Source organism: Somniosus microcephalus, chromosome 5 (genome assembly GCF_052327205.1).
Source record: "Somniosus microcephalus isolate GS21.2 chromosome 5, FLI_Smic_1.0, whole genome shotgun sequence".
NCBI classification, from domain to species: domain Eukaryota; kingdom Metazoa; phylum Chordata; class Chondrichthyes; order Squaliformes; family Somniosidae; genus Somniosus; species Somniosus microcephalus.
Genome location: NC_140991.1, coordinates 248,871,696 through 249,015,874, shown reverse-complemented (window position 1 = coordinate 249,015,874; position 144,179 = coordinate 248,871,696).

Genomic DNA, 144,179 nt, shown 5'->3' with positions numbered 1-144,179 from the left:
CGTATGGCACCGGTCTGGCCTTGAAAAATTTTGGGGTTGCGTTATCCTCAATCTTTATGGTTGCCTTTACTCCTTTTAGAGTCCCAAGTCCTTGTTGGAACACCTCTTCCGCGTCAGATAGAATTTGTGACAAACGTCCTGGTGCGACGTCATCATCCTTTTTGTCAGTCACAGTTATTGCCAGAATGGAATGCCAATCCAATTGTATTTTTCGGATCCATTAACATCCCAATAATGGTGGTCCTCCATCTCGTAGTATATACAGGTATAGTTTCTGTGTTTACTTTCCGTTATATTCAACTGGCACCCTTATTTTTCCTCTGGGGTAGACCTTTTGCCCCGTGTATGTCTTCAATACAATGGACGTGTCCTTTAAGGGTATGTGTGAGAATAGCCACTCATAGTCTCGTCGATTCATGACAGTTAGGGCTGATCCTGTGTCCAATTCCATCTTTACTGCTATCATGAGGGTGACCCAAATGGTTAGGTGATCTTCCTTTGCGATCACGTTGTGTAACTTTAAACAACTTAGTCTCCTGCTCCCGGAGTCCTTATCACTCTCCTGATCTTCTGAACTACTGTCTGTCAGTTTCTTTACTTTCCTGTACTGTTCCTTAGTAGTTCTTCTCGTGTTGGTTTTCTTTCCCGACCTGCAGACTCTTGCTATATGTCCCATTTTTCCGCATTGCCTGCATATTTTGTCTTTAAACCAGCAGTCCTTCTGCTCATGGGTTGTTCTGCCGCAGCGATAGCACTTTTCTGCTCCATACGCCATTTCGTTAGTGCTGTATTCTTGTGGTTTCTGTTGTATTTCCGCAGCTCCCCGTGCTGCTGCTTCGTAGGATACTGCCACGCTGAAAGCCTGTTCTAGCGTCAGGTCCTTTTTTGAAAGTAGTCGTTTCTGGGTTCCTTCACTCTGGAGCCCGCAGACAAACTTCTCCCGCAAGGTGTCTGCCAGTCCTGCTCCGAACTGGCAGTGCTTCGATAACTTGCGTAGTTCCGTAAGGTAGTCAGCATTGCTCTCATCTTTGTGCTGGTTTCTTTTATGGAACTTGAATCTTTCTGCTATCAGCAGTGGTGTAGGGCTTAGGTGTTCCTGTAAGATATGAACAATCTCCTCAAAACTTTTCCCCATTGGTTTAGCTGGGGTAATTAAATTCCGCAATAGGCCGTACGCACTCGCACCCATCAGATTTAATAATACCGGTGCCCTCTTTCCATCGGCCACCTCATTTGCCTCGCAGTACACTTCAATTCTTTCCACATACGTGGTCCAGTCTTCTACCTCGTTGTCGAAAGCAGTGATACTGCCACTTTTTGGCATCTTGGGTGATTTAAAATGGCGCCTCCCGCGCTTTTGCTTCTTCCCCAATGGAATAAAATGGCGCCTCCCGCGCTTTTGCTTCTTCCCCAACGGGATAAAATGGCGCCTCCCGCGCTTTTGCTTCTTCCCCTTGCTGCCACGCTGTTCCTAGCGTTCTACGGGGTAATGGCGGTGACCTGCAGCTTTGGCGCGTCTCGCTCTCCTTCCCCCCCATTTAGTTTCTCTCCACTGCCCTGTTCTTGAGCACCGACCGCGCCCTGTGCGCTCCACCCTCTCTCTCTCTTGTTTTCTTTTCCTGGCGATGCTGCGTGGCCCGTTTTGTAGAGCCGCTCAATCGAGCTTGAGCCCGCCGCAGTCCGGAAGGGTCAGCGCGCTACCTGCTACCAGCACGATTTGCTGGAACACCTTAACTGGGGAGCCAAGCACAGCTCTCCACAGTCTCTCCCGCAATTCTCCGAACTCCGATGAATTCTTTGGGCGGTTGCCCTCGGTCGACGCCCGTTACTCAGACTACGACCTTCCAGAACCCTCCTCTCAGGGCGAGATCCCCGTGAGATGATGCCACACTGCAGGTGAGTTCGAACTTACTCGTCGCCACTGTAAAGTCCGCGCTTCAATAATACACGGACTTCGGGAGAACAGTTTAACAGGTACTTTACTGAACAGGAGGCAACGTCAGACTGAAATACAGAAGCCTGCTAGGGCCTTTTATACAGGGGTGGTCACTGCCGGTACTGCAGTCTAAGACCAGTTATTCCCTTAAAGGTACACACACAACAGGACCCTCAGGATCTGAATCTGGAGTGAAGTGGAGGGATACTCCCTGCAGGCGATAATCTCACACTGTTTGGGTTTGACACCACGTCGAGTATAAATTATTATAGTGTAAACCTGGTCTATAAAGTGCTCAGGGGTACATTGGAACCCCCGGCACTATTTAAATCTATCTAAAAATCAATACAAATGTTTATCAAGCGCAGATTATCCCCTTCCTACTCCTCAAACACTTAGGGGTTGAATTTCCACAGGGGTTTTCCAACTTGTCTACTGTAACTTCAGAGGAAGAGCCACAGAAACCTCAGAAAAAGAGCATAAGGAAGTTTTAGTTTTGGGGGCGAACCCCTGCATAACTTCACCCCCTCAAATTTTAACAGTTGGAAGACAGCTCAGCACATGTTTTTTCTTCCTAAACAGGAGAGTTAAATTTCCAGCCAAGCAGTGTATCCAGGGCACTGCCTGACTGGAACCTGAATAATGACTTCACAACCTCAGGACATTCCAAAGGACTTTACAACCAATTAAATACTTTTTAGAGTGTAGTCACTGTTGTAATGTAGGAAATACGGCAGCCAATTTGCTCACAGCAAGGTCCCACAAACAGCAATGAAATATTAACCAGATAAACTGCTTTTGTGATGTTGATTGAGGGATAAATGTCGACCAGGGCACTGGGGAGTACTCCCCTGTTATTCCTCAAAATAGTGCCATGGAATATTTTACATTCACCTGAGAGGGAAGATAGGACCTTGGTTTAACGTCTCATCTGAAAGCCGGCACCTCCAACAGCGCAGCACTCCCTCAGTACTGCACTGGGTATGTCAGCCTAGATTATGTGCTCAAGTCTCTGGAGTGGGATTATGAACCCACAACTGTCTGACTCAGGGATGAGAGTGCTACCCACTGAGCCACAGCTGACCTTTGAACTGCAGTTTCTCTCATACCACACTCTGTCTGATCGCTGTAGTGTAAATGTAAGCTAAGATGTCCTTCAGCACAGGACCAGCTTCAGACCACCATTGACAAAACATGTCAGTATACAGTGGGCACAGGTGAAGAAAGACCATTTATGGAATAGAACCTACATATGATACGGTTTAGCCTTCGTCATTGGCTTAGTCACTGGTGCCTAGTTATATAAAATTTTCAACATGTTGAGATGATCCTAGATTGTACATGATCTATGGTAATGCCTAGGAAATTAATCAGATTGTTGGTGAGAGGGAAAGTGCAGTCAAAGGTCACTTAGCTAGCCCACAGTCTCTGCCCCGTCTTTCCTTCTTTATCCTATATTTCTTCTCTTTTCCGCTCTTCAGTCAGCTGTACTCCCCCTTGCTTTCCTATCTCTCTAACACTATTTCTCCTTTATTACACTTGTGCTATTTCTTTATAAACTTTGTCCTTCCTGTATTTTGCATTTCATTCCATTGTCTCGTATTACACTCTATGGGCTGAATTTTACTGGCGCGCAGAGGGCGGGTTTGGAGGCGGGGCTTGTAGCGGTGGTGTGTGGTGGTGTTTGGCGTGTACACCCAGTCAGTTATGCCCCTGGCTATTTATGAGCAGTTCCAATCGCTCCCACGCCCCTGGGTTCTAGACACCGGACTTAGGTACAGGCGGCGATACAGAAAAGACTCGAGTAGACAGGTGGTTTGGATGTAAGCAAACTCAAGATTTTATGAAACAGGAAAATTAACACAGTCTTATGAGAAGTTACCAGTGTATTAAATTATAGGCAAATACAAATAACTGTACTTATACAGGGAATGGGGAACACACGGCACATCGAGGGAAAACAACTATCTTAACAATCCCCTTATCCTTATCCCATCCCCTATACCTAACTAGATTAAGCTATGAGGGGCCAGAATTTATGCTCACCAATCAAAAGATCTGCTGAACTCAAGACAGCAGTGGGGTTCGGGGTTCGCTCTTTGTGCTCTCTGGAGTCTGCCGTCATCATGTGGTCTCCGGGTGCTGCAAGGGCGTTGTCCAGGTTTGAGTACCCCAAAGTTAAAGTCTCTGCTTGGGTACTTTACCTTGCAGGGATGATGGTTCCTCTTCCTCGGCCAACAGTTTGAGTTTCTATAAAGATAGTCGCAGGTCAGCTGAGACTGAAGGCCCGATCATTCGAAGCTTGTCTTCAGTTGTCTCCTCAGTTCATCTCCTCAGTTCGTCTCCTCAGTTCGTCTCCGCAGTTTGTCTCCGCAGTTCGACTTGCCTCAGTTCGTCTTGCCTCCTCGCCTCGTCGCGTCCCGCCTCGCCTGGCCTTGATTGTCCGTGTCCGCCCGATGTAGTGCCTGGGCGATTCCAGATGGAGTGGGGAAAGGCACGGGCAGAGGCCAGGGGATAAGCGCAGGACAGGGAAAGAGCAGCGGCCTCGAGGGCGAGGAGCAAGGAGAGGCCAGAGAGAAGAGAGAGATGGCTACCCGGGGCCTTCAATTATACTCCTATGGATGGCCCTTATCTGCGCGCTAAATCAGGTTAGTGCTTTGTCTTAATCTTGGCGGGCTATTTTAAATAATGGTAGCAATCTATACTAACTGTTCTTAGATGGCCGGTAATCGCAGCTACTGGCCCGATAATTGACTTGTTTTGTTATTAATACACCTTGATGGGCCTGTCCAGCCTTGATGGCTTCCTTAATCTGTTCCTGATTATTTATGCAAACTGCTTGATGGCCTTAACTATAGGCCTAACTGGGTTTAGATTTGTCTCCAATTTAATCTAATACATAATTCAAAGTCCTGTCTGGTTTTCAAAATGCAAAGTCTCTCTTCACAGAAAACTGCAGCTTTGGTTTTGATTTCTCCACAAGCTGCCTGCGTCGCAGAGTCCAAGTTTTAAAATATTACAGGCTTTCTGCCACGAGGCACGGACGCCATCTTGGGTGCCCTTTTTGATTTAAAATGTCCACGCAGGGTCCCTTTTATTAATAATAACCTTTGGGGAAATGTAGAAATTTTGCAAATCTTACACTCCCCCCTGTGATACTAAAACTTGCTTGAAGTATCATACTTTGAAAGTGAGCAAAATTTTTCTGACCCTCCATTGTCAACCTTCCCCTGTAATTACCTATCTAATATACCCACGACACATGCACTTCCCATTCCGCAAAAATGTAGTGTACATAAGCATACATAGGGTAAATTACAGACTTTACACACATCCAAGCACGGAGGGGTCCAACACCCCTGCACCACTTGGTACACACACATCTTTATTAAACGCGTCGCAAAAAAGAACAGAAAAACCTTTATTAAAATTAACAAACACAAAAAAACAACAATCTTTTAATCAAAAATACAGGGAAAAAGACTTAAACCGGCGTATCTCCCTCCACCTTTACATAATGTTCCTTCTGGATCCTCTGGTTTCGGAATTCTGACCACTGACCTTTTCCCTTACACCGAATACAAACTAAATACAACACTATCCCTAACTGACAAACCACGAGAATGTGGGAAGCCAGTCTGATCCACGAAGGGACCTCTATGTTATTGAAAATGTCCCACCAGGGTGGAATCACAATATCCAATATCTTAGTCCCTATCTCTACTGTTTTCTGTTCGAGAGTGTAAAAATGTTCCTGCAAAACTATAATGGCTTTGAGTATTTTGGTAAGGTGTTCAGGGAGAGGGGGAATTTCGTAGCCAAAGTGTGCTATGTACTTTTGCAAATTTGTAAAATTCTCCTTCACAGTGAGGTGAACAGTGCAAGGTTCAGGAATGCGGACAATTCGCTCCTGGGCCACTTGAACTTCTGCCTTGGATTTAAAACAGAAACTGCTGTCACTAACCGGACACCAGCTATGCTGTCCATGCTGGTAGTGGGATGCGCCGGTGGTGACACCATATGTCCCATCTCCTATATATACTACCTGTGGGGGAACATGGCTGTAATGTATACAACATTTAAGGGACTACTTTGTTTTGCGGATGTACACCCTTAGTTGCGAGCGTATATAACAGACGTGTATCGATTTGTATAGTCAGTGCTGAAGTTCCAGTTACCCAGTAAAGATCACTTGAAGTTCCTCTCAGTCTCTGCTGCTTTATTATTTTATGTAGTTGTGTATAGTGGTACAAACACAACAAATTGTTGACGAGAATTATGAACCTACGTCTTCCTATTCTGGCATCACATCCAGAGGACACTGAAATTTGGAAGAAAGGAGCGAGAAGGTAGAGAAAACGGAGCACACTTGCTAAGCTAGGCAGGGGATACGTAAGTCAAGTGAAAAGTGCACAGGACTTGCATGACGCTAGCTAACTAGTAAAGAAAGAAAAACGGGTTTGGAAAAAAAAAATGGCGATGATTGGCACGATTGCAGCATTTGATAGCAGCATTGAAGACTGGGCAACTTACATTGAAAGAGTGGAGTTGTACTGTGAGGCTAACGGAGTGGAGGTAGAAAAGAAAGCCACTGTTTTGCTGTGTGTTATGGGCGCAAAGACATATGGGCTGCTACATAGTTTATTAACCCCTGAAAAGCCAGCAAACAAATAGTGGACACACTCCAAGACCATTTAAGAATTCAACAAAAATCCCTGGAATATTCAACTAATAAAATGTCACTGAAACAAGAAAAGAAGTGCTATCGCTGCGGCAAAATGTCACATGACCACAATGACTGTTGGTTTAAAGACAAAGACTGCAGACAATGTGGCAGACGAGGGCACTTTGAAAGAGTCTGCAAAGCAAATAAGAAGCCGAAAACTGATACGATACAGAGTAACAAAAAGGTACATCAAGTGACTGAAAACAAGAAACCTTTCAAAGATAGATACAAGAAGGTACACCACGTGACTGGAGACAGTTCAGATAAAGAAAAAAGTGACACAGACTCAGAGGAAGAGGATTTGGCTTGTCTAAAACTACACAGTGTGAAAGAGACAGGGGATCACAGAATAATATGGGTTACTCCAGAAGTGGCAGGAGTTAGGCTGAAAATGGAGTTGGACACAGGCTCAGCTTTAACAGTAATAACAACAGACCTGAAACGTTAACTCTGTTTCTCTCTCCACGGATGCTGCCTGGCCTGCTGAGTATTTCCAGCATTTTCTGTTGTTATTTCAGCTTTAACAGTGATCTCTGTACATGACTACAAACGACTGTTTTCACACATACCGCTAAGGCCAACTAAAATACTGTTAAAGACATACACAGGACAAAGAGTGTGCCCCAAAGGTAAAATAAAAGTGACAGTGACATACAAAGAAAAGAAATACTGCAATTGAACCTCTATGTAGTGGAAAATGGAGGACCACCATTGCTGGGACGCGAATGGCTCAGGAAAATACAGTTCGATTGGCACACCATCCAAGCACTGTTTGTGTCAGCAAAGGAGGACAGCAACGCCACTCCTGTGAGACTGTCACAAATACTCTCTGACTCTCAGGAAGTGTTCAAGAAGGGAATAGGAACACTTAAGGGCATGAAAGCAAAAATTAAAATTGAGGAGAACGCAAATCCAAAGTTCCACAAGGCCAGACCAGTGCCTTATGCAATTCGCCCTTCAGTAGAAGCAGAGCTGGAGAACTTGGCGCAATTGGGGGTCCTGTCCAAGGTGGATTGGAGTGGATGGGCCACACCTATAGTTCCAGTGATGAAGAAAGCCTCCAGCACAAAACCAGGAAAGCCAAGAAAAGTGTGCATCTGTGGAGACTTTAAAGTGACTGTTAACCCAGTCCTCCACACAGTACAGTACCCATTGCCTCGCATTGAGGACATCTTTGCTTCCCTATCAAGAGGGGAACACTTCACAAAGATTGACTTGGCCCAGGCCTATCTCCAAATGGAAATTGATGATGCATCAAAGAAGTACCTGAGAATAAATACGCACAAAGGCCTTTACCAGTACAATCGGCTGGTATTCGGAATAGCATCAGCTCCTGCAATCTGGCAAAGGGCAATGGACCAAATCCTGCAGGGAATCCCAGGTACACAGTGTTATCTTGATGACATCATCATTACTGGCAAGAATGACAACGACCACCTTTCCAACCTTGAACAGGTGCTCATCAGGTTACGGGAGTATGGGCTCCGAGCGAACCGAGACAAGTGTGAGTTTTTCAAAAAGGAAATCTCACACTGTGGACATGTGATTGACAAGGACGGTTTACACAAGTCTCCAGACAAGATTGAAGCTGTGATTAATGCACCAACACCTGAAAATGTGTCTCAGTTGAGATCATATCTTGGACTAGTGAACTACTATCACAAGTTCTTGCCCAACCTATCCACAGTGTTACATCCACTAAATGCACTGCCACAGACAGGGTCACAATGGAAGTGGAGTGACAGCTGTGAACAAGCTTTTCAAGAGAGTAAAAGACTCATTATTTCAGAAGAGGTGCTAGCTCACTTTGACCCATCCTTACCTATTCAACTGGCATGTGATGCCTCACCCCATGGCATTGGTGCCGTGTTGTCACATAAGTTCCCAGAAGGCTCAGAAAGGCCAATAGCCTTTGCCTCAAGATCATTGACTACAGCTGAACGCAATTATGCACAGATTGACCGAGAGGCCCTCAGCCTTGTGTGGGGAGTCAAGAAATTCAACCACTACTTGTATGCTCAACAGTTTACACTGTTAACTGACCACCAGCCTCTCATTTCAATCTTCAACCCAAGGAAGGGCGTTCCAGTGATGACGGCACAACGGCTACAGCGATGGTCACTCTTCCTAGGGGCTCACCTGTATGACATTGAATACAAGGGGACCAAGCAACATGGCAACGCCGATGGTTTGTCACGTTTACCACTGCCGACCTCAGATAGAACTACAACAGTTGACTCAGCAGAGGTATTTCACACAACAATAGTTGAGCAGCTACCAGTGACAAACTCCTTTATTGAAAGAGAAACACGCAATGACCATACATTGTCAAAAGTTTATGACATCACTGTGAAGGGATGGCCAGCGCATGGTGACTCATTGTTTCCAGCATTCTCAGCTAGGAGGGAGCAGTTATCAGTGTGTCGGGGAACACTGATGTGCGGCTCACGAGTTGTAATTCCTCCCAAGCTTCGTAACCGAGTGCTAGATGAACTGCATGAAGGCCACTTAGGTACGGTAAAGATGAAAAGCCTTGCCCGTGGTTATGTGTGGTGGCCGGGAATTGACAAACAGATCGAGGACCTGACAAAGAGCTGCTCAGGATGTCAAAAGGTCCAGAACGCACCACCACAAGCCCCTCTCCATCTATGGGAATGGCCCTCATCACCATGGCAACATGTGCACATCGACTTTGCTGGACCGTTCATGGACTCCATGTTCTTGATTGCAGTCGATGCACATTCCAAATGGCCCGAGGTCATTGAAATGAAATTAACCACATCTGAAAAGACCATTTCAGTTCTGAGGACCATGTTCACTAGAAATGGCCTACCAGAACAAATCTGCACAGACAATGGATGACAATTTGTCTCTGACGAATTCCAAGGTTTCATGATGTAGGGGGTTTTTTCCTGCTCTCTTGCCCGTTCTGGCCTCCTGCCAGGCTTCGTGCAAGAATTACCCTTGAGTGGTTCGACCCACTCCCCCTACGGTTCTAGACCTTGGACTTAGATGCAGAGAACAGTAGTGCAGAGAAAAGGACTCAATAGACCAGGCTGAATAGCACGAAATGGATGCTTTTATTTTTAAACAGTTTGAAGCATTACAAAATACATGTCATAGGCACAGATTAAAGTAACTACAATCATGCACAAATTTATGAACTTGACTCTATGGAAATGGGGAACACACGGCACATCGTAAAAGGGGAAACACATTACGATTTTCCTTAACTCCCTCCCCTATACCTAAACTAAGTTTCGACCTGGGGAACCTGGGATCATGCTCACCACTCTCGAAATCGCGAGAAAGGGGGGTTCGCAGCCTTTTTGGCACTGCTTTCCGTCGTCACGTGGATTTGGAAACTTCTGGCGCAGTTGATATTCTCTCTCTCTCTCTCTCTCTCTCTCGAGGCGATGGGGTAGACACAGCCTCGATGAGCGCTCGTCAAGGTTGAGATCCACTAAGCCTGTCGTGGATTTTTGTTCATGGAGTAGAACAACAACCCAATGGGATGTTGAGACACGGAAGTGTCAGGCCCGGACTGTCTTTTTGTCTCCGGCCTGGTCGGTTCTCCAGAGGGTTTCTCCTCCGTCGGCCTGGGCCGTCGATGATCTCCCGACCCCAGTACCCGGGCTACCCTCGTCGTCTTCTCGTCGTGGCCGAGCCTTGTTTGGCTGAACACCGACCACGTTGTCTTTTTACCGAAACCGTCCGTCTTTAAAAAGACGAAAACGTTTTCATCGATTCTGCATCTGCCGAAGTGGAAGAGGCGCCGATCCTGGCCCCGTCCGAAGAAGTTGAAGTAACGTATATGGACTTCCAATCCATAGTTATACTCTTTTGGAACAGTCTTATCTCCCGCCAAATCATAGTCCTGTCTTTGTATTAATTTTGGCGGGCAGAAATCTCTGCAGGGGCGCTTTGTCTTGTAACGGAGCCGGTGATAACTTCAACTGGCCTTCCTGGCCGATAATGTCTTTTAATGTCTTTTGCATTGTCACCGCGGCTCGGTTCGCATATTGATCGGTCCGGAGATTTTCCTTGATGGCTGCTAAACGGTTTTTCCTTTGTACAATAAATGGGTATGAGTGATTTTGCATTGTCTGCCCATATCTTGATGGGCCCCATCCTGTACTTGTAATCCATTGAATATGTATGCTGTTCCTCTGAGTTTCGGTTCCCAGATACTGGCTTTCGCGGGCTCACTGTCTTCAATCCACAAGCCTGTCTGGCTTGCAGTAACAGAAATAAAATGGTTCAGAAACTGATCACGGGGCCTGGCGGCCATTTTGTATGCCCTTTTATCAAAGGTTTTTCTGTGCAAGCTTACTTTGGTCAATAAACAGTCTTATTTTATCCAGTTTTCTTGCGTGATTTTTGCTGAAAATTGCGAATCTTACAGGCCCCCCTGTGATACTGATAGCTTGCTTAAAGTATCAATAATCCTTGATGAGCAAATTTTCCCTGATTCCCCACATCCAAACATTCCTGGCACTTAGCTATCTATGACCCTCACGACACATGCAGTTCCCATTTCCGCAGAAAACGAAAATTACCTTTTGTACATTTGGACAATCATAGACAGCGTATTTTAAACTATAACACATTCACTTGTCATGTGTGCGGGGGTTGATACCCCCTGGCACCATCTGCATGCATCTTTTATTAATCCAAAAAAACTTAAGAACGACTAATAACATAACAATACTTATTTCCTTATAACCCAAAACAATCACAAAAAAATTTAAAATGGAGGGACGCTTAATCTTATACTAGCAGCTTAGAGTGGGGTATCTGCTTCCCCCATTCGCACATAGCGTTCTCTCCATTCTCCTGTGTTCTCGTGCCTCTGGAGGCGTTTGCCTCTTTTGAAATGCACGAAGAGCAAAAATATCACAATCAAAACCTGACATACTACTAGGATATGGGATGCTATTCTAATCCAGGCGGGGACCTCTATGTTGGTGAACAAGTCCCACCATGGTGGGATGGTTATGTCCAATATGTCTTTTCCTATCTCTAAAGTCTTCTGCTCCAGTGTGTAGAAATGTTTCTGTGAAATTATAACGGTTTTTAAAATCTTGGTGAGGTGTTCGGGAAGAGGGGGAATGACATAACCAAAATGCACGACAAATCGTTGTAAGTCTGTGAAATTCTCTTTGATAGTGATGTGAACGGTGGAGGGCGCAGGAATGGGGACAATTCGTTGTTGTGCCACTTGAACCTCGGCCCTGGGTTTGAAACAGAAACTGCTATCACCGACCGAACACCACTCGTGTTGTCCATATCGGTACTGAGGCGCTGCAGTGGTGACGCAGTATGTCCCACCCCCGATATATGCTACCTGTGGGGGCACATGGTCCTCTGCCATTGCCTCCATGGTGCAATTCACCGGCTTTGCGCTAGCAGTCCTGAACCCGCACTGCGGTTTCAGAAAGGCGTTCAAGTGCTGGGGACACAGGATGATGTGTGCTCCCCGGCTCCGACATCCCGAGAGGTCGGTGCCTGTCATCGTACGCTCCCATCTGATGACGTAAGGCGGGACCGCTGCGTAACGAATGTGTGCGCCCCCCCGAATGACTCCAATGTTCTCTACTCTGTACACCGGGGCGGGCTTTGCTGCAGGACCCAACACCGGCATTCTTACTACTATTCCCATAATAGTGTGATTTGAATGTCCGCAGTCCACTGGGACTGGGTATGCTTCTGCGGCTAGTCTGAGCTGGCACGGGCTTAATGCATTCTCAAAAGGGTGGAGCGCTTGCAAGTGCTTGTTGCTGATCCAGGACGGGACCAAACCCTGTTTGAAATCCTCAAGATTACTGCGGCCCTCGCCCAGTAACCACGCCCCGTACAGCACACAGGCCTCGTTTTGCGCAGCTTGATCGGACGCATTCCGATCCTCCTTAATGAGTGCATTTACCATTCTCGCGTGTTTCTCCAGCTCAGCAATTATGTCCTTAAAGTGTAGTGTCATGGCCTGGTCCTCATGCAACTCAGAACCCACTACCTTGTTTTCGTCTGTCAATATGTTCCTTAACTGGGCTTTTAAACCGTTGATCTGTGTCTGCAGCTCCACGTTATCTAGAGCGTTGACAACAGATGTCCCAGTATTAAAAGCAGTGAATATGTCATTTACAGTACCCCTTCTTTGCCTCCCGACTCGATCCAAAACTTCTGGCGGTGTGGTGTATAATTTGTCTCTGTCGATGTCGGCAAAGTCAAATTCGTAAAATTGTCTAAACATACGGGTTAACAGGACCTGGTATAATTGTTCCGTTTCTTTGGGACACCACTCCGGCAATCTTACCTCAGTGAGATTTAAAATCACTGAGGCCACCGCGTAGTGTACCCCTTGGTACAGCACCTGACCGGTGGGTACCAATACTAAACCGTTCCCGGGTCCCTTGGTGGTGGTTGGGCACCCTCCTTTCTGGGCTAGTGCTACCGGAAGCGTGAGCAGGGGCTTGCGTGGGCGGGTGATGAGTTCAGTGGCGTTCACCGGAATAGGGGAGTATGGGGCTCCGCACGCTCGAGTGCTAACATCCCATCTCATCCCCTTCCCTTCATCCTGCCACTGCCTCTGGAAGAAGATGGACACGCCCTTGGGGCAGACGTGTCTCGAACCCCACATACAGACATATATTCCCTCATCTGGTTCCCACCATTTGTCCCAACACACACGTAATTGTCCGTGAGTTCCCATAATAGTCCGATGGGTATTATTACCCAGTCGCTCCCACTCGACCGTAGAGTTTCTCATGTCCTTTCCCAGCTTTCGTAGCCACCACCATCGCCTTAGTGGTACGTTCCCATTGCACACCAGACAAATCCTCTTTCCCACGGTGACGCTGACTCTGGGTGCAAGGATCCTCACTCGAGGGCACGTTAACGAAGTCTCTTGGTAGGCAAAACCGAAGTTGCTGGAATATTCCGTGGAATTTGTTCCCAACCAACCTGGCCATCTCCCTTGGTGGAAGTAGGTGGCGGTTTCCTCAACCTCTCGCTTCCCCGTCCCATCCGTTGCAATGGGGGCCGTGTCCCCGGAGCATCCGAAAATGATGACATCCTTGGTGCGGCCTCGGCAGGCCCACCCGCACCCGATCGCCATGAACGCGATGAAAATCCTTTCCATCATATCCCAGGTTTCTGTAACCAACAAAATGATGTAGCCGGGCTCCCGATAGGTGCTGGCCTAAATTAATTGGACGCGCGGGTTCCTGGACCCCGCTCCCTAACAAACACACATGCCGGGCAGACCTCAAAATTGTACTCTTAACACCATATACTTTACATTCCTTAAAACTATGACCATAATTACCTAACTTAACTTATGTACAGCGCCGCCCTCCGTGGGGCGGCTTTCCGAATCCCTGTGAGGCCTGTCGTGTGCCACACCCTGCGGTGGGGCTGCATTGATCTTTGGCTTTGATCCCCCGCAGCCTGTCGCTGCTGAACGGGGATCATGCCTTCCTGGGGCTGCTCTAAACCGTGGTTGGGAAGGATGGGGAGAATCTGGCCAAAATTTTCTGGGCTGTGGCGCTCGAGCCGACCTACGAGGGGCTGCTTTGGGTCGGGCTCCCGGGGCCGATGGACCGGGGGTTGGGACTGTTACCGTCACAGCCTGTGGTTCCTCCACAGCCACCGGCTCCAGCTCCCCTTCCTCAGGCTCCACCCCCCCGGGGTCAGGATCTGTGGCTTCTGACTCCACCTCACCTGTCCCTACAGGTAGTGGGTCTCCGCCCCCATTCCCTACCTCCCCCAAGCTTGAGTCGAGGGCGGGATCGTCGCCCTCTGACTCTTCCTCCTCCATGACTGGGTCTAAGGCGGGGTCGAGCTGTTCATGCTCTCTCCTGCCTAAATCCCATTCAAAAGATGAGACCTCCCACTCCAATGGGATGGCCTCTCCCTTTACGCAGGCTACGGTACCAGCCTGTGTGGTCTGTGACTCTGTTACAGGCTGAGGATCTTTGTTCTCCGACCTGGTCCCCTTTGATGGCCCTTGTGCACCCGATTTAAATAGTTTACACTGGTTGATGTGAAACCATTTGGTACGTCGGGGCGTTTTCACTGCATAAACCATGGGGCTGGCCTTGTCCACAATGCTGTAGGGCCCCATGTACAGTGGTTCAAAACTCCCTACCCTGGCGTAGTTTCGGACCATGACCTGGTCTCCGACTACCCACTCTTGTTGTTTCCGAGGTTCCAACAACAGTTTATTTCCCTGGTGCTGTCTTCCCATGTTCCCAGCCGCCTGCCCATAAATCTGTCTCAGGCGCTCCAAAAGGGTTTGGGCGAATTTGTCCCGTTTCACCTCTCGGAGCTGGCCCTCAGTGAGCACCGGGGCTAGCACATGGGTGGGTGTTCGCATGATCCTTCCAGTCATTAACTCGTGCGGGGAATACCCCGTGCTTTTGGACTGGCTGGCTCGGATCCCCATGAGGACTAAAGGCAGGGCCTCCGCCCATTTCTGGGGCGAGCCCATTGTCTCTTTCCTCAGCTTTTCCTTGAGGGTCCGATTCATACGCTCAACAATCCCGGATGACTGGGGATTGTATGCTACGTGCCACTTTCCCTCAATGCCCAAGAGCATGAGGGCGTTCTGCATTACTTGACCAGTGAACTGACTCCCCTGGTCGGACTCTACAAAACGGGGGAGTCCCCACCATGAGAACACTTCCCGAATCAAGATCTTAGCAGTACCCAGTACCGTAGCTGTTCTGCACGGGAAGGCTTCTACCCATTTGGTGAACACATCTACCAGGACAAGGCAGTACTTATAGCCTCCCTGGGCGGCGGGCAGGGGCCCTATGTAGTCGACCTGAATCGACTGCCATGGTCCCTCTACCCTCCTGATGTGCCCCATGGGCACCTTCCTTTTGTGGGGGTCTGGATTGTTAGCAGCACACACAAGACAGCTTGCGCAGAACTCGCGGACATCGTCCCGAAGTCCCGGCCACCATCCCGCCTGCTCCACCCGTTGCCAGGTGGCCTCAGGTCCGGGGTGTCCTGCTCCTGGTCCCTCGTGGGCCAATTGCAGGAATTCCCTCCGGTGCTGCTGCGGCACAACCCACTGCTCCTCTCGGAACAGCATACCTTCTTTGACTGTGAGGGCTGCCGCACTGTACGGACCTTCTACCTGTTTGCCCTCTGTGATGGCTTTTAGGACTGCTTTTAGGGCGGGATCCAGGGTTTGGACGGTCTTTAGGTCTGGGGGCGGTGTCACCCCTGTGTTCCCGGGAATTCCCTCCCTGCCTTGGATCGCCGCCACGGGTCCGGGTTCGTATGGGTCCCAGAGAATGCCGTTGCGGGCACCCTCCCTGGCTAGCGCATCCGCCTGCTGGTTGCCCTGACTGCGGGGTTCTGTGGTGGAGTGAGCCTTCACCTTATGGATGAACACCTCTCCTTTCTCCCCCACAGCTGCTAGGATCTTCTCCTGCAAGGGCTTAACTGTTAAAGGCCGCCCGTCCGCGGAGGTGTACCCGCGTCGGGACCAGATGGCGAGGTACTCTGTACACGAATTGCACGTGAACATGCTGTCTGAGCAAATCGTGTATGGGGTTGGGAAAATCTCGGGGTGGGTAACCACGTACGCCACCGCGGACAGTTCAGCCTGCTGCGCGCTCATAGTGCTGGGGAGCTTAATTGCCAGGGCAATGTTTGCCGCAGGGTCATAAACTCCACACCCTGTGAGTCGCTTGCCGTTAGCTACAGTGCTAGAACCGTCTACGTAGATCTCGCGGCCTGTGGGATGTATCCCGGCCCGTAAACCTATGTTAACTTCCCATACCCCTTCTATGGAACATTGATGGGCTGTCCCGGGATATGCCATATTGGCTGCGAGCCTTGGCGCGCAGAGGCCTTTAACTTTGAGATCCATCTGGGAAAGGAGGAGGGTCCAGCGCGCAATCCGAGCGCTGCTTACGGTCCCATCCTTAATCCTCCCATCCAGAAGCATCTTCGTGGGGGTGTGATGGGTGAGGAGCGTAATGGGAGAGGTCCCTGTGAAGATCACTGATCTGTTCACAGCCCAATGCGTGGCCAGGAGATGCCGTTCGCAATTGGAGAAACTCCTCTCCACACCCGTGAGCACCCTGGAGGAATAAACTACTGGTCTTAGCTTGCCATGCCGCTCTTGGAGCAGCACTGCGCTCAGGCTGTCCCCACTAGCGGCTACCTCCAGAAAGAACTCCTCTCCCCCATCTATGGCCCCTAGGGCTGGCGCGGTCTGCAGATCTCTTTTCAACTTCTCGAACGCTGCCTGGCACCCCTTGTCCCAAGACCACTCGACTCCCTTGTGTAAGAGTCGAAGTAGCGGGGCCGCTGTGGCAGCATAGTCCTCGATGAAATCTCTGCAGTACCCGGTCAATCCCAAAAAGGACCTTACACCCGTTACTGTGTTGGGAATCGGCAGATCTTGTATAGATTCCCGCCTGGCCTTATCTATGGCTCTTTCTCCCTCGCGGATGGCCAGACCCAGGAATTTGACTTCCTGCTGGCCGATCTGGGCTTTCTTTGGGTTTACTTTGAAACCCTTCCTTTCTAACAGTTCCAACAATTCGGCTAACAGTGGGCCGTGCTGCTCCCTTGTATCTGTGAACAGGAGTAAGTCATCCACATACTGCACTATCTGGTTGGGCTGGCTGAACTCTTTCAAACTCCCCGCCATGCACTGATGGAAAATGCTGGGGCTGTTGTGAAAACCCTGTGGTAAGCAGTTCCAAGTGTACTGTTGCCCTTTGAATGTAAAGGCAAACTTGTACTGGTCCTCCCGCCGCAGCGGAATGGACCAAAAACCGTTCGAGATGTCCAGCACCGTGAATGTGGTCGCCGATGCTGGAATACTCCCTATTAAGTCTGCAACTGCTGCTACCGTGGGCGCGCAGGCCGGGATATTACTATTGGGGACTCTGTAGTGCACCGTGGCTCTCCACGAATTGTCCGGTTTCTTTACCGGCCATAATGGGGAGTTTACGTGGGTGGCTATCGTCCTCAACATGCCCTGCTGCACCAATGAAGATATTGCTGTCTCCATGTCGGGTTCTGCCTCCTTGGGGAAATTATACAGCTTTTGGGGTCGGATCATGGGGTCCCCGTCTACGCTGACTTCGAACCCAGTGACTCTCCCGCGGTCGTGCTTGTGGGTGGCGAACGCGGTCAGATTTTCTGACACACACGCCTGCAAGTCCGTTGGGATGTTTGTTATCATGAGTTCGAGATCGTAACCTCCTGACGGCTTCATAGTGCACAGGGTCCCCTTTTCTTCCTTCCCCGGGATTACGACTACCTTACCTAAACCGCCCTCGGCTCCCCAGAGACAGTGATTTCTCAGGTCCACGAGGATCCCGTGTTCCACCAAGAAATCAGCCCCGAGGATGCCTTTCCCCCCCCCCTCATTCCACTTCAATAGGATGCACGTCCATGTGGTGTGGAGTGCTCCCAACTGAATGGAGAGCGGGAGGGAGTACGCGCCAGCCTGTTCTCTACCTGTGAAACCCGCTACTAAATATGGAGCCTGGGCGGACAGAGGTGAGGCAAAAGGTTTGTCCATGTGGATCACGGTACACGAAGCTCCCGTATCCAACAGGTAACTACCCCTTTGTTTCTCCACCTCCATCTCCACCACAGGTCTTCTCCAAGCGTCATAGCGGAGTGGACACAAGTAGACGGGCTGCGCGGGCGTCAGTCATTTAGGTGCTTCGGCTGGGGTCTCGGGGGCGATAGGGCTGTTAGCAACCACTACCTTCCCCTGCCGGGTCATCAGAGACCGCATAGTCTCCAAGACTGACTCGATCGCAGCGGGGTCCACAACCGCACCACCCCCTTTAGTCGGGGCAGAGGCTACGGTTGGGTTCTGGACTGGTGTTGGGGCAGCGGCCTGCACTTGTGGTTGTGCTGGTGTTGGGTAAACTCTCGGACCGTTGGCGACTCGGGCTTGGGCTTGATCTTGGGCTGCGGCGAACGCTCTCTCCCTCTTATCCTTCCAAGGATTCCTACAGTCCTTGCGCCAATGACCCTCCTTCCCACACCCGTAACAACTGCTATTGGCTTGAGGAGGGCGATTTCCCTCCTGACGCCATTCCTTTTTAGCAGAGGCTGCGGGCCTCACTTCATGCACCTTTCCTTTTACAACAGGCGTTTTCTTGCCCTTGTTATTCCTATAACTGATCGTGAGCTGATCTAGCACTAGATCCTCCGTGGAGCGGGCGTTGGTGGGGTCAAACCATGCTTTGGCCTGTTCCTTCACTACTGGCAGGCAACCTGCTACCAGGCACCGAAGCCAGTGAGCCCTTTGTTCGCCATCCAGCCCGGCCCGCGCCGGCCCGCCCGGGCAGCTGCGCCGATACACTGGCCACAACCTGTCGGCAAAAACCCGTGGGGGTTCTCCCTCTAGCTGCACTGTCTTTTCTAAACGGAGGAACGGAGTTCCGTCCCCCTCTCCCATGATCTCCAGAATCTCATCCCGTAGCAACTCATAGTCCCTGTGCCCTCTCTTGCTCTCGTCAGGGAGACACTGGAGGAGCGAACTGTCCAGGGAGAACAGCAGCATTTTAGACTGTTCAACCCCGCCGCAGTCATTGACTGCTGCGGTCTGCTCCACGTCCCTGAAATGCACGGAGGGATCTCCTGACTCGGAGAGTTTTGGGATGTGACTTATCATCTCTCTTTGCTGTCGTGCGCTATGAGGCATTATGATCTGACTCTCAAGGGGTCCGTCATCGCCATTTTCTTCATTTGGACCGAGGTTCCGGTGCATCGTTGGACACAACGGCGCTGGCCCCGACTCTACTGTCTGGGCTTGCTCTACCTCAGGGCTCTCTTCCTCTACCGCCTCCGTCTCCTGTCCCGGAGTCCAAGACTCCTCATAGGCAGGAGGCGCAGAGGGTTCGGGGGTTGGTACCCCAACTGCCTCTTGTGGAATCGGTCTTTTGGATTCCTTGGCTAGCAACAGCTGACTCGCTGGTGGATTTATGAGACACACCAACCCGTTTGCCTTCGCTAGGGCCTTTCTCAGGTCCTCTAGCTCCCGGCGGCAAGCGCTGTGGTCGGTGTTCTCAGATCTATCCTCCATGGCCATCTTATATGCTGCCCTGGCTCCCAGGAGCTTTTCCTCTTGGGCATCTACTTGTTTGGCTAGACGGAAACACCTCTCTCTCATTCTACCTTCACTGGCCTTGGCCTCAACGACCTGACATTTTAAATATTCTACCCGGGTTTCATGGCAGCGAATTACAGAGCGGCGTTCCTGATTCAGCGCGTCAAGCGATTCAATCAGTTTTTGACCTCCCGCAACCTTTTCCTCTACGTCTTTAAGCAAGCCGTTGATCTGGACTGTCTGTGCTGCAACTACCTGGTCCAAAAGCTGGACTTGCTTCTTGTAGCACATCAGCCAGACCGCCTTTTCTACAGATTTCTTATGCTCTCTACCCGCTGTCCACTTGATGGCTGCGTCTAGCGGGCGCCTATCCCTTAATAGATCAGATATCCATTGTTTTGTGAGGTTGACTTTTCCGAAAACATAATCTGCTATTCTTTCATCCATCACATTTCGTTTATTCAGATCTTGATCTAACACACTACTTTCCTGCTGCCAAGGTCCTGCCGCGGTCGCCATTTCTGTAGGGGTTTTTTCCTGCTCTCTTGCCCGTTCTGGCCTCCTGCCAGGCTTTGTGCAAGAATTACCCTTGAGTGGTTCGACCCACTCCCCCTACGGTTCTAGACCTTGGACTTAGATGCAGAGAACAGTAGTGCAGAGAAAAGGACTCAATAGACCAGGCTGAATAGCACGAAATGGATGCTTTTATTTTTAAACAGTTTGAAGCATTACAAAATACATGTCATAGGCACAGATTAAAGTAACTACAATCATGCACAAATTTATGAACTTGACTCTATGGAAATGGGGAACACACGGCACATCGTAAAAGGGGAAACACATTATGATTTCCCTTAACTCCCTCCCCTATACCTAAACTAAGTTTCGACCTGGGGAACCTGGGATCATGCTCACCACTCTCGAAATCACGAGAAAGGGGGGTTCGCAGCCTTTTTGGCACCGCTTTCCGTCGTCACGTGGATTTGGAAACTTCTGGCGCAGTCGACATTCTCTCTCTCTCTCTCTCTCTCTCTCTCTCTCGAGGCGATGGGGTAGACACAGCCTCGATGAGCGCTTGTCAAGGTTGAGATCCACTAAGCCTGTCGTGGATTTTTGTTCATGGAGTAGAACAACAACCCAATGGGATGTTGAGACACGGAAGTGTCAGGCCCGGACTGTCTTTTTGTCTCCGGCCTGGTCGGTTCTCCAGAGGGTTTCTTCTCTGTCGGCCTGGGTCGTCGATGATCTCCCGACCCCAGTACCCGGGCCACCCTCGTCGTCTTCTCGTCGTGGCCGAGCCTTGTTTGGCTGAACACCGACCACGTTGTCTTTTTACCGAAACCGTCCGTCTTTAAAAAGACGAAAACGTTTTCATCGATTCTGCATCTGCCGAAGTGGAAGAGGCGCCGATCCTGGCCCCGTCCGAAGAAATTGAAGTAACGTATATGGACTTCCAATCCATAGTTATACTCTTTTGGAACAGCCTTATCTCCCGCCAAATCATAGTCCTGTCTTTGTATTAATTTTGGCGGGCAGAAATCTCTGCAGGGGCGCTTTGTCTTGTAACGGAGCCGGTGATAACTTAAACTGGCCTTCCTGGCCGATAATGTCTTTTAATGTCTTTTGCATTGTCACCGCGGCTCGGTTCGCATATTGATCGGTCCGGAGATTTTCCTTGATGGCTGCTAAACGGTTTTTCCTTTGTACAATAAATGGGTATGAGTGATTTTGCATTGTCCGCCCATATCTTGATGGGCCCCATCCTGTACTTGTAATCCATTGAATATGTATGCTGTTCCTCTGAGTTTCGGTTCCCAGATATTGGCTTTCGCGGGCTCACTGTCTTCAATCCACAAGCCTGTCTGGCTTGCAGTAACAGAAATAAAATGGTTCAGAAACTGATCACGGGGTCTGGCATTTTGTATGCCCTTTTATCAAAGGTTTTTCTGTGCAAGCTTACTTTGGTCAATAAACAGTCTTATTTTATCCAGTTTTCTTGCGTGATTTTTGCTGAAAATTGCGAATCTTACAATGAGGAAAAATGGAATCAAGCACCACACATCTGCCCCATACCATCCAGCTACAAATGGCTTGGCAGAAAGATTCGTACAGACTTTCAAGAAGGCCATCAAAGCAATGTACAGCGAGAATCTACCACTGCAACACAAGATAGACAATTTCCTCTTTGCTTATCGGAACGCTGTACACGCAGCCACTAATCAGACTCCAGTGATGATGTTTCTGAATAGGAACCTGAGATCTCACATGGACCTTCTTAAACCGAATGTACGTCGTGATGTAGAGAACAAACAGTTCAAACATTTGAATGCTAAGCCAACAAGAAGCTTCAGTGTGGGACAGTCAGTTCTTGCTCGTGATTTCCGGACGGAAAAGTGGCAACCAGGTACAATATCCACAAGAGAGGGATCACTGATGTACACTGTGGATGTGGGAGAGAACGTTTTGAGACGTCATGTGGACCAAATTCTGGATGTTCAAGTGAAAAACACCCCTATACCTCGCCCAGACTCACCTGGCATGGAAACAGACACTCCTGATTCATCAGCATCAGCACCAGCCTCATCCACAGCTGAGAGCTCTACCTGTGCTGATAGCTCACCTAATGCACCTGTACCTGTACGGTCTCACTCCCCAAAGCAAAAGAGTCTGGAGAGACGTTACCCAGAGAGGCAGAGGAGGCCTCCCCATAGACTTGACTTGTAAAAGGGCTGTTGACAAAATAAAATGTTACGTTGGAATTTGAATTTTGTTACTGTAAAGACAGGCTCTGTATGTTAATTATAGAAATTTTGTGTTAATATACTATTAAACTAAAGGGGGAGGAAGTGTAATGTATACAACATTTAAGGGACTACTTTGTTTTGCGGATGTACATCCTTAGTTGCGAGCGTATATAACAGACGTGTATCGATTTGTATAGTCAGTGCTGAAGTTCCAGTTACCCAGTAAAGATCACTTGAAGTTACTCTCAGTCTCTGCTGCTTTATTATTTTATGTAGTTGTGCATAGCAGTACAAACACAACAATGGCCTTGTGCCATTACCTCCATGGTACAATTTATAGGTTTCGTGCCAGAAGTTCTGATCCCACACTACGGTTTCGAATAGGCATTCAAGTGCTGGTGACACAGGATTATGTGTGCTCCCCAGCTCCGGCACCCTGAGAGGTCAATACCTGTCATAGTGTGCTCCCACTTAATGACATAAGGCGGGACCGCTGTGAAACAAATGTGTGCACCCCCTTGAATTACTCCAATGTTCTCCACCCTGTATACCGGCACGGGTCGGGCTGTCCAACCCATGACCGGCATCCTAACTACTACTCCCATGATTGTGTGGTTGGACTGCCCACAATCCACGGGGACTGAATAGGCTTCGGAGGCTAGCCGGAGTTGGCCCGGGCTCAATGCATTCTCCAAAGGGTGGAGGGCTGCGAGGTGCTTGTTGCTAATCCAGGAGGGGACTAAACCCTGTTTTAAATCCTCCAGATTACTGCGGCCCTTGCCCAGTAACCATGCCCCGTATAACACGCACACCTCATCCTGCGCAGCCTGGTCAGAAGCATTTCTGTCCTCCCTTATGAGAGCATTTAGCATCTTTGCATGCTTTTCCAACTCGGCTATGATCTCCATTAAATGGACCATCATGGCCTGGTCCTCATGCAACTCCGAGCCCACTACCTTGTTCTCATCCAGTAATATTTTCTTTAACTGTGTTTTTAAACCGTTTATCTGGGTCTGCAGCTCTATGTCATCCAAGCTGTTGATGACAGAGGACCCAGCATTAAACGCAGTAAAAACATCATTCCATACCCCCCTTCTTTGCCTCCCTGCATTACCCAAAAATTCTCGGTGTGTGGTGTACAGTTCGGTCTTGTCCACATGGGCAAAATCGAACTCGTAAAACTTCTTGAACATGTCCTTTAATAGGGCCTGGTATAGCTGCTCTGTTTCTTTGGGGCACCACTCCGGTAAATGTACCTCGGTGAGATTTAAAATCACGGAGGCTACCGCTTAGTGTACCCCCTGGTACAGCATCTGATCGGTGGGGACTAGTACCAACCCATTCCCTGATCCCTTGGTGGCGGTGGGGCAACCTTCCCTGGATAACCTCGCCGCCTGTGCCATGGGCAGGGGCTTACGGGGGCGGGTTACCAGCTCAGTGGCATTGACTGGGATTGGGGAGAATGGGACTGCGCACACCTTCCGGCTGGCATCCCACCTCATCCCCTTCCCGGTGTCGTGCCACTGCCGGTGGAAAACGATGGATATGCCTGTGGGGCAGACCTTCTCTGACCCCCACATACAGATATAAATCCCTTGGTCCGGTTCCCACCACTTGTCCCAACACACGCTTAATCCTGCATGAGTCCCTGTAATCGTCCGATGGGTGTTGTTCCCCAACCGTTCCCACTCGACTTCGGGGTTCCTCATGTCCTTGCTCAACTTCCTGAGCCACCACCACCTATTCAGTGGAATGTGTCCTTTACACGTCAAACATATTCGCTTTCCAACGGTGACGCTGACCCTCGTGGTAACGACTCGTACCCTGGGGCACAGCAGGGAAGCTTCCCCGTACGTGAATCCGGTTTGGCTGGAGTACTGGGACGAATTGGACCCCAGCCATCCTGGCCACCTTCCCTCGTGGACGTAGACGGCGGTCTCCTCCGCATCCCGTTCACCGCTCCCTTAGATCGCTATGGACGCTCTGCCTCCTGAACACCCGTAGATGTGGGAGTCCTGGACGTCGCCCCGTCTTTCGGCGCTCATCCCAATCAGGGCAAATAGGATCACGATCCCCTCCATCCTGAAAGTCTTTCTGCAAAAAGATGTAAAAACATGCAGCCAGGTCCCCAAGAGATTCTCTGGCTTGGTGAGGCATGGTCGGGTCCCGCGACCTCGACCCCAAATACACACTCTCAACAGATTAGTTAACTTAAAACTACCCATCACCTTATTTAACTTACTTAAAACACCCAAACTTAAGCTAAATAATTAAACTTACTTAAACTAAAACTATATACATTCGCCGGCCATCTCCGGGCGGCTAGGCTAATCCCTGGTCGGACTGCGGCTCGCCGGTACCCCTGGCATGACCACACCGTCCTTCACTGTTGGTCCCTCGCAGCCCGTGGCTGCTGGCTGAGGACCTGTGTCCTTAGACCTCTCCCTGACTCGAGGGGCGGCCCTTGGTAACTGGAGGACTGGTGACCATGGCTTTCTCGACTGGGGCGTACATGGGGACCTTCTGGGGACCTTGACGGGTGGGGCTTTCTTGGCCGATGGGCCTTTGACCCGAACCGCTGCTCCCTCAGGCTTGACCTCTCCCGAACCCGGGCTGGGGCAGGTAACTTTTTGCAGCCTGCTGCTGCGAGCTGAGAGTCTCTGCCCCCAGGTCCCATGGCTGGGTCCGGGGCGGGGATTTTGACCTCAGGTCCCTCCCTCTCTACACCTGGGTTAGGGGCGGGGTATTCACCCTCAGGTCCCTCCCCCTCATCTGGATCCCAGAAGAGTGGGGGAGTGTCCCAATCATTGGGCGGGGTGGCCCCTCCCTTCAAGCAAGCCACAGTGCCTGCCTGTGCAGTCTGTGAACTCGCTCCTGCTGCAGGCTGAGGATCTTTATCCTCAGACCTTACCCCAACTGGCTGCTTTCCCCTTTCAGGCGTAAACAGCATATACTGGTTCATATGGAACCATTTTGTACACCGGGGCATCTTCACGGCGTATACCATGGGGCTGGCTTTATCAACAATACTGCAGGGCCCCATGTACAATGGTTCCAAGCTACCTACTTGGGCATAATTCCTTACCATAACCTGATCTCCTGTCTCCCACTCGTGGTGCTTTCTCGGTTCGATCAGCAATTGGTTACTCCGATGCTGCCTTCCAATGTTCCCAGCCACCTGCTCATGGACCTGCTTCAGGTGCTCAAAGAGGTTTCGGGCAAACCTGTCCCGGTTTACCTCCCTGAGCTGACCCTCCGTGAGCACCGGGGCTGGTACATGGGTGGGGGTCCGCATAACCCTGCCAGTCATTAGCTCGTACGGGGAATACCCCATGCTTTTAAACTGGCTGGCCCGGATCCCCATCAAAACCAACGGTAGGACCTCGGCGCATTTACGGGGCGAGTCCACCGTTTCCTTTCTTAAACTTTCTTTGAGCCTTTCTTTGAGGGTCCCTGAACCGACCAGGGGGCAAGCAACCTTAGATCTGGTCCTGTGTAACGAGACAGGATTAATTAAAAATGTCCTTGTAATGGATCCCCTTGGAATGATGACCATAACATGGCTGAATTCCATGTTCAATTAGAGGGTGAGAAGGTTGGATCTCAAACAAGCGTGCTAAGCTTGAATAAAGGAGACTATGAAGGTATGAGAGCAGAATTGAGTAGAGTGGATTGGGAAAATAGATTAAAGGGTAAGACGATACATGATCAGTGGTGTACATTTAAGGAGTTATTTTAAAACTTCCCAAAAAAATATATTCCACTGAGAAGAAAAGGGTGTAAAAGAAAAGACAGCCATCCGTGGCTAAGTAAAGAAATTAAGGATAGTATTCAACTAAAAACAAGGGCATATAAGGTAGCCAAATCTAGTGGGAGGATAGAGGATTGGGAAAACTTTAAAAGACAGCAAAAAATAACAAAAAGATTGATTAAGAAAGGGGATAGATTATGAAAGTAAATTAGCAAAAAATATAAAAACAGATAGTAAGAGTTTTTATAGTTATATAAAAAAAAAAAGGGTGGCTAAAGGAAATGTTGGTCCCTTAGAGGATGAGACCGGGAAATTAATGGTGGGAAATATGGAGATGGCAAGAACACTGAATGAATATTTTGTATCAGTCTTTACAGTAGAAGACACTAAGATTATCCCAGCACGGGACAAACAGGGGGCTATAGGGGGGGAGGAGCTAAACACGATCAAAGTCACTAAGGAAGTGGTACTCGGTAAAATAATGGGACTCAAGGCAGATAAATCACCTGGACCTGATGGCTTACATCCTAGGGTCTTGAGGGAAGTGGCGGTAGGGATTGTGGATGCATTGGTAATAATTTTCCAAAACTCCCTGGACTCAGCAAAGGTCCCGGCAGACTGGAAAACTGCTAATGTAACACCCTTATTTAAAAAGGGCAGTAGACAGAAGGCTGGAAACTATAGATCGGTTAGCCTAACATCTGTGGTAGGTAAAATTTTGGAGTCCATTATTAAGGAGACAGTAACAGGTCATTTGGATAATCATAATTTAATAGGACAAAGTCAGCATGGTTTTATGAAGGGGAAGTCATGTTTGACAAATTTGCTGGAGTTCTTTGAGGAAGTAACATATAGGGTGGATAAAGGGGAACCAGTGGACGTAGTGTATTTAGACTTCCAAAAGGCATTTGACAAGGTGCCACACAAAAGATTATTGCTTAAGATAAAAAATCACGGGGTTGGGGGTAATATTCTGGCAGGGATAGAGGATTGGCTATCTAACAGAAGGCAGAGAGTTGGGATAAATGGTTCTTTCTCAGACTGGCAATCAGTAACTAGTGGTGTTCCGCAGGGGTCAGTGCTGGGTCCCCAACTCTTTACAATCTATATTAACTATTTGGAGGAGGGGACCAAGTGTAACATATCAGAGTTTGCAAATGATACTAAGATGGGAGGGAAAGTAGTGAGTGAGGAGGACATAAAAAACCTGCAAGGGGACATAGACAGGCTAAGTAAGTGGGCAGAGATTTGGCAGATGGAATACAATACTGGAAAGTGTGAGGTTATGCACTTTGGCAGGAAAAATCGTAGAGCAAGTTATTATCTTAATGGCAAGAAACTGGAAAGTACTGAAGTACAAAGGGATCTGGGGGTCCTGGTGCACGAAACTCAAAAGGTTAGTATGCAGGTGCAGCAAGTGATTAAGAAGGCCAATGGAATGTTGGCTTTCATTGTTAGGGGGATAGAATATAAAAATAGGGAGGTATTGCTTCAGTTGTACAAGGTATTGGTGAGACCGCACCTGGAATACTGCATACAGTTTTGGTGTCCATACTTAAGAAGAGACATACTTGCTCTCGAGTCAGTACAAAGAAGGTTCACTCGGTTAATCCCGGGGATGAGGGGGTGGACATATGAGGAGAGGTTGAGTAGATTGGGACTCTACTCATTGGAGTTCAGAAGAATGAGAGGCGATCTTATTGAAACATATAAGATTGTGAAGGGGTTGGATCGGGTGGATGCGGGGAGGATGTTCCCGATGATGGGTGAAACTAGAACTAGGGGGCATAGTCTTAGAATAAGGGGCTGCTCTTTCAAAACTGAGATGAGGAGGAACTACTCCACTCAGAGGGTGGTAGGTCCATGGAATATGCTGCCCCAAAAAGCTGTAGAAGCTACATCATTACATAAATTTAAAACAGAAATAGACAGTTTCCTAGAAGTGAAGGGAATTAAGGGTTACGGGGAGCGGGCAGGAATTTGGACATGAGTCTAGGTTCGGATCGGACATGGCCCTGTGGGTAGCGGAGCGGGCCCAGGGGCCGTGTAGCCTGATCCTGCTCCTATATCGTGTGTCTAATTCTGTTAGATTCAGGAGATGGTTCTGTGATAGTAGATTGGCGGTTAGGATCAGATCAGCCATGATCTTATTGAATGACGGAGCAGGCTCGAGGGGCTGATTGGCCTACTCCTGCTCCTATTTCTTATGTTCTTATTTTCTTATGGTCCGATTCATTCGTTCTACAATCCTCGATGACTGGGGGTTGTGGGCCACGTGCCACTTCCCTTCAATGCCTAGCAGCATCAGGGTGTTCTGCATCACCTGTCCGGTGAAGTGACTCCCTTGGTCGGACTCCACATACTGTGGTAGTCCCCACCTCGAGAACACTTCCCGGACCAGGATCCTGGCAGTACCCAGAGCTGTGGCAGTTCTGCAAGGAAAGGCCTCTACCCACTTGGTAAACACGTCCACCAGGACTAGGCAGTACCTATAGCCTCCCTGGGCGGTGGGCAGGGGCCCGATGTAGTCGACTTGTATCGACTGCCATGGTCCCTCTACCCTCCTGATGTGTCCCATAGGGATCTTCCTTTTGTGGGGGTCAGGGTTGTTCACAGCGCACACAAGACAGCCTGCACAGAACTCGTAGACATCGTCCCTGAGTCCCGGCCACCATCCCGCCTGTTCCACCCGTTGCCAGGTGGTCTCAGGCCCGGGGTGTCCCGCTCCTGGAGCCTCATGGGCCAGTTGAAGGAATTCCCTCCGGTGCTGCTGTGGCACAACCCACTGTTCCCCCCGGAACAGCATGCCCTCTTTAATGGAGAGGGTCGCTTTTCCGCACGGACCTTCTGCTCCCTTTCCCTCAGCTACAGTGCTGAGGACTGCTTTGAGGACGGGATCTTGGGCTTGGACCATCTTAAGGTCCAGGGCTAACGCTACCCCTACACTCCCTTGGGTCCCGTCCCTGCATCTGACCGCCGCCATGGGTCTGGACCCAAATGGGTCCCAGAAAGTGCCTGTGCGGGCACCCTCCTTGGCGAGCAAGTCAGCCTGCTGGTTGCCTTGGCCGCGGGGTTCTGTGGAGGAATGGGCCTTCACCTTATGGATGAAAACCTCCCCTTCCACCCCCACTGCTGCCAGGATCTTTTCCAGCAGGGGCTTTACTGTGAGGGGTCTCTCGTCAGCGGAGGTATATCCGCAGCGGGACCAGATGGCTAGGTACTCCGTACACGAATTGCACGTGAACATGCTGTCCGAGCAAATCGTGTAGGGGGTGGGGAAGATTTCGGGGTGTGTAACAACGTACACCACCGCGGACAGTTCAGCCTGCTGGGTGCTCATGGTGCTGGGGAGCTTAATCGCCAGGGCAATGTTTGCCGCTGGGTCGTAAACTCCACACCCCATGAGACGCTCGCCAGCAGATACCGTGCTGGAACCATCTACATAGATTTCGTGGCCTGTGGGATGTATCCCAGCCCGTAAACCTATGTTTAATTCCCAAACCCCTTCAATGAATCACCGGTGGGCTGTTCCAGGATATACCATGTTGGCTGCGAGCTTTGGCTCACAGACACCCTTCATCTTCAGATCCATCTGTGAGAGGAGCAAGGTCCAGTGGGCAATGCAGGCACTGCTCACTGTCCCATCCTTGATTCTCCCATCCAGAAGCATCTGGGTGGGTGTGTGATGGGTGAGGAGGGTGATGGGAGAGGTGCCTGTGAAGATCAATGATCTTTTCACAGCCCAATGTGTGGCCAAAAGATGCCGCTCACAGTTGGAATAGCTCCTTTCCACATCTGTGAGTATCCTGGAGGAGTAGACCACCGGCTGCAGCCAGCCGTGCCGCTATTGGAGCAGCACAGCACTCAGGCTGTCCCCGCTGGCTGCTACCTCCAGGAAAAACTCTTTCCCCCCATCTATGGCCCCTAAAGCTGGCGCGGTCTGCAAGTCTTTCTTGAGCCTGACAAATGCTGCCTGGCAACCCTCATCCCGAAGCCACTCCACTCCCTTGTGTAGGAGTTGGAGCAGAGGGGCTGCGGTGGCTGCATATCACAGAAATCACAGAAACCCCACAGTGCAGATAGAGGCCATTTCGGCCCATCGAGCCTGCACTGACACATATCCCACCCGATCCCTGTAACCCGTACACCAACACATATCCCACCCTATCCCCGTAACCCCACGTATTTAATCCCCCTAACACTAAGGGTCAATTTATCAAAGCCAATCAACCTAACCCGCACATCTTTGGACTGTGGGAGGAAACCGGAGCACCCGGAGGAAACCCACGCAAACACGGGGAGAATGTGCAAACTCCACACAGACGGTCACCCGAGGCCGGATTCGAACCCGGGTCCCTGGTGCTGTGAGGCAACAGTGCTAACCACTATGCCACCGTGCTCAACAAAGTCTCTACAGTACCCAGTTAGCCCGAGAAACGACCTCACGCCCGTTACTGTGTTAGGGACCGGTAGTTCTTGTACCGCCTGCCTCCTAGCCTTATCTATGGCCCTTTCTCCAGCGCGCACGGTCAGACCAAGGAATTTCTTCTCCTGCTGGCCGATCTGCGCTTTCCTGGGATTTACCTTGAAACCCTTCTGCTCTAACAGCTCCAGCAGTTCGGCCAATAGCGGGCCATGCTCCTCTTTCGAATCAGTGAACAGGAGCAAGTCATCCACATATTGAACCAACTGTCTGGGCTGGCTAAAATCCTTCAAACTGTTGGCCATGCACTGATGGAAAATGCTGTGGAAGCCCTGCGGCAAACAGTTCAACGTGTACTGTTGCCCTTTAAACGTAAAGGCAAACTTGTACTGATCCTCCCTCCTTACAGGGATGGACCAAAACCCATTGGAAATATCCAGCACCGTGAAAGTGGTCGCGGATGCTGGAATACTCCCGATGAGGTCGGCAACTGCTGCTACTGTGGATGCGCAGGCTGGGATGTTACTATTGAGCACCCGATAGTCCACCGTGGCCCTCCAGGAATTGTCCGGCTTCCTGACCGGCCATAACGGAGAATTCACGTGGGTAGCTATCGGTCTCAGAACTCCCTGCTGCACTAACGAGGACATGGCTGCTTCCATGTCCGGCCCTGCTTCCCTGGGGAAGTTATACTGTTTCTGTGGTCAGGCCATTGGGTCCCCATCTACGCTGACCTCAAACCCTGTGACCCTCCCTCAGTCGTGTTTGTGAGTGGCAAATGTGACCAGGTGGGCCTGCACAAATGCCTGGAACTCCGGTGGGGTGTTGCTGACCATGTGCCCGAGGTTATAATCCTCTTTGGGCTTCATGGTGCAGAGGATCCCCTTCCCTTCCTTTCCCGGGATTACTACGACTTCTCCGTTCTTTACTCTACCTGCCCCCCAAAGGCAGTGATTTCTCAAGTCCACTAGGATCCCGTGACCCACGATAAAGTTGGCCCCCAGGACCCCTCTTCCACCCTCCACATCCCATCTCATCAAGACACACATCCACTTGGAGCGGAGCGGTCCTATCTGAATGGCGAGTGGGATGGAAAACGAGCCGGCTTGTTCCCTACCCGTGAACCCTGATAGACTGTGTGGGACCCCGCTGGAGAGAGGTGAGCTGATGGGGTTAGCTGAATAGACCATGGTGCATGATGCCCCCATGTCTAACAGATAGGTTCTCGTCCACCTCCATCTCCAAAAGGGGTCTTTTCCACTTATCATACCGGCGCGAACACAGATAAACAGGCTGCGCTGGCTCTAGTCATGGCTGTGGGTTGGATGGGGCTGATGGGGTGAGCGCACCGGTGGTGGCTGCTACTCTCCCCTGGCCAGTCAGTAAGGACCTCATGGCATCCAAAAGTGACTCGACCTCTGCGGAAGGGGGTCCCTGCCCCCGCCTTTTGGGCTGGTGCTGTGGGATGCTTTCCCTTGTTATCCTTCCAAGGGTTTTTGCACTCCTTCCGCCAGTGACCATCCTTCCCACACCCGTAACAATTCGTCTTTGTGTTGGGGGGGTTACTCCCTTCCTGGTGTCACTCTTTCCTACCCGGTCCGGGTTTTACCTCATGCACCTTTCCCTTGGGTGGGTGTGCATCGGCTCCCCTGCCGTTTTTGTAAGCCAGAGTGAGCTGCCAATTACCGTGAGTTCTGTGGTCTGGGGACCTTTGGGTCAAACCAGGCTTCTGCCTTGGCCTGGACCTGTGGCAAGCTGTTCGCCACCAGGCAACGGAGCCAATGGGCCAGGGAATCCCTGTTCAGGAACGCTCGGTCCGGCGTCCCCGGGCAAGCCTTCCGGTACACCGGCCACAGCAGGTCCGCAAAAGCCTGCGGGGTTTCCCCTGGGAGCTGGATCGTCTTCTCCACGCGGGAGAAAGGACTTCCCTCATCCATCCCCATGGTCTCCAAAACCGCAACTCTAAGCTCCTCGTACCCGCTCTGCCCCCTTTTACACTCTTCAGAGAGGGATTGGAGGAGTCTACTCTCCAGGGAGAATAGCAACATCTTGGCCTTCTCAGCGTCATCGCAGTCGTTGACGCTGGCAGTCTGCTCTATTTCCCTGAAGTGGATCGAGGTGTCTCCCTTTTCGGAGTGCTTCGGGATATGGTTGACCATAACCCTAAGCTGTTGGGTGTTAAAGGGTAATACGAACTGGTTTTGGAGGGGTCCCTCATTGTCGCCATTGGCGGGTGGGCCGAACCTCCGATGCCGTGCTGGGCAAATCGGTCCCGGCTTCGACCTCTCGGGCAGGGTTTGCTCTACCTCCGCCTCCAACTCTGGCTCCACTCTGGATTCCAATCCCGGTTCCACCCCTCCTTGCTGCCAAACCTCACTGAAACTTGGCGCTACAGGTGGTGGCTGTGAGGTCTCCTCTGTAAGGGGGGCATCTTTTAACTGGTTTATGGTAATTTACCTGGCCAGCAGCCTTTGCCTCTGAGCTCTGACCAATTCCAACCTTTTACCTGGTTTACGGTAATTCACCTGGTCAGCAGCCTTTTGCTGCTGCACTCTAAACCAATTTATAAACAGCGGTTTTGAATCGCTACCCCTCCTTCAGTTCTGAGTGGAGGAACTTATAATTAATGATATTAAAACGGACAAGTGGTTTGGATGAGAGAAAAATCAAGTTTTATTACCTAAATAAACTACAATCAAAAGAATAAACTATACCACATGAACACAGTAATTACAGTAAAACTATATAACAGGGGGTTGCAGATGGCAAAAACGAGGGATAAAATGACTACAATGTTATTTAAACAATCTTAGCAATTCCCTTAAATCACCACCCCAAACTCCTGCTAGGTTGCCTTGTTGAGGAGTCAGAACACCCTGCTCACCTGTGGTCCAGCAAAGTAAAAAGAGAGAGATAGCTTCTCAGCAGCTATCTTATATACCTGGTGAGGTCCTGCCGTTCTGCCCTGCAAGGGCTGTGTGCAAAATTCCCACCGAAAGGGTCCAATACACAAGAGAAAGCTGTGATTGGCTAACTCAGAGTGGTTGGACTGGGTTAATGTGTCTCCCGGAGCTCCCTGGGCTGAAACAAAAGGGAAATACAACTGCTCTATTGTCCAGAATGCTAGGTGATTTAAGCCCATTCAGTTCTTAAACAGTTCCCATTCAAGATACAAAAGTCTCTTCTGCAGTTTAGATGTATCCACTCGATATACAAACAAATGCTAATAGCATTCAATTGCTTTGTAAACAAAGCATTGTCCTGTGGTAATGTTTTGTCTCCATTGAACCTTACTTCCAGACACAGAAAGTTGCTTTCCAAGCCCCTTTGTCTTCGGCCATGTGGTATTACAGCCATTTTTATCCCTGGAAATTTAAAAGCACAATGCCCAGGGATTCTTTAATCAAAAAAATAATTAATCTTCAGAACTGTAAATTATTGCGAATTCTTACAGTCCGCCCTTGGATACTTCCAGCTTGCTTGTAGTATCCTCTTGAAGAAATGAGCAATAATTTCTGACCCCTCACAAACAACCATCCCCTGTATTTACCTAATAGCTATCTGCCACTGATCCCTGTCCCGTCTATTCCCCTTAAATTCAAGAAAAAAAAACCATGGTACGGTAGGCATCTTACAGATACTTCAGTTTTCAATAAGGGGTCTCATACCCCTACACACTTGTAAAATTATACAATGTAAACCAAATTTACAAACACCTTTTACATTATAACTTATTACAAAATGTAATCAAAATGATCCCAAGCACGGAGAGGGTCCTACGCCTCTGCTCAACTTGGAGTTGTCACAAAATGATCCCAAGCATGGAGAGGATCCTACGCCTCTGCTCAACTTGGGGCTGTAACACAAGATACAAAAAAAAATTAAACATTTGAAACAACATGCTTAAATAAAACCCTGACCATCACATGCCGATGATGGGTCGCGAATTTCGAGGGGGTATTGCTCCTCCCACCCGGGCAGTGAAAGTGCCTTCCACCCCCCTGTTGATTGTCTTAAACTTTAAAACAGGCAGAATGGATTTACAGACCAGCCTGCTCCACCAGCCCCGAGCCGTTTCCTTGTCCTTTTGTGGAGGCGGGGTACCCCTCCTGTTTAAAATATACCTTAGCACAGACCGAGACCGGGGAGCATGGGATCACAACTCCCAGTCCCTCCCCCTCCCATCTTCCCTCGACTGGCTGCAGAAAATGCTGGCTGCCTGTGTGGCAGCACTCCCTGGCCCCACACAAACTTGGATCCCAGATCCGGCCACCCACTCATCCTTCCCAGCCACACTTACCCTCTTTGCCCGTGGGCCCCTGGGTGAGTTCCTCCCGTCCCCGAACGCACCCACGTGACTCTTGGGTCTCCCCCTCCCCTATACAATCTATCCCGGGCCATCACCACCCACGCCCGGGGAACGCGTCCCTATGACCAGGCGCACGCGCTTCCCCATCATGACTCCTCAACAGCGAGGTCTCCCGCAAGTGAACTTCGGTCAGAATGGTGCTGGGTTGGGGGCCGTGCCCCACCCAGCTGGGGCCCATCTCCTCCCCGTAGGAGGAGTAGGCAAGTTCCTCTGGACCCTGTCCGGTTTTTCCCGAAGATCGCTGCAGGGCCTCCTGGATTCATCCAGTGGCGAGGTGATCCCCAATATTCCGTATCCGTATATTCATTCGATGCCCAGCTCGGGCTGGGCAAACATGGCTGCTTCATTTTCCAATCTCCTGCAAAAACTTAAAAGGGCATGCAGCCAGGTCTCACTGACCTGCTGCCTTAGGTGGAGACATGGTCGCGTCCCTTGACCTCAGACCAAAATACAAACATTTGGCACACATGTAAACTTAAACTCTTTAAACTTAAACTTAAGACTGGTTATGTCAACAAACTTAAAATACACCTTAAAAGCACGCTATATTCACACCAAAGCTATAATACAAATGCCGCCCGTCTCCGGACAGCCAGGCTAATCTCTGGCATTGTCGCAGATTGCTGCTGGCTGCAGCGAAGCTGGACTGCCTCCTGTCTCTGGTCCCCCGCAGCTTATGGCTGTTGAGTGGGGACCCCTGTTCTTTGGTTTCTCCCTGGTTCGGGAGACCGCCCTACTCCACTGTAAAGTGGGTGACCATGCTTTCTTAGGCTGGGGCACCCGCTGAGACCTTCTGAGGGGTGTCTCTATGGGGAAAACGTTGGCTGGCGGACCCTGAGCTTGGGTCACAGCCCCAGCTGGCTGGGAACCTTCTCCCCCATGTCCAAATAGCCCACACTGTATAATGTACCTGGCAGCCTGCCAGTGCAAATCTCTCTCTGGGTTTGTCTGCTCTTCCCTGCCCACTCCTGTGCTGGGGGCAGGTATACTCTCACCACCCACTGCTGGTGGCTGGAAATTTTCCTCCCCATGTTTAAAACCTGGTGTCAGCTCCCTCCCTATGTCTCCTGCAAGAGGGATTGCTATCCCTGCCCCCCCACGGCCCCACATCATGGGGGGGACCACTCTAGAAGCTGGCTGGGAAGCTGGTCCCTTTAAACAGGCCACTGCACCTGCGTGAATCTGCTGTTTGGAAGACTGGGGGATTCCTGTCTCCAGACCAGTGACTGCGCAAGCGCAGGCAGTTTCAGTGAATGAATGGGCAGCAGCCTGCTGATTTCTAATCCCAGGCTGCTGCTTCTTTGTTTCTGAGCCACCTAACTTGCTCAAATTTAAACTTTGGTTCGAATTTAAGCTTTTGCCAAAATTTAGGTCCCACTGGGGTGGGGAAGTGTCCCAATTTGTGGGCTGGCCAACCTGTCCCTGGAAGCAAGCCACATTGCCTGTCTTTGTAGGCTGTGAACTTGAACTTGCATGGACAGCAAACTCATGTTCCCTCACCGAGGTGGCTTTAAATGGGGAATTTTGGACCTGCCTTTCATCTGGGGCCAAAACTATCCCCTGTGTGCCTCCCTTGTCCCGGACTTCTGCTACTGGACCTGCTTTACAGAGGTCCCAAAACTCTCCTTCCCTGTTCCCTGGCTTAAACAGCTTACTCTGAACATGAATGGCTCCTCCCCCCACACAAGCCACAGTGCTTACCTGTGAACTCGAACTTGCTGTGGGCTGAGGATTCCTATTCTCAGGCTCACTCCTCGTGGGTGGACCATACCGCCATTGTTGGAGGGGGTACACTGGTCCTGGTCCCCGCCTGCCTAGCGGGACCTGCTGGTGTTCTCCTACCACCCCATTGTCCACCCCTCCTCGCTGCCAGAGCTCCTCAAGACTCGGAGCTGTGGGCTGTGGTCTTGGGGTCTCTAATTCCCAATCCAGCACCGTTCTGGGTGCTGCCTGTGGGATGGTTCTACTTGGGCTGCCAGTAAAGTCCAGCTAACCTGCCTTCGGGCTGATCAGACAAATCATCCCCTTTGATGCATTTAAAGCCATGTTAAGGCTTTCTATCTCTGCCCTACAGGGGCCATGATCTGCTTCCTCAAACCTTAGGGTGCAGGCCAGCTTATAAGCTGCCTTTACCTCCCTAACCTTCTCCTCCTGCTCTGTTACTTCTGAGGTAAGGCGGGCATTCTCTTCCCGCAGTCTCATCTCGCTCCTCTTTACTTCTATAATTTGGTACTTTAGGAATTCTATCTCGTTCCTTGCATGGCTGTTTCCCTCGCTAGCTTCTTGGGTGAGGTGTGCGATTTCCTCCTGTAGCCTCATCTCCCAGTCCCTCGCCTCTGTGACTTCCTGCACAAGGCGCTCTATAAATGCCTGTCATTTCGTGACCTCTAGTGTGAGGCGTGCATTCTCTTCCCGCACCCTCATTTCATTAGCTCTGGCCTCATACACCTCTCTGAGGCGTTCTACCTCCGCCTGGCATTTTTCAAGATGGGACTCCCGATTCTTGGCATCTTTAACCTCCACCTGCACCCTCTTCTCACCCTCCTTAACCCAGCCACCTATACCATGATAGGTCAGCCTACACGCTGCTGCTAACATCCGCAGGGCTACCCACATACTGAAAACGAGAGAAACTATAGCTGATGCTTTCTCCAGATCCAGACCACTTATTAAATCAAAAACTGCCTCAACTCCTACCTGGCTTGCCATTTGTAAGGGGGGCATCTTTTAACTGGTTTATGGTAATTTACCTGGCCAGCAGCCTTTGCCTCTGAGCTCTGACCAATTCCAACCTTTTACCTGGTTTACGGTAATTCACCTGGTCAGCAGCCTTTTGCTGCTGCACTCTAAACCAATTTACAAACAGCGGTTTCGAATCGCTACCCCTCCTTCAGTTCTGAGTGGAGGAACTTATAATTAATGATATTAAAATGGACAAGTGGTTTGGATGAGAGAAAAATCAAGTTTTATTACCTAACTAAACTACAATCAAAAGAATAAACTATACCACACGAACACAGTAATTACAGTAAAACTATATAACAGGGGGTTGCAGATGGCGAAAATGAGGGATAAAATGACTACAATGTTATTTAAACAATCTTAGCAATTCCCTTAAATCACCACCCCAAACTCCTGCTAGGTTGCCTTGTTGAGGAGTCAGAACACCCTGCTCACCTGTGGTCCAGCAAAGTAAAAAGAGAGAGATAGCTTCTCAGCAGCTATCTTTATACCTGGTGAGGTCCTGCCATTCTGCCCTGCAAGGGCTGTGTGCAAAATTCCCGCCCAAAGTGTCCAATACACAAGAGAAAGCTGTGATTGGCTAACTCAGAGTGGTTGGACTGGGTTAATGTGTCTTCCGGAGCTCCCTGGGCTGAAACAAAAGGGAAATACAACTGCTCTATTGTCCAGAATGCTAGGTGATTTAAGCCCATTCAGTTCTTAAACGGTTCCCATTCAAGATGCAAAAGCCTCTTCTGCAGTTTAGATGTATCCACTCGATATACAAACAAATGCTAATAGCATTTAATTGCTTTGTAAACAAAGCATTGTCCTGTGGTAACGTTTTGTCTCCATTGAACCTTACTTCCAGACACAGAAAGCTGCTTTCCAAGCCCCTTTGTCTTCGGCCATGTGGTATGACAGCCTTTTTTATCCCTGGGAATTTAAAAGCACAACGCCCAGGGATTCTTTAATCAAAAAAAAATTAATCTTCAGAACTGTAAATTATTGCGAATTCTCACACCTCTCTCTCACGGTGGCATAGTGGTTAGCACTGTTGCCTCACAGCGCCAGGGACCCGGGTTCAAATCTGGCCTCGGGCGACTGTCTGTGTGGAGTTTGCACATTCTCCCTGTGTCTGCGTGGGTTTCCTCCGGGTGCTCCGGTTTCCTCCCACAGTCCAAAGATGTGCAGGTTAGGTTGATTTGGCTATGATAAATTGACCCTTAGTGTTAGGGGATTAAATACGTGGGGTTACGGGGATAGGGTGGGATATGTGTCGGTGCAGGCTCGATGGGCCGAAATGGCCTCTATCTGCACTGTAGATTCTGTGATTCTGTGATTCTGTGATTCAACCAGGTCATCCCTAAGCACTACCGGTGACGTTGGAACTGTCCTCCCCTCATTCCCCATAAAATCTGCCTGGCCTGCCTTTGGGCTTATGAGGCATACCATGCCTTTTACCTTCCGGAGGGCCCGGCTCAGATTTTCTATCCTCTCTCTACAGGGGCAGTGGTCTGCCTCCTCAAACCCCTGTTCACTCGCTAGCTTGTAAGCGGCTTTTACCTCCTGCACTTTCTCTTCCTGTTCCCTAATCTGCCTTGCCAAGCGGGCGTTTTTCTCCCGCAACCTTAACTCATTTCCCTTGGCCTCGGTGACTTGGCACCATAGGTATTCCAACTGGGCCTTGTGTTCTCCCACTAAATGCACTCTTTCCTGGTTCAAAGCCTGCAAAGCTACTAATAACTTCTCCCCTGCGAAAGCCTTATCCTGGATCTCCAGGGCTGACTCCCTTAACTCGACTGCCTGTGCTGCAACGAGCCTGTCCAAAAGCTGGACCTGCTTTTTAAAGCGCATCAGCCAAACTGCCTTCTCTAAGGACTTCTTGTGTTCCTTTCCCTCTGTCCACTTAACTGCTGCATCTACCGGACACCCAGCCAGAGTGGTGATCCACTTCTTAGTGATATTCACCTTGCTAAACACATAATCAGAAATCCTTTCCTCCATCATGGTTTGCTCATCCGAACCATTGTCTACTGTATCGCAACCCTGTTGCCGGTTTCCTGCCGCGGTCACCATTTCTGTAGGGGGTGGTGTGTGGTGGTGTTTGGCGCGTACGCCCAGTCAGTTATGCCCCTGACTGTTTATGAGCAGCTCGAATCACTCCCACGCCCCTGGGTTCTAGACACCGGACTTAGGTACAGGCGGCGATACAGAAAAGACTCGAGTAGACAGGTGGTTTGGATGTAAGCAAACTCAAGATTTTATTAAACAGGAAAATTAACACAGTCTTATGAGAAGTTACCAGTGTATCAAATTACAGGCAAATACAAATAACTATACTTATACAGGGAATGGGGAACACACGGCACATCGAGGGAAAACAACTATCTTAACAATCTCCTTATCCTTATCCCACCCCCTATACCTAACTAGATTAAGCTATGAGGGGCCAGAATTTATGCTCACCAATCAAAAGATCTGCTGAACTCAAGACAGCGGTGGGGTTCGGGGTTCGCTATTTGTGCTCTCTGGAGTCTGCCGTCATCACGTGGTCTCTGGGTGCTGCAAGAGCATTGTCCAGGTTTGAGTACCCCAAAGTTAAAGTCTCTGCTTGGGTACTTTACCTTGCAGGGATGATGGTTCCTCTTCCTCGGCCGACAGTTTGAGTTTATATAAAGATAGTCGCAGGTCAGCTGAGACTGAAGGCCCAATCATTCGAAGCTTGTCTTCAGTCGTCTCCTCAGTTTGTCTCCTCAGTTCATCTCCTCAGTTCGTCTCCTCAGTTCATCTTGCCTCAGTTCATCTCGCCTCCTCGCCTCATCACGTCCCGCCTCGCCTGGCCTGGATTGTCCATGTCCGCCCGATGTAGTGCCTGGGCGATTCCAGATGGATTGGGGAAAGGCATGGGCAGAGGCCAGGGGGTAAGCGCGGGACGGGGAAAGAGCAGCGGCCACGAGGGCGAGGAGCAAGGAGAGCCCAGAGAGAAGAGAGAGATGGCTACCCGGGGCCTTCAATTATACTCCTATGGATGGCCCTTATCTGCGTGCTAAATCAGGTTAGTTCTTTGTCTTAATCTTGGCGGGCTATTTTAAATAATGGTAGCAATCTATACTAACTGTTCTTAGATGGCCGGTAATCGCATCTACTGGCCCGATAATTGACTTGTTTTGTTATTAATACACCTTGATGGGCCTGTCCAGCCTCGATGGCTTTCTTAATCTGTTCCCGATTATTTATGCAAACTGCTTGATGGTCTTAGCTATAGGCCTAACTGGGTTAGGTTTGTCTCCAATTTGATCTAATACATAATTCAAAGTCCTGTCTGGTTTTCAAAATGCAAAGTCTCTCTTCACAGAAAACTGCAGCTTTGGTTTCGACTTCTCCACAAGCTGCCTGCGTCGCAGAGTCCAAGTTTTAAAATATCACAGGCTTTCTACCACGAGGCGCGGATGCCATCTTGGGAACCCTTTTTGGTTTAAAATGTCCACGCAGGGTCCCTTTTATTAATAATAACCTTTGGGGAAATGTAGAAATTTTGCAAATCTTACAATCTGCTGTCAAAATCAAAAAGATTGACAGCGGGCTGGTATCCCACTTTGAACCTGCCTCCATGTCAGTTTCCGAAGTGTCGGTTCTGCCTGTGCTTTGCAGACACGGCACTAAGCGGTGGGTCATTTAATTATGCTTGTTAGGAGGGTGTTTAAAGTAATTAAATCCCCATTTTCCCAGTTCCAAAGCATTTTGCCAAGTTTTCCATGAGGTTCCCATCGCTCAGGGATCACGCCAGATTAGTATGTCGGGTTCTGAACTGTTATCTATTGTGTGTTCTATTCTGTGTTCTCCTCCCACCTGTGGTGGTGCTGTCACAGGAGATAAATGGTTGGGTGTTCTCGGTTAAGTTTAGCTCTCTTTGTTTGGAACTTTCCAGAACTTCCTTTCCTTCCAATAAAGCACTTCACGTTTGAATCTCTGAGTTCTGAGTCCTAAATTGTGACTAGGTAGAAAGGTACCGACACAACAAGTGGCAACGAGGAGCGGATGAATCTGTGTACGTTACGGGTGCAGTGAGTAAACAGAAATTTTAATTTGAAACGTGAGATGGCTACTATATTAGGAAACATCGGTGATTTCGATGAAAATGTGGAGCAATGGAGCGCTTATACAGAACGTTTTGACTATTTTGTATTGGCGAATGCGGTGGCAAATGAAAAGGTCGTGCCTACCTTTTTGAGTGTAATCGGGCTGAAGACATTCAATTTACTTCACAGCCTCGTGCAGCCAGATAAGCCAGGAACTAAAACATATAAGCAACTAGTGGAAATTCTTGGAGCACATTTTTCTCCAAAACCTCTGGTTATTGCTGAGAGATTTCGATTTCACAAACGGAATCAAGAGGAGGGGGAATCAGTGACGATGTTTATTGCTGCTTTTAAAAGGTTATCAGAACACTGCGAGTTCAAGGAGGTGCTGAAGGACACCATTAGAGACAGACTCGTGTGTGGTCTGCAAAATCCAGCCACACAGAAGCGCCTTCTTACTGAGGACAACCTTACTCTTGAAAAGGCCATTGAAGTTAGTGTCTCCATGGAGATGGCAGAAAAGGAGGCTCACCAGTTGGGTTCAACAGGGAGAGTTCACAAGGTGTCGTCTGAGCCTAAAGGTGCGCGGAATGGCACATGTTACCGTTGTGGGAAAACGGGCCATCACGCTAATGACTGCTGGTGTACGGAGCTGGAATGCCGAAATTGTGGCAAAAAGGGTCACATTGAACATGCCTGTAGAGGTAAAAAAAGAACAGACAGAGCTGGGAAGCATGGAAGCAAAATGTCTGTATTTGGACAAGAGAGGAAAAAGAGTGTTCATTCAGTGCAGTATGATGGAACAAGCAAAACAGAGGGGAGCGACACCTCTGAGGAGGAAGAGGTGCACATACTGACGGTTGCAGGTGATTCAAATGGCTACTGGGTGTCACCACTGGTGGAGGGACAATCAGTGCGGATGGGGGTGGACACAGGCGCGGCTGTGTCCCTTGTTTCAGACACTGTCTACAACAAAATGCTAAAGCATCTTACCCTTCAGCCAACAAACATTGTGCTAAAGACGTATACCGGCGAACCTGTGGCCATGAGAGGCGTCATTGAGGTGACAGTTAAATTGAACGGACAGACTGCAAAACTGCCACTATATGTGGGAAAGGGAAATTACCCATCGCTACTGGGGTGCGACACTACAACGACTGAAAGAGTACGGACTCAGAGTTCGTAAAGACAAATGTGAATTCTTTCAGTCTTCAGTTGAGTACCTGGGGCATGTGATTGACGCTACTGGCCTGCATAAGGCGCCGTCAAAGGTCAAGGCGATCGTGGAGGCCCCAGCACCCCAGAATGTGAGCCAGTTACGTTCATTTCTGGGGCTACTTAACTACCATGGGAAGTTTATTCCAGACTTAGCAACATTGCTGAAGCCGTTACATCAGTTGCTATGTCAAGGCAAAACATGTAAATGGACTGAACTGTGCAATGAAGCTTGCGCCCAAGCAAAGAAAGCATTGTTGAAATCGGAGGTCCTGACACACTTCGACCCAAAGCTACCCGTGCAGCTAGCATGTGATGCATCACCATATGGTGTGGGAGCAGTCATATCCCACATCATGCCTTCGGGTGAAGAGAAACCTATCGCCTTCGCATCACGCACCTTGAACAAGGCCGAGAGTAACTATGCGCAGATCGAGCGCGAGGCCTTGGGAATCGTTTTTGGAATTCGAAAATGTCATCAGTACCTGTTTGGGAGAAGGTTCACACTCCTGACCGACCACCGTCCATTGACTTCAATCTTCGGGCCCCACACCAGAATTCCGTCTCTCGCTGCAAGCAGGATGCAAAGGTGGGCTTTACTGTTGTCAGGACACACATACGACATCAAATATCGCAAATCAGACTTGCACGGCAACGCAGACGGTCTCTCGAGGCTACCCTTGCCTGTTACTCCCCCAGAGCCTCGTCAGATAGACATCTTCTACTTTAGACAAGTGGAGGGAGCACCTGTCACTGCAGTTCAGGTGCAAAGGTACAGCCGCAACGATCCAGTCCTGTCTGAGGTAATGGACGATGTCATTCGAGGGAGAGCTATAGGAGATTCTACTAGTTTGAAACCTTACATTTCAAAAAGAAATGAGCTCTCCGTCCAGGCAGGTTGTCTTCTTTGGGGACGCCGTGTCATCATTCCGCCACCTCTGAGGGAACCTATACTGCAACAACTTCATACAGGCCACAGTGGGATGGTTCGGATGAATGAAATGGCAAGAAGCTACTTCTGGTGGCCAGGTCTCGATGGGAATATTGAGGAGAAAGCCAAAACATGTTCCCCATGTCAAAGGGTCTGGAATGTTCCACAGCTGGCAACCCTACACCCCTGGGATTGACCTGCAGAAGTGTGGCAGCGAGTACATGTGGACTTCGCCGGTCCTTTCGAAGAGAAGATGTTTATGGTGGTTGTAGATGCTCGTAGCAAGTGGCTGGAGGTCGCTGTGATGAGGTCTACCACGGCAGAGAAAACAATTGAGAAACTTGGTGAGATGTTCAGCCGTTATGGCTCATCGGAACAACTCGTACGTGACAACGGTCCACAATTTGTATCACAGGAGTTTGCAACCTTCCTGCATGTGAATGGTGTCCAACACATCAGGTCTGCGCCCTATCATCCCTCTACTAACGGCCAGGCAGAAATGTTCGTGCAAACTTTGAAGCACGCCTTGAAGGCATTGCAAGGTCAGGGCTCAATCCACCAACGTCTGAACAGCTTCCTGCTGTCCTACAGGAACGAGCCGCATGCCACAACCAAAACTTCCCCTGCTTCACTCATGATGAAGAGGCAGTTGCGGACAAGTTTTGACTTACTCAAACCTCCAAGGGCAGAGCAGGTTCTCCATCGTCAACAACAAGCTCAAGTTGAAAAGAGAGAGAAAAGAGCCAAGGAGAGACGGTTTCATCCGGGAGAGCACGTCCTAGCTCGAAACTACAACACTGGACCGAAATGGGTTCCTGCTACGGTGATCGCGCAGACGGGCCCTGTGTCTTACACGGTTGAGACTGCTGAGGACGTCGTCTGGAGAAGACATACAGATCAACTGTTGCTAGGAGCAGAGACAGCCACAGAGGCTCCAACGGCTGGTTGGCCTGAACTGTTTCCGGATGATACCGCAAACCAGCATCCCTTGCCAGTGCTCTTCTCCAACACAGGAAGTCAAATAGACTGTTCCACCTGTGCAAACTCCTGACTTTCAACTGACACAGGCACCTTCTCCATCCAGGCCTGTGTCAATGCCTACTGCTGTGGAAGCCAGCGATGACCGCCGGTATCCTGTCAGAGAGCGGCAGCCTCCAAGACGTTTGGATCTGTAGGCTTAGTGACTTACCCACAAGACTGGGGCAGAATAAACCCCAGGGTAAAGTCAGGGTGTGAGGCAGTCTACCTCTACCCTAGGTTCGTTGAGTGCATTGAAAGTAACTTACCTGTTGAGGAATAATGTGGACCTTCCATTTAAGAGGGGAGGAAATGTTATGTATTGTGTGTTCTATTGTGTGTTCTCCTCCCACCTGTGGTGTCGCTGTCACAGGAGATAAATGGTTGGGTGTTCTCGGTTAAGTTTAGCTCTCTTTGTTCGGAACTTTCCAGAACTTCCTTTCCTTCCAATAAAGCACTTCATGTTTCAATCTCTGAGTTCTGAGTCATAAATTGTGTCTAGGTAGAAAGGTACCGACACAACATGAACAACTCTTCATTTCTTTCAATAGGTGACAGCTGCAAAAGTGGTTTAAACCCTACCATTTTATAGCTGGTCTGTTTCCAGTCTCAAAAGCTTCAGCCTTCAGTATTTGGAACCCACTTTTGAGCTTTATGCACTTTTGAAGTGTTTGGAGTAATCTCTCTATCCACTGTCACCTCCTTGGAACAACCTCTTTCACCACTGAAAGATCACTTCTGTCATCTCAACCTCACCTGCCATCTATTCCATCAGCATGGGTGCCCTTGAAAAAATATGATCTTGGTCCTCAGAATTCCACCACAATCAGTCCCAACACCAGCAGCATCGGACGGACCAGCATCACCAACATCCACACCAACCTTCTCTGCAATCAACTGATGCTGCAGTGGACACAGGGCATCATCACCCATGCACATTGCTGCCTGGGATGCCAGCGATGGCCTCACCATGTCCAGATTTGCTGTACACCCTGGCTGCCACATGATGCACCAGGTTGGCACCACTCCACACCAAACACCATAAAGCATCCCTACAATTTCCAAGCCATTCTTTTCACACTCATCACCATTGGCGGGGGAGGGGCGGGGGAAGGGGGGGAAGTTGGCTGGACGTTATGTCTCACCATTCACTGCAACTCACTAAAACACTTTCAAAGGTGCACACAAATCTGTCCAAGAAGACAAAGTGGTGACAATAAGGATTTTAATGCTTGACAACACATTTACAGAAAGTTTACACGTCCATTGGCTAAAACACCCAAGTGCCTACCCTTGTGTGTTGTTAGTTGTTATGTTTGCACTAGGATGAGGGTGAGTGTGAGGGGTGGCTAGTGAGATGGGGAAGTGATAATGTAGATAGAGAGGGATGGGCGGAGGTGCAAGGGCACCCATGCTGATGGAATAGATGGCAGGTGAGGTCCCTTAGAGGATGAGACCGGGAAATTAATGGTGGGAAATATGGAGATGGCAAAAACACTGAATGAATATTTTACATCAGTCTTTACAGTGGAAGACACTAAGAATATCCCAACACTGGACAAACAGGGGGCTAAAGGGGGGGAGGAGCTAAACACGATCAAAATCACTAAGGAAGTGGTACTCGGTAAAATAATGGGACTCAAGGCGGATAAATCACCTGGACCTGATGGCTTACATCCTAGGGTCTTGAGGGAAGTGGCGGTAGGGATTGTGGATGCATTGGTAATAATTTTCCAAAACTCCCTGGACTCGGCAAAGATCCCAGCAGACTGGAAAACTGCTAATGTAACACCCTTACTTAAAAAGGGCAGTAGACAGAAGGCTGGAAACTATGGACCGGTTAGCCTAACATCTGTGGTAGGTAAAATTTTGGAGTCCATTATTAAGGAGACAGTAACAGGACATTTGGATAATCATAATTTAATAGGACAAAGTCAGCATGGTTTTATGAAGGGGAAGTCATGTTTGACAAATTTGCTGGAGTTCTTTGAGGAAGTAACGTATAGGGTGGATAAAGGGGAACCAGTGGACGTAGTGTATTTAGACTTCCAAAAGGCATTTGACAAGGTGCCACACAAAAGATTATTGCTTAAGATAAAAAATCACGGGATTGGGGGTAATATTCTGGCATGGATAGAGGATTGGCTATCTAACAGAAGGCAGAGAGTTGGTATAAATGGTTCATTCTCAGACTGGCAATCAGTAACTAGTGGTGTTCCGCAGGGGTCAGTGCTGGGTCCCCAACTCTTTACAATCTATATTAACGATTTGGAGGAGGGGACCGAGTGTAACATATCAAAGTTTGCAGATGATACTAAGATGGGAGGGAAAGTAGTGAGTGAGGAGGACATAAAAAACCTGCAAGGGGACATCGACAGGCTATGTAAGTGGGCAGAGATTTTGCAGATTGGATACAATACTGGAAAGTGTGAGGTTATGCACTTTGGCAGGAAAAATCGTAGAGCAAGTTATTATCTTAATGGCAAGAAACTGGAAAGTACTGAAGTACAAAGGGATCTGGGGGTCCTGGTGCACGAAACTCAAAAGGTTAGTATGCAGGTACAGCAAGTGATTAAGAAGGCCAATGGAATGTTGGCTTTCATTGCTAGGGGGATAGAATATAAAAATAGGGAGGTATTGCTTCAGTTGTACAAGGTATTGGTGAGACCGCACCTGGAATACTGCGTACAGTTTTGGTGTCCATACTTAAGAAAGGACATACTTGCTCTCGAGTCAGTACAAAGAAGGTTCACTCGGTTAATCCCGGGGATGAGGGGATGGACATATGAGGAGAGGTTGAGTAGATTGGGACTCTACTCATTGGAGTTCAGACGAATGAGAGGCGATCTTATTGAAACATATAAGATTGTGAAGGGGTTGGATCGGGTGGATGTGGGGAAGATGTTCCCGATGATGGGTGAAACTAGAACGAGGGGGCATAGTCTTAGAATAAGGGGCTGCTCTTTCAAAACTGAGATGAGGAGGAACTACTTCACTCAGAGGGTGGTAGGTCCATGGAATATGCTGCCCCAAAAAGCTGTAGAAGCTACATCATTACATAAATTTAAAACAGAAATAGACAGTTTCCTAGAAGTAAAGGGAATGAAGGGTTACGGGGAGCGGGCAGGAATTTGGACATGAGTCTAGGTTCGGATCGGTCATGGCCCTGTGGGTAGCGGAGCGGGCCCAGGGGCCATGTAGCCTGATCCTGCTCCTATTTCGTGTGTCTAATTCTGTTAGATTCAGGAGATGGTTCTGTGATAGTGGATTGGCGGTTAGGATCAGATCAGCCATGATCTTATTGAATGGCGGAGCAGGCTCGAGGGGCCGATTGGCCTACTCCTGCTCCTATTTCTTATGTTCTTATGTTCTTATGTAAGTTGGTGTGAGTAAGGATGTGCAGGAGTAGTATAGGGAAGGCAGGGTGATGGGGATGTGATGAGTGGCACAGGAGGATGAGGTTGTGTGTGGCTTTGCAGTAACATTTTGTGATCTACTGAGATTATTGAAAGGTTTGCACCACTGCAGCATGGTCCTCCTGACAACATCCCTGTTTGTGCCCTCCTGTGCAATATGCAACCAAGCTGCATTGATCTCCTGGGGAAGTCTCTTCCCCCCATGGGAAAGGAAGAGGGCCCCCCTGTGAGCTGTGATTCCCTCCATAAGCATATGGAGGGAGTCATGCGAGAGCCTGGGTGCAGCCGTGCACCTCTGTGCAGTGCCTGTCAGTGTTTGCTGCACCTCAATGCTTCAGAACACTGACAGCACAAATGTCAAAATGAATTTGGACATGGCCCCTTTAAGGAACTTTAAGCATTATCAGATGACGTCATCAGACCCACTTCCTTTTAATTGACCAGGAACCTCGCAGGGTGGGCTTAACAAGCCCAATCAGGGGGAAATCACTCGGAGGAGGCGGGATGAAGACGGGTGAGGAGTTTGCAGCCGCTGTCTACTCCGGCCGCACCGAACTCGCCGCAGCTTGCGAAATCGCGGCCTATATGATCCTTCATTACTGTATCATTATATCTCTTCCTGCCTCTGTTTCCTCTCCAGCCTCATGTTTTATTTACTGTATTTCTTCTTCAGATAAAATTAATGAAATACCATGAAGACTTTGGTAATTTCATTGTGCCTCAATATGCACAGTTAAAAAATAGCAACACATCTGAAACACAATCCCAGTGTGAGTAGCTACACCTCTGAAGCATGATCCCGCATGATCCCACTATCAAAGTGAATGCAAACTTTTCAAAATGCTTATCTTCGATAGCCATTTTGGAAATGAAGCAACCGCACTAATTACAATACACTGCCTTCTGACACTATTGTATTTATAACACACTGAAGGTTAATTTTCTCCGGGAACAAGACTAGAATACATGCAAATTCTATGTTGTGACTTTGTGCGCTTTTGTCAATTGAGTGGGTGCTAACTTTTACTCGTACTCTTAAAATGGCTCCTTGTAATACAGAGGTCTGATAGATATTAACACACAGGCCTGGCATAAGCATTTTTGTTTTTCTTGTTAAGTGCTTCTTAAGTAGCGGTTAATGGGAACACGCAAATTGATTCCGGTTTTACTGAGAATCATACAATGATAAAAATTACAGCATGGAAGGAGTTAATTTGGCCTATCATGCTTGTGCTATTATTAGCTCGACAACAACTTGCATTTATATAGCACTTTTCCATCCCAAGGCACTTCAACTACTATCTACTCTCATCTTAGGATGTACAAGGGCATAGGAAACAAATCTTAAGGGCTTGCTACTACCCGAGATAGTGTATTTACTGCATAGATACCAGCTGCCTGGACCACTATGCTGAAAATGGAATAGTGTGTCTGGAGGCTGTGCCTCACCAGAAAGAAACAGCTCCTGCACCAAGGAACAATGCTGATTGCAGAATGATTAATCTAGGGTTAAAGTATAATGCTATACTTTGCTCACTCGAGTTATCCTACATTAAACTAACTCAAATAACGTGAATTTTAATCATAGAATGATATAGCACAGAAGGAGGTCATTCGGCCCACTGTGACTGGCTCTTTGAAAGAGCTATCCAATTAGTCCCATTCCCCTGCCCTTTCCTCAAAGCCCTGAAAATGTTTCCCCTTCAAGTGTTTATCCAATTCCCTTTTGAAAGTTATTATTGAATCTGCTTCCGCCGCCCTTTCAGGCAGTGCATTCCAGATCATAACTCACTGCACAAAAAAATTCTCCTCATCTCGCCTCTGGTTCTTTGCCAATTACCTTAAATCTGTGTGCTCTGGTTACTTACCCTTCTGCTACTGGCAACAGTTTCTCCTTATTTACTCTATCAAAACAGTTCATGATTCTGAACACCTCTATCAGATCTCTCCTTAACCTTCTCTGCTCTATGGAGAACAACCCCAGCTTCTCTAGTCTCTGCATGTTTATCCAACTCCCTTTAGAAAGTTACTATTAAATCTGCTTACACTACCCATTCAGGCAATGCATTCCAGATCATAACAACTTGCTGCGTAAAAAAAATTCTCCTCATTACCCCCCCAACTCCCCCCGCCCCTGGATTTTTTGCCAAATATCTTAAATCGGTGTCCTCTGGTTACCTACTTCCTCCACATTCACTGCCTCTCTGGATAGGCTATTCCACCACTTTCTTTCTTCTACAGACATCTCTTCTACTTTGAAATTATCCAAATAAGACAAACATTCAGAGTTTCTGAATGACTTGACCTAATTTGGGACTCCATTCCAATTTTCAGACACTGTTTGTACATCTGTGATGAAATCATTTACAGTGACCAGATCCGACTAATAGTGAAATATTGTGTGTACTCTCATTTGACATTACACGAGGTGATAAATATCAGAAAAGCTGTGATTTTGGTCAGTGGGATATACTTTGACCATTTAGACTGAGCTGATAACATTAGATAAAATTTAAAATAAACAATTCATAAAATATTCCATATTTTAAGTTTTAAAATCTTATGCTAATATGATCTCTATAATTTATTGAAAAATCCCATTAGCTCTGCACAGTATGCTAAAATTCAGGGCAAATTTTACAAATACGCACTTCCACACAGAGCCTTGCTCAGATGGACATGTATGGGAAATGTGAGAACGCTCCTCACGATTTTCAAATTAATGGACCGAAAATTGCAGGGAGAGGGTCGATAATTATCCAATATGTTCTCTCAGTGGGTGAGGCTGGGAGGGTGTATTTGAATGTAAAAGTTTTGAGAGGATCTGTTGCATTTCAGATACCACACCTTTGTATAAAATACAAATAAATCACAATGGAACATTCTTTAAAAAAGATACAAAAAGAGAAGTGAAGCCAGTGATTAGCTTTTAAGTGACCTCAGCATGTTTCTAACAGCAATCAGTCCGTCATTTCTCTTAGGAAAGCAATATTTGCATTTAGTTAGCACCTTATCACATCTCAGAAATGTTCCAAAGCGTTTCACAGACAATGAATTGATTTGAAGTATAGCGACTATTATGATTTACAGGAATTCAACCTTGTGGTCTGAAAGAGACAAGTAACCTTAAACACAGATCCACTTCAGCATCAAAATGTTGCATTGTGCGTTGCATGGTGCAAATCTCCTATTCTTTGAAAACTGGGGTAGATTTTCTACTTGCTGCCTGGGCATAAAACTAGCATTGTGGTTTGGCCACCCATTATAGCAAACTCCCAATCTTCATTTCAGGAGACCCCCCATTTTCACGCATGGTTGACAAGTCTACCTCAGTATATCTTCTGAGTTACCATAAACAACACCACTAGAAATCTGCGTATGCACATCGGTGAGTGCTATGTTCAGTGAGGTGAAGAATGTACGAATGAAGCACTTTTAAAATGTTTGCACCCAATGTCTGCATTAATGACCTCCAGCTCAAGTATGGCCTGACAAAGTGTAAATTGGAACTCTCTGTACCCTGCCCTTACAATGCATCTGACCAACCTCATAAGGGCACCCTCTGCTCCCTCATCACCAGTATAAGACAGCTTTATGTCCTCTCTGAGTGAGTTTGTATATTTAATGTCAATTAATGTCAAATTATGGATAGGTTTGTGTCCCAAACAGGATTTGGAGCAGAAGTTTCATGCTTTTACATGGTGCAAGTAACTTAGATTTACTTGGAACAATGCTTCCCCCAGTGGGTTGCCTGGAGAATAATGGGAATCTCGGAGTAATATTTAGGCTGTAACCTCACTCTAGATTTATTTGAAGTTGTAAATCATGAGAACAAAACTTAAGAGCAGATTGCTGTCCTAAAACCACTCCATGTATCAATTCTCACAAAGGGTTTCCACGTGAAGCATTAACCGGTTTTCTCTCTTTTCAGATGTTGACAGACTTTTTATTTTTACTTTAGATTTTTGGCATTCACAGCTTTTGTTTTTACTGTGCAGCAATATCTTTTTTTTAATAACATATACTTTGGAGTTAGAGATGGGAAGTTTTATTTTGATTGTATTCTGTTTTTTCTCACTGACAGGTGTCATGACAAACATCAGTGGCCAGGAAGTTCCCTGAGTTGACCTGCAATAATGTCCTCACTAAACAATGAAAATTGTAGCGTGATAACTGGAAATACACTGGATTTTAAACTGCAGTGATTACCAAGTAGTAGACTGTCATATAGGCATTATATTACATAACATGATTTGCTTCTCCATCATGTTTTTATATAGATTACATAGTACAGGGGGCAAAATGGAGCTCGTTAAAAGATACAGGGCATTCATCTTCTTAAAGCAGAATATATATATATATATCATTTGTAATTCTTTGCTTGGATTCCCATTGATATTCGTAGGTTGGTAAATGACAGGCACAAAGTCCAAGATTTTCCATTTATTTGTAATTATGCATCAACAATCATTAACTGCATGCACACGGTTTCCTAATATGTGCTGCCTGATAGCAACGCTCCCCATTGGGAATACTGGATCAAGGAATCACCCAATTGTCCCTGCTGTTTGTCTTTCTCAGGGAACATCCAGGCCACTGACCCCTATCAGTGAAAAAAAAAGGAATACAATCAAAATAAATTTTTCTTCCTAACTCGAAAGTACATGTTATTAAAAAAGTGATATGGGATGGGAAGTAAAAATAACTACAGACTCATTAGTCTTCTTTCCATGAAAGAAAAATCTAGTGGATTCTGCAACTGGTATGTGATTCTCCCTACACAGGTAATGCTTAAAGCCTAGGTGGTAAAGACAAAAATCTACAACAATTAGATGCTGCAATGAGGGGACTTTAAGATGGATTAATTTTAGTTGGGCTGAATATCCTTTCTCATCCGTAACTATCTTGTGATCTGGTGAATAATGGGAGAAATGCTTTTATGTCACTAACTTATCATTATATTAGTAATACAGTACCAAACAATGACAAGTAACATAATTAGAAAGATACTTAAAATAAAGAAATTGAACCCTGCTGCACAATATAAAAGTAAACAAAACATTATTTTTAAATTGGGCACATTGAGTACTGTATGAATCCCAGAATGTTTGATAGTCCATTACCAAATTTGGGATTTTGTTGTTCCACCACATTAGACCACCTTGACCAAGTTAAAACCCTGCGTGAGTATAACATTATTGAATGCAGAGCTGCCCCAACTGAAACTCCTAATGGTTTGTCCTGTGAAAATGCACCAGCACAGGTAACACTGATAGGGAACAACAAATCTAATGAAGCCAAGGGTGCTTATGAACAGCTGTACAAATCCTTACAAACCACAAACTAGACAAACAAAAAGAGGTGATTTAAGAAACAAATTAATATGAGAATGAATAGTCTCCTGTGATAGAACAATGTAGCTGTCATTCATCACCAACATGCCAGAGGCTTAAGCCATAATATTCCAAACTTTGTTAGCATGCGGATAGGATGTCAGCTTAGTTGAGTGTTATTTTACTGAGTTATGAATAGGGAGGAAACAATCTCACACAGTGAATGGTATTGTAACTACCTAAGTCATCATATTCAGTTAAGGAGGGCTATAAAGTTACTCAGCCTGCCACAACATGAGCAATTGCTACTACCTGCAAGCAATAAGTTACATACTTGGAATACTTGACTGGCCACAGAGATCTGACTGTTGATATGTCAGCATTTAACAAACACACAAACAGACTGATTCTAATTGAAATTACATCATTTGTAAGTGAGCACAGTGAAATGGCCCTTTTCTAATCGTTAAAATGTTTTCACTCCACCTTGTATAAACAATATTCCCTGACATATAACATTTATGGGTTAAATTTACTCAATTGTGCTTCATTGTGACATGCACTATTGTTTTCGACGTGGCAGCCTCTAGTTCTGCTGTGCATCAGTGCATATTTTGTGCTCTGGTACATTGTGTGGACATGCAATTGTATTTCTTTGGTACATTTTCTATTCTAATGCATAATTCCATTATGATAGACAAATGAAAGACAATTATCCACGTCACTGGCAAGCACATGACTGTTCTGTGCAAAGACAGCTTGATTAGTAAGGATACAAGGCTGTTAAATGGTCCACAACAGTGCCTAGCAAGTCTGAGCAAGGGCTAGATTTTCCGGTTAGTGCTAAATGTACCACGTGATGATTCCTTGATTATTACCTGCAGGTGAATGCAATCAACAGGTGAAATGATTCTGCTCATGTCTACCCTCCCTCAGCAGCATCCCTCTAGAATTTCATACCCATTGGAAACCGTGGGACTAACCCACACCGATCCCACTGCTTCCTCGTGGGTTCCAATCTTAACCTGTACTTCTTTAAATATGCAGATAGGGCTGGATTTATGTCATCAAGGCCCTCCTGCTGTGTTAACTGGAGGCCTGTGCAGGGAAGCCATTGTGGAAGCGGTGCCAGGGCCATAAGAGCCTCAAAAAGGAAAGTGGTTTTATTTTACTATCCATTTCCTTGTGAGACCAGGGGTGCCATTTGTCTCAGCCCGTGCCCACACACCTCCTGTCCTGAGTTAAAATCAGCCCTAAGGTGTATCGTAGCATATTGGTTAAGGAACTGAGTTAGCAACCAAGAAGCCATGGGGGAAAAATTGGGTTGGTTTGTGCCTCTCGGGGACGCTAACAGGGCGCAAATCCCCTAGCGCCCGGTCGCGGCGCCGCTAATGCCTCTTGCAAAATTCAGCGGGAGGTTAGCGGCGGCAGTAGCCAGTAGCGCCCCATGCGGTTGCGCCACTGGCGATGATGTCATCACTGTGCGCAGCGCCCCGCTTGCACCCCGGCCACAAACTTCCCTTACGCCCCCTGACCTATCACTGGATGATATGTCCAACAGGATCAGGGGGCGTTTTTGCAGCGGTGGCAGTGCTACTTAAAGGGCAGGTGTCGAGCGGCCATTTTTATTTTGGCCGACTGCCAGCACCTGCCCCCTTTCACTTTTTTGTGCGGGGTGCTGGCCGCGATCGCTGAGCCAAGCACTCAAGAGAAGTTTTCATGGCACCCCGCTCCCCGGTGGTCCAGCAGGGCCACGGTGCGTGCAGTGCTAGGCCCCTCCCCTTTAATCAGGGGAGGAGGCCTGCAGTGATGCGGTGCTACGTGGTACCATGAAATTCAGTAGTAGCGCCCCCAAGCAGGAGGTGGAATGCTTTCCAGTAGTGCCCCACCCCCTGCTTGGGGGCGCTACTACTGAATTTACGGTGGAGGGGTGCTAACTTTTTCTGGGCACTAAAATTAGCACCCCAAAATGGGCGTCATCCAATTTTTCCCCCTATGATTTAAAATCCTACCACAGCAAGTTATGAAAATGAATTCAAAAAAAGATGGTAATTTATGGTCTAACATTAGAAAAGATAACTAAGGAAGTTGCTGGATTGTTATAAAAATCCACTGCTTCACTAATATCCTTTAGTGACGGGAGTCTGCCCACTTGGTTTGGCCAACATATGACTCCACTCCAACACTACATAATTGACGCCTAATTGAGAAATGCATGAGCTAATCAAAGACAATTAGTATGGATCTGTTAAGTTAAAAAAAATAAAGCTTTTTGAAGAAGTGGCCTATTGAAAGAAATGTAGTAGATGTAATGTATATAGTTTTTCAGAAGGCATTTGATAAGGTATCTCACAAAATGCTCATTAGAAAATATAGCAACATGGATAGAAAGTTGGTTGATAGACAGGGAACAAAGAATATGGGTACAATAGCAAAATACTGCAGATGCTGGAAATCTGAAATAACAGCAAAAAATGCTGGAAACACTCAGCAGGTCAGGCAGCATCAAGGAGAGAGAAACAGGGTCAATGTTTCGAGTTGGGGACCCTTCGTCAGAACTGGAAAAGGTTAGAGAAGAGAGATTTTTAAGCAGGGGCAGGGAGGAGGGGAGGAAATAACAAAAGGAAGGTTTGTCATAGGATGGAAGGCAAGAGAGATTGACTGACAAAAGGGATGATGGTGCAGGGCAAAAGGAGAGGTAATGGGACAAGTTAAGAAACAAAAGATGACTCCAGATGAGGTGTGAATGATGATGGCAGCATCATTAAAAGCTACCATGTGAGAAAACGAGAGAATTTTTTTTTTTAATATAAAGAAATACAGATATACAAATATAATCTGAAATTGTTGAACTCGATGTTAAGTCCAGAAGGCTGTAAAGTGCCTAATAGAAAGATGAGGTGCTGTTCCTCGAGCTTACGTTGAGCTTTGTTGCAACAGTGTAAGAAGCCGAGGATGGAGAGATCAGAGTGGGAGTGGAGCGGAGAATTAAAGTGACAGGCGACCGGAAGCTCGGGGTCACGCTTGTGGACTGAATGGAGGTGTTCCGCAAAGCAGTCACCCAATCTGCGTTTGGTCTCCCCAATGTAGAGGAGACCGCATCGTGAGCAGCGAATATAGTATACTAAATTGTAAGAAGTACAAGTAAGTCACTGTTTCACCTGGAAGGAGTGTTTGGGGCCCTGGACAGTGGGAACGGAGGAGGTAAAAGGGCAGGTGTTGCATCTCCTGCGCTTGCATGGGAAGGTGCCAGGCAAAGGGGAAGGGGTATTGGGGATGATAGAGGAGTGGACCAGGGTGTTACAGAGGGAGCATTCCCTTCGGAATGCTGAAAGGAGGGGGAGAGGGGAAGATGTGTTTGGGTCCAACTAGATAGCCTTCTACCATCCTGGCAGTTGCATGATACAACAATAAAGGAGTTGTTCACTAGTCATAGCAATCAATCTCTATCAACTGGTCTACAACAGACCTAGGTATGACACGAGGAAAACCCCACTGGTAGAGAGCTTCGGAAACCATAGGTCCAAAGTCACCTTTTCCTCACAAGCATACTACAAATTACTCATAGATATCCCAAAATCATAGAATCATGGAATCATAGAAATTTACGGCAGAGAAGGAGGCCATTCGGCCCATCGTGTCTGTGCCGGCCAAAAAAGGACTATCCAGCCGAATTCCAGGAGAAGGAGTTGCCAACATCATTGCCCTCACCCAAGCAGAGCAAGAAGCCCTGAAGATCAATGGCCCAGGCAGATTCATCAGCATCAGGAAGGCGAGGTTGGTGGCTTACCTCACCTAGGTGCCTGCATATCTCTAGTAGCCCTTCATTTATAGAATCATGGAATCATAGAAATTTACAGCACAGAAAGAGGCCATTCAGCCCATCGTGTCCATGCCAGCCGACAAAGAGCTATCCAGCTGAATCCCACTTTCCAGCTCTTGGTCTGTATCCTTGTAGGTTACAGCACCTCAAGTGCATATCCAAGTACTTTTTAAATGTGATGAGGGTTTCTGCCTCTACCACCCTTTCAGGCTGTGAGTTCCAGACACCCCCAGCAACCCCCCTCCCGCCCTCACCCTCTGGGTGAAAAAAGCAAACTTAAAGGGCACGCGCACGGTAAAAAAAAATAGAAACTGCAGGGTGTTGACATAAGGGATTAAACTACTTGAGACTGCAGTTTCAGTGACCACAATGAATGGGTTTCTGTTTACATAGTAATCCAACTCCATTCAAAGCCCAGCAGACAATGGGACACACCTGAACCACGGAAGAGACTTTTGAAAGGAACAGTTTAAGAATTGAATGGGTTTGAATCACCCATTACTCAGACGATAGGGCAGTTGTATCCCTTTTGTTAGCCCAGAGAACTTGGATTTGGGCAGGAACATTTCGGCCCCAGAATGAAGACACATTCAAACCACCCCAAGCTTTATTCGAAACCCATTCCAGACAAAGGAAGCAGTTTGGCCACTGGGAAATAGCCCGTTTGTATCAGCCAATCATGGCATTTCTCTTGTGTGTTCGAACTTTTCGGCGCGAATTTGCACACAGACTTTTGCAGCGCCAAAAACAGCAGGAGCTCACAGGATATAAAGATAGCTTCTCAGAAGCTCTCGCTCTCTCTTTCTCCTTGGACTGCAGGTGAGCTCTTCTCTCTCTTTGGACCATAGGTGAGAAGGTTTCTGACTCCTCAACAAGGCAATCTAGTAAGGAGTTAGAGGGGTGGTAATTTAAGGGAAATTGCTAAGATTGTAAGACTTACATTGTAGCCATTTATCCCTTGTTTTTTCCGTCTGCCTTCTCCTGTTAAGCAATTTTACTTTGATCGTGTGGTGTCATTTTCTTTAGTTAATAAAGTTTGATTTTCTCGCATCCAGACCATTTTGTCCATTTTAATATATCATTAATTATAGGTTCCTGCAGTCAGAACTGGAAGGTGGGGTTTAGCGATTCAAAACCGCTGTTTGGAAATTGGTTTACAGTGTACTGCAAAAGCTGTCTAACCAGGTAAATTACCGTAAACCGGGTAAAAGATTGGAATTGGTCACAGTGCAGGCAAAGGCTGCTGACCAGGTAAATTACCGTAAACCAGGTAAAAGATGCCCCCCTACAAATTGGCGACCGCAGCAGGACTTGGGGCAGTGTTTGATATGATAAGTGGTCTGGATCTGGAGAAAGCATCAGCTTTTGCCTTTCTTGCTCTCAGTCTGTGGGTAGTCCTGCAGAAGGTAGCGGCAGCATGTAAGCTGACCTATTATAGTATAGGTGGCTGGGTTAAGGAGGAGGTTAAAGAGGCCAAGACTCGAGAGTCAGAGTTGGAAAAATGCCAGGCGGAGGTAGCACGCCTCATAAGAGAGGTGAATGAGGCCAGAGAGAGTGGGATGAAGGTGCGGGAAGAAAATGCACGCCTCACACTAGAGGTCACAAAATGCCAGGCAGAGATAGAGCACCTTGTGCAGGAAGTCACAGAGGCTAGGGACAATCAGATGAGGCTACAGGAGGAAAACGCACACCTCACCCAAGAAGCTAGTGAGGGCAAAAGCCATGTGAGGCACAAGATAGAGTTCCTAAAGCGCCAGTTTACAGAAGCAAGGAGTAACGAGATGAGGCTGCGAGAAGAGAATGCCCGCCTCACCTCAGAAGTAACAGAGCAGGAGGAAATGGTTAAGGAGGCAAAGGCAGCTTATAAGCTGGCCTGTGACCAAAGGTTTAGTGGAGTAGATCATACCCCATGTAACCGAAAGATAGAGAGTTTGGGTATGGAGTTAAGGAGGACTAAATGTCTCATAAGTTCGATGGGAAGTCCGTCGGACAGTACCAGCAGCCCAAATCAAACCGCCCCACAGGCAACACCCAGGGAAGGGCTGGCTAGGGAATTAGAGATCCCAAGACAGCAGCCCACAGCTCCGAGTTTTGAGGAGCTCTGGTAGCAAGAAGGGGTGGACAATGGGGTGGTAGGAGAACGCCAGCAGGTCCCGCTAGGCAGGCGGGGACCAGGACCAGTGTACCCTCTCCAACAACGGAGATACGGTCCGCCCGTGAACGATAATGACCATGGGGCTGTTCAGCATACCTATCTGGTGGCCTATGATGCTCAACAGCTCAGAGGCCTGGTGAAACATATTCCCCTGCTCTCTGAAAAGGGAGACCCCTCAGTGCACTTCCAGGGGATTGAACAGGCAGCCTGTGTTAATGGCTGTGATGAGGAAGAAAAAACCAAAATGTTGCTTTTCTCTGTAGATAGTAAGCTCTATCAAACCCTTTCAGATGAGGCTAAGAGAGGGCAGAAGGGTTTTGAGGACCTAAAGGAGGAAATACTGGAAGCCATGGGTGCGAACGACGGCAATCCGTTCGATCGCATAGGGAAAACACTGCAGAAGGAAGGGGAGACCCCGCAGGCATTTGCAGACAGGCTGTGGCCAGTCTACAACAGCGCGTGTACAGGGGGACAAAATAGGGCACAATTGAACCAGCAGCAGCGGACCCAATGGCTTCGTTGCCTGGTGTACAATTGCCTGCCCCAGATAAAAGCAAAGGCTGATACTTGGTTTGACCCCCGAGACCCCCTAGCAACCGAAGAGACTGTAATCCGGCAGCTCACAGTAGCATATAGGAACGGTAGGAATAGTGGGACCCCCCAGCAAAAGGGTAAGGTCCACGAGGTCAAACCTGGGGCTCAATATAAGAAAGAGTGGTGCCAGGAGGGGAGCCGTCCCTCCCAGAACAAGGTCACTTGTTACAGGTGCGGGGAGGAGGGCCACTGGCGCAGGGATTGTAAAAAGCCTCGGAGAGACGATAAAGCCAGGACCCCCGACGGGGTTCCATACATACTATCGGGATTCACTGGTCAGGAGCAGGCGGGGGTATACTCCAGACCCCTCTCAGTCCGTCTGGGCATGCTCCAAACTAAGTGGACGTGCATCCTGGCAAGGTGGGGGGCAGAGGGAGGAAAGGGGATCCTAGGAGCTGACTTCTTGGTGGGCCACGGGATCCTCATGGATCTCCGCAACCATTGCCTTTGGGGGGCCAGCACAGACAGGGAATAAGGTGTAGTGGTCATCCCGGGCAAGGAGGGTAAGGGGACCTTGTGTACTGTGAAGCCCAAAGAAGGTTACAACCTCGGGCTCATGGTAAATGAGGTCCCGGAGCCACTGCAGGCAGTTGTGCAGGAAAACCTCAAAGCGTTTGCCACCCATAAACACGACTGCGGGAGGATCACAGGGTTTGAGGTTAAAATAGACAGGGACCCCATGGCGTGACCACAGAAGCAGTACAATTTCCCCAAGGAGGCAGAACCCGACATGGAGGGAGGCAGAACCCGACATGGAGGCAGCCATCACCTCCTTAGTTAAACAGGGAGTGGTGAGGCCCATAGCCACTCATGTTAATTCTCCACTTTGGCCGGTTAGGAAACCGGACAATTCATGGAGAGCCACGGTGGACTATCGGGTGCTTAACAGCAATATCCCCGCGTGTGCCCCCACAGTAGAAGCAGTGGCTAATCTTATTAGCAGTATTCCAGCATCCGTGAGCACATTCACGATGCTGGACATTTCAAATGGGTTCTGGTCCATCCCTTTAAAACGGGAGGACCAATATAAGTTTGCCTTCACCTTTAAGGGACAGCAGTATACCTGGACCTGTCTGCCCCAAGGTTTCCACAACAGCCCTAGCATCTTCCACCAATGCATGAAGGATAGTTTAAAGGACTGCAGTATGTGGATGACCTGCTCTTATTTACCGACTCGGTCGGAGAGCATGGACCACTGCTGGCTGAGCTGCTGGAGCTGCTGCAGAGAAAGGGGTTTAAAGTCAACCCCAAGAAGGCGCAGATCGGTCAGCAAGAGGTTAAATTCCTGGGTCTGACTGTCCGTACAGGAGAGAGGGCAATAGATAAGGCAAGGAGGGAAGCAGTCCAGGAGTTACCGATTCCCAATTCAGTAAGAGGGGTGAGGTCGTTCCTGGGATTGACGGGGTACTGCGGGGATTTTATAGAGGACTATGCAGCCACAGCGGCCCCTCCGCTCCATCTCCTACACAAGGGGGTGGAGTGGTCCTGGGATGAGGGATGCCAGGCGACATTTGTTAAGTTAAAGGGAGACCTGCAGACTGCACCAGCCCTAGGAGCGATAGATGGGAAAAAGGAGTTCTTCTTGGAGGTAGCGGCCAGCGGGGATAGTCTGAGTGCTGTGCTGCTCCAAGAGCGGCACAGTAGGCTGAGACCCGTGGTCTACTCCTCCAGAGTCCTTACGGATGTGGAGAAGAGCTACTCCAACTGTGAACGGCATCTTTTGGCCACACATTGGGCTGTGAAAAGATCTTTAATTTTCACAGGCACCTCTCCCATCACCCTCCTCACACACCACACACCCACTCAGATGCTTTTGGATGGGAGGATTAAAGATGTGACAGTCAGCAGCATCCGCATTGCACGCTGGACCCTTCTCCTCTCACAGATGGATCTGAAGGTAAAGGGCCTTTGCGAGCCAAAGCTTGCAGCCAATATGGTATATCCTGGAAGAGCCCATCGGTGTTCCATAGATGGGGTATGGGAAGTGAACATAGGTTTACGGGCCGGGATACATTCCACAGGCCGTGAGGTCAATGTAGATGGTTCCAGCATGGTATCCGCTGGGGTACGACTCACGGGTTGCGAGATCTTTGACCCAACGGCAGGCATTGCCTTGGCAATCAAGCTCCCGGACACCATGAGTGCCCAGCAGGCTGAACTGTCCGCGGTGATATACGTGGTTACCCACCCCGACATCTTCCCTGCCCCGTATATGATTTGCTCTGACAGCATGTTCACTTGCAACTCGTGTACGGAGTACCTGGCCATCTGGTCCCGTCGTGGGTATACCTCCGCCGACGGGAAGCCCTTGACAGTAAAGCCCCTGCTGGAGAAAATCCTGGCAGCTGTGGGGGAGGAAGGTGCAGTTTTCATCCATAAGGTGAAAGCCCATTCCTCTACAGAACCCCGCAGCCAGGGCAACCAGCAAGCCGACATGCTGGCCAAGGAGGGTGCGCACACAGGCACTTTCTGGGGCCCGTATGAGTCCGGGCCCGTGGCGGCAGTCACAGGCAGGGATGGGACACAGAGAAAATCAGGAATAGTGTTGGCCCCGGACCTCAAGACGGTCCAGGCACAGGACCCAGTCCTGAAAGTTGTCATGAGCGCAGTGATGGAGGGCAAAAGGATAGAGGGCCCCTACAGCGTAGCTTCCCTTTCCATAAGGGAAGGCATGCTGTTCAGGGGGGAACAGTGGGTAGTACTCCAGCAACACCAGAGGGAGTTCCTTCAGCTGGCCCATGAGGGGCCGGGAGCGGGACACCCTGGGCCTGAGACCACTTGGCAACGGGTGGAACAGGCGGGATGGTGGCCAGGACTCCGGGATGATGTCTGCGAGTTCTGTGCTTGCTGTCTTGTGTGTGCAGCAAATAATCCCGATCCCCACAAAAGGAAGGTGCCCATGGGACACATTAGGAGGGTGGAGGGACCATGGCAGTCGATCCAGATCGACTATATAGGGCCCTTGCCCACCACCCAGGGAGGCTATAAATACTGCCTCGTCCTGGTGGATGTGTTTTCCAAGTGGGTGGAAGCCTTCCCCTGCAGGACGGCCACAGCAATGGGGACTGCAAAGATCTTGGTGAAGGAGGTGTTCTTGCGGTGGGGACTGCCCCAGTTCGTGGAGTCCGACCAGGGAAGCCACTTTACTGGCCATGTCATGCAGAACACCCTCAAGCTGCTTGGTATTCAAGGGAAGTGGCACGTAGCCTACAACCCGCGGTCCTCAGGGATTGTGGAGCGTATGAACCGTACCCTTAAAGAAAGACTGAGGAAAGAGGTCGTGGGATCGCCCCAAAAATGGGCAGAGACCCTACCTCTGATCCTCATGGGGATCCGGGCCAGCCAGTCCAAAAGTACAGGGCATTCACCACAGGAGCTCATGACCGGCAGAGTTATGAGGACCCCCACTCATGTCCTCACCCCAGTCCTCACCGAAGGACACCTGCAGGAAATAAACCGGGATAAATTCGTCCAAACCCTCCTAGAACACCTCAAATGAATTTATGGGCAGGCAGCAGACAGCATGGTGAAGCAGCATCAGAATAATCGGCTGCTGCTCGAGCCTAGCAGGAGCCACCAGTGGGAGATAGGGGACCTAGTGATGGTAAGAAACTATGCCTGGGTGGGAAGTTTAGAGCCACTCTACATGGTGTGGTGTATGTGCCTTTAAGAGCAATTGTGGTGTATGTGCCTTTAAGAGCCCCAGGTGTGCGTAATGCCGGTAATTGCCACTTGGGCTATATAAGCCTGTGTATTGTGTATATCCTTTAGAACCCCCCCCCAGACTTGCTTAGTAAATACCTATGAACCAACTCCTGTCTTCAGTGTCTTTATCTACACACGGACACTACAGTGGCGACGAAGTGGAAACGGACTTACCTGCAATTCGGCAGCACCTCAAGGACATCGATTCCTCCAGCGTCCAGAAGACTCAAGGAAGTAATAGAAACTGTGGTTTCACCAGCTGGCCAAGCTGGTGGCAGATACTGCGCTAATCCTTCCTGGGCGTCAGGCTGGTGCTCCAGCGGCGGGCTCTATAGCTGAGACAGGCAGCGAAATCGGAGGCAAGCAATAACGGACTGGGAGGGTGCACTCGGGAGACGGCCGGCGCGGCAAGCAGGTCAGCGTTTAGACCTCCGTCGGGAACGAGTCTCCAACAGTGAATAAACGGAAACCACAGTAAAACAGCGTTGTTATCGGTAGCAGCGGCGGGAAAGCGCAGGAAGCGCCATATCGTTGCTACAGAGAGAAAAAAAAAGCGCGGGAAGCGCCATATCTTTTTTTTGAAATGCCTAAGCCTGGCAAGGTTGATGCTTTTGATAACGAAACAGAGCCTAACTTTGGCAATATTGATGTTTTTGATAACAAGATAGAGGATTGGACCACATGTGTAGAAAGAGTGGAGGTGTTTTGCACCGCAAATGGAATAGAAGATGAAAAAAAAGCTTCAGTGCTTCTGGATCTAATGGGCGCAGAAACATACAAGCTGTTACGCAACTTAATCACTCCAGCCGAACCGATGGACAAGAATTTTGAGGAGATTGTTGATACCCTACACTGCCAATTCGAGGCAGGACTGGCAGATTCTCTGCAAGACAAATTCATCTGCGATCCCCTAAGTGTAGAAACACAAAAAAAGGTATCTTCTGGAAAAGATTTAACACTGGACAAGGCTTTCAGTGCAATAGGAGCGGCAAAGATACAGCAAAGGCCACAGGACTTCGGCACCCATGAAATGACACGGGGTTTCGAGAGATGTTATCGCTGCGGCAGATCCAACCATGACCAGAGGGATTGCTGGTTCAAAGAAAAAGCATGCAGGCGATGCGGAAAGATGGGACACATTCCACGTGTATGCCGATCTGAAAATAAAAAATCCACTAACGGGAAAAGAATCAATAAGGGAAAGCACAGGAAGGTACAAATGATGACGGACAGTAGCTCCAAAGACCAGAAGAGCGATAGCGATTCCGGGAACAAGAGACTAAGCTCTCTCAAATTACATAATGTAATTGCCAATGAAGATTACCAGACCATTTGGGTTACCCTCATAATAGCAGGGTCCCCAGTTAAAATGGAGCTAGATACCGGATCAGCTCTAACCGTAATAAATCGACGAGATTACGAGAGGCTATTTTCGCATATACCTCTAAAAGACACATCCATTATCTTAAAAACATATACGGGGCAGAAAGTATACCCCAAAGGAAAAATAAAGGTGCCTGTGGTATACAACGGCAAAGAAATACAAAAGTTGTATTTATACATTCTACAAGATGGTGGTCCACCGTTGTTGGGACGTGAATGGATAAGGAAGATACGTTTAGACTGGCACTCCATTCAGGCACTGACGGTGACCAGTAAGGAAAAAAACAATGATGACATCATACCTGAACGATTAAAAGACATCTTGGCCAACGCCAAAGAAGTGTTTCAAGAGAAACTAGGAACCTTGAAAGGCATCACCGCCTCAATAAAAGTGGAAGATGCAGCAATTCCAAAAATTTTTAAGGCAAGACCGGTGCCATACGCAATATGTCCGGCAGTCGAGGCAGAGCTGGAGAATTTGGAAAAGGCAGGCGTATTATCCAAAATAGATTGGAGCGAATGGGCAACACCCATCGTTCCAGTCATGAAAAATGCATTGAAAAATAACTCTGAGGAACAGAGAAAAATTCGCATCTGTGGGGACTTTAAGGTGACTGTAAACCCGGTCCTTCACACGGTACAGTATCCGCTTCCGAGGATAGAAGATATTTTCGCCTCACTATCCGGAGGAAAACGTTTCACAAAAATTGACTTGGCACAGGCATATCTACAGATGGAGGTTGAGGAGACCTCTAAAAAGTATCTCACAATAAACACACACAAAGGCCTGTACCAGTACAATCGACTGGTTTTTGGAGTAGCATCAGCTCCAGCTATCTGGCAAAGAGCTATGGAGCAAGTCCTGCAAGGGATTCCGGGGACTCAGTGTTACCTAGACGACATCCTTATAACAGGAGAAAACGACAACGAGCACCTTGCCAATTTGGAGCAGGTGCTCACTAGGCTGAAAGAACGGGGCCTACGAGCAAATCGCCCCAAGTGCGAATTTTTCCAAAATCAGATATCATATTGTGGCCACATAATTAATAAGGAAGGGTTGCATAAGTCACCTGAAAAAATTGAAGCAGCTATAAAAGCCCCAGCACCTGAAAATGTTTCACAATTGAGGTCATTCCTGGGATTAATAAATTACTATCATAAATTTTTACTGAACTTATCAACTATTCTACACCCTCTTAATGATCTTCTACACACAGGAGTGATTTGGAAATGGAACGAAGACTGTAAACGTGCCTTCCATAAATGTAAAGACTTAATCACATCCGAGAAAGTTTTGGCTCATTACAACCCATCACTACCAATCAGACTGGCGTGCGATGCATCCCCTTACGGCATAGGAGCGGTATTGTCCCATAGATTCCCTGATGGCTCGGAACGGCCGATAGCTTTTGCGTCACGCTCATTGAACTCAGCTGAGCGTAACTATTCCCAGATAGACAGGGAAGCACTCAGCCTGGTATGGGGAGTGAAGAAATTCAACCATTACCTACACGGACAAAAATTTACCTTGCTGACTGACCATCAACCCCTCATCTCCATATTCAACCCTAAGAAAGGCATCCCCATTATGACGGCACAAAGACTACAGAGGTGGTCCCTTTTTCTAGGGGCACACCAATACAACATTGAATACAAAGGGTCAAAACAGCATGGGAATGCTGACGGTTTATCGCGCCTGCCGTTGCCAATGATAGAAGAGGCACCTACAGTAGACCCAGTAGAGATATTCCACTCTACCATAGTGGAATGTCTACCGGTGACAAATTCTGCCATTGAAAGGGAGACCAGAAATGACCCTACTCTCTCACGGGTCTACGATTTAACAATAAAGGGATGGCCAGCACATGGCGAACCACTGTTGCAAGCATTCTCGCAAAGAAGAGAACAGCTGTCAGTGTGCCGAGGAACCTTGATGTGTGGATCCAGAGTGGTGATTCCACCCAAACTCCAGGATAAAGTGCTAAAAGAGCTTCACGAGGGGCATCTGGGTGGAGTGAAAATGAAGAACCTAGCTAGGGCGTTTGTATGGTGGCCAGGTATCGATGGAGACATCGAGGACATGACCAAGAGCTGCCTAGGATGCCAGAAGGTCCCAAATGCTCCGCCACAGGCCCCTCTACATCCATGGGAGTGGCCCTCATCTCCCTGGCAAAGGGTGCACATCGACTTTGCTGGTCCATTTATGGACTCAATGTTCTTAATCGCAGTTGATGCACACTCCAAGTGGCCGGAGGTAATAAAGATGTCCTCCACCACCACGGAAAAAACCGTCACAGTATTAAGGACCATATTTGCCAGGAATGGGCTGCCAGAACAGATATGTTCTGATAATGGACCGCAATTTGTGTCCGAAGAATTCAGAAAGTTCTTAAAGAACAATGGGGTAAAGCACTACACGTCCGCCCCATACCATCCCGCCACCAATGGATTGGCTGAAAGGTTTGTCCAGACCTTTAAGAAGGCCATAAAGGCCATGGGTAATGAAGACATAAAACTTCAGCACAAGGTGGATAACTTCTTATTTGCATATAGGAATGCAACACATATGGTTACAAACCAAACTCCCGCCATGATGTTCTACAATAGAAACCTAAGATGCCGGCTGGATTTGGTCAAGCCCAACATCCGAAGGGACGTGGAGAACCGGCAGTTTCAGGGCATGAATGAAAGGCCAACTAGGGCCTTCCAGATAGGCCAACCGGTTTTGGCCCGGGGCTACCGTACCGAGAAATGGCAGCCTGGAACTATCTGCACACGACTAGGACCACTGATGTATACCGTGGACATCGGAGAAAGCATAATAAGGCGCCATGCTGACCAAATCATCAAGTCACCCGAAAAGGGACAACCTACACCACCACGCTATACATCTAACGATGAAGTAGAGATACCCATATCTACTTCCGATCCGGTGATACTGGAACCCGATGAACCCGACACTGGCCTTCAAGCCGAATCAGCCTTGCCAGAAGAACCTACTACACCACCAGAAACTACTACACCCCCGAGGCGTTATCCGGACCGAGTCAGGAAGCCTCCTGAGAGGCTAACTTATAATTAATTAATACAGCAATGTATATTATTTTGCATATAACATGTAATTAATAATTACTTAAAATATGATGTACTAGTTAGCTAGAAGGGGAGGAATTGTGGTGTATGTGCCTTTAAGAGCAATTGTGGTGTATGTGCCTTTAAGAGCCCCAGGTGTGCGTAATGCCGGTAATTGCCACTTGGGCTATATAAGCCTGTGTATTGTGTATATCCTTTAGAACCCCCCCCCAGACTTGCTTAGTAAATACCTATGAACCAACTCCTGTCTTCAGTGTCTTTATCTACACACGGACACTACACATGGGAACCTATAGTATAGTTGATAGGACCAGCCCCATGGTCTATGCAGTAAAACTACCCCGGTGCACAAAGTGGTTCCACGCCAACCAATGCAAATTGTATAAATCTGACCAGACAAGTTCAAGTTCACAGGCTGTAAAGACAGGCACTGTGGCTTGTCTTAAGGGAAAAGTTGTCCGCCCCACCAATTGGGACACTTCCCCGCCCCAGTGGGACCTAAGTTTTGGCCAAGGTTTAAATTTGAACCAGTTATTTGGCTCAGAAACAGAGAAACAGTAGCCTAAGAGTAGAAATCGGCAGGCTGCTGCCAGTTCATTCACAGAAGATCGCTTGGAGACTGCCCGCGCATGCGCAGTCACTGGTCTGGAGACAGGAATTCCCCAGTCTTTTGAACAAGAGGTTCGCGCAGGCGCAGTTCCCCAGCCTGTGACCCAAGCGGCTCTTCTTCAGTTTTCCCACACAGGCGCAGTCGTGCGCCTGCGGGGAGAGGTTTTCCAACACCGGGTTCGTGCAGGCGCAGTCGCAGACGCAGACTTGGAACCCCCAGCGGCTCCTGTTCACTGTGAGGCCGCGCGCACAGGCGCAGTCGGCCATTTAAAGGTCCCTGCTTCTCAGTCTATACGCACAGGCACAGTAGCCTGCTTGGAAGACCCAGCGGTTCTTCCTACCCTTTTCAGTGAAGTCGAATGCACAGGCGCAGTTGCCTGTGATAGTGCAGCGGTTCCCCAGCCCTGTGAAGAGATTGTTCGCACAGGCGCAGTTGCCGGCAGGACCACAGCGGCTCTTTTTCAGTTTTCTCACGCAGGCGCAGTCGCCTGTTTGAATACAGAGGTTTCACAGCCTCTGCCAGGGGACTCCCGGGAGGAGGTTTGCGCAGGCGCAGTTGCCTGTTTAAAGGGACAAGCTTCCCAGCCCGCTTCTAGAGTGGTTCCCACTATGGTGTGGGACTCTGGGGGGGAAGGGATAACAATCCCTCTTGCAGGGGAGCCGATACCAGGTTTTGGACCTGGAGAGGAAGATTTTCAGCCATCAGCAGCGGGTGGTGAGGGAATACCTGCCCCCAGTACAGGAGTGGGTAGGGAAAAGGAGACTAACCTGGAGTACCGGCAGGCTGCCAGGTACATTATACAGTCCGGGCTGTTTGCACCAGGGTGAGAAGTATCCCAGCCAGCTAGGGCTGTGACCCAGGCTCAGGGCCCGTCAACCAAAGTTTCCCCCACAGAGACACCCCTCAGAAGGTCTCAGCGGGTCCGCAAGCCCAAGAAAAGGTGGTCACCAGGGTACCTGCCACAAAGAGCAATCTCCCGAACCAGGGAGAAGCCAAAGGGCAGAGGTCCCCAATCAGCAGCCATAAGCTGCCAGGGACAAGAAGCTGGAATCAGTCCAGCTTCGCTGCAGGCAGCAGTAACCTGTGACAGTGACACCAGAGAGTAGCCTGGTCGTCCGGAGACGGGCGGCATTTGTATTATAGCTTTGTGTTAAGTTACATTGTATAGCTTGGTTTTAAGGTGTTTGCATTTTAAGTTTTGATATAACTAGTAGTTTTTAAAGTTTAAGTTTATAAGTGTGCCGAATGCTTTTATTTTGGTCCGAGATCGAGGGACCTGACCATGTCTCCACCTAAGGCAGCAGGTCAGTGAGAGACCTGGCTGCAAGTCCTTTTAAGTTTTTTACAGGAGAGTGGAAAAGGAACAGCCCTGTTTGCCCAGCCCGAGCTGGGCATCAAATGAAGATTTACAGAATGTTGGGGATCACCTCACCACTGGACAAATCCAGGAGGAGACCCCGCAGCGACCTTCGGGAGAAACCGGACAGAGTCCAGAGGAACCTGCCTACTCATCCTACGCGGAAGAGATGGCCCCAGCTGGGTGGGACACGGCCCCAACCCAGCACTATCCTGACTGAAGTTCACTTGCAGGAGACTCGCTATTGAGGTGTCATAGTGGGGAAGCGCAGGCGCCTTGTCAGATAGGGACGCGTTCCCCGGGAGTGGGTGGTGATGGCCCGGGAAAGATTGTAAAGGGGAGGGGGAGACCCAAGAGTCATGTGGGTGCGTTCGGGGAAGGGAGGAACTCACCCAGGGGCCCACGGGCAAAGTTAGAGTGTAAGTGTGGCTGGGGAGGATGAGTGGGTAGCCGGATTTGGGATCCAAGTTTGAGTGTGGGGCCAGTGAGAGTCGCCACACAGGCACCCATCATTTTCTCCAGCCAGTCGAGGGAAGATGGGAGGGGGAGGGACTGGGATTCGCGATCCCATACTCCCCGGTCTCAGTCTGTATAACGTGAGGGGTACCCCGCCTCCACAAAGGGACAAGGGAACAGCTCGGGGCTGGTGGAACAGACTGTTCTGTAAAATCCATTCTGCATGTGTTAAAAGTTTAAGACCATTAGAGGGGGTGGGTGGAAGGAACATTTACTGCCCGGGTGGAAGGAGCAATAATCACTCGAATTTCGTGACCCATCATTGGCACGTGATGGTCGGGGTTTATTTCAGCGTTTGTTTCATATGTTTAATGGAGATTTTTGGATTTTGTTTTACAGTTCCAAGCTGTGCAGAGGCGTAGGACCCTCTCCGTGCTTGGGATCATTTTGAATACATTGTATGACCAAGATTGCAACATTTTGTAATATGTTATAATGTAACAAGTGGTGCAGGGGTATGAGACCCCTTGTTGTAACATTTTGTAGTTGATGTATCTGTAGATGCCTACCGTACCATGGTTTTTCTCGAATTTGAGGGGAATAGATGGGTCGGGGGATCAGTGGTAGGTAGCTATAGGTAAATACAGGGGATGGTTGTTTGTCGGGTGTCAGAAAGTTTTGCTCACTTTCTTCAAATGGATACTACAAGCAAGTTGGAAGTCTCCAAAGGGAGGAATGTAGGGGTTCACAAAATCCCTCAGCCCCGAAGATACTGGAGATATTAATCTACATCATGGACAAAGACTAGTGGAATTTAAATTGTCTCTGGGTTGGACAATGTTTTAAAATATACCCAGAACTGAAAAAGGCTGCATTGAAAAGCTCGTTGGCAGGGCAGCACGTGGACAACACCGGAATTGAGGAACTTCGTGGAAAAATTCGCACACTTTAAGACAGTACATTTTTATTAATAAAATTGTTCCCTTGAGTTTGGTAAATTGCAAAGGGGTTTAAAAAATGGCCATCAGAAAAGCATGGCAGAGACAATGGGGCTTGGAAAGCAGCTTGTGGATGTCTGTGAAAAGTGGGAGGATCAAGCAGTGGCAGTCAGATTCTGTCAATCAAAACCAGAGAGTTTCCCTTCCCTACAGAGGCAATGTTTGTTTACAAGAAACTGCAGGATGTTGACATAAGGGATTAAACCACTTGAGACTGCAGTTTCAGTGACCACAATGAATGGGTTTCTGTTTACATAGTAATCCAACTCTATTCAAAGCCCAGCAGACAATGGGACACACCTAAACCACGGAAGAGACTTTTGAAAGGAACAGTTTAAGAATTGAATGGGTTTGAATCACCCATTACTCAGACAATAGGGCAGTTGTATCCCTTTTGTTAGCCCAGAGAACTTGGATTTGGGCAGGAACATTTCGGCCCCAGAATGAAGACACATTCAAACTACCCCAAGCTTTATTTGAAACCCATTCCAGACAAAGGAAGCAGTTTGGCCACTGGGAAATAGCCCATTTGAATCAGCCAATCATGGCCTTTCTCTTGTGTATTCGAACTTTTCAGCGCGAATTTGCACACAGACTTTTTCAGTGCCAAAAACAGCAGGAGCTCACAGGATATAAAGATAGCTTCTCAGAAGCTCTCGCTCTCTCTTTCTCCTTGGACCGCAGGTGAGCTCTTCTCTCTCTTTGGACCACAGGTGAGCAGGTTTCTGACTCCTCAACAAGGCAATCTAGTAAGGAGTTAGTGGGGTGGTAATTTAAGGGAAATTGCTAAGATTGTAAGACTTACATTGTAGCCATTTATCCCTCATTTTTGCCATCTGCCTTCCCCTGTTAAGCAATTTTATTTTGATCATGTGGTGCAGTTTATTTAGTTAATAAAGTTTGATTTTCTCGCATCCAGACCATTTTGTCCGTTTTAATATATCATTAATTATAAGTTCCTCCAGCCAGAACTGGAAGGTGGGGTTTAGCGATTCGAAACCGCTGTTTAGAAATTGGTTTACAGTGCACTGCAAAAGCTGTCTGACCAGGTAAATTACCGTAAACAAGGTAAAAGATTGGAATTGGTCACAGTGCAGGCAAAGGCTGCTGACCAGGTAAATTACCGTAAACCAGGTAAAAGATGCCCCCCTGCACCATGGATATCTTCCTGCAGTCTACAGCTTTCTTCCTCCCCATCAATCACACGGCCAATTTTTGTATCATCTGCAAACTTCTTTTTATAGTGAACAAGGAACGACTTTCTTGTTGGGGGATTGGTGAAGAGCGGTAATCGATTTTAAATGATCACTAAGAGAATGAGGAGAGAGGTTAGAAGAAATTTCTTTACACAGAGGATTGTTAGAGCATGAAATACATTGCACAGGGAATGGTTGAAGCGGAGATCATTGTTTCTTTTAAGGGAAAATTGGATAAATATTTGATGCAGAGCTATGGGGAGGAAGCTGGTCAGTGGGATTAGTTTGGGATTTCTCTAGCAAAGAGTTGGTACAGACACAATGGGCCCAATGCCCTCCTTCTGTGCTGTAAGCTTCTATGGCAATTTTGTTCCACTGTTAAATAGTGGAATTGGACATAGGGTTGCCGATAGTCCCCACTGTAGTGCCTGGGGAATGCTTGTTTTCCAGATGCTACAGAAAGAAAAATGGGGTAAAGACTATCACACCAGGTTTACACTGCCTCAGAGGTTTTGGTATTTTCTTAAATGGGCTGAGCAGGGGCTGTGCCCACAATACACATAACAATGGTAATGAAATGGGAGAGGGTGTTGATGGCCTTCCCACCTCATTTTCTTCAAACTACGACTAAGGGCTCCCAATTGCAGTGACTCCACAGGAGGCTGAGGGGCATTGCAGCAAGCCAAAAAGGGCCATAAAGGGAAGTTGGTCTTTTTTTTATAATTAGCCAACAAACTTTTGAATGTTTGGGCCTTTTGGCTACTGTTGTCCAACAACAATCAGGTGGCCCTGAGGCTGGCAATAAGGCACATGACTGACTCCGATTCTGGATTCAAGATAACTCCTGGGCTGGCTGCTCCCTAGGGAGCTCCTTTACTGTGCAACTCTATCCTTGACCATCCGTTGCCATCCTTTGCCCTTTCTCCCCGAAGCTCCTCTTTCACTGTTTAAGTCCCTGGCTCTAATAGTGGTTGCATTTTAGCCCTAACTACAAGTTAACTACTAGTTTAAAGTTACCTGGGCCAACTGCTCACTGCCCATCCACCAACTATGCCTGCTCTTTGTTTACATCAGTGAGCATCTTTGCTCAAATTTGGCTTCCAAATTCCTGGACACCTCTGGACGTCAAGACTATGCTTCTCCATTGGACAACACTGTAAGACTCAGCTGCTGTGTCTCTGATCTGCTATTCAGTTGCTTAAGTTTTAAGGAAACTTCATCCGGCCTACAGCCCAACCCCACTGTTGCTATTACCTGCTGAGCTTTTGACTGTCCTACTGTTTGTTTTAGCTTCAGCTACCATCTGGTTCCTGACCAGAAATTCATTCTCTTGGGCCGTAGTCCATTCTTCCGCCGCCTCTGGATTTTATGGTGACCTCCACCTTCACCACCGTTTCTCTGCCCGCGATCGATTCTGCCCACTTCCTGGCTCTTCATTCCCACGGAAATACCTCCAGCAGTGAGTTCTCTGACACTCTACCCTTCAAGTAGCTTCTGGACTCACTCGCCCTCCACACCTATCTCCGAACCTGGACACCACGGGACCTCTGACTTTAACTCTGGACTCCCTCCTATTGTGTCCTCTCTATTCCCCATTTATTACCAGGGCATATCTGTCCTAAACTTACTATGTAACCAGGCAGATGTAACTTGAGTTGCCGTGCCTATTCATGTGCGTGTTTTGGCTGCCGCTTTGGACCCAAGCCCATCACTCATATTTCCCCTTTTTTCTTCTTTTCTCTTTAGCCCTCCTGGGCCCCTCTCTCCTGTCATCATGGCTCCTTTCTGTTCTCCCCTCTTGGGTACTCTTCCCTCTCAAATCCTTACCCCCAACCCTTCAGCAGTCCTCGATATTTCTATTCTCCTGCTGCCATCCCAGGCTTGACTCCCTATTAGGTAAGCCTACAGCTTCCCTCTGTACCTCTCTTGGCATCCTCCAAAGGGCCCATCAAGGCACTCATTGCTGCCTTCTTATGAGCAGCAACCCCAACTGCCTTATCCTACGCTCTCCCGACCTTCCCATTCAGCACGCCGGTTGGGGGCTAATCTTTCCAACCTCCTTCCCATCCCACTCAACCCTCCACGTGCTGACCCTGTTGACTTTGCCAGCGGATCAACCATCACCGCTCCTCTCCATATCTCCCTCAAGAATGTCCGTTCACTTGTGAGCAAGGCCATTGCCATCCAGCAGCTTATTGTGGATCATGGCCACAATGGAAAGCTGGCTGACGGATGATGACACCCTTTAATGAAGCCTCCCTTCCTGACTATATCTTCCACCACTAGCCACACCAAAACCACCGCAGTGGCGGTATGGCTCTTATCACCAAATCACACCTTGGTCTGTCCCTTTACTCTTCTGGCACCTTCTTCTCCTTTGAGCATCTCAACTTCATCCACCCCCTTGCCTTGCATTTAAAATCCTCATTTTCTATCACCCACCCAAGTACTGTGCCAAGTTTCTCACCGAGATATCTTCACTGCTTTCCTCCCTCAGACTCTGTACCATCGAGTTCTCATCTTCGGTGATTTCAACCTCATCTCAACTCATCATGCTCTCTCTCCTCTGAATTCACTGCCTATAAACTCCCCTACCCGTATTGACAGTCACCCCCTCGACCTTGCCATCTCACATGGCCTCTCTACTCCTATCGTGTCAATCATAGATACGACCATCTTTGATCACTTCCTTGCTTTGCTCTCCAACAACATCTCCCTTCACGCTCCCAACCTCCCTTCTCTGTCCGCTCCTGGAAATAACACTCCCTCAAGTCACATTCAACTGCACTTTCAAAATCCCAACTGTCCAGCCTTTGGCCCTCCATTCACCACAACATTTCTGCAGCTACAGATCTGCTCAATCACACCCTCACCTCCATTTTTGAGGCCCTTGTCCCCATTAAAACCATTACTCTCTCACCCTGGTTGCTCCCTTGGTCTGGCCCTCATCTCCGCTCTCTTAAGTCCAACAGACGCAGACTTGATCGCTTATGGCATACAACTGGTTTGACTATTGTAATGAAATCTGTTTGTCTTGATCCTGTATTCGTTTTGCACTCATGTATATTACCCTCCCCCACTGTGTATAGTTTCACTTCCTCTTTCCCGACTAACCTGGGAGGTTCCAGGTCTTGGCTCTTGGCTCCGCCCCTGACTTCTCTTACATAAAGATCCCAGGATCTGTATGACTCATTCCTGTGAACCAGTCGGCATGTTGAGATGTTAGCTCTGATCTTAGTGATTAAAAGCCAACTTGTTTAAGTCTATAACTTCTAGTTTTGTGGTTATTGAAGGCCCATCAACTATTCATTGCCAGATCAGGCTGGATGACATAAAGCACTATCGGGTCCTGCTCACCTCTGCAAAAACTGCTCACTATTCCAGGATCATCCTGGAATGCAAAGATAAACCCCGGTTTCTCTTCACTACAAATCATCTTCTTAAACCCCTCTCCCCTGCTTGCTCCACCCTTACCTTCAACAACAAGTGTGAGGAGCTCAGGGACTTCTTTGTCACTAAGAATGAGACCATCTGTTCAGCTGTCTCTGCTGCTTCCCTCCCTTTCTCTAGTCCACCAAGCCAAATTTCCCCTACGGTTCCCCCTGCCCTAGCCCTGAACTTGCATCTTTCTCCAGTTTCTCTCCTATCTCCCCTCACGCCCTCTCCGAGCTCATATTGTCCAGGAGACCCACCTACTTCTCCCTCGACCCTATTCCCACTTAACTGCTGACCACCCAACTTCCCTTCCTGGCCTCCATGTTAGCTGATATTGTTGACGGTTCCACTCCTGTCTCCCTCCCTTTCAAATCTGCTGTCAATACTCCCTCTCCTCAAAAAACCCATCCTTGACCACACTGTCCTTGTAAATGACTGCCCCATCTCCAACCTCCCTTGCCTCTCTAACATCCTTGAATGTGTTTAGAGAATTAGAGAATGAGTAAATTAGAGAAATGAGTAAAAAACATAGAATTATAATCATGGGGGATTTCAACTACCCTGATATTAATTGGATAGAAGAGGTAGGTAAAGGGGATAAGCGAATGGAGTTCCTACAATGTCTACAGGACTCCTTTCTAACGCAATATGTAAAAAGCCCAACAAGAGAGGATTCGCTATTGGATCTAGTTATGGGGAATGAGCCAGAGCAGATAAGAGAAGTAAAAGTAGGGGAACATATAGTCAATAGTGACCATAATATAATACGCTTTAAGGTGATAATAGAGAAGGACATAAGTATGACAAAAACAAGGTTAATAAATTGGAGGAAAGCTGTGAATAGAACTTGGGAAGATAAAATGGGCAACAATATTGGCAAACAACGATGTAGAACAGCAATGGGAAACATTTAAAACGGTGTTCAACAGAGTGCAGGAAAAATATATTCAGCTAAAAGGAAAGAACTAACTAAACACTAATGAGACTGCATGGATGAATAAAGACATAATGGAACATTTGAGGGTAAGGAAAGAGGCATACATTAAGTTCATAGACAGCAGAGGAATGCATGATAAGAGAGAATACAAAGGGATTAGGAAAGAAGTCAAAAAAACAATTTGGAAGGCAACGAGCAACTATGAAATTAAATTATCAAGGAACATAAAACAAAATAGTAAAATATTTTACAGGCACATCAATAATAAAAGGAAGGTTGGGATGGGAATAGGGCCATTCGGGGTATAGACAGGATAATACCACAGGTAACGATAGGGAGATGGCAGAAATAATAAATCATTATTTCGCTTCGGTATTTACCAGGGAGATAGAACAGGTGGACATGACATTGGATGATGAGATGAATAATGAGATAAGTGCATTTAAAATAAAAAAAGGGATATATTAAATAAGCTAATTGAACTCAAAGAGGATAAAACTCCTGGTCCGGATGGATTGCATCCCCACGTTTTAAAAGAATCTAGGGAAGAGGTAGCAGAGGCATTACTACACATATTTAATAATTCATAGAAAAAGGTGTCGTGCCAGAGGACTGGCAAATAGTTAACATAACACCTATATTTAAGAAGGGAGATAGAACATGTCCAGGGAATTATAGACTAGTCAGCTTAACATCAGTGGTAGGAAAAATAATGGAATCCCTACTAAAGGAGAAAATAGAAGAACATCTAGAAAAGCAAAGTATAATAATGAATAGTCAGCATGGATTTCAAAAGGGAAATTCTTGCTTGACCAACTTTATTGAATTTTTTGAAGAGATAACAGAGAGAGTAGACAATGGTAATGCAGCAGATGTAATTTATCTAGACTTTCACAAGGCCTTCAATAAGGTACCACATAATAGACTGATGAACAAGGTCAGAGAATGCGGAGTCAGGGGACAAGTAGCAGAATGGATAACGAGTTGGCTTCAAGACAGAAAGCAGAGAATGGGAGTAAAGAGCAGCTATTCAGAGTTGAAGAAGGTGGGTAGTGGTGTTCCACAAGGATCAGTGCTGGGACCACTGCTGTTCATAATTTATATTAACGATTTAGACTTTGAAATAAAAAACACAATTTCTAAATTTGTGGATGATACCAAATTGGGGGGGATAGTCAATACTGAGGAGGACTGCAACAAATTACAGGAGGACATTAATAAACTTGAAGAATGGGCATATAATTGGCAAATGAAGTTCAATACAGATAAATGTGAGGTATTACATTTTGGTAGGAATAATAGGGAGGTCACTTATCACTTGGAGGGTGCGAGTCTAGGTGGGGTGGAGGAACAAAGGGATCTCGGAGTACAAATACACAATTCACTAAAAGTTGCAACACAGGTTAGCAAGGCCATAAAAAAGCAAACCAGGCACTAGGGTCTATTTCTAGAGGGATAGAATTAAAAGTAGGGAAGTTATGCTAAACCTGTATCGAACTTTGGTTAGACCACACTTAGAGTACTGTGTACAGTTCTGGTCGCCATATTATAAAAACGGATATAGCGGCACTGGAGAGGGTGCAGAGAAGATTTACAAGGATGATATCAGAAATGCGAGCGTGTACCTATCAGAAAAGGATGAACAAGCTGCGTCTCTTTTCTCTTGAAAAAAGAATGCTGAGGGGTGACCTAATAGAGGTCTTTAAAATTATGAAAGGTTTTGATATAGTGGATACAGAGAGAATGTTTCCACTTGTGGGGAAGAGCATAACTAGAGGCCATCAATATAAGATAGTCACCAAGAAATCCAATGGAGAATTCAGAAGCAACTTCTTTACCCAAAGAGTGGTGAGAATGTGGAACTCACTACCACAGGGAGTGGTTGAAGCGAATAGTATAGATGCATTTAAGCAGAGGCTGGACAAGCATATGAGAGAGAAGGGAGTAGAGGGTTACACTGATAGATTTAGATGAGGAAAGACGGGAGGAGGCTCGAGTGGAGCATAAGCATCAGCATGGACTTGTTGGGCCGAATGGCCTATTTCTGTGATGTATAACCTATGCAATCCTATATAATCCTATGTGTTGTCATCTCCCAAATCGGTACCCCTCTTTCCCACAACTCAATGTTTGAATCCCTTCAATGAGGTTTCTGTCACTGCCACAGTACTGAAATGGTCTTTATCAAAATCACAAATGACAGCCTATGTGACTGTGACCATGGTAAACTACCCCTCCTCATCCTTCTTGACTTGTCTGCAGCCTTTGAAACAGTTGACCACACAATCCTCCAATGCTTCTCCTCCGTTGTTCAGCTGGGTGGGACTGCCCTTGACTGGTTCCATTCTTATCTATCCATTCATAGCCAGAGAATCATCTGCAATGGCTTCTCTTCCCGCTTCTGCACCATTACCTCTGGAGACCCTCAAGGATCTATCTTTGGCCCCTCCCTATTTGTCATCTACATGCTGCCCTTCAGCGACATCCAAAAACACGTCAGGTTCCACATGTACACTGAAAACACTCAGCTCTACTTCACCAGCACCTCTCTCAACCCCTCTACTGTCGCCTATTTGCCACACTGCTTATCCGACATCCAGTACTGGATGAGCAGAAATTTCCTTAGAAACATAGAAGATAGGAGCAGGAGTAGGCCAATCAGCCCCTTGAGCCTGCGCCGCCATTCAATGAGATCATGGCTGATCATCCAAATTCCCCATATCCCTTGATCTCTTTAGCCTTAAGAAATATATCCAACTCTTTCTTGAATATATTTGATGAATTGGCCTCTACTGCCTTTTGTGGTAGAGAATTCCACAGGTTCACCACTCTCTGGGTGAAGAAATTCCTCCTCATTTCTGTCCTAAATGGCTTACCCCTTATTCTTAGACTATGACCCCTGGTTCTGGACTCCCCGACCATTGGGAACATCCTTCCTGCATCGAGTCTGTCCAGTCCGGTCAGAATTTTATAAGTTTCAATGAGATCCCCTCTCATTCTTTTAAACTCCAGCAAGTATAAGCCCAATCGACCCAATCTCTCCTCATACGTCATTCCTGCCATCCCAGGTATCAGCCTGGTGAATCTTCACTGCACTCCCTCCATGGCAAGAGCATCCTTCCTCAGATAAGGCGGCCAAAACTGTACACAATACTCAAGATGTGGTCTCAGTAAGGCCCTGTACAACTGCAGCAAGACATCCTTGTTCCTGTACTCAAACCCTCTCGCTACGAAGGTCAACATACCATTTGCCTTCTTAACCGCCTGCTGCACCTGCATGCTTACCTTCAGCGACTGGTGCACAAGGACACCCAGGTCTCGTTGCACTTACCCTTCTTCCAATCTATTGCCATTCAAATAATAATCTGCCTTCCTGTTTTTGACACCAAAGTGGATAACCTTGCATTTATCCACGTTATATTGCATCTGCCATGCTTCTGCCCAATCACCCAACCTGTCCAAATCATACTAGATTTTCTCGGCATGCTACTCACAGCACACACGCCCACCCAGCTTTGTATCATCTGCAAACTTGGAGATATTACATCTAGTTCCCTCGTCTAGATCATTAATATATATTGTGAATAGCTGGGGTCCAAGGACCGATCCCTGCGGTACCCCACTAGTCACTGCCTGCCACTCGGAAAAAGACCCGTATATTCCAACTCTTTGCTTTCTGTCTGACAACCAGTTTTCTATCCAAGTCAATACCTTGCCCCCAATCTCATGTGCCTTAACTTTACATGCTAATCTCTTATGCGGGACCTTATCTAAAGCCTTTAGAAAGTCCAAATACAGGAAACTTTGTGCTATCCGGCACCGACGGGACCGAGCTGCTGCCGTTCCCTCAAAACTGCCGTACACTCCAGAGCTAATGTTGAAACATACGGAGATTTTCATCTCCGTATGAATCAACAAAACCTGTTGCTTAGCAACAGCCTCTAAACAGTCGGCAAGTGTCTCTGTAGCGTCTCTAGCTGAAGTTGTTGCTTAGCTACAGACGTTGCAGAGCTTGACTGTTCAAAAAAAGCAAAGAAAAGAAACTAATAAAAATAAAAAACGGCTCCTGATTTTTGCCGGTGGCTCGAGCTTGCCGGACGGTTCGCCTCCGGATAACACAAAGTTTCCTGTACACCACATCCACTGGTTCTCCCTTATCTATTTTACCAGTTATATCCTCAAAAAATTCCAGTAGTTTAGTCAAGCACAATTTACCTTTTGTAAATCCACGTTGACTTTGTCCGATCCTGTCACTGTTTTCCAAGTGCTCTGCTATTACATCTTTTATAATGGAGTCTAGTATTTTCCCACTACCGATGTCAGGCTTACCGGTCTGTAATTCCCCGTTTTCTCTCTACCACCTTTTTTGAATAGTGGGGTAACATTAGCTACCTTCCAATCCATGGGCACTGTTCCAGATTCCATTGAATGTTGGAAGATGATCAGCAATGCACCCACCACTTCTAGGGCCACCTCCCCAAGTGCCCCAGGATGTAGACTAACAGGCCCTGGGGATTTATTGGCCTTCAATCCTGTCAATTTCCCCAACACCATTTCCCTACAAATACTGATTTCTTTCAGTTCCTCCCTTTCATCAGACCCTATGTTCCCCGACATCTCTGGGAGGTTATTTGTGTCCTCCTTTGTGAAGACAGAACCAAAATATGTATTTAATTGGATAGCCATTTTTTTGTTCCCCATTATAAATTCCCCTGATCCTGACTGCAAGGGACCTACGCTTGACTTCACCAATCTTTTTCTCTTCATATATCTATAAAAGCTTTTACAGTCAGATTCTATGTTCCCTGCAAGCTTACTCTCATACTCTATTTTCCCCTTCTTAATTAATCCCTTTGTCCTCCTTTGTTGAATCCTAAACTGCTCCCAATCCTCAGGTTTACTGCTTTTTCTGGCCAATTTTTATGTCCTCTCCTTGGATCTTATGCTATTCCTAATTTCCATTGTTAGCCATGGTTGAGTCACCTTTTTTGTTTTATTTTTATGCCAAACTGGGATGAACAAATTCTATAGTTCATCCATGCGGTCTTTGAATATTTGCCATTGCCTATCCACCGTCAACCCTTTGAGTGACATTCCCCAATCAATCCTACCCAACTCGCGCCTCATACCATCGTAGTTTCCTTTATTTAAATTCAGGACCCTAGTCTCTGAGTCAACCACATCACTCTCCATCTTAATGAAAAATTCAATCATATTATGATCGCTCCGACCCAAGGGGCCTTGTACAACAAGATTGCTAATTAATCCTTTCTCATTACATAATACCCAGTCTAAGATGGCCTGATCTCTAGTTGGTTCCTCGACATATATGTCCAGGAAACCATCCTGTATACGCTCCAGGAATTCCTCCTCCACATTATTGTTACTAATTTGGTTAGCCCAATCGCTATGTAGATTAAAGTCACCCATGATAACTTCTGTGCCCTTATTGCACACTTCTCTAATTTCCCTTTTAATGCCATCCTCAACCTCCGCATTACTGTTTGGAGGTCTATATACCACTCCCACTTACGTTTTCTGCCCCTTGGTATTTCTCAGTTCTACCCATACAGATTCCACATCAGCAGAGCTAATATCCTTCCTTACAATTGTGTTAATCCCCTCTTTAACCAGCAATGCTACCTCACCTACTGTTCCTTTTTGCCTATCTTTCCTGAATATTGAATACCCCTAGATGTTGAGTTCCCAGCCTTGGCCACCCTGGAGCCATGTTTCCATAATCCCAATCAAATCATATTCGTTTACCTCTATTTGTGCAGCAATTCATCCACCTTATTATGAATGCTCCCCGCATTAAGACAAGCCTTCAGGCTTGTTTTTTTAATGCTCTTAGACCTTTTAGAATTATTATTTACTGTGGCCATGTTTGATTTAAACCATTGATTTCTCTGACTGCCACTTTTGTTTTTCTCCTTCCTATCTTTTGCTTTTATCCTTGTTTCCCTTTCCTCTGTCTCCCTGCTCAGGTTCCCAACCCCCTGCCATGTTAGTTTAAACCCTTCCCCAGAGCACTAGCAAACTAAATATTGGGAAGACCGAGGCCATTGTCTTCGGTCTTCACCACAAACTCCTTTCTCTAGTCACCAACTCTATTCCTCTCCCTGGCAACTGTCTGAAACTGAACCAAACCATTCGCAACCTTGGTATTTGACCCTGAGATGAGCTTACGATCACATATCTGCTTCATCACCAAGACTGCCTACTTCCACCTCTGTAACATCACCCGGCCCAGCCCCTGCCTCAGCTCATCTGCTGCTGAAACACTCATCCATGCCTTTGTTACCTCTAGACTTGACTATTCCAATGCTCTCCTGGCCAGCCTCCCATCTTCCACCCTATATAAACTTGAGCTCATCCAAAACTCTGCTGTCCATATCATAACTTGCACCAAGTTCCATTCATCCATTACCCTGTGCTCGCTGACCTATATTGGCTCCCGCTCCGGCAACACCGCGATTAAAAATTTCTCATCCTTTTTGTTTTCAAATCCCTACATGACCTCGCTCTATAACTTCCTCCAACCCTACAACCCTCTGAGATCTCTGCACTCCTCCTATTCTGGCCTCTTGTGCATCCCTGATTTTAATTGCTCCACCATTGGTGACCATGCATTTTGCTGCCTGGGCCCTATGCTCTGGAATTCTCTCCCTAATCCTCTCCACCTCTCTTCCTCTCTCTTCTCCTTTAAGATGCTGCTTAAAACCTACCACTTTGACCAAGCTTTTGGTCACCTGTCCTAATACCCCCTTATTGACTTGTTGTCAAATTTTGTTGATAACACTCCTGTGAAGTGCCTTGGGACGTTTTACTATGTTAAAGCACTATATAAGTGCAAGTAGTTGTTGTTGTTGACTCCTGGCACAAGGCCCTACCAGGAGCCTGGTCTGCACCATGACAACATCTAGGCCAATGCTAATGGTCTGGGACACCAAATGGGTTGGACAGGTGGAACACTTTTCCAAAGAGAAATAGATAAGAGGGGGAGGAATATCATGGCTGGGGAGTTTCAGTTCAGCTTGATAGATCTTGCTGCTATGTACAGCTCACATTATGAATGTGAGCTCTGAGTGCAGAGCTTCGCATGCTCAGAGCACATCTCGGGAAGGTGTGTGCAGTGGTTCAGCAAGCTTTGTAGGATCTTCCGACCAAGACCTCCACTCCTGTATTAATGAAAACCATTCCAGTGCACAAATCTTTGAACTTAGAGTGCAAATTCATAAATGGGTTCCCCATTTACTAGAAGAATTCAAGGAGACACTGGGGGATCCTTGGTTTTCTTTTTTCAAAAGATAGAATATTAGTTGATGGTGTTCTTAAGATTGAATTTGCATACAGTATAAACAATCTCAAATGTTTCCATCAGTTTATACAAAAAGGGAGTGTGGATTTCAAATGATAGGCACCATTTATTACTGTCTAATTATAGGTATGCATTTTATGATATGCCTCACTGCCCCTCAAAGATGGCAAGAGAGGCAGATTGAAGGTTAGATGTGATCTTAGGGGTTTTCAGGTGAAAGTGAGTTGTGAGTCATAATATCTATCTATATATATATATAAATGAGTCTGTCTGTCTGTGTGTGTGCATGCGGTAAACTCAAAAGTTATAGAGCATACCTATACACATGTTATATCAAAAGAAAGCGTATGATTAGGGGAGTGTCATAGGTGTGTTTATTTTTTGGTCAGACAAAAATTTTTCGGACAGTTTACAAAAAACAGACAAAATTTGCTCATTTCAGCTCATTAGCGTTGAGTGACGTGATGGTTGACCAATCCTACGGGGGAACCGCGGTATGATGCATCACAGGGGGTGTTTCATGGCGTGTGTGGGCGGGGCCTAAGCCTGCGGCCTGCCGTGAGTGCGGGACCGGGAAAAGAGAGGGAAGGAGAGAGAGAGAGAGGGAAGGAGAGAGAGAGAGAGTGAAGGAGAGAGAGAGAGAGAGGGAAGGAGAGAGTGAGAGAAAAAAAGAGAGAGAGAGAGGGGGGGAAGGAGAGAGAGAGAGAGGGGGAAGGAGAGAGAGAGAGAGAGGGGGAAGGAGAGAGAGAGAGAGAGGAAAGGAGAGAGAGAGAGAGAGAGAGAGGGAAGGAGAGAGAGAGAGAGAGGGAGAGGGAAGGAGAGAGTGAGGGAAGGAGATAGAGAAGAGAGGAAGACACCCCGGGGAAGGGGATGGACTCAGAGCCCGGCCGCGGTGACCCAGAGCCACCGTGCGTGGCCTAGCACCTCAGGCCCGGCCTGACTCACCTCAGCTCAACTCCTGCTCCGGCCCGCCGCCGCCGCTCCCCCCGCTCGCTGTCTCTCGGGCTCTCGGGCCGCGCGGTTCTCTCTGTCTCTGTCTCTGTATCTCTTTCCTGTCTCTCTCTCCTTCCCCCTCTCTCTCTCTCTCTCCTTCCCCTCTCTCTCCTTCCCTCTCTCTCTCTTTCCCTCTCTCTCTCTCTCCTTCCCTCTCTCTCTCTCTCCTCTCTCTCTCTCCTCTCTCTCTCTCTCTCTCCCTCCCTTCCTTCTCTCCTTCTCTCTCTCTCTCTCTCCTTCCCTCTCTCTCTCGCTCTCTCCTTCCCCGCTCTCTCTCTCTCTCTTTCTCTCCTTCCCCCTCTCTCTCTCTTCAGGCCCGGCCCAACTCACCTCAGCACAACTCCCGCTCCGGCCCGCCGCTGCCGCTCCCCCGCTCGCTGTCTCTCGGGCTCTCGGGCCGCGCGGTTCTCTTTGTCTCTGTCTCTGTCTCTCTTTCCCGTCTCTCTCTCCTTCCTTCCCCCTCTCTTTCTCTCTCCTTCCCCCCTCTCTCTCTCTCTCCTTCCCCATCCCTAATTGCCCTTGAGAAGGTGGTGGTGAGCTGCCTTCTTGAACTGCTGTTAGGGAGGGAGTTCCAGGATTTGACCCAGCGACGATGAAGGATCGGCAATATATTTCCAAGTCAGGATGGTGTGTAACTTGGAGGGGAACTTGCAGGTGATGGTGTTCCCAAGCACCTGCTGTCCTTGTCCTTCTAGGTGGTAGAGGTCGTGGGTTTGGGAGGTGCTGCTGAAGAAGCCTTGGCGAATTGCTGCAGTGCATTTGTAGCTGGTACACACTGCAGCCATGGTGCGCCGGTGTGCAGTGAGTGAATGTTTAAGGTGGTGATGGTGTACCAACCAAGCGGGCAGCATTGTCCTGGATGGTGTTGAGCTTCTTACATAGAAACATAGAAACATAGAAACATAGAAGATAGGAGCAGGAGTAGGCCATTCGGCCCTTCGAGGCTGCTCCGCCATTCAATGAGATCATGGCTGATCATTCAAATTCAGTACCCTGTCCCTGCCTTCTCCCCATATCCCTTGATCCCTTTAGCCTTAAGAAATATATCCAACTCTTTCTTGAATATATTTAATGAACTGGCCTCCACCGCCCTCTGTGGCAGAGAATTCCACAGGTTCACCACTCTCTGGGTGAAGAAATTCCTCCTCATTTCAGTCCTAAATGGCCTACCCCTTATCCTCAGACTATGACCCCCTGGTTCTGGACTCCCGACCATCGGAAACATCCTTCCAGCATCTAGTCTGTCCAGGCCTGACAGAATTTTATAGGTTTCGATGAGATCCCCTCTCAATCTTCTAAACTCCAGTGAGTATAAGCCCAATCGACACAATCTCTCCTCATACGTCATTCCTGCCATCCCAGGTATCAGCCTGGTGAATCTTCGCTGCACTCCTTCCATGGCAAGAATGTCCTTCCTCAGATAAGGCGACCAAAACTGCACACAATACTCAAGGTGCGGTCTCACCAAGGCCCTGTACAACTGTAGCAAGACATCCTTGTTCCTGTACTCGAACCCTCTTGCTATGAAGGCCAACATACCATTTGCCTTCTTAACCGCCTGCTGCACCTGCATGCTTACCTTCAGCGACTGGTGCACAAGAACACCCAGGTCTCTTTGCACTTCCCCTTCTCCCAATCTATTGCCATTCAAATAATAATCTGCCTTCCTGTTTTTGCCACCAAAGTGGATAACCTCACATTTATCCACATTATAGTGCATTTGCCATGTTTCTGCCCAATCACCCAATCTGTCCAAATCGTATTGGAGTTTCACGACATCCTCCTCACAGCTTACCCTCCCACCCAGCTTTGTCTCGTCTGCAAATTTGGAGATATTACATCCAATTCCCTCGTCCAGACCATTAATATATACAGCACGGTGGCATAGTGGTTAGCACTGTTGCCTCACAGCGCCAGAGACCCGGGTTCGAATCCGGCCTCGGGCGACTGTCTGTGTGGAGTTTGCACATTCTCCCCGTGTTTGCGTGGGTTTTCTCCGGGTGCTCCGGTTTCCTCCCACAGTCCAAAGATGTGCGGGTTAGGTTGATTGGCTATGATAAATTGACCCTTAGTGTTAGGGGGATTAAATACGTGGGGTTACAGGGATAGGGTGGGATATGTGTTGGTGTAGGGGTTACGGGGATCGGGTGGGATATGTGTCGGTGCAGGCTCGATGGGCCGAAATGACCTCTATCTGCACTGTGGGGTTTCTGTGATTCTGTGATTGTGAACAGCTGGGGTCCTAGGACCGATCCTTGCGGTACCCCACTAGTCATTGCCTGCCACTCGGAAAATGACCCGTTTATTCCAACTCTTTGCTTTCTGTCCGACAACCAGTTCTCTATCCAAGTCAATACCCTGCCCCCAATCCCATGTCCCTTAATTTTGCATGCTAATCTCTTATGTAGGACCTTATCAAAAGCCTTCTGAAAGTCCAAATACACCACATCCACTGGTTCTCCCTTATCTATTTTACCAGTTACATCCTCAAAAAATTCCAGTAGATTAGTCAAGCATGATTTACCTTTTGTAAATTCATGTTGACTTTGTCTGATCCTGTCACTGCTTACCAAATGCTCTGCTATTACATCTTTTATAATAGATTCTAGCATTTTCCCCACTACCGATGTCAGGCTTACCAGTCTATAATTCCCTGCTTTTTCTCTACCACCTTTTTGAATAGTTGGGTAACATTAGCTACCCTCCAATCCATGGGTACTGTTCCTGAGTCTATCGAGTTCTGGAAGATGACCAGCAATGCATCTACTATTTCTAGGGCCACTTCCTTAAGTACCCTGGGATGTAGATTATCAGGCCCTGGGGATTTATCGGCCTTCAGTCCCATCAATTTTCCTAACACCATTTCCCTACAAATTCATCTGTCAAACATTTTTGACAGATGAATTGTCATCGTTTGACAGCTCTGTGAAGCTGTCAAACAGTGACATTCTCTGTAGTTTGATGAGGTCTTCAAGACCTCATCAAACTTCTTTCTTTTACAGAAATAAGATGATTGTTGCATCTAAGAATGCAACAGCCATCTGTCATCTCCAACTTGGAGGTGCGAGACTCTCCACATACACACCGACTTAAGCCTGCAGGAAGAAACAAAGGTAACTAAACTTTTACTAACACTTTCCAGTTACCTCAGATACTCACCTCTCCACACTTGCACCCATCTCTTACCTTCACAGCACACTTTTGCACCCACCCGACCCCCGCAGACCCAGTACTCACCTCGCTGACCCGGCGGGTTTCTGAGCCTTCGGGAACCCCACACTTGTGAGGGCAAAAAGGGGATAATCCTATGTTCTACCTGTTAACTACCTGTTAACAGGCAGCTAATAGGCTTTAATTCCCTCCCGTCTCCAGTGACCCGGTGCGTGATGGCTACCCGCCTCCTGGAAAGATGGCATGGAGGCGGGTTGGGAGTGGGTTGGGCACCCGTCCCCAAATTCTGCCATTTTCCCAGCAGTCCTGCCTCCATACTTGCCTCCCCAGGGCTAGCAAGATTGCCCCGATGGAACAAGTTACTGGGGGACTATTGATGCAGGCATTAGAAATAAGTCAAATAGACAGTTGGATGTGTTTCTGGAGAGAGAAAGGATTAAGGTATATGGTTAGAAGGTGGATAACTGGGGTTCATCCCTGAAAAGGGACAGTGTTGATTGAGCCTAATGGCACTTTTCTGTTCCTGACAATTTCTGTGTTTTTATGAAAAGGAGCCCAACCAGGAGCCTAGAACTTATAGCTGGAAGTACCTGATGCATAGCAATGGGTGCAGCCAAAGCCACACCATTTATTTCACCTAGATGTTTTGAGGGGTGCTACCCCTACAGTTATAGGCTATAGACTTTATAGGGCCAAACTTATGAGTTTGCGCTGTAAGCAGAAGCATTGTCCATCAGTCTTGCATATTGGGGAATCGTGAGTGCATTGACATCGGTTTCTGTCCTTTAATCATCCCCCAAATTTTCTAATATGTGCAGCTGGCAGGTGAGGCTCCCACTGGCAGCAGAAACTCAGTTTAGTCGAACCCTTGGGAAAGGGGGAGGGAGGACAAGTAATTTCAAAGGGTTGAAACTAAATTAATGAATTTAGGCACTTAAGAATATAACTTACTTGAGAAGAGAGAGAGAGAAAGGAGTCGATGGGACATTGCATCTGGTGAGGTTCTTTTCCCTCTTTTGCTGTTGATCGCTGCCTTACTGCCTGAACTTTGATTGCTGTGGGGGTCGGGGTGAGGGCAGGGCACACAAAAGTACAAATGTGGAGGTGAGAAAGAATAGATTTTTTTTAACGGATGTTATCCTGAACTTTTGCAGTTCAGTGGAGGGAACCTCCTGCTGATTACCACCTACCGCCCTCACTCAGTTGATGAATCAGTAATCCTTCATGTTGAACACCACTTGGAAGAAGCACTGAGGGCACAGAATGTACTCTGGGTGGGGGACTTCAATGTCTTCAGAGGGGCTCAGTCGCAACACTACTGACCGAGCTGGCCGAGTCCTGAAGGAAATAGTTGCCAGACCAGACACAGATCCCTGAAGGCGGCAGAACAGGTGGATAAGGTGGTAAAAAAGGCATATGGGATACTTGCCTTCATTAGCCGAGGCATTGAATATAAGAGCAAGGAGGTTATGATGGAGCTGTATAAAACACTGGTTAGGCCACAGCTGGAATACTGTGTGCAGTTCTGGTCGCCACACTACAGGAAGGATGTGATCGCGTTAGAGAGGGTGCAGAGGAGGTTCACCAGGATGTTACCAGGGCTGGAGCGCTTCAGCTATGAAGAGAGACTGGGCAGATTGGGTTTGTTTTCCTTGGAGCAGAGGAGGCTGAGGGGGGACATGATTGAGGTGTACAAAATTATGAGGGGCATAGATAGGATGGATGCTGAGGAGCTTTTTCCCTTAGTAGAGGGGTCAATAACTAGGGGGCATAGATTCAAGGTAAAGGGCGGGAGGTTTAGAGGGGATTTGAGAAAGAACTTTTTCACCCAGAGGGTGGTTGGAGTCTGGAACTCACTGCCTGAAAGGGTTGTGGAGGCAGAAACCCTCACAACATTTAAGAAGCATTTGGATGTGCACTTGAAATGCCATAGCATACAAGGCTACGGGCCAAATGCTGGAATATGGGATTAGATTAGACAGGGCTTGATGGCCGGCGCGGACACGATGGGCCGAAGGGCCTCTATCCGTGCTGTATTACTCTATGACTCTATGACTCTATGACTGCGGCAAGTGGTAAGGGAAAAACCTACTTAACCTCGTCCTCACTAATCTACCTGTCGCAGATGCATCTGTCCATGACAGTATTGGTAGCAGTGACCACCGCAGTCATTGTGGAGACTAAATCTCGTCTTCACACTGAGGACACCCTCCACCATGTTCTGTGTCACTACCATCGTGCTAAATGGGATAGATTCAGAACAGATCTAGCAGCTCAAACCTGGGCATCCATGAGGCGCAGAGGGCCATCAGCATCAGCAGAATTGTATTCCACCACAGTTTGTAAACTCATGGCCCAGCATATCTCTCACTCTACCATTACCATCAAGCCAGGGACCAACATGAGAGTATAGAAAAGCATGCCAGGAGCATGCCAGGAGCACCTAAAAATGAAGTGCCAACCTGGGGAAGCTGCAACACAGGACTACATGCATGCTAAACAGTGGAAGCAGCATGCTATAGACAGAGCTAAGTGATCCCACAATCAATGGATCAGATCAAAGCTCTGCAGTCCTGCTACATCCAGTCGTGAATGGTGTTGGGCAATTAAACCACTAACGGGAGGAGGAGGCTCCAGGAATATCCCCATCCTTAATGATGACAGAGCCCAGCATGCAAGTGCAAAAGATAAGGCTGAAGTGTTTGCAACCATCTTCAGCCAGAAGTGCCAAGTGGATGATCCATATCGGCCTCCTGCTGAAGTACCCACTATCACAGAAGCCAATTCGATTCACTCTACGTGATATCAAGAAACGGCTGAGCACACTGGGTACAGCAAAGGCTGTGGGCCCCGACAATATCCTGGCTATTGTGCTGAAGACTTGTGCTCCAGAACTAGCCGTGCCTCTGGCCAAGCTGTTGCAGTACAGCTACAACACTGGCATCTACCCAACAATGTGGAAAACTGCCCAGGTATGTCCTGTCCACAAAAAGCATGACAAATCAAATCCGGGCAATTACCACCTCGTCAGTCTACTCTCAATCATCAGAAAAGTGATGGACAGGGCTATCAAGTGACACTTACTCACCAATAACCTGCTCACCGATGCTCAGTTTCAGTTTCACCAGGACCACTCGGCTCCAGACCTCATTACAGTCTTGGTCCAAACATGGACAAAAGAGCTGAATTCCAGAGGTGAGGTGAGAGTGACTGCCCTTGATATCAAGGTAGAATTTGACCGAGTGTGGCATCAAGGGGCTCTAGTAAAATTGAAGTCAATGGGAATTAGGGGGAAAACTCTCCACTGGCTGGAGTCATACCTAGCACAAAGGAAGATGGCTGCGGTTGTTGGAGGACAACCATCTCAGCCCCAGGACATGGCTGTAGGAGTTCCTCAGGGCATTCTCAGCCCTAGGACATGGCTGTAGGAGTTCCTCAGGGCATTCTCAGCCCTAGGACATGGCTGTAGGAGTTCCTCAGGGCATTGTCCTAAGCCCAACCATCTTCAGCTGCTTCATCAATGACCTTCCCTCCATCATAAGGCCAGAAATGGGGATGTTTGCTGATGACTGCAGAGTGTCCTGTTCCATTCTCAACTCCCCAGATAATGAAGCAGTCCATGCCCGAATGCAGAAAGACCTGGATAATAAATGTCAAGCGAGAGTCTGATCACTGCCCCTTGACATTCAATGGCATTATCATCACCGAATCCCCCACCATCAACATCCTGGGGGTCACCATTGACCAGAAACTTAAATACTGTGGCGACAAGAGCAGGTCAGAGGCTGGGTATTCTGTGGTGAGTGTTTCACCTGCTGACTCCCCAAAGCCTTTCCACCATTTACAAGGCACAAGTCAGGAATGTGATGGAATATTCTCCACTTGCCTGGATGCGTGCAGCTCCAACAACACTCAAGCAGTGACAGGATCGGACAAAGTCAACATGGATCAAGGAATATGGGGAGAAGGCAGGGACAGGGTACTGAATTTGGATGATCAGCCATGATCTCATTGAATGGCGGAGCAGGCTCGAAGGGCCGAATGGCCTACTCCTGCTCCTATCTTCTATGTTTCTATGTTTCTATGAAACATCATATGTTGACATTCTCTGCAACCGGCTTTCCCTTAATTGACCTGCTAAGCCCACTGGGCGAGCTAAACAAGGTCAATCAAGGGAAAATAATGTGGGTTGGCCAGAATTTGATGGAGGCGGGACTGAAACCCGAAAAGTGGGAGTCTCGCCTCCAAAAGCTCCCCATTGGCAAAATCACCCTCCACAATTCTTTTATCCCTTGGGTGAAGTGAAAAGGTTTCTGCTTGACTCCTAACTTTCTAGTTTTTAACTTGTACCAATTGATACATTTAGTGTTCCTGGTAATACTTATCATCATATGGAATTTCCTTCATACATCTGAACACTTCAATTAGATCAGTTATACGTCAAATATCCTTAACCTATCCTCAGAATCTACAGCCCCAATATTTACTGGGGCGGATTTTCAAGTAGGGGGAAAAGATCTGGTTGGGAAACCCGGAAGTCCAGGTTCCTCTGAACACTGTCAGCATGCGTGTTTTTTTTTTTAACAGGTTCTGTGCCCGTAAGCCTGCCTGATCGGCTGTTGGGCGGGAAACGCTGCATAAGAGGCCGCAGCCCAGGAGCAGGTAGGTTTCCTGCTCCTTGTGGTAGAGATTGTGAGGGGGTGGGGGTGAGTACAGCGTGATTTGGAGGGTAGTGGGTGATCCCCGGGGGGTTGGAGAGAGATTGGGGGGCAGAGATGGGAGGTCAGTGATCATGGGGGTGGGTGAGTCAGCGATCGCGAGTGAGGTCAGTGATCGCGAGTGGGGTCAGTGATCGCTAGTGGTGTCAGTGATCGTGAGTGGGGTCGGTGATCATGGTGGGGAGGTCAGTGATTGTGGGGGTGTCGGTGATCATGGGGGGGTCGTGATCGTGGGGGGGGTCGTGATCGTGGGGGGTCAGTGATCGTGGGGGGTCAGTGACCATGGGGGGGTCGTTGATCGTGGGGGGTCAGTGATCATGGGGGGGTCGGTGATCGTGGGGGGGGTCGGTGATCGTGGGGGGGTCGGTGATCGTGGGGAGGTCAGTGATCATGGGGAGGTCAGTGATCATGGGGGGTCAGTGATCGTGGGGGGGTCGGTGATCGTGAGGAGGTCGGTGATCGTGGGGAGGTCAGTGATCGTGGGGGGGTCAGTGATCATGGGGAGGTCGGTGATCATGGGGGGTCAGTGATCGTGGGGCGGGTCGGTGATCGTGGGGAGGTCGGTGATCGTGGGGGGGTCAGTGATCGTGGGGGGGTCGGTGATCGTGAGGAGGTCGGTGATCGTGGGGAGGTCAGTGATCATGGGGAGGTCGGTGATCATGGGGGGTCGGTGATCGTGGGGGGGGTCGGTGATCGTGGGGTGTTCGGTGATCGTGGGGAGGTCGGTGATCGTGGGGGGGTCGGTGATCGTGGGGGGGTCGGTGATCGTGGGGGTCGGTGATCATGGGGGGGTTGGTGATCATGGGGGGGTTGGTTATTGTGGTGGGGGGTCGGTGATCGTAGGGGGTCGGTGATCGTGGGGGTCGGTGATCGTGGGGAGGTCAGTGATCGTGGGGGGTCGGTGATCGCGGGGGGTCGGCGATCATGGGGGGATCAGTGATCGTAGGGGGTCGGTGATCGTGGGGGGGTCAGTGATCATGGGGGTCAGAGATCGTGGGGGGGATCAGTGATCGTGGGGGGGTCAGTGATCGTGGGGGTCGGTGATTGTGCGGGGGAACAGTGATCGTGGGGGTCAGTGATCGTGGGGGTCGGTGATCATGGGGGGGTCAGTGATCGTGGGGGGGTCGGTGATCGTGGTGGGGTCGGTGATTGTGGGGGGGTCAATGATTGTGGGGGGGTCAGTGATCATGGGTGGGGTCGGTGATCGTGGGGTGGGGTCGGTGATCGTGGGGGGCGGTCAAGGGATTCTATTGTAAGGGGAATAGATAGGCATTTCTGCAGCCGCAAACATGACTCCAGGATGGTATGTTGCCTACCGGTGCAAGGGTCAAGGATGTCTCAGAGCGACTGCAGAACATTTTGGAAGGGGAGGGTGAACAGCCAGTTGTCGTGGTGCATATAGGTACCAACGATATAGGTAAAAAACGGGATGAGGTCCTAAAAGCTGAATATAGGGAGTTAGGAGGTAAATTACAAAATAGGACCTCAAAGGTAGTGATCTCATGATTGCTACCAGTGCCATGTGCTAGTCAGAGTAGAAATGGAAGGATATTTCAGATGAATACGTGGCTAGAGGAATGGTGCCAGGGGGAGGGATTCAAATTCCTGGGACATTGGAACCGGTTCTGGGGGAGGTGGGACCAGTACAAACCGGACCGTTTGCACCTGGGCAGGACCGGGACAAATGTCCTAGGGGGACTGTTTGCTAGTGCTCTGGGAGAGGGTTTAAACTAAAATGGCAGGGGGTTGGGAATCGGAGCAGGGAGACAGAGGAAAGGGAAACAAGGATAGAAGCAAAAGACAGGAAGGAGAAAAACAAAGGTGGCAGTCAGAGAAATCAAGGGTTTAATTCAAACATGGCCACAGTAAATAATAATTCTAAAAGGTATAAGAGTGTTAAAAAAACAAGCCTGAAGGCCTTGCGTCTTAATGAGAGGAGCATTCGTAATAAGGTGGATGAATTAGCTGCACAAATAGAGGTAAACGGATATGATATAATTGGGATTACGGAAACATGGCTCCAGGGTGACCAAGGCTGGGAACTCAACATCCAGGGGTATTCAATATTCAGGAAAGATAGGCAAAAAGGAAAAGGAGGTGGGGTAGCATTGCTGGTTAAAGAGGGGATTAACACAATTGAAAGGAAGGATATTAGCTCTGATGATGTGGAAGCTGTATGGGTAGAACTGAGAAATACCAAGGGTCAGAAAACGTTAGTGGGAGTGGGACCTCCAAACAGTAATGCAGAGGCTGGGGATGGCATTAAATGGGAAATTAGAGACGCGTGCAATAAGGGCACTGCAGTTATCATGGGTGACTTTAATCTACATATAGATTGGGCTAACCAAATTAGTAACAATACTGTGGAGGAGGAATTCCTGGAGTGTATACAGGATGGCTTCCTGGACCAATATGTCGAGGAACCAACTAGAGATCAGGCCATCTTAGACTGGGTATTATGTAATGAGAAAGGATTAATTAGCAATCTTGTTGTGCGAGGCCCCTTGGGTCGGAATGATCATACTATGATAGAATTCTTCATTAAGATGGAGAGTGGAGTAGTTGACACAGAGACTAGGGTCCAGAATTTAAATAAAGGAAACTACGATGGTATGAAGCGCGAGTTGGGTAGGATTGATTGGGTTGACGGTGGATAGGCAATGGCAAACATTCAAAGATCGCATGGATGAACTATAGAATTTGTTCATCCCTGTTTGGCATAAAAATAAAACAAAAAAGGTGACTCAACTGTGGCTAACAAGGGAAATTAGGGATAGCATAAGATCCAAGGAGAGGACCTATAAATTGGCCAGAAAAAGCAGTAAACCTGAGGATTGGGAGCAGTTTAGAATTCAGTAAAGGAGGACAAAGGGATTAATTAAGAGGGGGGAAATAGAATATGAGTGTAAGCTTGCAGGGAACATAAAAACTGAGTGTAACAGCTTTTATAGATATGTGAAGAGAAAAAGATTGGTGAAGTCAAGTGTAGGTCCCTTGCAGTCAGAATCAGGGGAATTTAAATGGGGAACAAAGAAATGGCCGACCAATTAAATACATACTTTGGTTCTGTCTTCACAAAGGAGGACACAAATAACCTCCCAGAGATGTTGGGGAACATAGTGTCTAATGAGAGGGAGGAACTGAAAGAAATCAATATTTGTAGGGAAATGGTGTTAGGGAAATTGACGGGATTGAAGGCCGATAAATCCCCAGGGCCTGATAATCTACATCCTAGGGTACTTAAGGAAGTGGCCCTAGAAATAGTAGATGCATTGCTGGTCATCTTCCAAAATTCGATAGACTCTGGAACAGTTCCCATGGATTGGAGGGTAGCTAATGTTACCCCACTATTCAAAAAAGGTGGTAGAGAGAAAACAGGGAATGATAGACTGGTAAGCCTGACATCGGTAGTGGGGAAAATGCTAGAGTCCATTATAAAAGATGTAATAGCAGAGCACTTGGAAAACAGTGACAGGATCGGACAAAGTCAACATAGATTTACAAATTGTGCTTGACTAATCTACTGGAATTTTTTGAGGATGTAACTGGTAAAATAGATAAGGGAGAACCAGTGGATGTGGTGTATTTGGACTTTCAGAAGGCTTTCAATAAGGTCCCGGATAAGAGATTAGCATGTAAAGTTAAGGCACATGGTATTGGGGGCAAGGTACTAACTTGGATAAAGAACTGGTTGGCAGACAGGAAGCAAAGAGTTGGAATAAACGGCTCTTTTTCTGAGTGGCAGGCAGTGACTAGTGGGGTACCGCAGGGATTGGTCCTAGGACCCCAGCTATTCACAATATATATTAATGATCTAGACGAGGGAACTAGATGTAATATCTCCAAGTTTGCAGATGACACAAAGCTGGGTGGGCGTGCGTGCTGTGAGGAGGATGCCGAGAAACTCTAGTATGATTTGGACAGGTTGGGTGATTGGGTAGAGGCATGGCAGATGCAGTGTAATGTGGATAAATGCGTGGTTATCCACTTAGGTGGTAAAAACAGGAAGGCAGATTATTATCTGAACGGCAATAGATTGGGAGAAGGGGAAGTGCAACGAGACCTGGGTGTCCTTGTGCACCAGTCGCTGAAGGTAAGCATGCAGGTGCAGCAGGCGGTTAAGAAGGCAAATGGTATGTTGGCCTTCGTAGCGAGAGGGTTCGAGTACAGGAGCAAGGATGTCTTGCTGCAGTTGTACAGGGCCTTGGTGAGACCACACCTTGAGTATTGTGTGCAGTTTTGGTCGCCTTATCTGAGGAAGGATGTTCTTGCCATGGAGGGAGTGCAGCGAAGATTCACCAGACTGATACCTGGGATGGCAGGAATGACGTATTGAGGAGAGATTTGGTCGATTGGGCTTATACTCGCTGGTGTTTAGAAGAATGAGAGGGGATCTCATTGAAACGTATAAAATTCTAACAGGACTAGACAGACTAGATGCAGGAAGGATGTTCCCGATGGCCGGGGAGTCCAGAACCAGGGGTCACAGTCTAAGGATAAGGGGTAAGCCATTTAGGACAGAGAAGAGGAGGAATTTCTTCACCCAGAGACTGGTGAACCTGTAGAATTCTCTACCACAGAAGGCAGTGGAGTCCAATTCATTAAATATATTCAAGGAGTTAGATATATTTCTTAAGGCTAAAGGGATCAAGGGATATTGGGAGAAGGCAGGGACAGGGTACTGAATTTGGATGATCAGCCATAGAGTCATAGAGTCATAGAGTTATACAGCACAGAAAGAGGCCCTTCGGCCCATCGTGTCTGCGCCGACCATCAATCCCTGTCCAGTCTAATCCCATTTCTGAGCCATGATCTCATTGAATGGCGGAGCAGGCTCGAGGGGCCGAATGGCCTACTCCTGCTCCTATCTTCTATGTTTCTATGTTTCGTGGAGGGGTCGGTGATCATGGTGAGTTGTCGGTGATCATGGGGTTCCGTGATCGTGGGGGGGGTCGGTGATCGTGGAGGGTTTGGTGATCGTTGGGGGGTCGCTGATTGTGGGGTGTTCGGTGATCGTTGGGAGTCAGTGATCGTGGGGGGTTCGGTGATCGTCGGGTGGTCGGTGATTGTGGGTTGTTCGGTGATCGTGGGGAGTCAGTGATCGTGGGGTGGTCGGTGATTGTCAGGGGGTTGGTGATCATGGGGGGGTCGGTGATCGTGGGCGGGTCAGTGATCGTGGGGGGTTGGTGATCGTCGGGGGGTCGGTGATCGTCGGGTGGTCGGTGATTGTGGGGTGGTCGGTGATTGTGGGGTGTTCGGTGATTGTGGGGTATTCGGTGATTGTGGGGAGTCAGTGATCGTGGGGTGTTCGGTGATTGTGGGGGGGTTGATTATCGTGGGGGGGTCGGTGATCGTGGGCGGGTCAGTGATCGTGGGGGGGTTGGTGATCGTCAGGAGGTCGGTGTTCGTGGGGAGGTCGGTGATTGTGGGGGTTTTGGTGATCGTGGGGAGTCAGTGATTGTGGGGTTTCGATGATCGTGGGGGGGTCAGTGATTGTGGGGTGTTCGGTGATCATGGGGAGTCAGTGATCGTGGGGGGGGTTCGGTGATCGTGGGGGGCTTGTCGATTGTGGGGGGTCGGTGATGGTGGGCGGGTCAGTGATCGTGGGGGGGGTCGGTGATCGTCCAGGGGTCGGTGATCGTGGGGGGGTCGGTGATTGTGGGGGGGTCGGTGATCATGGGGAGTCAGTGATCATGGGAAGTCAGTGATCGTGGGGGGGTCGGTGATTGTGGTGGGGTCGGTGATCATGGGGAGTCAGTGATCGTGGGGGGTTCGGTGATCATGGGGGAGTCGGTGATTGTGGGGGTTTGGCGATCATGGGGGGGTCGGTGATTGTGGGGGGTTGGCGATCGTGGGGGGGTCGGTGATCATGGGCGGGTCAGTGATCGTGGGGGGGTTGGTGATCATGGGGAGTCAGTGATCGTGGGGGGTTCGGTGATCATGGGGGGGTCGGTGATTGTGGGGGGTTGGCGATCGTGGGGGGGTCGGTGATCGTGGGCGGGTCAGTGATCATGGGGGGGTTGGTGATCATGGGGAGTCAGTGATCATGGGGGGTTCGGTGATCATGGGGGGGTCGGTGTTTGTGGGGGGTTGGCGATCATGGGGGGGTCGGTGATTGTGGGGGGTTGGCGATCGTGGGGGGGTCGGTGATCGTGGGCGGGTCAGTGATCGTGGGGGGGTTGGTGATCATGGGGGGTTTGGCGATCGTGGGGGGAGTCAGTGATCATGGGGGGGTCAGTGATCGTGGGGGGGTCGGTGATCGTGGGGGGCGTCGGTGATCGTGGGGGAGTCGGTGATTGTGGGGGTAGTCGGTGTTCATGGGGGAGTCGGTGATCATGGGAGTGGTGTTGATGGTCACGTGCGGGAGGATGGTGATCATTGAGGGATTTGATCACGGGGGGTCCGATCACGGGAGGGTCAGATCATGCGTACGGGAGATTCAGATTGTCAGGGGGGTTTAGTGCTCACGGGAGGGGGTCCGATCACTAGGGGGGTTCCAATCAGAGGAGCGGTGGATGTCCGATCGTGAGGTGGGGAGCAAGTTAGCTTGGGGGGCTGGGGGGAAACACTTCTGCTCCTCCTGGCCCACAAGCAGTGCTGTAAAAACATTTGCCTCTTCCAAGCAGCAGTCTTCACCTCCCTTTAGCTGCAGGTTTTCCCAAGGCCCAGGATAACCGACCTACCAGTGTTAACAGCTGGAAGAGAGATAAAATCTGAGGCATGCAACCTCATTAAAATATTAAGTCTGATTGTAACTCCCAGTGCAAAGCTGGTGGGAATGAGTAGCAATCCTACATGGGAATCTTAGTCGGAGGATCGGCAGAATTTAACTGCTGGGCCTCATTTAAATGCTGTCCACCTGTTTTCAGCAGAAACAGGCAACTGGCTAGTGGGGGGACAAAGATCGGGCAGCCCAAGGTAAGTGGTGAATTAATTAAAATTAAAACATTTTTTCCACAGGTTTATTATTTTTAAATACTTTAAAGCAAGGTAAGTTTATTTTTAGCCCCGTTAGAAAATAAAATTATTTTTTTCAAAAATTTAAATTATTGTTTAAAATAGTTATTTCATGTAATTTATAGTTTATTAAAAAATGTGATTTAAAAAAAAATGTATTTGAAGATTTAGTGATATTTTGGGGCCTGTAGTATTTATAAGTTTTGACAGCTCTTCCTGTCAAACTTATGAATGGAGCATTCCCTGCTCCGATTGGCTCCCCATGGCCCACGTGATCCCAGCGGACGCATCTAACTAACTGCACCCCTGGGATATGCAAGCGCTGCACGCCGGCAACTGGACCAGGCCCCGGATCGGAATTCCACGGGGGCCCACAGCTCAACGGCCGGCGCGCAAGGTAAGTGCAGGTCGGGGGCTTACACCCACGGGAAGCCCCCAACCCGAATTTCTGGGCCCTTGGTTCTCTACTATGTTATGAACCTTACAATTGTCATAAGCCTCCTTCCTCCCTAATGGGAATGTGTCTACTCTGTACCTGAACCATCTCCTCTTTGAAGGCCTCCCATTGTTCAATTACTGTTTTGCCTACCAATTTTTGATTCCAATCGACCTGGGCATGTCCCTTTTCAACTTATTTAAGTTAGGGTATGATAGCATAGTGGTTATGTTACTGGACTAGGAATCCAGGGACCTGAGTTCAAAGTCCCACCTGGCAGCTGGAGAATTTAAATTCAGTTAAATAAATCTGGAATTAAAAAGCTAGTATCAGTATTGGTGACCATGAAACTACCAGATTGTTATAAAAACCCATCTGGTTCACTAATGTCCTTTAGGGAAGGAAATCTGCTGTACTTACCTGGTCTGGCCTATATGTGACTCCAGACCCACAGCAATGTGACTCTTAATTGGCTCACCACCACCTTCTCAAGGGCGATTACAGATGGTCAATAAATGCTGGCCTTGCCAGCGACGCCCACATCCCAGGAACAAATAAAAAAATGCGGAATTGGCAGGAATGGAGTGGGAAATGGATCCACAGCATTTTAACAGCTCCGCCATTCCTTTCCCACCAATCGGGGAGAATTAAAATTCACCCTATTATAGTTCAGTGTAGATAAAAATAATTAATATAGGTGCAGAGAAACAAATAGGTCTATGGGGCTAATTGTGACTTTGGACGCTAGTGTAATATGACCGATATCAAATCAGTGCCCATTTTACATCTCTCCAAATCGGAGCAATGGTATACTTTAACAGTCAAAGAGGTCAAGAGGTTATAGTGGGTAAATCCATGAAACCATCAGCAGTTAAAATAAAGACAGATAAGGTAAAGAGCTGCATTAACCAAGCAATAGGGTACAAACCAAAAGAGGTCATATTGTTGTTTAAGTGTCAGCTTGGGTCAATGATAGCACTTACCTCAGAAGGTGATGGGTTTAAGCCCCACTCCAGGGGTTGAGCACACCAGGGGATTAAAAAAGCAGTGGTAGCATGGATATGAAATTGGCTAAGAGATAGAAAGCAGAGAGTAAAGTTGAATGGTTGATTTTCAGACTTGAGGGAAGTGTACAGGAGTCGGTACTGGGACCACTGCTCTTTTTGATATATATGACCTGGACTTGGGCATACAGGACATAATTTCTAAGTTTTCAGATGACATAAAACTCGGCAATGTAGTAAACAGGGAGGAGGATAGTAGCAGCCTTCAGACAAAGCTCCTCTCAAAAATAAATTGTCAGGTTCCCAATACAACGTTCAGACATAGATAGACTGATGAAATTGTCAGACACATGGCAGATGAAAGTGTGAAGTGATGCATTTTGGCAGGAAGAATGAGGAGAGGCAATATAAATTAAAAGGGATGCAGGAACAGAGAGAGCTTTGAAGGTGGCAGGACTAGTTGATAACATTGTGAAAAAACATATGGGATCCTTGGCTTTATAAATAGACTTCGGCTGCAAAATTTGGCTCTGTAGCACCCGTTTTTCAGTGCTATGGGTGCAGTTTTGGGTCCAACATGGCGTCTGTGTCACATGCGCACGCTTCTCGCGCGGGTCGGGCCAGACACCATTTTGGTGAGGTCGTTAGTGCAGGCGCTAAAGGTATTATGAGTAGACAGATCGTAAGGTCAGTCAGTTTTTAATGCTGATTTGACACCAGCGCTGCCATTTTCAACCTCAACGCTCCAGCTAACACCCTCTCTTAAACATGCACAGCTGAACATGTGTCCAGTGGCAGGAAGGATCACAAACCAGCGCTATTTAAATGGATCATCGACAGCTTTCAGGTTAGTTGCTGATTGATTTCTACTGGCTCCTGGTGAGTTTGTAGCAGTGTTTGGTGGTTTGTTATCTGATTTGAAGTTGCTGAAGTCTCCAAGGAGTGGTGTGGCAGGTTACTTCAAGGCCTCTGCTCAGACCAGTTGCTCCCAGACATGAGTGCAGTAATTTGTATTCCCCTTGGCCCCCTTGAACAGAGGTAACACAGAGGAGGACAAGCTACTCAAAGAGGAAGGAGAGGAGGAGGAGAAGGGTTCTCAACAGGAGGTCATATCCACCCAGGGTCTTCAGGGAACAATTCTCCTGCCTCAACCTCATCGAGCAACAGTGTATGTGATGTCTCAGTTTCACTAAGGAGGTGCTCACTGAAATCTGCCAACTGTTGCAGGCAGAACTGCAGCCTCAGAGCAGGACAACAATGACATTGCCAGTGGCTGTGAAGGTGAGCGTGGCCATGAACTTTTATGCATCTGGCTCCTTCCAGGCTGGAGCAGGCGATATTTCCAACATCTCCCAGTTTGCCATGCACTATTGCGTAAGGAAGGTCACTGAGGCTCTATATGCAAAGAGAGGTGAACACATTTCATTCTCTGTTGCCAGAGAGAAGGAGGTGGAGCGAGCAGGTGGCTTCACCTGGATAGCAGACTTCCCCATGGTGCAGGGTTGCATTGACTGCACGCACGTCGCTTTGCGGGTGCTGCATGTGAATTTGGAGATGTACTGCAACTGGAAGGGATTCCATGTCCTCAATGTCCAGCTGGTGTGTGACCATACGCAGCAAATCATGCTGGTCAATGCTCGGTATCCTGGCTGCAGTCATGATGCCCTTATTCTGCGGCAGTCCGCTGTACCATCTACATTTGAGCCACCACAACAAACCAGAGGGTGGCTACTGGGCAACATGGGCTTTCTACTGAACACCTGGCTCATGACTCCGGTGCGCAACCCAAGCACACGTGGGCAGCATGCATATAACGGAAGCCATGCTGCCACACGGAATGTGATCAAGCAGACCATTGGGGTGCTTAAAGAATGCTTCCGCTGCCTGGACCACTCCGGAGGAGCCCTGCAGTACTCGGCAGAGCATGTCTCGAGAATCGTCATGGTCTGCTGCATGCTGCACAACCTCGTCACCATGAGTCCACAGCCCTTGCCACCAGGTATATGGCAAATAGCTGAGGAGGAAGACGAGGAGGAAGAGCAGGTGGAGGAAGAGAGGAGGTAACCAACACAGCCCCTTTCTGGCCAGGCTGTCAGTGATCGACTCAACTGACTGTGGTACCAGTGAACGCAACCCCAATTCCCCATTGTAGGATTCGCAAAAATCCATGAAATACAGTATACGGGTAGGGCCCCTGAAGTGGCCACATTGTGAGAACACAGAATGGAGTTGGCAGTTCTCATGGCCCAGTTCAAAAGGACACACACACAGTACCTTAAAGCAGTCTGAGTCATCATTGATTAGAAGAATCCAGAACCATACTGTTTTTGATATTGTAATGTGGTTACAGCAGTAAACAAAACTATTAGCACCTGGAGGTGCGCTAATCGCTGGCAGAGCGGTAACCGATCTCAGAAACCGCTGAGCACACACAAACGGAGGGACACTAAACGGATTCCCATTATGGCAAAGCGGTAACCGATCTCAGAAACTGCTGAGCACACACAAACGAAGGGACACTAATCGGATTCCCATTAGTTCGATTTGCGAGCAGTTAAAGCAACCTTAACAAAGGAAAACGGTTGATTTGGCGCCAAGATTAAGGCCAGAAAAGAGTACAACCGTTCAGGTAAATCGTCAGCAAGTCAGTCTAAGATTCGACCAGAGTAAGGAAGACTCCCCCGGAGACGGTTCACACCGTGAAGTCCAAGTCCAGTTACCATCAGGAGTTCGAGGACCGTGCGGAACAGAAAACGGCTCGAGGATTTCGGAGGACTTCCAAAGTTTGTACAGGAGAGCGAGTCCAGGAGCCGGTCCCATAAGGAAGGTTGGAGGTCCCGGACGACACCAAGTAACAGGGTCCAGGAGCCGGTCCCGTAAGGAAGATCGGAAATTCCAGACGTAACAAGAAGTACCAAGGTCCAGAAGGGTTTTGAAATTCTGGTGAGCATAAAGGCCCAACTCTACCTAACTGACATAATTGAGGTATATTCAGTAACGGGAGGGTTTGTAACGTTAAGGGTATTTGTAAGTCAGGAGTGTGATTTATCCCTTGATGTGTCCGTGCGCTTCCCTCACCCCCGCTTTTAGCTTATCGCTATTTTAGAACTGTTTATATGCTTTAAAGTTATTTTTCTCAGTGTATAATTTAGTCCTCTGTGAGAAATGTTATTTTTCGTCTGCATTTATTCTTGCCATTTTTCTCTGTGTACATTCTCTTTCAAAAATAAAGATCGTTTTGATTTAAAACTCAATCTGTCTCATCTGACCATTTGTCTTCCGAGTCACGAGTTGGGCCAACACACAAAGGTTGTCTGGCAATAAGCCCAGTGTCTAGAACCGTGAGGGGGGAGCGCTTCGAAACCGCTCACGAGTAGTGCGAAAATCAAAACCGATTTAGCACACCATAAGCTCGTTAAAACGACCCCTTACACCATTCACCAATAGTCCCAAACCTTATCTTCCCCCTGTTACTGACCATCACATCTTGGCCACAATGCTACAATAAAAGCTGCCACAAAGCAAACATTCCAAACCAAATTTATAAATCAAACCATCCAATATTACATTCGAAAGTCAACTAATCACCCTGTGCATCCCCTTCGTGCCTGTCTTCAGTGTGCCTTTGCCTGTCTTAGTGCTCCTACAAAGCGTTACCCCAGTGGCTGCAGCATGGCTGGTGGAAGACTGCTGACTTTCAGTGGAGGAGACTGCAAATGGCCTTGGAGAATGACCTTGAGCGGCTCTGGGCCTAGAAGGCCTGGCTTCAGACTGCACCATCTCGGCATGGGCGGCAGCAGTCTGGGCTACAATTCTTGGCCTACAATTCTTCATGACATCTCTGCAGCTACTGACTTACTAAATCACACCATCTCCATCACCTTTGATGCCCTTGTCCCCACTAAAATTATTACACTCGCTCACCCTAGACATTCCCCCTGGGATACCCCTAACCTCTGTGGTGTATGTAACCTGTTCCACCTTAAGAGAACTTAAGCCTGGTCCACCTTAAGAAAGGTACTGCTTTCTTTGGCTGCTGTATACGTAATACCGGTGGTGACCACACCGGTATATAAGCACAGTGTAATAATACTGTATTCAGTATAGTCCGACCTCCAACCAGTAAAGACCTGTTGAATTTACTCTTGTGGTCTGTGTAGTAATTCTCACTATAACACACAGACTTAACAGTGGCGACGAGTCCGATTCTTACCCTGCTGCAGTAATTTCCACGGCGACTTCGTCCACAGACAGGATGTCGAAGAGAGGTTTCCACCCTCATCACCTACGGGAAGACATGTCGAGCGGCAGGCATCGAGCAACCGGAGTGCAGAAGACATCCTGACCTCGAAGCCTCCATCAGCGACTGTCAGCTTCTTCTACTACCTCGTGGTGGGTAAGCCGGGCAGCGACGCGACAGAAAGTCAACCGCGTTGGCTGTACAGACGGGGCTGGGAAGACGGAGGAATAAGGGCGGTGAGGTCGATCGCGACCAGAGAGACGGGCCGGGCCGCTTTCGAGCGAGAGGCGCAGCGCGGGACATCGATCGCGACCGGAGATAAGGGCCGCATTCGGGCTAAAGGCGCAGCGTCTGGGGAAAGTGAAGGCGCGAGAGCCGCGGTGAAGAGGAGACAGCGTCGGGGGACGGGTGAAGACCGCCAAGCGCGGGAAAACCGCCATTTTGTGGGCGGAGGACGACGGCAAGAGCGGGAAGCCGCCATCTTAGATAACATTAAAAATACGATAAATTGCTACGATGCCTAAACATGGGAACATTAATGCCTTCGACAGTGATATAGAAGACTGGGTTATGTATGTAGAACGCATACAAAACTATTGTAAGGCAAATAAAATTCCTGAGACAGATAAAGCACTAACATTACTAAACTTAATGGGTGCGAAGACATACGGGCAATTGAAACACCTGTTATCACCAGAAGAACCGACGGATAAGACGTTCGAACAGATTGTTACTGTCCTAAAAAATCATCTTAGCCCCACGCCGCTGATGCTAACGGAACGATTTAAATTTTACGATAGAAGACAGCTACAAAATGAAAGCAATGCTGAATATTTGATGGAACTACGTAAGCTAGCAAAATATTGTCAGTTTGGAACGGGACTGACAGAGGCACTTCGAGATAGATTTGTGTGTGGTTTATTTAAACAGGATACACAAAGGCGACTGCTCGAGGAGAATGAGCTGTCTCTCGAGAAGGCGGTCACTATGGCAGCAGCACATGAGGCCGCAGCGAGAGGCACGGCAGTAATGCAGCTACGGCCACCGGAACTCGGTACAAACAAATTGGGTTTGAGTTCTGTCAAATGTTATCGTTGTGGAAAGACAACGCACGATCAGAACCAGTGTTGGTTTAAAAACCAAGAATGCAGAACGTGTGGCAGGCTTGGCCACATAGCTAAAGTATGCCGGTCAGGAAAGAAGACCAGCAATAAAAAGTCACCGCAAGGAAAATACATAAAGGTGCACAAGGTGACAAAGAACAGTTTGACCGAACAGAAGTCAGATTCAGACGCTAGCAGTAATGAACTGGATAGCTTAAGAATACACAACGTTGGTAAGGATACAGACCTCCAGACAATTTGGGTCACTCTTAAGATAGCAGGAGTCCAAGTAAAAATGGAATTGGACACTGGATCGGCATTGACGGTCATGAATAAGAAAGATTACAGAAGGTTATTCCAACATATTCCCTTACAGGATACGGAGATTATATTGAAAACGTACACTGGGCAAAGAGTGTACCCCACCGGAAAAATAGAGGTAGAAGTGGTCCACAAGGGCGAAGGAAGCCAAGTAATGGATTTATATGTGCTACCTGAAGGAGGTCCACCACTACTAGGACGGGAGTGGATTAGGAAAATGAATATGGACTGGCACTCCTTGAAAGCACTAACGGTAGATTCCGGGGAAACAGCTGTCAAACCTAAATGGTTGTCCAGAATATTGGATGAGGCTAAAGAGGTGTTCCAGCCGGGACTGGGAACACTGAGAGGAATTACGGCAAACATCAAGATTGATGAACATGCACAACCAAAATTTTTTAAAGCCAGACCGGTACCCTATGCAATACGACCTGCGGTTGAAGCGGAGCTGGAAGCACTAGAACGTTCAGGGGTACTGTCTAAAGTAGATTGGAGTGAGTGGGCTACGCCCATTGTTCCCGTTATGAAACGTCCTGCAAACAATAAGCCAGGAGATCCAGGGAAGGTTCGCATCTGTGGAGATTTCAAGATCACCGTTAATCGGTGCAGTATCCGCGTCCACGGATTGAGGATATTTTCGCTTCACTGTCTGGCGGGAAACACTTCACCAAGATAGACCTGGCGCAGGCGTACTTGCAGATGGAGGTTGAAGAAGAGTCACGCCAATACCTCACGATCAACACGCATCGAGTGTTGCACCGGTACAATAGGCTGGTTTTTGGTGTGGCATCGGCTCCAGCAATTTGGCAGAGGGCCATGGAGCAGGTATTACAGGGAATTCCAGGCACACAATGTTACCTGAACGACATTCTGATCACAGGTGATGGTGATGAACAGCATCTCGCTAACTTGGAACTGGTGCTCAACAGACTGAAAGAGTATGGACTTAGAGTAAATCGGCAGAAATGTGAGTTCTTCCAGAAGCGGATCTCGTACTGTGGTCATGTCATTGACCGGGAGGGGCTTCATAAGTCTCCTGACAAGATAGCGGCAGTTGTAAAGGCTCCCGCTCCGGAGAATGTCTCTCAGTTGAGGTCGTTTCTAGGATTAATTAACTATTACCATAAATTTCTGCCAAATCTATCCACGGTGCTGCATCCATTGAACGCTCTTTTACAGAAAGGGGTACCATGGGACTGGGGCGAAAACTGTAAGAAGGCATTTCGCAAAAGCAAAGAATTGATCACCTCAGAGGAAGTGTTGGCTCACTTCAACCCGACACTGCCTATTCGGTTGGCTTGTGATGCTTCTCCATATGGTATTGGGGCTGTACTCTCACATAAATTGCCAAATGGCACGGAAAGGCCAGTCGCGTTTGCATCCAGATCATTGACCTCCGCGGAGCGCAACTATGCGCAGATCGATAGGGAGGCTCTTAGCCTTGTATGGGAAGTGAAGAAGTTTAATCATTACCTACAGGGCCAAAAATTCACACTTCTGACGGACCATCAACCGTTAGTGTCCATTTTTAACCCTAAGAAGGGTGTTTCGGTGATGACAGCACAGCGTCTCCAGAGATGGTCTCTTTTCTTAGGGGCACATCAATATCAGATAGAATTCAAAGGTACGAAACAGCATGGCAATGCTGATGGCCTGTCACGCCTGCCACTACCTGAAGATGAAGACATGACAGAAGTTGACCCTGTTGAGTTATTTCATTCGACCATTATCGAGTGTTTACCTGTCACCAATGCAAGTATTGAAAGAGAAACCAGGAACGACCCGACACTGTCCAGAGTCTACGAGGTGACAGTGAAAGGATGGCCAACACGGGGTGATCCTCTGTTACCGGCATTCTCGGCAAGGCGAGACCAGCTGTCCGTCTGCCATGGTACTTTGATGTACGGGACAAGAGTGATTATTCCTCCCAAGTTAAAGGAAAGAGTTTTAAAAGAACTACATGAAGGTCATCTGGGGGGAGTTAAAATGAAAAGTCTTGCTAGGGCTTACGTATAGTGGCCGGGTATTGACCAACAGATTGAGGAGTTAACGAAAAGCTGCGCTGGGTGTCAAAAAGTGCAAAATGCACCTCCGATAGCACCGCTACACCCATGGGAATGGCCTTCAGCCCCATGGCAACGCGTACACATTGACTTTGCTGGTCCATTCATGGACTCCATGTTCCTAATCGCGGTGGACGCACATTCCAAATGGCCAGAAGTCATCAAGATAAATACCACTACTTCAGAAAAGACAATTGCGGTGTTAAGAACAATATTCGCAAGGAACGGATTGCCAGAACAGATCTGTTCGGACAACGGACCACAGTTTGTATCGGAAGAATTCCAACAATTCTTAAAGAAGAATGGAGTTAAACATTATACCTCTGCCCCATATCATCTGGCGACAAACGGGTTGGCTGAAAGATTTGTCCAGACATTCAAAAAGGCTATTAAGGCCATGAATGATGATCAGATTCCGCTGCAACACAAGGTCGATAAGTTCCTGATGTCATATAGAAACGCCGATCATGCCGTGACTAACCAAAGTCCTGCTATGATGTTTTATAACAGGAGGTTGCGGTCCAAGTTGGACTTGTTAAAACCAAATGTGCAGAGGGAAGTGGAAAACAAACAGTTTCGGCATATTAACAGCAAGACCACTCGAAATTTCGACGTAGGACAACCAGTGATGGCAAGGGGCTATGGAAACGACAAATGGCAGTCCGGAACAATCCGGGCCAGACAAGGACCTCTGATGTACACCGTAGATATTGGTCATAATGTGATAAGGCGTCATGCGGATCAACTGGTAGAGTCGAGAGCAAGGGTCGAACCCATGGCTGTGACAGAGACAGCTGTGGAAGACGTTCATGAACCTGAAGCATCTACCTCGGCCGAGAATGTATTTGATGATGATGACACCCAATACATTGGCAACCAACTAGAGGAGGCACCTCAACAACAAGAATCAGAGACCACTGAAAGGCGTTATCCAAGCCGAATCAGAAAGCCTCCTGAGAGACTGAACCTTTGAACTGTTATACCTGAAGTTATATATGTATATATGTTATGTTTATTTGGGGATATGACTGTTAAGCTAAAAAGGGAGGATTGTGGTGTATGTAACCTGTTCCACCTTAAGAGAACTTAAGCCTGGTCCACCTTAAGAAAGGTACTACTTTCTTTGGCTGCTGTATACGTAATACCAGTGGTGACCACACCGGTATATAAGCACAGTGTAATAATATTGTATTCAGTATAGTCCGACCTCCAACCAGTAAAGACCTGTTGAATTTACTCTTGTGGTCTGTGTAGTAATTCTCACTATAACACACAGACTTAACAACCTCCACTCCCTTTAGTCCAAGCGTCTTTGGCGGACAACTGGTCTTATGGTCCATCACCAGATTTTGCTAGATCATATAAAGCACTGCCGGGTCCTGCTCTCCACCACTAAAACTGTCCACTATTCTAAGATCATCCAGGACGGCAAAAATTACATCAGGCTTCTCTTCACCACTAACCGTCTTCTCAAACCACCCTCTCCTGCCTCCTCTTCCCTTACCTCCAACAATAAATGTGAAGAGCTCATGGATTTCATGTTAAAAATATTGACAACATCCTTTCAACTGCTTCTGCTTTCAATTCCCTCCCTTACCGAGCCCACTGGACCTTACTTCCTCTCTGCTTTCCCCTTGCCCTACCCTTAATTTTGCATATTTCTCCAATTTCTCTCCAATCTCCCCTCTTGCCCTTTCAAAAGCTCATCTTGTCAATGAGACCGACCTCCTTCTCTATCGACCCTGTTCCTACTAAATTGCTAACCACCCATCTTCCCTTCCTGACTCCCATGTTAGTCGATATTATTAACGGTTCTCTCTCCTCAGTATTGTCCCCCTTTCCTTCAACTTTGCCGTCATCACACCTTTCCTCAAAAAAAAACACTTGACCCCTCCGTGCAAACTACGGCCCCATCTCCAACCTCCCTTTCCTCTCCACAGTTCTTGAAAGTGTTGTCGCCTTCCAAATCCGTGCCCATCTTTCCCAGAACTCCTTGTTTGAATCCCTCCAATTAGGCCTCCGCGCCTGCCACAGTACCGAAACTGGTCACAAATTGACTGCAAGAAAGGCAATCTATCCCTTCTCGTCATTCTGGACCTGTCTGCAGCCTTTAACATGGCTGACCACAGAATTCTGCTCCAACACCTCTCCACCGTCGTCCAGCCGGATGGGACTGCACTTGCCTGGTTTCATTACTATCTTTCCAGCCATAACCATAGAATCACCTGCATTAGCTTCTCGTCCCGATCCTGAACTGTCACCTCTGGTGTCCCCCAAGGATCTATCCTTGGCCCCCTCCTATTTCTCATCTACATGCTGCCCCTCGGTGACATCATCCGGCAACACAACTTGAGTTTTCACATGTACATTGATGAACTCAGCTCTAACTCTCCTCCACCTCTCTCGAACCCTCCACTGTCCCTATACAATCAGACTGCTTGTCCAACATCTACGGATGAGTAGAAATTTCCTCCAATTAAATATCGGGAATTCTGAAGTCATAGGCTTCGGTTCACGCCAGAGGCGCCATTCCCTTTTCACTGATTCGATCTCTCTCCCCGGCAACTGTCTAAGGCTGACCAAGTCTCTTCGCAACCTTGGTGTCATATTTGATAACAAATTGAGCTTCCTACCTCATATCCGTACTATCACTAAGACTACCCATTTCCACTTTCATAATATTGCCCGTCTCCGCCCTTACCTCAACTTATCTGCTGCTGAAACCCTCATTCATGCCTTTGTTACCTCTAGGCTTGACTATTCCAATGCACTTCTGGCCGGCCTCCCTAAACCTGAGGCCATCCAAAACTCTGCCGCTCATATCCTAACTTGCACAAAGTCCCACTGCGCTTGCTGACCTACATTGGCTCACAGTTAAGCAATACCTCGATTTTAAAATTCTTATCCTTGTTTTCAAAATCTCCCCACGGCCTCGCTCTTCTTATCTCTGTAATCTCCTCCAGCCCTATAAACCCCATGACCTCTGTGCTCCACCTATTCTGGCCTTTTGAACATCCCCAATTTTAAATACTCCACCATTGGCAGTCCGGCCTTCAGCCTAGGTCTGAAGCTCTGGAACTTCTTCCCTAAATCTCTCCGCCTCTCCACTTCTCTTTCCTCCTTTAAGACACTCTTTAAAAGCCTACCTCTTGGACCAAGCTTTTGGTCATCTGCCCTAACATCTCCTTATATAGCTTGGTGTGAAAAGTTTTTTTTTGATAATGCTCCTGTGAAATGCCTTGGCACATTTTATTACGTTAAAGGTGAAATAAGTTGTTGTTGTTGTTGTTGTCTGAGCTTCCACTGCAGCACCCAGACATTGTGTGGCTTCTGCTTGTGCTGCAACGGAAGCTGAGACATCAGCCATCAGATGCTGCATCATGGTTGGGTCCACAAGTGTACTAATAGAGTTGGCCATTACTTTCATGCTGGAAAGTATGGGCTCCAAGCTCTGTGCAAAGCCCTGTGCAAGGTTGGTGCCAAACGCCTCCATTCTCCTTGACATTGCATGCAGGCTTTCTGGCAGGCCTGCCAATGCACCAAGCATTTAATTGAGCATAACCATTAGCCTTCTTCTGTAGGCCGCCCCATCGAAGTCCACATCTGAGTCCACTGCAGCAGAGCTCATGTGTGACCTCACCCTCTAGGGAGCTGGTACCTGTGCTATCCTTGCCCCTGCCCTGCCCTGGCTGCAGGCCACTCTTGCCTGGTGTCTCGCCACATGCAGATCCCGCATCTAAGCTATCCTCTAAATTATCATTGCATTCGTTCTCCTCCAGTTCTTGCTCCTCCATCACTGATAGGTCTGGTTGCAGTTCTTGGGTATCTGAAAGGAGAAAGGCACAAGGGTAGGGTTGCGGTGAGGGGAAGAGGGGAAAGCAAGAGGTGCATGCTTACACCATCTGTAGCTTGTAAATCAGAAGAGGTTATGGGATGAGGAGCAAGTGGGATGTGAGAAAAAGGTGTAGGATTCGCAAAATTGGATTTAATATCAATAAGGGTTAAATGGCAGAAGAGGCCGTGATTTTAAAGACTGTTTTAAAAGCCCAGGAAAAAGGGGCATTCAAAATGGCCGCCATACCATGTGATCAGTTTAGTGTATGTACCTTTAAGGGGAGAACTACTTTTTACAGCTCCTGTATACTGTAGTACCGGCAGTGACCACACCTGTATATAAACCCTGAGTAGGGGTCTGTACGTTTAGTTTTAGAGTAACCCTCACCCAGTAAATACCTGTTGATTGTTCCTGCAGTCTCGTGTCTAGTTACTGAAGGACACACAACATCAAAAATACACAGATCGAACAGTGGCAACGAGGCAGATTCGAACCTACCTGCAACTCTGTATTACCTCCCAGGGATTCGCTCCTGGAGAACAGTGGAAGAAAGTTGAGGCCAGAAGCGCGGGCGTCAACCACGAGCAACCGCCCAGTCATCCAGCAGAGATTTGAGCATCGCAGGGGAGGCTGTTGAGAGCTGGGCTTGGTTCTCCAGTCACGGTGGTCCAGCGAAACGGGCTGGTAACAGGTACGGCGCAGACCCTTCCCAGACAGCGGCGGCTAGAGCCGACCGATGGCACAGAAAAGGCCGAGCAGCGTCGACGGGAGAAGAGAGAGGGTAGAGCGCACAGGGCGCAGCCGGAGTTCAGGACCGAGCGGCGTCGACGGGAAAAGAGAGAGGGTAGAGCGCACAGGGCACAGCCGGTGTTCAGGACCGAACGGCGTCGACGGGAGAAGAGAGAGGGTAGAGCGCACAGGGCGCAGCCGGTGTCCAGGACCGAACAGCGTCGACAGGAGAAGAGAGAGAGGCGCGAAGGAAAACGCACATAGCACAGCCGGTATTCAAGGGACGAGCAGTGCCAGCGAAAAAACAAAACAAAAAGGGAAACGCGCAGAGCGCAGCCGGTGTTCAAGGGCCGAGCAGCCGCAGCGTAGAAGAAGGGAGAGCACGGGAAGCGCCATTTTGAGCCGCAGCGGAGAAGAAGGGAGAGCGCGGGAAAACGCCATTTTGAGCCGCAGCGGAGGAGAAGGGAGAGCGCGGGAAAACGCCATTTTGAGCCGCAAGAAGAAGGAAAGCGCGGGAAAACGCCATTTTGAGCCAGTCTAACCACACCCAGGGATGCCAAAGAATGGCAGTATCACAGCGTTCGACAATGAAGTCGAAGATTGGACGACATATGTCGAACGCATAGAAGTGTACTGCAAGGCGAATGAAGTGCCAGAAGACAGGAAAGCGCTGGTATTGTTGAATTCCATGGCTGCAAAAACGTATGGCTTACTGCGAAACCTAGTAACCCCAGAGAAGCCAGTGGGCAAGGATTTTGGAAACATAGTGTCAATCCTACAGAACCACTTAAACCCCACACCGCTGCTGATAGCAGAAAGATTTATGTTTCACAAAAGGAACCAGCATAAAGATGAAAGTAATGCTGAGTATTTAACAGAACTGCGCAAGCTATCGAAACACTGCCAGTTTGGAACGGGACTAGCAGATACTTTAAGGGACAAGTTTGTGTGTGGGCTTCAAAGTGAAGGAACCCAGAAACGGCTTCTATCAGAAAAGGATCTTAAGCTGGACAAGGCTTTCAGCATGGCAGTATCACACAAAGCAGTCGCACGGGGCGCTGCAGAGATACAACGGAGACCGCAAGAATATGGCACAAATGAAATGTCATACGGAACAGTGAAGTGCTATCGCTGCGGCAGAACAACACACGACCATAATGATTGCTGGTTTAAGGACAAAGTGTGCAGACAGTGTGGAAAAGTAGGACACATAGCAAGAGCCTGCAGGTCGGGAAAGAAAACCAGCAGCAAGAAATCTCCACAGGAGAAGTACAAGAAGGTACATAAGGTGACGGAGAGTAGATCAGACGAACAGAAAAGTGATACAGACTCCGGAAGCAAGGAGCTGGGTTGTCTGAAACTACATAAGGTGATCCAAACGGAGGATCATCAAACTATTTGGGTCACGCTCAAGATAGCTGGAGTCCAAGTGAAAATGGAATTGGACACAGGATCAGCCCTAACAGTCATAAACTGAAGGGACTACAAGCGGCTATTCTCACATATACCCTTGAGAGATACAGAGATTGTCTTGAAGATGTACACGGGGCAAAAAGTCTACCCCAAAGGAAAAATAAGGGTGAACGTTGTATATAACGGTAAGGAAACACCAAAAATGGACCTATATGTATTGCCAGATGGAGGACCACCACTACTAGGACGTGAATGGATCCGGAAGATACAGCTAGATTGGCACTCCATACAAGCACTGACTGTAGATGCCAAAAAGGATGATGACGCCACACCTGGACGACTGTCAAAAATGCTAACTGACGCACAAAAAGTGTTCCAGGAGGGACTTGCAACACTAAAAGGCATAACAGCGATGATCAAAATAGAGGAAAATGCAAGCCCAAAGTTTTTTAAGGCCTTATACGATCCGCCCAGCCGTCGAAGCAGAGCTGGAAGGTTTGGAACGTTCAGGAGTACTGTCCAAAGTGGACTGGAGCGAGTGGGCCACAACTATCATTCCTGTAATGAAGAGGTCATTGAGTAATACGCCTGGGGAACCAAAGAAAGTTCGCATCTGTGGGGACTTTAAGGTGACAGTGAACCCAGTCCTTCACACGGTACAATATCCACTTCCGTGGATTGAAGATATTTTCGCCTCGCTATCTGGAGGGAAACGCTTCACTAAGATTGATCTGGCTCAGGCGTACCTGCAAATGGAGGTAGAAGAAGCCTCAAAACAGTACCTCACGATCAACACTCATAAAGGACTCTACCAATACGGGGTAGCATCAGCTCCGGCAATTTGGCAAAGGGCAATGGATCAAGTCCTGCAAGGGATTCCAGGGACCCAGTGTTATTTGGACGACATCCTGGTCACGGGAGAAAATGGCAGTGCTCACCTTGCCAACCTGGAGCAGGTGCTCACTAGATTGAAGCAATATGGGCTCCGAGCTAATCGCCACAAATGCAAGTTTTTCCAGAAGCAGATCTCGTATTGTGGCCACGTTATTGATGAAGAGGGGTTACATAAGTCCCCTGAAAAGATTGAGGCAGTAGTCAAGGCTCCAGCACCGGAAAATGTGTCACAATTGAGGTCGTTCCTCGGGCTGGTGAACTACTACCATAAGTTCTTGCCGAATTTGTCTACAGTACTGAACACCCACTGAACACCCTACTGCAAACGGGGTTACCATGGAAGTGGAATGACGAATGTAAACGAGCTTTCCAGAAGTGCAAAGAATTGATCACATCAAAAGAGGTGTTGGCTCATTTCAACCCAGCACTACCAATTTGGTTGGCGTGTGATGCATCACCCTATGGCATTGGAGCGGTGCTGTCGCACAAGTTCCCGGACGGCTTGGAGAGGCCAGTAGCCTTTGCGTCTCGGTCACTAACCTCAGCCGAGCGTAACTACACCCAGATTGACAGGGAGGCCCTCAGCCTAGTGTGGGGAGTGAAAAAGTTCAACCACTATCTGCACGGGCAGAAGTTCACCTTGCTGACTGACCACCAACCACTTGTCTCCATCTTTAATCCAAAGAAGGGCGTGCCGGTGATGACTGTGCAACGGCTACAAAGATGGTCGCTTTTCTAGGGGTGAACCAATATGAAATCGAGTATAAGGGCACGAAACAGCATGGAAACGCTGATGGGCTATCACGCCTGCCATTGCCTACTGCGGAGGAAGCACCAGCAGTGGACCCTGTCGAAATATTTCATTCGACTATAATTGAACGCTTGCCAGCAACTAACGCTGATATAGAGAAGGAGACCCGAAATGACCCGACACTGTCTCGGGTATATGACTTGACGGTGAAGGGATGGCCAACACATGGCGGCTCACTGTTTCCAGCATTCTCATCCAGAAGAGAACAGCTGTCAGTATGCCAGGGGACCTTGATGTGTGGATCCTGAGTGGTAATTCCACCCAAGTTAAGGGAGAGAGTGCTCAATGAGCTTCACGAAGGTCATCTGGGAGGGGTGAAAATGAAAAGCCTTGCTAGGGCTTATGTGTGGTGGCCGGGGATCGATCAGCAAATCAAGGACCTGAAAAAGAGCTGCTCAGGATGCCAGAAGGTCCAAAATGCACCACCACATGCCCCTCTACACCCATGGGAGTGGCCCTCATCTCCATGGCAACGGGTGCATATTGATTTTGCTGGTCCATTCATGGACTTAATGTTTCTAATAGCCGTGGATGCGCACTCGAAATGGCCTGAGGTGATCAAAATGTCGTCCACCACCACGGAGGAAACTATTGCAGTCCTACAGACCATATTTGCCAGGAACGGCTTGCCAGAGCAGATTTGCTCTGATAATGGACCACAGTTTGTGTCCGAAGAGTTTCGAAGATTCATGAAAAGGAATGGGGTAAGGCATTACACATCCGCCCCGTATCATCCAGCCACAAATAGATTGGCTGAGAGGCTCGTACAAACCTTTAAGAAAGCAGTAAGGGCCATGTGCGATGACGACATTCCACTGCAGCATAAGGTGGACAATTTCCTGTTAGCCTACAGAAATGCGACACATGCAGTCACCAACCAGACCCCGGCCATGATGTTCTTTAACCGAAGGTTGAGATCTCGTCTGGATTTGCTCAGACCAAATGTACGAAGAGATGTTGAGAATAAGCAATTCCAGCACATCAATGAGAAGCCGACAAGGAGCTTCAATGTCGGGCAACCAGTCTTGGCCCGCGACTACCGAACAGAGAAATGGCAACCAGGAACAATATGCACACGGCAGGGGCCACTAATGTGCACAGTGGATGTTAGGGAGAACATTGTGAGAGGCCATGTCGACCAGATCCTAGAGTCACAGGAACGAGTCAACCCCATGGCTCGCGCACCTGGTGATGAACCCGACATACAGGTAGCATTTACCCCAGAAACAGTAGCATCGGAAGCTGATGAACCAACTGACGACAGGGGGCCTCCACACCAACAGCAAGACACTCAGGAAAGGCGCTATCCAGAAAGGATCATGAAGCCGCCCCAAACACTGAATTTATAAATGGACTATTTTCAGTTAATGTGCATGTTAAAAGTGTTAATTTTTAAATGAATGTTATGGTACTGTCAATCTAAAAAGGGAGGAATTGTAGTGTATGTACCTTTAAGGGGAGAACTACTTTTTACAGCTCCTTTATACTGTAGTACCGACAGTGACCACACCTGTATATAAACCCTGAGTAGGGATCTGTACGTTTAGTTTTAGAGTAACCCTCGCCCAGTAAATACCTGTTGATTGTTCCTGCAGTCTCGTGTCTAGTTATTGAAGGACACACAACATCAAAAATACACGGATCTAACAATCAGCTTATCGGGACACTTTAAAATGGTTCCTGCGCAACCTCAGACAGATTTGTGGATTCAATCCACAGTAAGTTCTGGAAGCCGTTCCTGAGAGAATGAAACCAGACCCACAGGTATGCATATGGATTGGATGCAGATCTAGTCAAGATCGGCCTGGAGACAGAGGCCATCAAGATGTTGCCCCAGACAAAAGGGGACAATTTCATATTCATGAGGACAGCACCCAGGACTAGATAACGAGATCAGCAGGACATTCAAAACAATGGAGGTGATTCCAAACCAGAGATGGGCCTGTTACCAGCCGTTTAAGACATTTTAAATGTAATAACTACCCCACTGTGCTCTCAGCCCGCCAAAAATAAAACAAAGACTAACCTGAATTTGGGTGGGAAGTGAAGCCTCTGGAAGAAAGGTATATCTGGAGAGACTTTTCAGCAGTTGGACAGTCGGGACAGGCAGGCCAGAGCGAGTTGGAAGACAGACAGTTGCAAGCCTGCAGCTTGAACACAGACATGCCGAGTTGGAGAGCTGGAAACACACAGCTTGAATCCAGACACCCAGAAGAAGGAGCAGTCAATCGCAGGCGTTCCGCCCCGGGGAAGCACATCGGGTGATCATCGACCATCCCCGGGCCGTTGCCGGAACGAGAGGCCACAGACCCAGCTTGGGAGAAGAGACAAAAAAATAAAGGTCCCAAGCGAAGAAACCTTCCAGCCACCACGGCTCGGTAGAAGAGAGGAAAGGAACCTGAAGAAGCGATGGGAGCCAGCCCAAGGCTCCTCTAACCAGGGTCGAGCCGACGATCCTCGACCCCGCCGGCATCCAGGCCCGCCGGTGTCCAGCCGCCCCCGACCCCCACCTCAGGAGAGAGGTGTGGCACAGTTCGCAGGAGCTCCACGATCCACGTGGAGACAAGCCGCCTGAAAGGACCAAACACAGACTCGATTTCAAAACCTTGCACTTCCTAGTGGGATTGGTGAGCATGTTTCTGGCCTTTCACAATCAGATCTAGATAGGTTTAATAAGGGGGTGGATTTAAGGGTACAATTAACATGAGTTGTTGTCCCTCGATGTTCCGTGTTGCCTTATTTTCATGATAATCTTTGTAGAGTATAAGATGCCTGTATTTGCTTTAGTTAGTACTGTGTCGTTATGATTTGTTTGTGTGTTTTTCCCTCCCATGTACTCCCTCATCTGCTTGCATTTGATTTAATATTTTTCCTTATGCAATAAAATTTCATTTTGTTTCATCAAACTTGGTCTACACGAGTTTTCTCTACATTGTAGTTCCTGCCCCTAAGTCCAGAGTACAGAATCTAAGGGCGAGTGGGTCGAACCACTCAAGGTTTACAGTGCAAGAGAGAGAGGCCTCTAGAGAGAGAAACCTCAGGGAAACCTCTCGAGGATGAAACCCCTTACAAAGGATTAGGTATAAGGATACCATCATCAACAATGCTTTCAGCTCTGCTGCTGGCCATGGGCTCAGCGATGGCTGCTCCAATAACCTCCAGCACTATCTCCTCCATGGGGGTTACATCATGCAGGCACGTCTACCTCCATGCAGGTAGCCTCTGTTGCCTCTGGTTATGACCCACCTTGTGCTGCAAGTGAGAGTTAAGTGTGACAGTGAGTGTGGTGCAATCTGTTTGGGTGATGTGGCTGTTGTGTTTGAATAGTTGACAGTGTGTGCAAGCTGTGAGATGTTGTGAAGGAATAGCCATGATTCAGAGAAATACACAATACTATGAACAGATTTCTAATATTATTAATAAAAGACATACTGGGTTTAAAAGACACAAGTCTCAGCAGAAAGGCTGTAAACAGAAATACAGGCTTCTGAGAAAAGATCAGTTGATAACAAAGTTGTAAACAAGCTTTGCAATGGGAATTAGTTAAATATTCTAAAACAATGAAAGATTGAAGCAAACCATTGGTGGTTCCAAAAGGTCTACGGTTTGCAACGAACACAATGGGAAGACCCAATTTAGGTGTTACAAACTAACACGTTGAAACAGAAATACAAACATTAAAAGAGGCATGTGCCTTTGAAAACATGACATCAAGGGCTAAAAATTCGGTGGCGCCGCGTTTGGGGCGCCAAGCTCGCCTGGGCGCCGGAATTTGTGCTCCGGCCAGAGCCGCTTGCGCCCTCCCGATATTCAGTGGGTGCGCCCCAAGAGGGACTCGGGGCGCTGCTCGAGGCTCCCCGCGTCCCGCTTGGGGCGCTCAAACTGAATATCGCCGCGCTACGTGCCACAGCGCCACATGCTGTGGCACGGTGCGCTGCTGTACTGCAGGCCTTCCTCCCCTTCTTAAGGGGGAGGGGCCTGCACCAGCGCGATCACCGATCGCGAGTGCCAGCAAAAGAGCCCGACACCGAGGAGAAGTGCCGGGCTTTTGGGACACAGCCGGCACTGCCCGGGGGGTGGATCAGGAGGCCGGGGAGGGCGGCGCGAGAAGGTGCAGGCAGGCGGCCACCGGAAAAAATGGCCGCCCCGCACCTCCACCTTAATTTGCGCCACTACCGCCACAGGTAGGCCCTGTGAACCGGTCGTGATTTGCGACCGACGTTACAGAGGCGGGCGCAACCAAATATCGCGATCGGGGCGGGAGCGGGGCGCTGCGCACACCAATGATGTCATCGGTGGCGGCACAGCGCTACAAGCTAATGCCGCCATTAGCGCCCCGCTAAATATCGCGGGAGGCGTGGCCAGTGGCGCTAAAGCCACTGAGTGCCGTCTTTGGGCACTAACTGGTGGCGCAGCCCACTGAATTTCTAGGTTCAAGTGTTATGTTCATAAATAAATAGATGTTTTCATTATGAACAGCTAGCTTGAGCTAGTCATTTATTCAGCCATGTGGACTAGTGTACAGGCATCCATCCATACTGCCTTGTGGGTAGCCCACCACCAAACATACAGCTCCACCTAGTGTACCATTCTAGAATGACATGTTACTGATCATTACATCAAGTAAAGAAACCTGCTGGTCAAATAGTTTTATGTTAAACTTGGATGACAGGAAACACGATTAAATATGCAACCAATTGAGATAGCTAGAAAACAAGTAAACACACAGTTAAAGTGGTTTTGATTTACATATAGTATACAAAAACCATACCAACAAGACTTTGAAGATATAGCTTCAATAGATGACACCAAGCAATTGCATTGTGTTTGTATTAAACTTGAAGCAGAATGGAGTCAAAATGTCTGCTAAAAAGCAGTTAAGCCAATATTAAGAAATGAATGAAGAATCTTCGGTAAGAATGACATCAAACAAAAACCATAGCTGTCATTGTTTTTATGATGGTTTTTGGAACACCTAAAAGTAGAGAAATAATTATGCATGCAATAGTTGAGTAACATAGAAAGCATTCAAAGGAAGCATTCAAACAGAGGTATCAATAAAGACAATTAGCTGACATCAGCAGAGAACATCAAAGAAGAAACCAATGCCAAAAGGGTATAAAAATAAGACCACTTTAACAGAAAAGTCAGAACACGCTAAACGGGCAGGGTGTTTCTCAACCTTCCAGAGGCATCTCTGTAAGTTTTTAACTATGAGTCTCGGGTATATCAAAGTGATTGAATTTTGGTGGATGTTCTGGATTTAGAAATAAGAAGTAACAAATGTTCTGGATTTAGAAATAAGTAAGAAATAAGAAATATAATGAAGTAAAGATTTGAGAATAAGGATCCCTGAGAAATAAGAAATGTAAGCTAATTGTGTAGTGTATGTAACCGTTCCACCTTTAAGAGAACCGTTCCACCTTTAAGAGAACTATTTTAAGAGTTGCACTACTTTATCTTGGCTGCTGTATACTGTAATACCGGTGGTGACCACACCGGTATATAAGTGCTGTGTAATGATTTATTGGGCAGTTCCGCCCTGACCTTCAACCAGTAAAGACCTGTTAAAGTTTACTCTTGTGGTCTGTGTAGTAATTCTCATTATAACACACAGACTTAACAGTGGTGACGAGTACGATCTTACCCTGTGGCAGAGATACATCCAAGGCAGTTTAACGGGCGTCGAGAGGAGGCATCCGCCCTCATCATTCTGCTGAGAGAAGACTCGGGTCTGCAGAGCACAGGAAGAATTCTGACATGAAGCCTTCCATCAGCAACAGGCAGTGATCATCCCTTCTATCACGGTGGTGGGTAAGCCGATCAGCGACGAGCAGCAAGTCGGCCACGTTGACTGTGAAGTAGGGGAGGGAAAAACGGAGGATATAAGGGCGGAGAACTTGACCACGGCCGGGGAAAAGAGCCGGACAGAAGTTGGGGCCAGAGGCGCTGAGACTGGGACAGCGTAAGTCACGGGAGCCGCGGTGAATGCAAACGCAGCCGGTGCGAAAGACCGGGCTGCAAGCGGGCTGGGAGATGCAACAGCGTCGAGAGAGAGCTCGACCGCGACCGGTGAAAAAGGCCGGGCAGCTACCGAGGCCGCGAGGCGCAGCGACCGGGTCAGCGTAAGGCGTGGGAGAAAATAAAACAAAAAAAACGCGGAGAACTCAGCCGCAGCCGAGGGAAAGGACCGGACTGCAGGAGGGGCTGGGAGGCGCGATTTGAAAACCGCTGGGGGAGGGCAAACGCAGCAATACGGCAATCGCCATTACAGCCAGCGGGGGAGAAAGGCAAATGCGGGAAGCCGCCATTTTCGGAGGCGGGGGAAGAAGACAAGCACGGGAAACCGCCATTTTGTAAAAGAAAAAAAAAATAATTCTTTTGTTTCTCAAGAAGGTTGCGAAGATGCCTAAGCGTGGTAACATCAACGATTTCGATCCCGATGTTGAAGATTGGGCCACGTATGTAGAACGCATAGAGATATATTGTAAGGCAAATAAAATATCAGATGAAGATAAAGCACTAACCTTACTAAACTCAATGGGTGCGAAGACATACGGGCTATTGAAGCATCTTCTATCACCAGCTAAACCGGCGGATCAGACTTTCGCTAAAATTGTGGCTGTCCTGAAAAATCATTTGAACCCCACACCGCTGATGTTAGCGGAACGATTTAAATTTTATGCGAAAACGCAACTGAAAGAGGAAAGCAACGCGGAGTATTTAATTGAACTGCGCAAGCTAGCGAAATACTGCCAGTTTGGGGAAAGCCTGACAGAGGCACTGAGAGACAAATTCGTGTGTGGATTGTCGAAAGAAGGAACACAAAAGCGGCTGCTTGAAGAGAATGATCTTACACTTGATAAGGCTGTCTCTATTGCAACATCGCACGAAGCCGCAGCGAGAGGCACTGCGGAAATGCAGCTGAAGGCAGCGGTACTCAGCGTAGATCAAATGGCTTCAGGTACAACAAAATGTTATCGTTGTGGGAAGACAACACACGATCAGAACCAATGCTGGTTTAAAAACCAGGAATGTAGAAAATGTGGCAAGCTTGGTCACATAGCTAAAGTATGCCGGTCAGGAAAGAAGACCAGCAACAAAAAGTCACCGCAGGGAAAGTGCAGAAAGGTACATAAGGTGGCTGAGAAGAGTTCGGATGAACAGAATTCGGATTCAGACTCCAACAGCAAGGAACTGGGTAGTCTGAGAATTCACAATGTGAGAAAGGAAGCTGACCGACAAACTATCTGGGTCACACTGCAGATAGCAGGAGTTCAAATGAAAATGGAATTGGACACCGGATCGGCGTTGACGGTCATGAATAAGCAAGATTACAAAAGGTTATTCAAACATATTCCCCTATGGGATACGAAGATAGTATTGCAGACATACACGGGGCAAAGAGTATACCCCATTGGGAAGATAAAAGTCAAGGTGGTACACAAGGGCAAAGAACACCAAGGAATGGACTTATATGTACTACCTGAGGGAGGTCCACCACTTCTGGGACGGGAGTGGATCAGGAAAATAAATATGGACTGGCACGCCCTAAACGCAATAACGGTAGATTCTGAGAAAAAAGATGGCAAACCTGAACGATTGTCCAGAATATTGGATGAGGCTAAAGAGGTGTTCCAACAGGGACTGGGAACACTGAGAGGAATTAAGGCAAAAATCAAGATTGCAGAACATGCAACCCCAAAATTTTTCAAAGCCAGACCGGTACCTTATGCGATACGACCTGCTGTGGAAGCTGAGCTGGAAGGGCTAGAACATTCAGGAGCACTGTCTAAGGTGGACTGGAGTGAGTGGGCCACGCCCATTGTTCCCGTCATGAAGCGTTCATCGAGTAACAAGCCAGGGGAACCGGGGAAGATCCGCATCTGTGGAGACTTCAAGATCACAGTTAATCCGGTGCTTCACACGGTGCAATATCCGCTTCCGCGGATTGAGGATATCTTTGCTTCATTGTCTGGCGGGAAACGCTTCACCAAGATAGACCTGGCGCAAGCGTACTTACAGATGGAAGTTGAGGAAGAGTCGCGCCAGTATCTCACAATCAACACGCACAGAGGCTTGTATCGATATAATAGACTGGTTTTTGGAGTGGCTTCGGCTCCAGCAATTTGGCAGAGGGCCATGGAGCAGGTATTACAGGGAATTCCAAGCACTCAATGTTACTTGGACGATATCCTGATTACAGGAGGTGACGATGAGGAACACCTTGCTAATTTGAAACTGGTGCTCACCAGGTTGAAGGAATATGGCCTTCGAGTTAATCGCCAGAAGTGTGAGTTCTTTCAGAAACGGATCTCGTACTGTGGTCATGTCATTGACCAGGAGGGGCTGCACAAGTCACCTGACAAGATCGAAGCTGTTGTGAAGGCTCCCGCTCCGGAAAATGTATCCCAGTTGAGGTCGTTCCTAGGGTTGATTAACTATTACCATAAGTTTCTGCCAAATCTATCCACGGTGCTGCATCCGCTGAATGCTCTTTTGCAGAAAGAAGTACCGTGGAAGTGGAGCGAGGACTGTAAGAAGGCCTTTCGCAAAAGCAAGGCATTGATCACCTCAGAGGAAGTGTTGGCTCACTTCAACCCAACGCTACCTATTCGTTTAGCTTGTGATGCTTCTCCTTATGGTATTGGAGCAGTACTCTCACACAAGTTGCCAAATGGCTCGGAAAGGCCAGTCGCATTTGCATCCAGATCATTGACCTCCGCTGAGCGCAACTATGCTCAGATAGATAGGGAGGCTCTCAGCCTGGTGTGGGGAGTAAAGAAGTTTAATCATTACCTGCAGGGCCAGAAGTTTACACTGCTGACAGACCACCAGCCGTTGGTATCCATATTCAACCCTAAAAAGGGCGTTTCCATTATGACAGCGCAAAGGCTACAGAGGTGGTCCCTTTTCCTAGGGGCACACCAATATGACATCGAATACAAAGGATCAAAACAGCATGGGAATGCTGATGGTTTATCGCGCCTACCGTTGCCAACGGCAGAAGAGGCGTCTACAGTGGACCCAGTGGAGATGTTCCACTCAACCATAGTGGAATGTCTACCAGTAACAAATTCTACGATCGAAAAGGAAACAAGAAATGACCCGACTCTCTCACGAGTCTACGATTTAACGGTGAAGGGATGGCCAGCACATGGTGAACCACTGTTGCCAGCATTCTCGCAAAGAAGAGAACAGCTGTCAGTGTGCCGAGAAACTTTGATGTGTGGATCCAGAGTGGTGATTCCACCCAAACTCCAGCATAAAGTGCTAAAGGAGCTTCACGAGGGGCATCTGGGTGGAGTGAAAATGAAGAATCTAGCCAGAGCGTTTGTGTGGTGGCCAGGTATCGATGGAGACATCGAAGAAATGACCAAGAGCTGTTTAGGATGCCAGAAGGTCCAAAACGCCCCACCACAAGCCCCTCTACATCCATGGGAGTGGCCCTCATCTCCATGGCAAAGGGTACATATCGACTTTGCTGGTCCATTTATGGACTCAATGTTCTTAATCGCGGTGGATGCACACTCCAAGTGGCCGGAGGTAATAAAGATGTCCTCCACCACCACGGAAAAAACCATCACAGTATTAAGGACCATATTTGCCAGGAATGGGCTGCCAGAACAGATCTGTTCTGATAATGGACCGCAATTTGTGTCCAAAGAATTCAGGAAGTTCTTAAAAAACAATGGGGTTAAGCACTACACGTCCGCCCCATACCATCCCGCCACCAATGGATTAGCTGAAAGGTTTGTCCAGACCTTCAAGAAGGCCATAAAAGCCATGGGTAATGAAGACATAAATCTACAACATAAGGTAGATAACTTCTTGTTGGCGTACAGGAATGCAACACATGTGGTTACAAACCAAACTCCCGCCATGATGTTTTTCAATAGAAGACTAAGATGTCGGCTGGATTTGATCAAGCCAAACATCAGAAGGGACGTAGAGAACCGGCAATTTCAAGGCATGAATGAAAGGCCAACTAGAACCTTCCAGATAGGTCAACAAGTTTTGGCCCGGGACTACCGTACCGAGAAATGGCAGCCTGGAACTATTTGCACACGACTAGGACCGCTGATGTATACCGTGGACATTGGTGAAAGCATAATAAGGCACCATGTTGACCAGATCATAGGGTCATCCAAAAAGGGACAACCTACTCCACAACTTTATACGTCTAATGATGAAGCAGAGATACCCATAGTATCTGCCTCCGATCCGGCGATACTGGAATCAGATGAACCCGACACTGGCATTCAAGCCGAATCGACCTTGCCAAAAGAACCTACTACACCACCGAAAACTACTACACCACCGAGGCGTTATCCGGACCGAGTCAGGAAGCCTCCAGAGAGACTGAATCTGTGAACTGTTTTTCCATGAAGTTGTGTATATATGTTATGATGTTATGTTTAATGGGGAATATATACGGTTAAGTTAAAAAGGGAGGATTGTAGTGTATGTAACCGTTCCACCTTTAAGAGAACCGTTCCACCTTTAAGAGAACTATTTTAAGAGTTGCACTACTTTATCTTGGCTGCTGTATACTGTAATACCGGTGGTGACCACACCGGTATATAAGTGCTGTGTAATGATTTATTGGGCAGTTCCGCCCTGACCTTCAACCAGTAAAGACCTGTTAAAGTTTACTCTTGTGGCCTGTGTAGTAATTCTCATTATAACACACAGACTTAACAAATTGTACTTTGAATTGTTAATGTTGCGACTGATTCAAAAGATGTTAACTGAATGCCGGCTCTTAAATAAAACTATATATTTCAAGAATTGTCTGAAAGAGTGAATCTCTATAGACTCGCGAACCCACAAATTCTATACACTCTTTTGTAAGGAGTTGCAGAAATCTGGGGGATATTCCGGACCCTCATAATATTTCCGGAATATTACAGTCTAGTTCAACTTATTAAAAGTACTATCCGGAGGACAGTAACATCTTTAGTCATTCCTTTCCTTTAGGGAGAGATAGCCTGAACCTTTAGACACATTTAAGCGTCTTATGGAATTCGGCTATCTCTAACTTAAGTTGAGAGTGAACGTCTGTGGAATACGCTTGATCTGGAATAGCCCAAAAGGGCTAGGACTGTAATTAACCCTTCAATGTGGGTGTGAGGCTTGCAGCAGTGGTAAGTGGATTAATTAGCAATCTTGTTGTATGAGGCCCCTTGGGTCAGAGCGATCATAATACGATCGAATACTTCATTAAGATGGAGAATGAATTAGTTGACTCAGAGACTAGGGTCCTGAATTTAAATAAAAGAAACTACGATGGTCTGAGGCACGAGTTGGGTAGGATTGATTGGGGAATGTTACTCAAAGGGTTGATGGTGGATAGGCAATGGCAAACATTCAAAGACTGCATGGATGAACTACAGAATTTGTTCATCCCAGTTTGGCATGAACATAAAACAAAAAAGGTGACTCAACCGCGGCTAACAAGGGAAATTAGGGATAGCATAAGATCCAAGGAGAGGACATATAAATTGGCCAGAAAAAGCAGTAAACCTGAGGATTGGGAGCAGTTTAGGATTCAGCAAAGGAGGACAAAGGGATTAATTAAGAAAGGGAAAATAGAATATGAGAGTAAGCTTGCATGGAACATAAAAACTGACTGTAAAAGCTTTTATAGATATGTGAAGAGCAAAAGATTGGTGAAGTCAAGTGTAGGTCCCTTGCAGTCAGAATCAGGGGAATTTATAATGGGGAACAAAGAAATGGCCAACCAATTAAATACATATTTTGGTTCTGTCTTCACAAAGGAGGACACAAATAACCTCCCAGAGATGTCGGGGAAAATAGGGTCTGATGAAAGGGAGGAACTGAAAGAAATCAGTATTTGTAGGGAAATGGTGTTAGGGAAATTGATGGGATTGAACGCCGATAAATCCCCAGGGCCTGATAATCTACATCCTAGAGTACTTAAGGAAGTGGCCCTAGAAATAGTAGAAGTTTTGCTGATCATCTTCCAACATTCAATGGAATCTGGAACAGTACCCATGGATTGGAGGGTAGCTAATGTTACCCCACTATTCAAAAAAGGTGGTAGAGAGAAAACGGGACATCGGTAGTGGGGAAAATGCTAGAGTCCATTATAAAAGATGTAATAGCAGACCACTTGGAAGACAGTGACAGGATCGGACAAAGTCAACATGGATTTACAAAAGGTAAATCATGCTTGACTAATCTACTGGAATTTTTTGAGGATGTAACTATTAAAATAGATAAGGGAGAACCAGTGGATGTGGTGTATTTGGACTTTCAGAAGGCTTTCAATAAGAGATTAGCATGTAAAGTTAAGGCACATGGGATTGGGGGCAAACAATTGACTTGGATAGAGAACTGGTTGGCAGACAGAAAGCAAAAAGTTGGAATAAACGGGTCTTTTTCCGAGTGGCAGGCAGTGACTAGTGGGGTACCACAGGGATCGGTCCTTGGACCCCAGCTATTCACAATATATATTAATGATCTAGACAAGGGAACTAAACGTAATATCTCCACATTTGCAGACGACACAAAGCTGGGTGGGCGTGTGTGCTGTGAGAAGGATGCCGAGAAACTACAGGATGATTTGGACAGGTTGGGTGATTGGGCAGAAGCATGGCAGATGCAATATAACGTGGATAAATGTGAGGTTATCCACTTTGGTGGCAAAAACAGGAAGGCAGATTATTATCTGAATGGCAATAGGTTGGGAGAAGGGGAAGTGCAACGAGACCTGGGTGTCCTTGTGCACCAGTCACTGAAGGTAAGCATGCAGGTGCAGCAGGCGGTTAAGAAGGCAAATGGTATGTTGGCATTCGTAGCAAGAGGGTTCGAGTACAGGAACAAGGATGTCTTGCTGCAGTTGTACAGGGCCTTGGTGAGACCACACCTTGAGTATTGTGTGCAGTTTTGGTCGCCTTATCTGAGGGAGGATGTTCTTGCCATGAAGGAGTTCAGTGAAGATTCACCCGGCTGATACCTGGGATGGCAGGAATGACATCTGAGGAGAGATTCGGATGATTGTGCTTGTACTCGCTGGAGTTTAGAAGAATGAGAGGGGATCTCATTTATACTTATAAAATTCTGACAGGACAGATGATGGTCGGGGAGTCCAGAACCAGGGGTCACAGTCTAAGGATAAGGGGTAGGCCATTTAGGACAGAAATGAGGAGGAATTTCTTCACCCAGAGAGTGGTGAACCTGTGGAATTCTCTACCACAGAAGGCAGTAGAGGCCAATACATTAAATATATTCAAGAAGGAATTGGATATATTTCTTAAGGCTAAAGGGATCAAGGGGTATGGGGAGAAAGCAGGGACCGGGTACTGAATTTGGATAATCAGCCATGATCGCATTGAATGGCGGAGCAGGCTCGAGGGGCTGAATGGCCTACTCCTGCTCCTATCTTCTATGTTTCTATGTTTAGGTGTGTGAGGGTGAGGTGAAGCTATGAATGTGAGGTATGAGTCGTGATTGCTAGAGATTGTTGGTAGGTGAGTGAAGGGGGTGTGGTGAATTGAGCAGTGTCTGAGCCTAATGGTTCAGTTGTAAGGATATGGCATTTGAAGATGAATTCACTGACCTTGACCACTCGTGTGAGGTCATTACACTTCTTGCGGCACTGCCTCCAGGTCCTCGGGGCTACACTGCTGGCATTTATCGCAACGGATCTCTGCTCCCATTACCTTCTTACAGTTTGTCTGGAGGGCCTCCTGGCCCCCTGTGGATTGAGGACTTCTCTCCTCCTGTCCACCTCCTGCACCAAGGCCTCCACTGCTGCGTCTGAGTAACTTGGAGCACGTTCTCTGCCCTGCTGTACCATTAGCCAGTGTTCTTCCTGCTCAGAATATCTTCCCCAGCCACTTTCAGCACATGCTCCAGCCAGAATGCACTTCCCCTTTAAAAGGTGTACTGCAGGCTAGCTTTAAGTGGTGCTAGCCTTGCAAAAACTTGGGCCACCTGACACTCAATGACGCATTCAGTGCTGGGCTGCACGCTACTTAAATTAGAAGGCAGCACAAAGTTTGCATGCTGCCTGCATCAGACAGAATGGGCACAGGTTAACTGCGCATTGCGAAACCCGTGCCTGTTTTCAGACCTTGTCCAATTTCTAGGCCATAATCCCCAATAGTAACTCAGAGACACATTGGGAGTGGGGGAGGTCCAATATCGCATGGGAAATCTGGAAGAAAGTTCAGTTCGTTTGTCAGTGGCCTTTTAACTCAGCAAGCTCAATAACATTTTACTTCCAGGTTGGCCACCAATGTGTGGCAGCAGGCGTAATGGGGACCCGTGTGATGCAATGTCAACTCCAGTCTTTAAAGGGCCAATCCAAAGTTGGAATTTGGAGGAGTTGGAGTTTGAAACGCAACACGACATGGTGTGACAATAGACTCCAGACGGGCAAAGGCTGCATCACGGTTCACTGGCACCTCCCTTGATGTGCTGCTGGGGGCTGTGAGGAGCGGCAATGGGAGGAAGAAACCTGCTGCTGACACCAAGAAGGCGCAGCTGGAGGTGGCCCAGGAGATGAGCAGCAGGTGTATAGTGCCACGTACATGGATTCATTGCCTGATGCGTTTTAATGACCTAACCAGGTCAGGAAAGATGAGTACAGTTGCACATTCACCTACATTCTGCTATGCGCATCACCCCATTCCTCACTCTGGCTTGTCACTTAGAATGGTTACAGCACAGCCACTTACCTTGTACACCCACCCATCCTTCTCTTTCTATGCACTTCCTCACATCCCCATCTATCCATGCACAACTTCCACTCACCCTCAATCTTATGCAATTTCATGCCTGGCCCTGATTGTCACCCTCACCAAATGCATTGCATCCATCGGGTGAACACATGCCATTACACTCACTCATAGGTCTGTTCTTTCACCTGTTGCAGAAGAGAGCACAGAACGCGAGGGAGAGGGAGAGAACTGGGGTTGGGCTTCCACACATTTTGCAGCTCACAAGTGCTGAGGAGAAGGCGCTGGAGATAAGAGAAGTTTCAGTTGCCCTGGCCATTGGAGATTGGAAAACGGGGAGCTCCCAGCTACCTGGTGGCACAACTAATATCAATGACCAACATGTCATACGACACTCAATCACGTTGACTTGATTTCTACAGTGAGTGAAATATGATCATCTTCATAATGATAACTTGGAACATTCTTACCTTGCCAGTACTCAGTCAATTTTTTACCCCTGACAGGGCCTACACGCATGCAGCAGATGTCACTGGAGGTCACAGACAGCGATTTCTCAGAGGAGCTGATTCGTTCTGAGGGTGCACTGTCACAGGACTCGTGCTTATCATGCACCAGCTCAGATACTCGCACTTTGATGGGACCAGTTAGATAGGTAGTTTGGTTTCACATGTCACAAGTGAGCAAGAGCAGATGGTGGTAGCAGACAGAACAGTGGAGAGTCCGTGTCGGAGGGCACAGCCCTCGCCGAGCTCTGCTCATCTGGAAACAAATGCTGTACCCCGGGGGTCATCGATGAAAAGGAGAATCATTGAGCAGCAGTAGAGAATGTGCGATGCACTGACAGGCCTTCCAAGCACACTGACCAAGATTGCAGAGAGAATGGAGGAGGTCGCCTCAAGCATGAGTGGATTGATGATGCAGGGCATTGCAATGATGTGTTCTTTCATGGATAGAGTGACCAGCTCCATGGAACATCAAACATTGCACTCAAATGAGGCCATGCCCGCCGTGACCATGACCATGCACACTCTGGATGACGTCATGTCTGCCACCTTAAATAGAATGACAGATACCTTAGCCTTGGTCTTACAGTGCTGCACTGATCTACACCAAAGTGCTCACCACCACAGTGGTAGCAGTGAATGCGGCTGGGCTATGAGAGGGATTATTGCAAAAGGGGACATAGAAGTGGGAACTCCATTCAAAGTGTTTCCACTTCTCACCTATTGCCCTCCCCTCAGTCAGTAGTCGACATGCTGCCTCATCTCCTGGTGGGCGAGTCTGCTCCTGCACAGGTGCAGGTGATGCCGTCTTTGGTGGGGCCCTCATGGGCTCCAAAACCCTTAGCTTTTTAGCCAGAGCTTCTCAGCAGTCAGAGCAGGGATCTGGGCAGCCTACCTATACCTCTGCTCAAGCTACAGGGGCTGCACCACGTAGAAGCAGAAGGAAAAGGAAAGCAGTGTAGTTGCGCAAGAGTATGCATATGGGTATATGATAAAATGTAATAGCCCAGAAATTCGGGTCTCCACGGGTGAGTACGCACGGGGTACTAACCCGTAGGCCCACTGGAAGTGCCGGTTTCCTGCATGCACTGCGCATGCGCGGGAAACCGGCACTTCCGTTCCCCTGAAAGGAGGGGTTAAGAGGTCGAACACGTGCGCAGGAAAGGCTGCGCATGCGCATCGAACTTCGGTTTTTTTTGCAGGTTTTCCCGGGAGGGTAAGTCTCCAGAAGTTACACATATAAAAAGCAGGCGTAAGGCCTGCTTTTTACAAGGTAAGTGGTGAATTAATTAAAATTAAAACATTTTTTCCACAGGTTTATTATTTTTAAATACTTTAAAGAAAGGTAAGTTTATTTTTGCCCCGTTAGAAAATAACATTATGTTTTCAAAAATTTTAATTATTGTTTAAAATAGTTATTTCATGTAATTTATAGTTTATTTAAAAAATGTGATGTTTTTAAAAAATTTATTTGAAGAATTAGTGATGTTTTGGGGCCCGTAGTATTTATAAGTTTTGACAGCCCTTCCTGTCAAAATTATGAATGGAGTATTCATAGAAACATAGAAGGTAGGAGCAAGAGTAGGCCATTCGGCCCCTCGAACCCGCTCCGCCATTCAACGAGATCATGGCTGATCATCCAAATTCAGTACCCTGTCCCTGCCTTCTCCCCATACCCCTTGATCCCTTTAGCCTTAAGAAATATATCCAACTCTTTCTGGAATATATTTAATGAACTGGCCTCCACCGCCCTCTGTGGCAGAGAATTCCACAGGTTCACCACTCTCTGGGTGAAGAAATTCCTCCTCATTTCAGTCCTAAATGGCTTACCCCTTATCCTTAGACTGTGACCCCTGGTTCTGGACTCCCCGGCCATCAGAAACATCCTTCCTGCATCTAGTCTGTCCAGGCCTGACAGAATTTTATAGGTTTCGATGAGATCCCCTCTCAACCTTCTAAACTCCAGTGAGTATAAGCCCAATCGACACAATCTCTCCTCATACGTCATTCCTGCCATCCCAGGTATCAGCCTGGTGAATCTTCGCTGCACTCCTTCCATGGCAAGAACGTCCTTCCTCAGGTAAGGCGACCAAAACTGCACACAATACTCAAGGTGCGGTCTCACCAAGGCCCTGTACAACTGTAGCAAGACATCCTTGTTCCGGTACTCGAACCCTCTTGCTACGAATGCCAACATACCATTTGCCTTCTTAACCGCCTGCTGCACCTGCATGCTTACCTTAAGCGACTGGTGCACAAGAACACCCAGCTCTCTTTGCACTTCCCCTTCTCCCAATCTATTGCCATTCAAATAATAATCTGCCTTCCTGTTTTTGCCACCAAAGTGGATAACCTCACATTTATCCACATTATCGTGCATTTGCCATGTTTCTGCCCAATCACCCAACCTGTCCAAATCGTACTGGAGTTTCATGACATCCTCCTCACAGCATACCCTCCCACCCAGCTTTGCGTCATCTGCAAATTTGGAGATATTACATCCAATTCCCTCGTCCAGATCATTAATATATATTGTGAACAGCTGGGATCCTAGGACCTATCCTTGCGGCAGCACGGTGGCATAGTGGTTAGCCACGGTTGAATCACCTTTTTTGTTTCATTTTTATGCCAAACTGGGATGAACAAATTCTGTAGCTCATCCATTCGGTCTTTGAATGTTTGCCATTGCCTATCCACCGTCAACCCTTTGAGTGCTATTCCCCAATCAATCCTACCCAACTCGCTCCTCAGACCATCGTAGTTTCCTTTATTTAAATTGAGGACCCTTGTCTCTGAGTCAACTGCTTCATTCTCCATCTTAATGAAGAATTCGATCATATTATGATCACTCCGACCCAAGGGGCCTCGTACAACAAGATTGCTAATTAATCCTTTCTCGTTACATAATACCCAGTCTAAGATGGCCTGATCTCTGGTTGGTTCCTCGACATATTGGTCCAGGAAACCATCCCGTAAACACTCCAGGAATTCCTCCTCCAAAGTATTGTTATTAATTTGGTTGGCCCAATCTATATGTAGATTAAAGTCACCCATGATGACTGCTGTGCCCTTATTGCATGCTTCTTTAATTTCCCTTTTAATGCCTTCCCCAACCTCCGCCTTACTGTTTGGAGGTCTATATACCACCCCCACTAACGTTTTTTTCCCCTTAGTATTTCTCAATTCTACCCATACAGATTCCACATCATCAGAGCTAATATCCTTCATTACAATTGTGTTAATCCCTCTTTAACCAGTAATGCTACCCCACCTCCCTTTCCTTTTTGCCTATGTTTTCTGAATATCGAATACCCCTGGATGTTGAGTTCCCAGTCTTGGCCATCTTTGAGCCACGTTTCTGTAATCCCAACCAAATCATATTCGTTTACCTCTATTTGCGTAGCCAGTTCATCCACCTTATTACAAATGCTCCTCGCATTAAGACACAAAGGCCTAGAAATTCAGCTGGCGCCGCGCCAGGGCTTTAGCGCCGGAAATTTAGCGCCGGCGCTAAGTCCCCCTGCGCGCGCCAAAAATTCAGTAGCGCCGCACCCAAATGGCTGCCGGCGCTACAGGAGGGTGTCAGCGCCTCGAAATGGGCGCTGACTGCCGCATTGCGGCGCAATTCCGGTGCTGCGGCACCCGATGCGGTGCTGCAGGCTGGGGAAGTGCAGGCCTCCTCCTTCAGTTAAGGAGGAGCTGCCTGCACCCGCCCGCTGGCCGTTGAAATCTTGAAAAAAATGAGCCCGGCACCTCGGAGAAGTGCCGGGCTCGCAGGCCAGACGCATCTGTTCCGCGGGGGGTGGTGGAGGAGTCCGGGGAGGGAGGTGCGGGCAGGCGGCCGGCGGGAAAGCGGCCAGCCGCCGCACGACCTTAATGCGCCGGCGCTAACTCGCGTAGGACTCTGCTGAAACATCGTTAGTTGCGGATGCCACGGGCGAGGCGGCTGCAACTCAATTTCGGCGTTGGGGCCCGTCACCACGGCAACCGGGACGCTGCGCACACCGATGATGTCATCGGTGCCGGCGCAGCGCAACCGGTCTAACGCCGATGGCAGGGCCCCACTGAATTTACAAACCGGCCATAACTCCGGCGCTAGGCCCTCTAGCGCCTCAAATGGGGCGCTAACCCTACTGAATTTTCAGCCCAAAGCCTTCAGGCTTGTTTTTTTAACGCTCTTAGACCTATTAGAATTATTATTTACTGTGGCCACATTTGATTTAAACTGTTGATTTCTCTGACTGCCACTTTTGTTTTTCTCCTTCCTATCTTTTGCTTTTATCCTTGTTTCCCTTTCCTCTGTCTCCCTGCTCAGGTCCCCAACCCCCTGTCATATGAGTTTAAACCCTCCCCCACAGCACTAGCAAACACTCCCCCTAGGACATCGGTTCCAGCCCTGCCCAGGTGCAAACCGTCTGGTTTGAACTGGTCCCACCTCCCCCAGAACTGGTTCCAATGTCCCAGGAACTTGAATCCCTCCCCCTGGCACCATTCCTCGAGCCACGTATTCATCTCAAGTATCCTTCTATTTCTACTCTGACTAGCACGTGGCACTGGTAGCAATCCTGAGATTACTACCTTTGAGGTCCTGTTTTTTAATTTATCTCCTAACTCCCTATATTCTGCTTTTAGGACCTCATCCCGCTTTTTACCTATATCATTGGTGCCTATATGCACCACGACAACTGGCTGTTCACCCTCCCCTTCCAAGATGTTCTGCAGCCGCTCGGAGACATCCTTGACCCTTGCACCAGGGAGGCAACACACCATCCTGGAGTCTTGTTTGCGGCCGCAGATACGCCTATCTATTCCCCTTACAATAGAATCCCCTATTACTATAGCTCTACCCCTCTTTTTCCTCCCGTCCTGTGCAGCAGAGCCACCCCTGGTGCCAGGAGTTTGGCTGCTGCTGCCTTCCTCTGATAAGCCATCCCCCCCAACAGTACTCAAAGTGGTTTATCTGTTGGAGAGGGGGATGGCCACAGGGGACCTCTGCACTACCTGCCTGCGCCTAGTATTCTGCCTGTTGGTCACCCGTTCCCTTTCTTCCTGTCCAACTCTACCTGCAGTGTGTCCAACTCCGTAAACGTGCTATTCACGATGTCCTGAGCATCGTGAACGCTCCAGTATGCATCCAATCGCAGCTCCAGTGCCGCAATGCGGTCTGTCAGTAGCTGCAGCTGGATGCACTTCCTGCACATGTAGTTGTCAGGGACACAGGAAGTGTCCATGAGTTCCCACATAGCACAGGAGGAGCATACCACGTGGCCGGGCTGTCCTGCCATGACTTACCCTTTAATTAATTGAGTTTAAATTAAATCAATCAATCCCACTAATTACACTACAGTTAACTGGTTTAACAACAGTCCCCGCTACACCAGAGAGACCTTAAACTATAAACCAGAGTTAGTTAAAAAGAGAGAAATACTCACCAACCAATCACTTACCTGCTTCCTGGTGATGTCACACTTTGCTTACTTTTTACCTCTCTCCCCGCTGTTGAATTGGTCGGGCCTCGCTGCTGCCGCCGGTTTTAAACTGCCGCCGCTCCTCACTGCTCCCACACAGGTCCGATGCCCTGGTCGGGCCTCGCTGCTGCCGCCGGTTTTAAACTGCCGCCGCTCCTCACTGCTCCCACACAGGTCCGATGCCCTGGTCGGGCCTCGCTGCTGCCGCTGGTTTTAAACTGCTGCCGCTCCTCACTGCTCCCACACAGGTCCGATGCCCTGGTCGGGCCTCGCTGCTGCTGCCGGTTTTAAACTGCCGCCGCTCCTCACTGCTCCCACACAGGTCCGATGCTCTGGTCGGGCCTCGCTGCTGCCGCCGGTTTTAAGCTGCCGCCGCTACTCATTGCTCCCGCACAGGTCCGATGCTCTGGTCGGGCCTCGCTGCTGCCGCCGGTTTTAAGCTGCTGCCGCTACTCACTGCTCCCACACAGGTCCGATGCTCTGGTCGGGCCTCGCTGCTGCCGCCGGTTTTAAGCTGCTGCCGCTACTCACTGCTCCCACACAGGTCCGATGCTCTGGTCGGGCCTCGCTGCTGCCGCCGGTTTTAAGCTGCCGCCGCTACTCACTGCTCCCATACAGGTCCGATTGGCTCCCCATGGCCCGCATGACCCCAGGGGACACATCGAACTAACTGCGCCCCTGGGATACGCAAGCACTGCGCGCTGGCAGCTGGAGCAGGCCCCGGATCAGAATTCCACACGGGCCCACAGCTCAACGGCCGGCACGCTAGGTAAGTGCAGGTCAGGGGCTTACACCCGCAGGAAGCCCCCGACCTGAATTTCTGGGCCAATGTTGTTAAGTTTCTGTTGTTTAGTTTATAACATAAATTTTATTCTTTTGCATCACTTTCCCTTCTTACCCATTCTTGGTTGTTGGGTGGCAAGTCGCTTTTTAACTTGTTTGATGATGAATGGGAAGACATGAATTGACGGGGACCAATGGGTGGTTGGTTGTTTGCAGGACTGCTTTGTGTCAGTGGCATTTTGCGGGGGTGGGGGGGTGGGGGGAGGCGGGTGGTGGGTACAGCAGCTGTTGCGTACAGCGGCTGGTGCATCTGCTTCTGACATTGGTCCACTGGTGACACCAAAGTGAACCTTGCATTAACAAGGACATCCCATGCAGCAATGTGAGCTGGTCGTGCTGCATTCTCATCACTTTCCTCCTCCTCGTCTTCCTCCTCAGAATCATCTGAGGAGGATCTGAGCTCTGAGCCTTGTTGCTGCTACAGGTCCAAACCTCGCTGCTGCACAATGCACTCAGCACACCATTCTGGAAACCCTGGCTGGTGCATACTGAAGGGTGCCTCCAGATCTGTCTAGGCACCTGAAGCGCATCTTCAGCATGCCGATGACTTATTTGATCACACATCTGGTGGTCATATGCCATTCATTGTGGTGCTGTTGGGCTTCATTGGTCAGGTATCTGACAGGTTTCATCAGCCACGTTTGAAGTGGCTACCCCTTGTCTCCTAGCAGCCATCTCTTAAGTCTGCTTGCAGGTCCAAAGATGTCAGGGAGCTTGGACTGCTGCAGGACCAAAGCATCATGGCAGCTCTCCAGGAATCTTGCACACACATGCAGAAATATTTTTTTGTGGTTGCACACCAGCTGCACATTGATGGAGTGGAAGCCCCTGCGGTTGACGAATTCTCCTTGTTGATCTGGAGGTGTGTGGATTGCCATGTGTGTGCAGTCGATGACACCCTGCACAGGTGGGAAGCCAACAAGAGATGCAAACCCAAGCACCTGCTCATTCTGACTGGCATCATCGAGGTGAAGTTCACATAATTGCCGGCCCTGGAAAACAAGCCATCAGTCACTTGTTTTATACATTTGTGGGCTGCCGACTAGGAGATCCTTGATATCTCTGAATCTGAAGGATTGGGAGGCTAAAAAGTTAAGGGCGATGGTGATTTTGACAGCATTGGTAACCAGGTCCAGCAGGCAGCATGTCTTCTAGGAGGCTGCAGATGTTTGCCACCACCTGACGTGACAACCTGAGCCTTCTGAAACACTGCTGTTTGGACAAGTCACGGAAACTCAGCCTCTGCCTGTACACCCTGTTTTGTGGGTAGTGCCTCCTGCGAGCTACACCTCTTTGCTACTCCCCTCTCTCCTGCTCCCCTCTCTGCTGCTCCCCTCTCTGCTGTCCAGTTACAGGTCTCTGAACAGCAGGCTGCTGCTGGTGCTGGTGCTGGTGCTACTGCTGGTCATATTGATCCTTGTCTGTGATCCAATTTAAGGCAGTAAAACATCACCCATCCTGCTATGATTCAGAAAATCTCTGAAGTGCAGAAAATCAACTCTCAGCAAAAGCACTGTGAACAAACTCTTTCCCACTAGTAGGTAAGAAAGCAGCTGTGAGTATTGCGTATTCTTTGCAGTATTTCCATTAGTTTGATTCAGCCCCATCAATTGCCGTCGTGTTCTCGTCTTGCTTTCACTGGCGAGTTTCAGGAAGCCCGAGAAACCCATGCATGCACCGTTAAATTTAAAACTCAGCTGAATTATCGCTCCAATTGAGCAAAATGCAGATGTTAATAGGCAACTCGCCTCTCTCTCAAGGGGGTTGTGCACAAACAGCCTAAGGCACTCGAGTTAAATGCGGACGTAGGTGGGTCGGAGCCGGTTCCCCAACGCACTCACATTTTGCCAGTTTTAACCCCCACTTGCACCCAAACCCAAGCACTCCTTCAGGTTAGAACTTCCCCCATAGAGGGCAAAATCAAATAACTGGTTAGGCCTCAGCTGGAGAATTGGGTTCAATTCTGCGCGCCACACTTTAGGAAGGATATCAAGGCCTTGGTGAGGGTGCAGAGGAGATTCATTAGAATGCTACCAGTGATGAGGGACTTCAGTTATTGTTGTGTCTCAAGGGGTTCTATGCCCTTACCTATATAACAATTAAGAAGGACTCCGGGGTGGAGAGTTTAGTTAACGGCCATTTTATTTACAATGTGCTTCTTCACTCAATCCACTACATTTCCCATAGTGCATTGCAAATCACCACTACGGTATCCCATGTGGGACAATTCTAATACACATTCAAAATACACAACATATTTCCTCCCCCTTAAAATAGAATGTCCACAAAACAGAATAACTGAAAATGACTATAACTTTGGAAGAGAGGGTAGATTGCCTCTACATTCCGCTAACCCTGGGGATTATTCTGCCCCATGCACACAGGTTAGCACTAACTGTAACTAAGGCGCTCTGGAGGCTACCTTTCCCTTTGGGGGTACCGCCTAGTCTCAGGAGCAGGCTCTGGCTGGCTCTCCCGTGACCCTGCAGGCGTGGCTTCCTCCCTTGATGGCACAAGAATGGATGGTGCCACCGCCTCAGGGTTGGACGACCAGTCCCTGCTGGAGCCCCCAGCAGGTCCTTGATCCTCTGTTTCTTGGGTTACCTGTGGCAACTGTCTTGGCAGTAACTGGTCTACATGCCGTCTCCATGTTCGGTCGTCTCCAGTGCAGACTCGGTTTGAAATGGGGCCCGTCTTTTGAATGACCGTAGCTGGGACCCACCGCTCTGGGGTGGTGTAGTTACGTGCGAGGACTTTGCCCCCCACCACAAAATGTTGTTCTTTGGACCTCTGAGCTCGTCTGCTGACTTGATCCTGCTGATTGGCGTGCACCACTGCTTCTGTGGACGTTGGCCTCATGAGTAGGTAAGCAGGAGATGCTCCAGTCATAGCATGAGGTAGTGTTTCGGTATTTCAGCAAGAAAGCATTCAGGCGCTGCTTTAGAGGAGCATCACTTCTTGCCGCTTTCAACGCGCGTTTCAACGTTCTGACAAATCTCTCCGCCAATACATTCGTGGATGGATGATAAGGCGCAGAGAACGTGTGCTGGATTCCATTGCTCTTGAGGAACTCCTCCATCTCCTGGGATGTGAACTGTGTTCCATTGTCGGTTACGATCTGCTCTGGCAGACCAAATCGCCTGAACATCTCTCTCAGAGTCTCGATGGTTTTCTCCGTAGTGGTAGCGGACATTACTGCAACCTCCGGCCATTTGGAATGGGAGTCCACCGCGACCAGGAATACCGCTCCTTCCACTGGTCCCGCGAAGTCCAGATGGATCCGTTGCCACGGTGTCGCCGGCCATTCCCATGGATGCAGTGGCGCTGCTCTTGGCGTATCCCTGGTTGTCTCGCATGATGGGCATGATTTCGCTTCAACTTCAATTTCATGATCCAGACCAGGCCACCATAAATAGCTTCGTGCCAGCTCCTTCATCCGGACAATACCACAATGTCCTGAGTGCAGCTCGTTGAGGACATGTTTCTGCAGCTTTAGTGGTATGATCACTCGCATGCCCCAAAGGAGGCATCCTGACGTGACAGACAACTCCTTCCCTCTTGACAGGTAAGGTAGGAGCTCAGGTGGTGCATCTGACACCCGTGATCCATCTCCTCGCATCACCCGATCCAGCACCTTGGATAGCGTAGGGTTCACTCTGGTCTCTTTCTTGACCTGCCGGGCCGTGACAGGGGCATTGCTCACCATGTCAAAGTAGAAAATCTTCTGCTCACAGCCTTCAGAGGGCACAGGCAGCGGAAGTCTTGACAATCCATCCGCATTGCCATGTGCTGCTGACCTCCAGTATTTGATGTTGTAATTGTGAGCGCTTAACATCAGCGCCCAGCGCTGCATCCTGCACGCTGCCAGGGAGGGTATTCCTGTGTGAGGACCAAAGATCGATGTCAGAGGATGATGATCCATCAGCAAGGTGAATTTCCTTCCGAACAAGTAGTGATGGAACTTTTTGATTCCAAAGATGATGCCCAAAGCCTCTTTTTCGATCTGCGGGTATTTCACCTCCGCCTTGCTCAGGGACCTTGATGCGAATGCAATCGGCTTCTCTTCGCCTGAGGGAAAGATGTGGGACACGACCGCGCCGACGCCATAAGGCGATGCGTCACAGGCCAGCTGAATCTGCAACGACGGGTCAAAGTGCGTCAACACTCTGGGGTCAGTCAAAGCTGCTTTGGCTTTCTTAAATGCAGCTTCGCACTCCTTTGTCCACGCCCAGGCCTTGCCTTGACACAGCAACTCATGTAATGGCGTCAACTGTGCTGCCAGCTGTGGAATAAACTTTCCGTAATAGTTCAGGAGACCTAAGAATGACCGCAGCTGGCCGACATTTGTAGGTGCAGGAGCGTCGGCAATGGCTTTCACTTTCGACGGTGCTGTGTGTAGGCCGTCCGCGTCGATGACATGGCCTAGGTACTCCACTGATGGCTTGAAAAATTCGCATTTGTCCTTGCGAACACGTAAGCCATATTCTTCAAGTCTTCCCAGTGTCTTCGTCAGGTTCTGAAGATGCTCGTTGTCGTCCTTTCCTGTGACAAGGATATCGTCGAGATAACATTGTACCCCTGGAATGCCGCTTAAGATCTGGTCCATAGCCCGCTGAAACAATGCTGGTGCTGACGTTATACCAAAGGGTAGGCGGCAGTACCTGTAGCGGCCCTTGTGGGTGGTGATGGTGAGGTACTTCTGTGAGTCCTCTTCTACATGCATTTACAAGTAGGTTTGGCATAGATCAATCTTGCTAAACTTCTGACCGCCTGCTAGACCCGCGAAAAGATCTTCAATGATGAGGAGGGGGTACTGTTCAGCTGAGAGCACAGGATTCACTGTTACTTTGAAATCTCCACATAAGCGAACTGCGCCATCACTCTTCATCACTGGTACCATGGGCGTGGCCCACTCACTGTGCGAAACCGGCACCAGGACACCTATCTTGACCAGACGCTCCAGGTCAGCCTCCACCTTTGGTCTGAGGGCGTAGAGAACGTTCCTGGCCTTCAGGAATCATGGCTGGCTGTCAGGCTTCACCTTGAGTTTGACCGTAATCCCCTTCATACTCCCCAATTCTCCGTCAAAGACAGCCGCATGCTTTGTCAACACTGCCGCTAGCCCCGCCTCTTCGACTGA